General features: G+C 39.5%; 7 protein-coding genes across 17 annotated transcripts; 5 read left to right on the top strand and 2 right to left on the bottom strand.

Moving 5' to 3' along the window:
* Positions 1-1,590: 1,590 nt before the first annotated feature.
* LOC132113999 (fructose-bisphosphate aldolase B-like) lies at positions 1,591-6,652 on the top strand. Its single transcript, XM_059522105.1, has 9 exons — positions 1,591-1,743; positions 4,321-4,433; positions 4,651-4,862; positions 5,036-5,090; positions 5,190-5,350; positions 5,518-5,601; positions 5,683-5,857; positions 5,944-6,143; positions 6,320-6,652. Exons 2-9 carry the CDS (start codon positions 4,322-4,324, stop codon positions 6,413-6,415), a joined length of 1,095 nt encoding a protein of 364 aa, XP_059378088.1. The 5' UTR covers positions 1,591-1,743; position 4,321; the 3' UTR covers positions 6,416-6,652.
* A 6,979-nt stretch (positions 6,653-13,631) lies between these two features.
* Positions 13,632-30,412, bottom strand: LOC132113998 (E3 ubiquitin-protein transferase MAEA-like). 3 transcript variants are annotated; one of them, XM_059522103.1, is made up of 9 exons: positions 30,272-30,412; positions 20,546-20,728; positions 20,254-20,457; positions 20,060-20,182; positions 16,310-16,386; positions 16,067-16,175; positions 15,785-15,918; positions 15,379-15,574; positions 13,632-15,248 (listed from the first exon to the last, which is right to left on the bottom strand). In XM_059522103.1, the coding sequence occupies exons 2-9, from the start codon at positions 20,651-20,653 to the stop codon at positions 15,153-15,155; spliced, it is 1,047 nt and encodes a 348-aa protein (XP_059378086.1). In that variant the 5' UTR covers positions 20,654-20,728; positions 30,272-30,412; the 3' UTR covers positions 13,632-15,152. The 3 variants fall into 3 exon arrangements, with proteins under 3 accessions (XP_059378086.1, XP_059378084.1, XP_059378085.1); XM_059522101.1 differs by lacking the exon at positions 30,272-30,412 and adding an exon at positions 23,474-23,623; XM_059522102.1 differs by lacking the exon at positions 30,272-30,412 and adding an exon at positions 22,910-23,437.
* LOC132113996 (C-terminal-binding protein 1-like) lies at positions 30,274-52,682 on the top strand. Of its 2 annotated transcripts, none has more exons than XM_059522100.1 (9): positions 30,274-30,416; positions 33,524-33,678; positions 36,793-36,937; positions 37,036-37,242; positions 48,417-48,631; positions 48,722-48,852; positions 49,707-49,834; positions 49,998-50,112; positions 51,504-52,682. In XM_059522100.1, exons 1-9 carry the CDS (start codon positions 30,377-30,379, stop codon positions 51,688-51,690), a joined length of 1,323 nt encoding a protein of 440 aa, XP_059378083.1. In that variant the 5' UTR covers positions 30,274-30,376; the 3' UTR covers positions 51,691-52,682. The 2 variants fall into 2 exon arrangements, with proteins under 2 accessions (XP_059378083.1, XP_059378082.1); XM_059522099.1 differs by lacking the exon at positions 30,274-30,416 and adding an exon at positions 31,668-31,873.
* A 1,592-nt stretch (positions 52,683-54,274) lies between these two features.
* Positions 54,275-61,597, bottom strand: LOC132113995 (serine/threonine-protein phosphatase 2A 55 kDa regulatory subunit B beta isoform-like). Of its 2 annotated transcripts, none has more exons than XM_059522098.1 (10): positions 61,095-61,597; positions 60,562-60,660; positions 59,550-59,647; positions 58,824-58,965; positions 58,598-58,710; positions 58,348-58,525; positions 56,657-56,821; positions 56,098-56,267; positions 55,434-55,525; positions 54,275-55,360 (listed from the first exon to the last, which is right to left on the bottom strand). In XM_059522098.1, the coding sequence occupies exons 2-10, from the start codon at positions 60,617-60,619 to the stop codon at positions 55,033-55,035; spliced, it is 1,344 nt and encodes a 447-aa protein (XP_059378081.1). In that variant the 5' UTR covers positions 60,620-60,660; positions 61,095-61,597; the 3' UTR covers positions 54,275-55,032. The 2 variants fall into 2 exon arrangements, with proteins under 2 accessions (XP_059378081.1, XP_059378080.1); XM_059522097.1 differs by having other exon boundaries at positions 61,079-61,596.
* A 1,959-nt stretch (positions 61,598-63,556) lies between these two features.
* On the top strand, positions 63,557-80,859 carry LOC132114329 (protein shisa-5-like). Of its 4 annotated transcripts, none has more exons than XM_059522437.1 (8): positions 63,557-63,678; positions 71,090-71,188; positions 71,480-71,563; positions 71,639-71,695; positions 71,796-71,876; positions 79,511-79,618; positions 79,701-80,000; positions 80,168-80,859. In XM_059522437.1, the coding sequence occupies exons 2-8, from the start codon at positions 71,090-71,092 to the stop codon at positions 80,192-80,194; spliced, it is 756 nt and encodes a 251-aa protein (XP_059378420.1). In that variant the 5' UTR covers positions 63,557-63,678; the 3' UTR covers positions 80,195-80,859. The 4 variants fall into 4 exon arrangements, with proteins under 4 accessions (XP_059378420.1, XP_059378422.1, XP_059378424.1 ...); XM_059522438.1 differs by lacking the exon at positions 63,557-63,678 and adding an exon at positions 70,702-70,773; XM_059522439.1 differs by lacking the exon at positions 71,796-71,876.
* A 1,241-nt stretch (positions 80,860-82,100) lies between these two features.
* Positions 82,101-88,930, top strand: LOC132114327 (uncharacterized). 2 transcript variants are annotated; one of them, XM_059522436.1, is made up of 8 exons: positions 82,101-82,175; positions 86,216-86,314; positions 86,395-86,478; positions 86,553-86,609; positions 86,694-86,774; positions 88,185-88,283; positions 88,367-88,633; positions 88,819-88,930. In XM_059522436.1, the coding sequence occupies exons 2-8, from the start codon at positions 86,216-86,218 to the stop codon at positions 88,843-88,845; spliced, it is 714 nt and encodes a 237-aa protein (XP_059378419.1). In that variant the 5' UTR covers positions 82,101-82,175; the 3' UTR covers positions 88,846-88,930. The 2 variants fall into 2 exon arrangements, with proteins under 2 accessions (XP_059378419.1, XP_059378417.1); XM_059522434.1 differs by lacking the exon at positions 82,101-82,175 and having other exon boundaries at positions 85,673-86,314.
* An 8,913-nt stretch (positions 88,931-97,843) lies between these two features.
* LOC132114326 (small integral membrane protein 19-like) lies at positions 97,844-101,950 on the top strand. 3 transcript variants are annotated; one of them, XM_059522432.1, is made up of 3 exons: positions 97,844-98,102; positions 98,265-98,389; positions 101,370-101,950. In XM_059522432.1, exons 1-3 carry the CDS (start codon positions 97,984-97,986, stop codon positions 101,429-101,431), a joined length of 306 nt encoding a protein of 101 aa, XP_059378415.1. In that variant the 5' UTR covers positions 97,844-97,983; the 3' UTR covers positions 101,432-101,950. The 3 variants fall into 3 exon arrangements, with proteins under 3 accessions (XP_059378415.1, XP_059378414.1, XP_059378416.1); XM_059522431.1 differs by having other exon boundaries at positions 97,849-98,114; XM_059522433.1 differs by having other exon boundaries at positions 97,949-98,082.
* Positions 101,951-121,896: the final 19,946 nt, after the last annotated feature.

The raw sequence follows: 121,896 nt of genomic DNA, 5'->3' as shown, positions 1-121,896 counted from the left end.
CTGCCAAAATGATTTCATCAACTGCTGTTGATATAATTCTCCCCCACCAGCACTTGTTTGTGACCGATGTCAATGCAAATTAGACAAGTTTGTTAAAGCGATATTCCCCCCCAAAATGACTATTTTGTCATTAATCACTTACCCGCATGTCGTTCCAAATCTGTAAAAGCTTCGTTCGTCCTCGGAACACAATTTAAGATATTTTGGATGAAAACCGGGAGGCTTGTGACTGTCCCATAGACTGCCAACTTACACTGTCAAGGTCTAGAAAAGGATGAAAGACATCGTCAGAATAGTCCATCTGCCATCAATCGTAACATTATGAAGTGACAAGAATACTTTTTGTACACAAATAAAACAAATAAATGACTTTATTCAAAAATTTGTCTCCTCTGTGTCTCTCCACATCAGCGTAGCGCCATTTTGATGAATCTAAGGAGTACACAGGCAGCGTACACTCTTCTGTGTTAGCCTTGCTTGGAGAACTGGCCCCCCAACTGAGCCTGGTTTCTCCCAAGGTTTTTTTCTCCATTCTGTCATCGATGGAGTTTCGGTTCCTTGCCGCTGTCACCTCTGGCTTGCTTAGTTGGGGTCACTTCATCTACAGCGATATCGTTGACTTGATTGCAAATGAATGTACAGACACTATTTAACTGAACATCACTGAATTCAATGATGAACTGCCTTTAACTGTTATTTTGCATTATTGACACACTGTTTTCCTAATGAATGTTGTTCAGTTGCTTTGATGCAATGTATTTTGTTTAAAGCGCTATATAAATAAAGGTGACTTGACTCAAGCCTCCTGTTTTCATCCAAAATATAATCATACACAAGTAAATATACTCTGCAACCTTTCTTTAAAAGCCACACTGTTCTATATTCTGGCGCAAAAGTTATTATGTCGCACAATATCATACAGATTTGTTTAATTAAATTGTGAAATTCAAAAAAAAAAAAAGAAGAAGAAGAAGAGCATGCATTTTATAGTTTAAAAGCATCAAATGAATGATTTCATCAATATTCCCCACTGCAGGTACCTCTGCACGTCTAAACACAGTTAATAGAACACTGTGTAAACCTCACACAACTGCTGGCCTTGTATGATGTCATAGCGCTTTCGTCAGGATCCAGAATAGCTTTTTTTGTTATTATATATATATATATATATATATATATATATATATATATATATATATATATATATATACATAAAGAGAATTATTGTCACTGTGTCTTCTTTCGCATTCAATATAAAGTACATGCATTGTATGCAAAATCATATTGCAGTGCGACATAACCTTTTGTGCCAGAATATACAACAGTGTGGCTTTCACAGAAAGGTTGCAGAGCTATATACTTGTGTATGATTATGAATGCAGAAACGGAAGAACTGAAGAAACCTGAAAATCAACTCTGTTGACTCAGATCCCACGTTTCCAGCCCTGTGCTTCACACTTGATTCGTTGTTTTATGAAGGTTTTGTAAAATCATTTTAAATATGTTACACTAAGGTCAGGGGGTTAAAACTCCTCTTCCAAATTCCACATACGCACATATTCCCGCACACCAATGGTGTTCTTGGAGGTCGAGCACGCCCGTTTGCATCACTTTTGACCTGCCTCTGTTCTCGAATAAATAGAGACTTGTTCGGATCGCTCGGTCCAGATTCACTAAAACCCATCGGCGTCATCGAGAGATCTGTTGCCTAGTTTATACATACTGCTCGCCTAATCCAATCAAGTAAGCATGGCTTTTTAAGTTTTAATTATTTGTGTGTGTGTGTGTGTGTGTGTGTGTGTGTGTGCGTGTCATTATCATGGCATTTACCAAATTAGTATTGATATTTAATTTATATAATCGAATGCTCACGCTGCAGATGTGTCAGTGCAATGATAACGTTAAATATTCAGGTTCTGCTCTTTAATGCAAGTCATAAATCAGTAAGAATATTCCAAATAGTTATTTGAAAGTTTAGAACTGTCTTGGTTGTATGCTGGTAAAATTGTACAGTTTGCTAATTATCTACGGGACGAATGTAGGCTTTGCATTTGCAGTTTTTTATACGTAGGCAAAAGTCTGCGAAAAAGTAGGTATTGCACGAATGTTTGAAACGTTTTGGACTTTTTCTTTGCACATAAAAGCAAGGAAGACTGCAAAATGCTCTGCTCTTGCAGACGACTGAACTTTGTTCAGTGGGAGGAGCCAGTGTGTTTATCTGGACCAGAGTTGCCAGATTGGAAATGTAAATCCCCCCGCCCACCCCAAATTCGCTTTCATTTTACTGGATTCCGAGACCCCCTTATTACTAATAATACTATTTATTAATTTATTTATTAGACTCCTTTTAAAATGGTTAAAATAAATAGTATTGATCAAAAGCATGTCTAATTAATTTAAATCATGAAACATAGATAATTCAACCTCAACCTATTAAAAAGTATAACAAAAATGACGTTTACTGTCTTATGAAATGTTTTTTTTCTCGACTTGTTTATTGTTACCAAATTCTGTGTTATAGCATGTCTAATTATTTTAATGCATAAAAACTACATCCTGTGTCTGCTGTGCTTTGCTGCACTTGCTATATTTTTGACAGACATTACTCAATGGTAACAAGACCACTACCATATTAGGATATTTTAGCTCTTGCGACATTTTCTTATTGCTCAACATTTCACTCCTGCTTTCATCACATAACTAAACTGACCACTTGTGTCTGTTTCATGGGCTCCCGGGTACCTGTCTCCTTTGATCCATATCCTAACCAGATAATCAGATAACCACAGATCACTGCAATTAGTTAATATTCCTTATTTTATTTTTTTTACAATTTTTTTTTCTTTCGAAATTCTTCATTGTGTAATTTTTCTGTTTATGGAATGATAGCATATAACACTTTAATTTATCTTTTGAACATTTCTGAACATTAAACACATTTTTTTTTTTTTTTTTTTTTTGCAAACAAGGGGGATTTGCAATAAAAAATAAAACATGGAAGAAATGTTGTGTGATTATTCCTTATAAATAAAGTTTGAATAATTTTAGTAGTAGTAGTTTTATGTAGCTACATTGTACTGAACAATAGTGGTTATATTTCTGGCAGAAACTATATATTTCTGGTGTTATGTTAAAAAACTCATATAATATAAACATATTATATAATATTATATGCATTATATATATATATATATATATATATATTTATATATATATACATTAAATATATTTAAATAGCATTTTTGCGGCTTAATATTTACAGATAGTCAATATCACGATTTGATTTAAGTGTAGGCTAATGACCTTCTTTTGATTAATTCATCCACATTTTGACAAATTGCATGACATTACGTGTTATACAGAAAGTCAAGACTCCACCTCCGAGTCGTTGTCATCAGGATTCCAGCGTGTTGCCAGATGTTGAATAACCCCATTTAGTGTGTGGAATGAGCCGATTTCGTGACTTTTTTTTTTTTTTGATAAGGTTGACTTTGGGAAAAACACTTTGGGTGAAACAGGTGCGGTTTCTCCATTAGGGTGATTGCGTTTCACATTCACAGAGTGTTACTAAAATAGTCCAATCAGTGTCGAGTCGCATTTGGTGTAGTACCGCCCCTTTTGGGTTGATTTCAGTCAGAATCGCCCTGATGCTCTCATTAATGACTTCCATTCAAAGATCATTTTTTTTTAGAAATGAAACATCAGTGAATCCCGGGAATGGGCTCGCACTGTAATACAAATGAGCTGTGTAATAATATAAGTTGCCTAGTGTAAATGAGCAGTGTAATGAGTTGTGTAAATAGTGATTTATGTGACTTCAGTTATTTTTTATTTTGAAGTCAAATGTTTTTTTGGAAAAGCACACCCTGGCTTCAGTCTTCATTTGCTGCCAAATTGTGTTAATACGCATATTGAAATGAAAAATAAGGAGATTGATAAGATAAGAGATTGATTGTTAGAGTAAGTTTATTTTTTATTTTTATAGGATAATAGTTCAGTTTCCTTTACATCTTTAACTAGTCTTTAATTCATCAATTGAATCGGTGACTTATCCTCATTAATCATGCAAATATTTCCCCCGAGAGAATTGGCAGGAGCCGCCACTGTTCTGAAATTCCGAAATTATAGTACATTATGCAATTTTTTTCATTATTGATCGTATATCATAAAGAGGTCAAAATTATCGGGCAAAGTCTGCAACACTGCTCTGGACTAAAGTTCAGCAGTTTGGCCAAATATTTACAGACAGCAGTGAATGGACCCAGTGATCTGAATAATAGAAGTTCTGTAAATGTGGTATTACTTTTGCTCTTTTCCCAGCATGACACATCAGTTTCCAGCTCTCTCTACGGAGCAGAAGAAGGAGCTTTCCACAATTGCCCAGCGCATTGTGGCTACTGGAAAAGGCATTCTGGCTGCAGATGAGTCCACAGGTAAGAATGTTTGATGTTTTGCATGGGATAAAGTAACAGCTATATATTATATATTATGATAGAATACATAATATGTAATATGTTGCTGAATAGGTACAATAATAGTTTTCATTGCATTTCCTCTATCAGCTTTATGGTTGTAGTAATAATTAATTGTATTTTTGAAGATGTCATGGTAAACTTGCATTCCAGATGTTATGTGTGTTTCATACTCTAGGCACCATGGCAAAGCGTTTTCAGAAGATAAATGTGGAGAACACTGAAGAGAACCGCCGCAGCTTTCGTGACATCTTATTCTCTGTAGACAATTCAGTCTCTGAATATATTGGTGGTGTCATCTTTTTCCATGAAACACTGTACCAGAAATCACACCAGGGAGTTCTGTTTCCAAAAGTCATCAAGGACAAGGGCGTCGTAGTTGGTATTAAGGTGAGATTTCGGCACACTGTTTATGCATTTCTATGCTTGCTATAGAACTAGAAGACCAAAGGACTAGAAGAAGTCTTCTCTCTCCTTTTCTGTGTACATACACTAGGTCATCTCATTTGTTTTGGAATGCAATGTTATAAATAAAAGTATTAATTGTGCTTTTATACCTAAAGGTGGACAAAGGCACAGCAGGACTGGCTGGTACCGATGGAGAGACAACCACTCAGGGTACAATTTTACTTAAATACATATTTAACATGACAGTAATCTATCCTGATTTGTATCCATTTTAAAGGAAGCTATTTTTGTTTGATCCGTTTCACTCAGGACTGGACGGTCTGTCTGAACGCTGTGCCCAGTATAAGAAGGATGGATGTGACTTTGCCAAATGGCGTTGTGTGCTTAAGATCTCTGACAGCTGCCCCTCTGCTCTCTCAATTGCTGAAAACGCCAATGTTCTTGCCAGATATGCCAGCATTTGCCAACAGGTATGTCTAAAATGATGTGCTTAGTTCATGGAATCCAATTAATTATTCATAAGCAGCCATTCACACAACTCTAAACAATTAATAGAATGTCAGTAATTTGTTTAAGATTCTTTACAAATGGTCTATAAGATCCTTTTTTTCTCATTAACTTGTCCTCGTTCCTGTAGAATGGCCTAGTGCCTATTGTAGAGCCTGAGATCCTCCCAGACGGAGACCATGATCTGCAACGGTGCCAGTATGCCACTGAGAAGGTTAAACTTCCTCCCAGATTAACAAGCTGAGCAAAGCCAAATTATCAGTCAAAAATAATTCCAATCAAATTGCATCCAAAGGTCCTGGCGGCTGTGTACAAGGCTCTCTCTGACCACCATGTGTATCTGGAGGGAACTCTGCTCAAGCCAAACATGGTCACCGCTGGACACTCCTGTACCAAGAAGTACACCCCTCAGGAGGTTGCCATGGCAACAGTTACTGCGCTCAGACGCACAGTGCCTGCTGCTGTCCCGGGTAAGACAGTCCTGCACTGTTCCTTTAGAGGATGGTGTCCATTTAAATGCTCTTCAAACGTTCAACATCTCTCTTCTGATTCTCAGGCATCTGCTTCCTCTCTGGTGGTCAAAGTGAGGAGGAGGCCTCTGTGAATCTGAACGCCATGAACCAGCTTCCTCTGCACAGACCCTGGAAGCTGAGCTTCTCTTATGGCCGTGCTCTGCAGGCCTCGGCACTTGCTGCATGGAAGGGACAAGCAGCAAACAAGAAGGCTGCACAAGATGCCTTTGTCACACGTGCCAAGGTAATCAATGAAAATATGATTTAAACTTAAAATACTGCATGCGTGCAGTCATCACAACTATAGTGGAACTTTTCAAAATTTCTAATGATATTGTGCTTTGTTATACTGTCCGTTTATTGGCATACCATATTTAAATCAAAGCTACATATATTGATATATATTTTTTTTTTCTTCAGATCAATAGTCTTGCATCAAAAGGTGAATACAAACCCTCAGGTCGGGCTGACCAAACATCTACACAGTCCCTGTTTACTGCCAGCTATGTCTACTAAGATCAACAACAAACGACAGCAACTTGTTCTGGACAGTACAAAATTTACATACAAAGGATATTCAAGATGACATGTTCATATGTACACGTTAATAAGTACAAATTAATGTTCATACAGTTCCAACAAAAAATGGCTCAACTAGAGTAACAGTTAACATGCTAACCAAAATTAATTTCAGTTTTCATGCATGTGAATAATTGTATGCTTTTCATTTTGAAATATATGATAAAATGCCCACTTCTTTGAGTTCATTCCTTGTGTAAACGTTAGGGGTAGAGTTGAGTTTTGTCAACAATTTTGTAGCGCTTCTCTTTACTAAGAATTAACTTTTCAAAGTATAAAACTCGAAAGTAATATGCTTTAGTGTCTGATATCAGCTGGTCAGTCTGACTTTCTACACAGCAAAAGAGCTGAAGGGGTGAGTTACAAAGAGGAAGACTGGTGGAAGAGCACAGAAATGTCATGCAGGTTTTTCTTTTTTGCTTCATCTGCTGCTGTCCTTCCCCACATATTCCTATTCTGATAGAGAAAAGACATACAGGTGCATCTCACAAAATTAGAATATTACTCCAAAAAAAGCAAACTTTCTTGTATTCTAGATTCATTGCACACAAAGTTTATTTATTTAATTTTTTTTTAATTCTGATGGTTATGACTTAAAGCTTAGGAAAATTACAAATTCAGTATCTCAAGAAAATAGAATATTTTCTCAAAGATCAATCAAAAAAAAAAAAGATTTCGCTATGAAACAGAAATGTTCAAGATCTCAAAAGAAGGTGTATTGTTTGTCATCTCTATATTGTTTGTCAGATGTTACTCATCTTCCTCTTCATAATACCTCATAGATTCTCTGTGAGGTTCATGTCAGGTGAGTTGGCTGGCCAATCAAGCACAGAAATATCATGGTGATGAAACCACGTTGGGCTGGTGCTAAAATCCTGCTGCAAAATTAAATCAGCATCTCCATAAAGCTTGTCAGCAGATGGAAGCATAAAGTGCTCCAAAATCTCCTGGTAGATAGCTGCATTGACTTTGGACTTGATAAAACACAATGGAGCAACACCAGCAGATGCCACGGCACCCCAAATCATCACTGACTTCAGAAACTTCACACTGGACTTTGGATTCTGAGTCTGTCCAGTTTTCCTACAGACTTCAGACCTTGATTTCCAAATGAAATGCTAAATTTACTTTCATCTGAAAAGAGGAGTTTTGAGCACTGAGCAACAGTCCAGTTCTTTTTCTCCTCACACCAGGTGAAATGCTTCTGAAGTTATTTCTGGTTCAGGAGTGTCTTGGTTCTAGGAATGTGACAGCTGTAGCTCTTTTCCTGAAGACGTCTGAGTTTGGTGACTCTTTATGTGCTGACTCCGGTTTCAGTCCACTCCTTGTGAAGCTCTGCCAAGTTCCTGAATCTGCTTTTCCTGACAATCTTCTCAAGGCTGTGGTGATCCCTGTTGCTTGTGCACCTTTTCCTACCACACTTTTTTGAATATATATTGATACAGCACTCTGTGAACAGCCAGCCCTTTCAGCAATGAACTTCTGTGACTTAACCTCCTTGTGGAAGGTGTTGATTATTGTCTTCAGGACAACTGACAAGTCAGTAGTCTTTCCCATAATTGTGGTTGCATGTTCTAAACTAGCCCAAGAGGTACCCAGTATTTATACTCAAAATTAATCAAACTCATCAAGCTCAAAATGGAATATTATAATTTTCTGAGATACTGAATGTTTTTTATTTTCTTAAGCTGTAAGTGGTAATCATCAGAACTAGAACAAAAAACTTTTATTTATTAAATTACAAAAAATAAAGAACTTTTCCATGATATTCAAATTTTTTGAGATGCACCTGTATCATACATGCTACAGGTTGCAAGTTATTGCTTATTAGACATTCAGCGTGTTAGTGCAATTAATCAGGGGTGCTTTTCCCAAAAGCAACTATGGTCACTTTGTTATCAACAGAGTTCAATAGTTGGTTAACAATGCTTTTGGGAAACGCATCCCAGAACAGTAAAAAGCAAAATATGTTTTCATAATAAGCAATGTTAAGAAAAGTCAACTTATACCTCTGGGGTGGCACCATATTCAAGAAGTTTGGACAACAAGTTCTTGTCCCTCTTCTCCACTGCTGCGTGTAAAGCGGTCTGTCCATTATAATCACCTAGGTTCATGTTTGCACCTGCTAAGTACCATGCATGCAAAAGTTGACAGTCTTTAGTCTGAACTGCCCTAAATAAGAGAGGACAGCTGAATGCAAATGTCCACAACAGGCTGACAAGTTCATTTATAGTTTGAAAGACTGACTTGAGTTCCATGCCAGTTCGCACAGGATTTAGACTCACTGTGGCTCCTTCCAGTATCAAAATCTTGATTATGTCAAAGTGCCTGGCTTATGTAATGCAATGGTGAAAAAATGTAAATGTGTGTATATATATATATATATATAAGAAAGTTGATTTATTTCACTAAGTCCATTCAAAAAGTGAAACTTGTATATTATATTCATTCATTACACACAGACTGATATATTTCAAATGTTTATTTATTTAAATTTTGATGATTATAACTGACAACTAAGGAAAATCCCAAATTCAGTATCTCAGAAAATTAGAATATTGTGAAAATGTCCAATATTGAAGACACCTGGTGCCACACTCTAATCAGCTAATTAACTCAAATCACCTGCAAAGGCCTTTAAATGGTCTCTCAGTCTAGTTCTGTAGGCTACACAATCATGGGGAAGACTGCTGACTTGACAGTTGTCCAAAAGACGACCATTGACACCTTGCACAAAGATGGCAAAAGAGGTCATCGCAAAAGAGGCTGGCTGTTCACAGAGCTCTGTGTCCAAGCACATTAATAAAGAGGTGAAGGGAAGGAAAAGATGTGGTAGAGAAAAGGTGTACAAGCAATAAGGATAACCGCACAATGGAGAGGATTGTGAAACAAAAGCCATTCAAAAATTTGCATTTCACAGAGATTCACAAAGGGTGTACTGCAGCTGGAGTCAGTGCTTCAAGAACTACTACGCACAAACGCACGCAAGACATGTGTTTCAGCTGTCGTATTCCTTGTGTCAAACCACTCTTGAACAACAGACAGCGTCAGAAGCGTCTCTCTCAGTCAAAAAGGACTGGACTGCTGCTGAGTGGTCCAAAGTTATGTTCTCTGATGAAAGTAAATTTTGCATTTACTTTGAAAATCAGGGTCCCAGAGTCTGGAGGAAGAGAGGAGAGGCACACAATCCTCATTGCTTGAGGTCCAGTGTAAAGTTTCCACAGTCATTTATGGTTTGCGGTGCCATGTCATCTGCTGGTGTTGGTCCACTGTGTTTTCTGAGGTCCAAGGTCAACACAGCCGTATACCGGGAAGTTTTAGAGCACTTCATGCATCCTGCTGCTGACCAACTTTATGGAGATGCAAATTTTATTTTCTAACAGGACTTGGCCCCAGCACACAGTGCCAAAGCTTCCAGTACCTGGTTTAAGGACCATGGTATCCCTGTTCTTAATTGGCCAGCAAACTCGCCTGACCTTAACCCCATAGAAAATCTATGGGGTATTGTGACGAGGAAGATGCGATATGCCAGACCCAACAATGCAGAAGAGCTGTAGACCACTATCAGAGCAACCTGGGCTCTCATAACACCTGAGCAGTGCCACAGACTGATCGACTCCATGCCACGCCACATTGCTGCAGTGATTCAGGCAAAAGGAGCCCCAACTATGTATTGAGTGCTGTACATGCCCATACTTTTCAGTTGGCCAAGATTTCTAAAAGTCCTTTCTTTGTATTGGTCTTAAGTAATATTCATATTTTCTGAGATACTGAATTTGGGATTTTCCTTAGTTGTCAGTTATAATCATCAAAAATTAAAAGAAATAAACATTTGAAATATATCAGTCTGTGTGTAATGAATGAATATAATATACAAGTTCCCTTTCAGTCGGTCACTCTCGATGCCACGTCGGTGACCGACGAATATGGGATATCGCTTCGATAGACCAATCTACTTTGAGTGTAAACTAAATGAGCCAATGCACATTGGCATGCAATTATTGCATCCAGCTGCCGCTGATCACTGCGTGAGTATTAGAAGGCAGCAGGTGCAATGCTTTACGCTTCGAAGCCGAGCGTTAGTATCGCTCTGCTCAACTGTGTCTGCTGTGAACTACGAGTTCAGCACGCTCTCGGAAGCTTCGTGTGTTGGCGAGATGGCGCTTCAGCGGCTGTCGTTCCTGTGTCGAGTGGATTGCACACTTCAGACTGCACTACCCCTGTCGTGTTGCAAGCGGCCAATATCCCTGTGCGCCTCAGAACTAAAAGAGCATTTCCTAAAGAGCAAATTTCTCTAAAAGAGCTTCATGGGTGCATCTTTGTAAAGACGACGGATCGTCCTTATAAGGATGCCGTTTCACCCGTGCATTTCTGGGTGCGGTCGTTACCTGGCATCAGGTTATGGTCACAATCGCTGTCTCACGTGTCTGGGCGTCGAGCACGCTGAGGTGGCTTTCGTGGATGAGTCATGTTCTCACTGCGGGAATATGACCATCTCAGAGCTGCGAACCAGTCTCCACTACCTTCAGGGGGGCGGAGTACCATTGCCTCGGCCGCGAGGCTCGTTCTGGCGGCCGACAGACGAGAACCACTTCCGGCAGTAGCGTGGATGGTTTGAGGGTCACAGTGGTGGCAAACCCCAAAGGGAAACAACCCTCTGGGGACCATCACTCCTCTTGCACCTCCGATCCAGTCGAGCAACCTACGGAACGCGCTGGTCCCTCTTCAATGAGTTTACCAGCGGTATCCAGTGGGACTTCCCCCGACCGGATGTCGATCTCAGCATCGGAGGGAGAGCTGTAGGATGACGATTCGACTGCGCTGCCACCCTCTGGGACGTTGCCATATGGCCGCTGCGGCGGCACTTACACCGCTCGGCCTATTACATATAAGACCGCTCCAGCGCTGGCTTTATGGCCGAGTCCCGAGGTGGCCGTGGAAGCGCGGCACTCACCGGGTCCAAGTTACACCGGCCTTTCGCCAAAGCCTCACTCCGTGGTCAGATCTTGCATTTCTCCAGGCAGGGATGCCCTTAGAGCAGATCTCCAGGCATGCTGTGGTTTACACGGATGCCTCCACCACCGGCTGGGGGGCCACGTACAATGGGCATGCAGTCTCAGGGGTTTGGATGGGCCCGCAGCTGCAGTGGCACATCAGTTGCCTAGAGTTGTTAGCAGCGCACCTTGCCTTGAACAGTCTCAAAGGTCTCTTATGAGGCGAGCATGTGCTGGTCCGAATGGACAACACTGCAACCTTTGCGTACATCAACCGACAAGATGGTCTGTGCTCTCGTCGCAACTCGCCCGCCACCTCCTCCTTTGTAGTCAGAAGGTTCTGAGGTCACTTCGTGCCGTTCACATTCCAGGCCTGCTCAGTCGTACAGCCGACGAGCTGTCTCGAGCAATGCTCTCGGGAGAATGGCGACTCCATCCCCTGACAGTCCAGCTGATTTGGAGGTGGTTCGGAGCCGCTCAGGTAGACCTGTTTGTTTCTCCAGAGACCTCTCACTGACAGTTGTTCTACTCCCTGACCGAGGGAACTCTCGGCACGGACGTACTGGCACACAGCTGGCTGCGGGAGCTACGCAAGTATGCGCTTCCCCCAGTGAGCCTTCTCGCACAGACACTGGGAGGACGAGGAGCAAGTCTTGCTAGTAGCGCCGTATTGGTCCATGCAGACCTGGTTACCCAAACTAGTGCTCCTTGCGACAGCCCCTCCTTGGCCAATTCCTCTGAGGAAGGATCTACTGACTCAGAGATGGGGCACCATTTGGCACCCGCGTCCAGACCTTTGGAAACTCCATGTCTGGTCCCTGGATGGGACGCGGAGGTTCTAGGTGACCTACCCCAAGAGGTAGCGAACACCATCACTTCAGCAAAAGCACCGTCTACGAGACACGCTTACGCCTTGAAGTGGAACCTGTTCGTCGAGGGGTGTTCTTCTTGCGGAGAAGACCCCCGAAGATGCCCGATTGCGGTCGTGCTGTCCTTTCTGCAGCAAAGGCTGTCTCCCTCCACCCTCAAAGTCCAGGTTGCTGCTATTGCTGCGTACCATGACCCCGTGAATGGGAAGTCTTTGGGTAAGCATGACCTCATTGTCAGGTTCCTTATAGGGGCCAGGAGGTTAAATCCTTCATGATGTAACCGTGAGATCCATGGAAGGGTGGGTTCCATATTGAGACCTAAGCGGTACTCGTATGTGTATAGTCCACGGTATAGCCTTAGAGCATGTGTTTCCCCGGCAGACTTCTGCCTTCCCAAGAGGGTTTTTAATCACCTCAAATTTCTCTGTATACTCCTAAAGGTATGCTACATGTGTATTTACCTCTGAGACCTCCTTCGGGAAGGATGGGGCTTCCGCAGCGTCCCGGTTCCAAGCGGACCGGGTACGTTTTCCCAGTGTTATCCAATCTCACCCAGTGAGGTAGTGCTTGACAACAGTGAGTGGAGCTACTTGTTCTGAGCCCCGGCCTACACCTAACAGGGGCGCATATTCGTTGTCACCGACGTGGCGTCTTCATTCCCTCCTTCAGGGAACGAGGGTTACCATACGTAACCGAGACGTTTCACTTTCTGAATGGAATTAGTGAAATAAATCTTTTTGATGATATTCTAATTATATGACCAGCACCTGTATATATTCAAATACTTAAGTCTGCTTAAAATCACTTGTTTTTTATAGTAAGATGAATAGGTGTTCAACCAAAGCAGTTTGTCAATTGGCATGTTGCGCCAAAAGACAGTAAATACTTAACCATATCAGTTCTATTCTTTTCACAAGCTCTCTGCATGACCGTGCTCCAATCATAATCCAGCACTTATATCCATCTGAAGAAAACATGAGGTATTTAAAGCATGGATTTGGAATTATTTAACTGGCCACATGAAAGAGTAGAAAAATAGTCAAATGCATTCCACATTTATATGCATGATCATTCATACCATGACAAGGGTTAGGGTCGCTATTATTCAAATACATTAGTTAAAGTGGACTAGTTATACCTGCAAAACCACAAAGTTCCTAATTTAGGATATACACATGACTACTTCTAAGTAATAGCAGTGCTTCACTTTCACCTAAATGTAAATTTCTAAGAAATATTTGTTTTTCTCCATTGGCAGTTTAACCGTGTTTTTAAGGCAATGACAATACATAATCAAAACAATCTTTATTGGCAATTGGACATGAACAAACCATCTATCCTACTAAAATACACATGCATGCGCAGTTTCTAAGCAAGTCTTTCCACAATTACAGTTAAACACATAACTTGGGAGAATCATTTCCATCAGGAACAGATGTTGGTGTAGTTTAAAGTGAAAGGAAAAGACCAGAGGGCCTTTCAAAGATCCCACTCATTGGTTACCTGCTGTCGATCCTGTGAAACCTGAGACTTTCTAAGGATGTGTGCAAGGGGGAACATCTTCAAAACGTACACTTAAGTTCCTGCTTTAAAAATTGTGCTCAAAACGAGTCTATACACATGACTTACAATGAATTTGCAAATTCTAATAATGTAAGACTAGCCTATATTTATGAAAAGATTCATATGAATCAATTTTGCAGGAGAAGGATACTCACACAAGACATTTACATCACAAAATGGGGACATCAAAGCTGGATAATAACAAATTCTAACATTGGAGGACAAAAAACAAAACTCTAGTCCATGTAATAAAAGTGTGCGAGATTTGAATCTACCCTGAGATCCAAACCACAAAAACTGCTTTAGGTTTGCCACTGAAACCTTTAGTCACAAAACAGCACTAAATGCAGCATGAAGTTATTAATTACAACATATGATATTGGTTGATATAACAACATACCATTAGTTTAAGGAAAAAAAACAGATTCTTCGAATTTTAGGCATATCCATCAAAATTCAATCTTGCATACTTGTCCTAAAAGGACTTTGGTTATACACAGGATGTTTTATTTGATGAATGATGATGAAATAAAAGTCCATAATAAGTCAGCATAGTATGTACTGTTAAAGTGTAAACTAATGTGATTTTTGACACCAAAGAACACCGCCATGTCTTTCTAAGGCTGTACATCCACAGAAATGGGATAAAGAGCAGTATTGCTATAAATGCTACAACTTTTTTTTTAACATGTTGCCTCAAACTGAGGATGTCAGTCAAAAAAATATCACATTAACACAAATGCAAGTTGTCGCAGATTTCACAGGTGCAAAAGCAAGGCATCAGAGAGTGTTCTCTACAACTACCTACTCACAACCCATCTAAAAATAATGACCTAAATGGGTGCTTTTGTTTAAAAAAAACAACAACAATGAATAATTCATTTTGTTAACACACTACAAGGCAGAAGCTCTTTTGAGATCGATATGGAGTCCTGTTGGTTCGTTTTAGACTACTGGAAAGCAACCAATTAATGGCAAGCAATCAACTCTTTTAAAAACACCAACAAAAAAATCCCTAGTCACAAACAGTCCGTTTGGTGCAGGGCGAGTCCATTGTTATTTTGAACCATCGGTTCAGTGAAGGTCTTGCAGGCCCGCTGAGGGCGAGGACATACTGTCAATGAGATTCACTTGCATGGAACAAGGGCTGAAGGATTGATGCCCTTTGACAGATGGTGTCAATGTGAGATTCGCCCAGCCTACAAAGGCGCCGCAACTTAACATCCCAAAACTAATGTGGATTTCCCATCACATGATGTAAACCTTCTCAGCCTGGGAAAAGTTGAAAACCTCTTTGGTCCTGGGGCAAACCACCTTGTCATCTTGACGAATAGACAAGAGAGACTGAAAAGCAGAGGCAAGGGAGCGTTAATCACTATATTTAGACAGGACATATAAAGAATTCCAAATGGCATACTCTGGTAGTATATATATATACTGAAGAGCAGAACACAAAACTAGCTTCAAAACTCACATTGTATCCATAAACATAGCCATTAGGCAGCATCATGGGTGGGTTGTTCTCATTCATGACCTCGCCAGAGATTTTGCACACCAGCCTTGAGTTTGCACAGTGGGCCATGGGAAGATGTTGAGCCAATTTGTTCAGCGACTTACTGCAGACAGGACAGTCTGGGTTTTTGGAAGTGCCATCTTCTTTATAACACTGCCTGTCAACTTGGAATTAAGGTCAACAATAATTCACCAACTTGATTTAGGGGCCTTTTACAGTCAACTAAAATAATGACCCCTACTTCTATTGTCACTGTATGTTGAAATCGCCCAATATTACTCAAAATCCTGAGTTTAATGAATGATCTGCTGGACGTGCAAACTGAAAAGCCTTCGGATGGTGAACGTTTTTTCTGCAGAGAGGATACGGGGTTTTGATGGCAGACAGCCCTGCCTGCAGGGTAATGGTGAACACAGAGTTGTTCCCCAGCTGGTGTAATCTGTAGTTGTCATATCTGAACTGCTGGATCAGCATTTTCCAGCGAGCTGGATCCAAAAGATCCTGCGCGGAAAGATAAGAAATGTTACGGACCACTAAACTTGTACCTGCTATGACAGGATATTCAAAAACAATTAATGATCAATATCAAAACAATTCCCTGGAGTGGCAGGTACATTTCAGATAACATCGAAACAGAAATGTCATTTACCTTATACGGTGAAATGTGTGTATCTGAGGGAAATGCCAGCATGCCCATCACTTGCCGTACTTCGTCCAACTGCCCTCCTTCTGCTTGGCTGAAGTGTTTGCGTGCATGTCTACAAGACATTAATTTTGATTTATTAACACCAACTATGATTTGTTTAACAATAAATTCAAGTAATTTAGAGAAACTTGGAATTGCAGTCATGTCATGTCAAGCCATGAAGAAAAAAACAAAACCATCTCATACCTTACTGCGTCCATCCGTTTGTTTTGTCGAATGAGTTCAATAAATTCCTGGATCCTTAAACTAAACTCCAAACAGCTCTGGAAGCAGGGACATATTTCAACAAGCTGAATAAACTTTACCTTTCAAACTGCATCATTTTCAGGCAACATGACAAAATGAAATGTAAGCCAATGAAAACACGGACTACAAGGAATATAACCACAAACTAGGGCTGCACGATTAATCAAATGCAATTAATCGCTATTGTCATGCACATTTAGTCAGTAAAGCTGGTATTGTGATTAGCAGTAATTCTCCGTCACCTGCTTTCAGATGGATCAGCATTTACCACACAGAGCCGTAGTTCTCTGACAAGCTATGCAAAATCGTGTTCAAATTCGCAGACGATATAATCGTAGGATTATGAAATCGACAAAATCGTTTGCGATAATGACAGCTGTTTGCGTATCTTCTCAGTAAACTATGGCTCTGTGTAGTAAATGCTACTCTGTCTAATCTGCTAATCAGAGAGCACGTGAAAATACCACATTTAAGAACGTGTTTTTACTCCAAATTCACTTCATAATGTCAGCCGAGTGTTTAAAATAAATCCTTCAGTGAGATGATGTGGCTTCTTAAACAGAATAATTAACGTTCTCCAAAGAGGATACATTTGAAAACGGCGTTTTCGCATTGTAGTGTGGACTGTGAAAACGGAGGCTTTTCAAAACAATGTCGCAAGTGTAGTCATGTGACGCATAATATACCAATAGATATCCGTGTTTATACTGGTATTGTGCATGTTATGTGCTCTGTACTTTCACACTATTGCTATAGATGTGTTACTTTGTACACTCTTCATATCACTGTTCTGCAAAGGTGAGAGGAAATTTACTCGCAATCACTATTTGCAGCAAAACATGAGGGCAGTTGCGGTATAGATTAAGACATAAAATCATGAGTGTGCATGACCTGGTCAGTGAATAGTGTTGAAAGGTGCACCGATACTTCAAAAGTATCGCGATTCTCGGAAATTAAAAATGTCACGATTCCTAAATTTATTAGTATCGATACTTCAAAGAATGACTGCGTTCCAGATTTGTAAGAGACGTATTTCATGATGATTCAACAAATCACATGCTCTGTCACATCTTGAGTAACTCTTTGACAGGATGAAACAGTTCACAGAGCTGTTCACGAGCTGCGCATGCGCTGCTAATAGCACCGAGCTCGCGCGCAGCAGTGGAGGTAGAAACTTCAGTGAACAAGAAATATTTGGAATATATATTTTCATATTTTATTAGGTTCTTTGATAAGGTTACAGTACGAAGGTCTAAGTAGCAGCGTATCTTTCGTGATGTCCCTGATGCGCGGGTCGGGGTGGGTAAAGAAATCTTACTTTATTTGCGGGCTGGGGCGGGCCAAATAATTTAATAAAAGCTGGACCCGCGGGTTGGAAAAAACCCCGACCCGTGCATCACTAGGCTGTGATACTGTGATACAAGTGATACTGTGGCCGCCGGTCCACGACTGGTAGAAAAAGATGCCGCTCAATAAAGCTCACTGGCTGAGTTTTCTCCTCTGAAAGAAAAGGTTGCACAACTGACAAGAATAAGTTACAATATCTGAGATATTGTTGCTAAATTTTATTTGCTTTTTTTTTTTTTTACTTGAATGCCATTGCTTAAATTGATATTATTTATCTTTTGACATTTAATCTTCTGAGTTCAGAAACATTGTTTAATATAATCGCTGTTCATATTTTTATTCAAAGTTCAGAATCAAGATAAATTTATTACTCTTATGTTTCTTATGATAACTGAGAATGCTGCTAAATTTATTCTTTCTTTACCTTGAATGTCATTGCTCTAATTTATTTTTTATATTTTGATATTTAATATTTTGTTCAAATGTTTAATATATCTGCTGTTCATATGTTCATTTATTAGTGTGTTATATGATTAGAAGGTTGTCCCGGTTTTAAAATAAAGCACAGCAATGATATTTTCCCTTTTCAGGAAAAGTATAGAAAAAGTATCGAAATCGCAATTCTTGACTAGGTATCGGTATTGAAACAATAATTTTGGTATCGTGACAACACTATCAGTGAATGGAGAGTTCTTAAATAAAAAAAATAAAATTTCCTGTCAGAAAAACTGCATGAAAACATCTCCTTTCTGTTCCATGTGTATAAGCTACAGTGAGCTTTTTTGAGGCTTTACGCATGTGCATGCGCAGAACGCAAATGTAAGGTTTTCTGATGTTTCTGTGTGGATGAGAACATTTTTGAAAATGCTTGAAAATGCTAGTGTGGATGGAGAGCATTTTAAAACGAAAACGCAATTTCCAAATGTATCCAGATTAATGTATACTGGCCCGACAGTGGAAATGCGGCTAATGATTCAACGTGACTAAGGCTACGTGCCTTAGTCACGTTGAATCATTAGCCGCATTTCCACTGTCGGGCCAGTGCGAGCCAGGGCTTAAAACGAGCCGGGCGGGGCTCATAGCCTCGGGCCAGTAGAGAACAACATCACGAAACCCCATCATTTCAGCAACAAAGAGAAGTTATCAGAAAAGTAAGAAATAAGTCACTGGAACTAGCGCGATCACAAAACGAACATGATAAAAGTGGCCGTTTGTTTGCATGCTTTGGTAAATATTCAAATTCAAAAGCATCAATGTTTTACTATAGAATACGTGATACATTGATCATAATTAATTAATTTATCAGGACTCAAAATTAATCACACAGAAATAAATGTATTTATATTTTATTTATTTTTTTAACGCTTATGAAAATAGCCTGCTTATTCAGTCGAGTCTGTTTCTGTTTATTTGCAGTCACATTTATAATGAATGATAATATCTCTATTTTTATAAAAGCTCCCGAACATAAAACATTTCTATGATAGGCTACGTGGAGCTAAACTCTTGAGACGAGAGTTATGACAGATAATATAAGTTACTAAAAAGTTACACGATTGTGATAGAGAATAAGAAGCTGAATCTGATTTCTCCAAGTGGTTGCATTTACCATGTTTACTATGGTAACGTTAATGTTTTGCGTGCATAGTCTTTTACATCGCTTATAAATATTTCTGCCTTGTTTAGTGATTATAATCCACATCGGATCAAGTTATTTCAAACACTCGCTGCTGACTAAGAGTGAGTTTTGAGCTCAACTTATTTTAAAAAGTCTTTAATGCTGGTGTTTTAGCTGTTATCTTTCTGAAATGATCTGCAGCGCTGAGCTCTGAGAAACTCCGCCTTTGTTCATAACTCCTCCTCTAGCCCCAGCTCGCCCGCTTTGGCCCAAGGTTTTCGTCGGGCCAAAAAACCCTGGCCGTTGGCCCCGAGGAAGCCCCGACGAGGCACGATCAAGCCCCAGAAGTGACAGTGGCAACGGGACTGGCCCTGGCACGCACTAGCACACCCGCTTTAAGCTCGACAGTGGAAACGCGGCTAATTAAAGCAGTTAAATCTTCTGTTTATTTAGCTACAGCGATGGATTTCCTGGATTTCTTCTTCGGGGCATATTTGGATTTTCAGTGCGAGAGCATTCTCTAGCCTTTGGGTGGACCTTTACTACTGATCAAAAAAAACTGTACATCACTGAAAGATACGCATGACAATCGCAGATTCTGCCTAATTGTGATTTATTGCCTTTGCGATTTAATTAATATTAATTGTGCAGCCCTACCACAAACTTATTGTGACTCCATAATGACAGTTAAAACACAAGTACATATTTGAAACCCTGCCACTTACTTTCATTTTCCGTAAGCGAGACTTGTTATCGTGGCACCAAGCCAGACAGGTAGCCGTTTCCTGGCGTTCGAGAGATTCTTCAACTTCTTTTGCAGTAAGAAACATTTCAATGTTGACTAAATCCTACAAAAACAAAACATAATGAGAAACAGAGCAAGCATCTTACCCACTGCACAGGAAAAGTGGAGACGAACCTCAATCCCGCTTTGTCTGGCTAGCTTGACTGCAGTGTTGTAATAGCCACAGCGTAGTAAGTGCTCCACCATCATGCGGTCCATCCGCTTCTTCTTCCAAACGTTGACGCTGGCTGGCTGGTTACTGCTGTGTTCCTTCAGGTGCTCTATGCGCCGCTTACATAACTTGGCGCTCTCATCTTCTGCTTGGATAGACTCAGCTGCCTATGAGATACGAAACCATTTCACTCTTTAGTACAAATGGTACAAATGTAGCAAATCTGAATGTATTCTACATGATTCCTCAGCATACCTTTCTCTTGAGGGCGCTGAGCTTCTCAACCACCCCATCCAAGAGAGAGACTACAGTGTCCACCACTGGAAAGCTACTGAGCGTTTTCTCCAGCTCCGCCACCACCATCGTCACGTGACTGGTCTCCCGGTCTATATTCTTTTGAGCAGCTCGGAAGCGCTTGTTCAAGGTTTCATAAGGAACCTGGGAGTAAATACCAGAATTTTCATTTTTCAAAAAGAAGAAAGTAATTGAAGAGCCACTATTTCAATCTCACTCAATCCGTTTACGGTTACGCCATTGTATTCTATTGCATTCTATTCAATAGTATATTGATTATAATGTAAGTGTAGTATTTCTTACAATTACTATTACTTTTGTGTCTATATACTCTGTTTAACATATTGTCCTTATTCCTGTCTTGTGATAAAGCCATTTAAATGTTCAGTGGACCTTCAGTAACCAATAAGCAAATATTCTTGAATAAAAATAAAAAAAACTCAATTTTCACAAATTCACCAATTTTCTTCTTCCAAATGGCATCAGTAAATAAAGTATGACATTTGTAGAGTAAGTAGTTAGTTACAGATCTCTAATAATGGCACACTGTGCTCTTTCAGCTGTCCTTTTAGGAGAAAAGGTAATAGGTGGACATGATCATTAGGCCAGGATGAGCATCTGTACAACAGCTGTGGAAGAGGTGCATAAACCTTCAATCTTCCCTCTCAGCATCCACCAGTTTATTTTGACCAGGCCATCTGTCACCTTGCAACCAGGGCAGATAAGTAGTATCAACATTTGCAAAGCTCTATTCATGTCCAGATGTTTTGGAGTAGATAAACACCCTACATCAGTCAATGCTATTATTGCAGCTTCAACCTGTGTTGGATTACAAGGTGCAACCTAATTTGGCAGAGATGTGAAATGTCCTCAATGTGAGCCGGAACATATGCAAACGACTGAAAAAAAAAAAAACACTGATGCATAAACAATTAGACAACTAAGCCAAACAAAATAATACTATCAATTTTTATACCAATTATACAATATTGTTTTCTTTCATTATTAAACAATAGAGGATAAACTATCATTCACCCATGCCTATACACATAACTTAAACTTATATATATATATACATATATATATATATATATATATATATATATATATATATATATATATATATATATATATAGTACAGACAAAAAGTTTGGACACACCTTCTCATTCAAAGAGTTTTCTTTATTTTCATGACTATTCATGACATGAAAATTGTAGAGTCACACTGAAGGCATCAAGGGCTATTTGACCAAGAAGGAGAGTGATGGGGTGCTGCGCCAGATGACCTGGCCTTCACAGTCACCGGACCTGAACCCAATCGAGATGGTTTAGGGGTGAGCTGGACCGCAGACAGAAGGCAAAAGGGCCAACAAGTGCTAAGCATCTCTCGGGGAACTCCTTCAAGACTGTTGGAAGACCATTTCAGGTGACTACCTCTTGAAGCTCATCAAGAGAATGCCAAGAGTGTGCAAAGCAGTAATCAAAGCAAAAGGTGGCTACTTTGAAGAACCTAGAATATGACATTTTCAGTTGTTTCACACTTTTTTGTTATGTATATAATTCCATATACAATTCCACATGTGTTATTTCATAGTTTTGATGCCTTCAGTGTGAATCCACAATTTTCATAGTCATGAAAATAAAGTAAACTCTTTGAATGAGAAGGTGTGTCCAAACTTTTGGTCTGTACTGTATATATATATATATATATATATATATATATATATATTTTTTTTTTTTTTTTTTTTATTATTATTATTATTATTATTATATATAGCTTTACCGTTGTATACTGTTTGCTTGTATGAATAAATGTCAGTTTTAATGATTTATAACCCTCTAAAACATTTCAAAACCCAGTGCCTTACATAATTTTTTTTTCCATAAAAGATTTTGCACAAAAGGATATAGTGACTAGTTTAAATGGTTAGATCATGATGCAATGATCAAGAAGGAACTGGAAATAATTCACAATGATGCAAGACAAGCTCAGATGCAACATGCCCTTGACACAGCAGTGAAGCCCATATGTTATTGACATTCAGTGTGCGTGCACATAAACAGGCGTCATTTCGCAGGAGATGCATGAGCTAATCAGGTTACAAAGCATTCAGATCATCATCACACAGCAAAACCAATCGATTCACGTGAGGATTCATCCAGATCGACGCTATCAACCGGGAAAAATCCGTGACGCAGAGAACAAAGGTGCTGTGTGCCAACCATTAAATAATAAGCCCCTCGTCTGAGCTAGAAACAGTTGCCACTGATCAACACATAATGATGCAACATGATCCTAATATGGTGCATAATTCGCATACATACCTAGCTGTGGTCACCACCACTGAGAAGGGTTATTACTCCAGCATTGATCTAGACACACGTCTGGATCCTAGCTTCAGAAAATAATTCGAAATCAAGCGTCTATACGCGTAACTGACTAGTACTTGATTATAAACTAGCTATAAATCCGACACGATTCTTGTCACTATCCGCCTCGTGAATGATTCTCGTCGATTTCTGGTTACACTAGTGGACAAACCTGTGGTGGGATCAAATAAAACCAGACTATCGGAACGCGAGGGTGACACGCATCAGACTGATATTATTCGACTAATTGCTCTTGTTTACAGATCCGTCGATATGTGAATCTACAGATGATGTCTCTGCTCGACAGTTTGCGGGCTCCTCGGTAAAACCTGTTTGTGTTGGACTTGTTTTGCTAAGTTATCTAGCCCTATAGCTAACCAGTTAACTGTCTAAAAGCAGTCCCATACTTTTCATCTGATCGATCGTTGCCATCAGATGATCTGTTATGACAGTTATATTAAACAGACTGAATCTGTTCAACTGCATGTTTGGAGTATGGTGAGGAAAGGCTTGACAGACCTTTAAAGTTGGGTATTCTTGCACCTTTAGGGCCATAGAGAGTTGAGCTGCTGTCTCGTGCACCGCCATCTTGCTTTGGGGAAGCCGTGGAGCGTTTGTTAGTGTTCTTCTCGGTTCGGTCTTCACGCGGCAGTGAGGCTGGGCTGCTCTTTACTGCCCCCTAGTGTGACGGACGGTGCGGTCCTCAACCCTCACAGAGGTAGACGGTCTGTTTCTGCTTGAATATTGACGATATAATCAAAAGGTTTTGAACAGTAAGATTTAATGTTGTAAAGAGTAGGCAAGCTTTGTGACATACTATTACGTCATTCTGTTGCGTTTTTAATGGACTGCTCTGTCGCACAGTTACACTCTAAACTGGCCTGTCAGTCATCTTGTCACAGTTAACATCCTCCACATTTCATTTCATTTATATTCCTACCATATCGGAGCGAAAAGAAGCAGCTTGTTGATCTATGAGCTGTGGGTCTTCAAGCAGAGAACTCTGCTCATATTTTCTGCATAATGATTCATTTAACTTAACGAACAAATGGATGTTTTAAAAGTTTACATTGCAGTAGCAGATGAGATATAACATAGATATTATTAAATTATTATTATTATTACCAGGTTAAATGTTGATTATTAGTAACTCAAACTCCTTTATCTAAAGCTCTCTACTTAACCGCCAGTCACCCGTAGTTTTTTAATGCTTTTTTGTAGTTCTCAACCGAATCATTCTTCAAAGCGCAGTGGATTGTGGGAAATATTAGCCATTAGCGTGTGCTCGGATCCACACTTCAAAAATCTACCTGAAATAGTAGAACATCAGACTTTTTGACATACTATGCTTTGGTACACACTTATTCTAATCTCTCATATTATTTAGGATGGATAGTATGAACATTGGGACGCAGGGACAGAGGAATACGAAAGTGAAGTGTGCCATGGAGCAACCCATAGTTCCAGCACTGAAGCCCAATGTTTCTCAAACACTCTCGCCAGAAAGTTGAAGAAATGACAGCGTTTTATATTTTTTTACATTTTAATGCATTAATTGACCTTTCAGAAATCTGGCCAGTAGTGGTATTTTATGAAGCGCATTATAATTAATGTTTATCATTAAATGATAGACAGTTATAATATAATTTCAGTTAGATAAAATGAGAAACAGCTTAATAGCATTTTTTTTCTTTCTGCAATCTTTCTCTCACTGTAGGAGGTTGAATGAGTTTCAATGAAGTCTGCTCACCCGAGGAATATAAAGAGTTTCGCTGAATGCCATTAGTTGTGTTTTTAAACATTATTTTATGCTTCTTTATCGGGTTAAATTACATATTTGCTTGCCTTTATTTGTATTCACTTGTGTTGTATGCTTATGTGAATATCATAATATAACACTGGGATGAGTAATTAACCTTTATAAATGTTACATTTTAAAAACGATACTTAATATGTACAAATTATTAAAATCATAACACATACATTTTCACAATTTATTATGTTTATTTATTATGAAATGTTTTATTTTTTCTTCACCATATGTTTTATTGTTACCTAATTCAGTTTTTTAGCATGTCTAATTATTTAAATGCATAAAAACAATTAATTTCCTTAAAATAGCCTTATGATTTTTTTTCTCCCATTTCCCATTTTTCTGGTTATCAAATGAAGGCATAACACATTCATTTATTTTTTCTTTCAGTTATAAAAAATTAAGCAAACTTAATTTTTTGGCAAACAAAGGGGATTTACTATTAAAAATAAAACATGGAAGAAATTTTGTGTGATTAAAAAAAATAATGTTTGTTTCATTTTAGGCTATGAACATTCTGCTGAACAATAGTAATACATTTCTGACAAATACTTGTCTTTAAATTAAACCGGACTTTTATTTTGACAGGTTGCCATGAATACCTTTACAGTTCTGTTTATGTGATGTGACGCTAGTTTTAATCAAATCAAATGGTCAAATGCTCATGAAGTGACTCTCAGTGCAGTTCTGGAGATGTTGTTCATGTGTTTACGTCCTCATTTAGTGAGATGACAGATGCTGAAATCACTGCGAGTGTCACGCGCGCTTCCGTGTGTGTAATAGACGAAGACGCGCTTCTGCGCCATTCATTAACACAGACACGCATAACATGCAGGATTCATATTTAAATAGACTTTTCCAGCTTAATATTTACAGATATAGTTCATATCGTGATTTGATGTGAGTGCAATGACCTACTTTTGTTTAATTCATTCAAAATTGGACAAATTCTGTGACATTCAGCGTTGAACTGTAAATTCCATTTCTATGACGATTCCGTGATTCCATCCGCGTTTTCTGTATCGCAGAAATCATAGGGCCCTACATCAGGACATGTCAGCATCCTCAAAGTATTTAATGCCACCTAACCTAGTAGGTGTCTAGTGTGCAGTTTACTCAGGTCATGTTTTTATTGTCTGTTTGGTGTGTGTTTGAGCAGAAGTGCTTTCATAGGATCCTGTAGAATGTTGTCTGTTGTTGAGAACATTTTTGACTGGAATCACAGCACGAGCTGATAATGAGAATAATCTTGATCCAATCACTGCCTGTTCTCTGCCATTCACCATCTAGATATTCCTTAGATACAATCTGTTAATGGACTTTGATCTAATGATGTACTGTTAGGTCTCAGCGGGTGTTTTAATGACATTTTCTTGCTTCTGCACACCCCGCTTGCAGCCAAGTTTAATAGGATCCGTTCAGTCACTGAATTTATTTAGGGAAATGTTATCCGTGCACCCTCTTCCCTTCAAGATAGGCAATGTGAGGGAGTTTACCCATTCGCCACACTGCAGTGTGTGTGTGCTGGCAGGGAGGCGGCAGCAGAAGTGTGTGTGTGTGAGGCAGCGTAATCTTTCTCAGAGGCATCTTTCTTATGCTCTTTGCCTCTCCCCACTCCTGTTTCCCCCTCTTTCATTGTCTTTTCCGATGGGTTTTTGAAATTTTCGCTGGTGTCATTTAAGATATTCCTCATTCATCATAGATTGTGTTCCCTGACAGACTCTTTTCCCAGCTGTCCTCTTACCACGGCTCAGAATTGATTTGACTGTGGTGGATGTGCGGTCTGGTGTTGAGATCGTTTTCACCTTGTTATGTCCTTGCGCTGTTTTACAAGGTGGAAATATGCCCGGTTGGCTTTAGTCAAAATATTCCTACTAGGATTTTGCAGTAGCAAAATTGACCAGCTGTTTATGAACATGAGTTTGAAAGAATGCTTTAGAGAACAAGTTGTGCCGCAAGTTTGTGTGGTGTGACGATTATTGTTATTATTACAGATTTGAGGGTGTGTTTTAACCCGTTAGATGGCATTTTCTGTCATCTGGAATGTTATATTAAGTAATAAAACTGGTTACTTTAGGTTTAATAATAATTAGGGGAAAGCTAGACTTTTTTTCTGAACAAATCATGGATTTTTTTCTGTTAATCTTCCTTTTGGATCAATGCATGAGCGTCCGTTTTATGCTACTGTTGTGATTAGCCAGCTTATTCAATGTGGCCCTTGGATCACATACGTGACACATACTGTGTGCATTACTTGCCAAACCAGCGCTCCCCTGAGGTCCTGACCAGCGCTAATGAATTCACAAAGAACGGGGCTCTTTTGCTTGAGTGCCAATGCGTCTGACTTCTCCACTGGAGCTCCACTGTAGTAGCAGTAATGAAGTATACAGTATGTCATAACACACACAGAATATAGCCTTCAGCCTTTGGATGTAGTGTGGGTTAACTGACAAATGCTTTGTGAAAACTCAGCAATTCATTAAATACATGATAAAAGGATTTAAACAGTAGTTTTTGTTTATGTTAGTGTTGAGAATGCTTAGACACCTCACGAACTTATTCTTAAACAATTCTTAATCTATATATTTTTTCTTATTAATTAAAGGGTTATTCCACCCCAAAATGAAAATGTTGTCATTAATCACTTACCCGCATGTCGTTCCTAACCCGTAAAGGCTTCGTTCGTCTTCGGAACACAATTTAAGATATTTTGGATGAAAACCGGGAGGCTTGTGACTGTCCCATAGACTACCAAGTAAATTACACCGTCAAGGTCCAGAAAAGTATGAAAGACATCATCAGAATAGTCCATCTGCCATTAGTGGTTCAGCCATAACATTATGAAGCGACGAGAATACTTTTGTACACAAAGAAAACAAAAATAATGACTTTATTAAAAAAAAAATTCTCCTCTGTGTCTCTCCCCATCACCATAGCACCATTTTGGAGAATATGAGATAAACGCAAACTGCGTATGCTCTTCTGTGTCAGCTGTGGAACAAGGATACGTTTTCTACTTGTATTTACGCTTTGATTTGAATGAAAACATGCAGCGCATCCGTGCAGCGCAGCTGGCACAGAAGAGCATACGCTGCCTGCGTTCAGCTCATATTCTCCAAAATGGTTAAACAGAGGAGTAGAATTTTTAAATAAAGTCGTTATTTTTGTTTTCTTCATTTACAAAAAGTATTCTCGTCACTTCATAACGTTACGGTTGTATCACTGATGGCAGATGGACTATTCTGACGATGTCTTTCATACTTTCCTGGACCTTTACAGTGTAATTTACTTTCAGTCAATGGGACAGTCACAAGCCTCCCAGTTTTCATCCAAAATATCTTAAACAAAGCTTTACGGGTTTGGAATGTCATTTTGAGGTAGAGTATCACTTTAATGAGTTTGCCGACTTTGAGTCCATTTTAAAATAATTACAAATTAATAATAAATTGAAGCAATTGTTAAGAGGATAGTTCACCAAAAAAAAAAAAAACCTGAAGAATTTGGATAACCAAACAATTGGTGGTAGCCATTGACTTCCATACTACAGAAGTAAATGTCTCCTGCCAACAGTTACAAATATTTTCTTTTCAAAACGTGGACAGGTTTGGAACAACTTGAGAGTGAGTGAATTATGGATATTTATATGGATATATTTAAAAATCTACTATTTATTTCTTTATTTATGGATGAACTAGATAGCTTCAGAACATACAAGACAATATAAAGTAATTGATCAGGTTGATTGGCAGCAACTGTAATTGCCACAGAAAATAATTTTGACTTATTTCTCAGTTTCATACAATCAAAAACAAACCTTTTCATGAAATAATCCACTTGTAGTGCAAATTTCTCTATATCCGTTATGTAGTTGTATATACTGTGAAAACCAGTAGAGATTCATTTGTACAGTTTATACTGCTGTTTTGTGTGCTGTAATTAATTAATAATTAAACTACTCTACAAAAGCAGGTGGCTGCTTTCAGTGTAGACAGCTTTGTTGATTTGAATGGGAGTGCTGTAGTATTGAGGAGCTGTGCCACACATTTCCAGAGTAATGATGATGTAATGGTTGGATACAGTTGCCGAGCAGTTCCACGTTGCATTCAGCAGATGAGTGGTCGCAGCATCACATGTGCACATTTATTTACAACAGCCTCCAACACCACTCATTTAGTCATATTTATAATGTGTTACTGTTTTGGGGTTGACTAAAGTGTTATAATCAATTTTGTTTTTGCACTGATGCTAAAATAATCATTCAGTATTATTATGAATATCTAAAATATGAATAGTTATTGCTACATTATGCTACATGCTCATTTTGGGATTGCATTTCCAGTAAATAACTATCATGATAGAGTCAATGCGCCCACTCCTATCAAGCTTGTTGCTTGTAAGATGAGACTAATGTGCAATAATTGCTTAATGTCCTTGTCTGTTATATATATATATAATTTCATTTCTGCTATTAAGCCTCCAAAATGTCTAGACGTTCATATCAAGGTCATAGTTGTAAAGGATTTTTATTTTTTTAGGTACTGAGGTTTGTGGTATTCAGCAGCATGTAAATGGTATAAGCTGTATCAATATCATAACACCCTTTGACAAATTGTATGTCAGCACATTTGTAGAAGATTGGATCATGATTTATGTGGCAATGGATGCTTTTGATTTGTGCATTTATCAGATGAATCAGCTGAATTTGCCTGTTCTACCACTGAAAGCAAATGACTCTTTAAGGAAACTGGCCAAAATGACCTTTGAAAATGTGAGAAAAGAGGTTTCAGATTGAATTGATTTTGAATTTACTTTAAAATGTTTTGTCTGCTGTTTTGAACAAAACGAGGCCCGTGTGAGCGGCCCCTAACCCTGTTCGTGCTTAATTTGTACCTTCTTATTTTTGGAGACATCTCAGCCTCCCATAAGGCTGTAGGATTCAGTAATTGGTTTTCTGAGAGCTAAATAACCCAGAAACATCACTGTCGGAGGCGTTTAATTAACTCTCCCTCAGCACGAGCATTCATCTACAGTTGAAAAAAAATGTTACTCAATAGTTTGAATCTTTTATTTGCACTTTTCTTTCCTTTGTAAAAGACTGACATGAAATTTTAGAAATAGATAAATTACGCAGCCAGATTTTCGTCCCCTGATCTAGTTTTGCTTTCGCAATTTTCCATGATCTTTTTTCTTTCTTGCCCCCTCTCAGGAGACAAAAGATCAATTTTGTGAGAGCACAGGCTCCACCCCATTCCTCTTCAGTCTTTCTTGTAGCCACCTAGCACTCGTCTTTCTCTCTCTCTCTCTCTCTCGCTCTCCCACTCCCATAAATGCAGTGACACTTGCATTCTGTGTGTGCATGCGTGTCTGTCCAAGTGTGAGAGTCGAAATAGAACGTGAGAGAGTGGGGGGGGGGGGAGAGAGAGGGAGCAAGAGAGAAAGAGAAAGACAAGGAGGGGTGGGAGTGTGAGCGCGAGCGCGTGTGTGTGCTTAAGCTAGCTACTCACAGAAAAGAAGGAATAAGAAAATTGAAGTAGCCGCCATATGCTGAGGATTTTGGTGAATGCCTTGCTGAGGAGAACCGCTTGTTTTTTTCCGGCGGATCCTAAGAGATGGGAAGCTCACATTTGCTGAACAAAGGCTTGCCATTAGGTAAACGTTTCCCTTTCCTTCTGCATGGGGCCACACGTCAAAGTCTTGTACGGATATCTGCGGCAATATTTGAGTGTTCGTTCGGCTGTCCTACAGTGTACTGGCTTCCCCTCCCCCTCTTCCTTTCCTCCTCCCCTTTTTCTCTGCTCCGCTTTTCCGTCTTTCCTATTATCTTTCATCTGAACCATTCATCCACACACAATTGCTTGCTTTCTGCTTTCTCTTTCCCGTGCGAAGACAACATTCGTCCGGACCTCTGATGGCTTGCTTTATTAACTGCATTAATCTTTCCAAGCTGGAAAGATAAAACACACACACTTTACCCTCTGGAAAATCTGAGGGGTTGGCAAGGACATTCTCTCTCTCTCTCTCTCTCTCTCTCTCTCTCTCTCTCTCTCTCTCTCTCTCTCTCTCTCTCTCTCTCTCTCTCTCTCTCTCATTGTACAGTGGAAATGTGGCTTCCAGTTCCGGCCTCGACTTACTTTCTCATTTCTGACTCTTTGAAGGAAAATCTCATTCTGGAAGAGTCCAAAAGCAGGAATTCTTAGCCGTAGGAAGAGTATAGGGATTTTCAGGAAGTCATGGAAATAGTTGTAGCATTCAGGTAATGGGCCACTATTTAGTCTTAAAATAAACATGTATTGAGATTCGTTTATATATTTGATTTGGTTTAAGATCTTTCTGATCAGATGGACACAAAGTAAATTTGTATTGTCATAACTTATATGTTTAGGAGGATAAAGTGAAAACATAATATAAGTGCCTTTATGATATTCAAGTGATTTCTTTTTTTTTTTTTTAAATCCCAAATGCACTTTTCCAGGAAAAGTGGGTGGAGAACAATGCATTGGCTTCGGGCAAAAAACAAAAACAAGATTCACCTCAGCTCAGTCTGTGACGAGAAAAACGTGTCATTAAAAACAGGTTTTGTTCTTTTGGCACGGTGAACATGTGGTTGGAATTTGATTTTGGCTTTCATTTTCACCAGAAGACAACAAAGGGGGGATGTCAGCTTGAATTATCGCCCGTGGGCAGTCGAGGTCTCGTGTGACTGACCCTGTTGGTTATGTTGTTAATATGAACTAGCTAATTCAAACAGATCCAGCTCACCCTCAGGGCAGGGCAATTTGGAAAGAGCGCCGAGGGATTGGTGTGAGAAACTACCATGTGTTTCTTCCAGCACAGGCTTCTTGATTTACCTAGCTGTGATCTTACATGGCAAAGACAGAGAGTCAGTGCTTGGATGCATCTAATGCATGTTGTTGGAATTTTGTCCTAATCAGAAAAAGAAAGAAGTTAACAGTGGCTGTTACAAGATAACCGGATCCTGCTGGGATGGATTAGATGTCACTAACACATCATTTACGGTTGTAAAAGCTCACCTCTATTACAAATGGAGAAAACAGCTGGTTCTGTGTCGGAACGGATGCGTGAAAGCCAGGGATCTCTTCACAGAGGTAAAGGGCTCTTGTTTGTGCATAAACGTGAGCATTGTGTGTGTGTGTGTTAGAGTGTGAAAGACTATCCTGAGAGCAGGTGTGGGTGGTGCTGATAGAGGTGGTGTGTCTGTGTCTTATGGGCATGATTACACCATGTCTGCACTTGCCAGGCTGGATATGGTCATTGGAGATTCATGGTCAATTGGGAGAGGTCACAGGTGCACATATTGTACTTCTGTTACTATATCATTAACAAGTAGCTAAATATTTTGCATTTGAAATATGCTGATTTTGTTTTATTTATTCAAGAGGTGTTTAGATGTCTCTCTATACTGTTAAAAATAAAATAAAATGCACACACATATACGTGTTTGTGTATGCTATATATATATATATATATATATATATATATATATATATATATATATATATATATATATATATATGTATATGTAATATATATGTAATATATATATACAATATATGTGATATAAAATCACAGTTCTCAAATAGTAAATAATTGATAGTAAAATGTTTCTTGAGCGGCAAATCAGCATATTAGAATGATTTCTGAAGGATCATGTGACACTGAAGACTGGAGTAATGATGCTGAAAATTCAGCTTTGATCACAGGAATAAAATACATTTAAAATGCATCAAATAATTTCACAATATTACTGCTTTTAATTGTATTTGTGATCAAATAAGAGCAGCTCCAGTGAACATGAGACTTCTTTCAGATACATTACCAAATTCTTACTGAACTTTTGAACGCTAGTTTACACATATACTTGGACTTTCCATTGACAAGTCCGTTAGTAGATGTTTTTTTTAACTGACACTAGGCAGAGCGCCAACTTCTGCTACTCAGCCAGCAGCACACTTATCGCCAATGTCAATACAGCGCAACAGTCCTGCCCACCTTTTCAGCAGTCTTGGTTCCAGAGGTATTTTTCCCATTCATTTTCTCCATAGGGATTTAACCCAACCAGCTCTGAGATGAATCAACAAACATTGGCTGAAAGCAAAAAATATGTAAAAACCAGAAGCCAAGGCAAGACTCAGTACTTAACGTGTAACTGGACTGCAGTGCCACGAAACACTGAAAATGCAGTCGTATAAAACGATTGATTTAATTATCAGTGAAACTGCCTCGATTATATTATTCGCAGTGATTCATGAGAGTGGTTTTTATATGGTAGCCACAACATATTTTGGTCTTCAGTGGAAACTTGGCTTGAAGTTTGTTAGCTTGTCCAGCTTATATTGGGTTATCACTATAAAGTGGCCATTTAAGCCTGAAAATGTTGGAGGCTTTAGATCAGTAAATGGCGACGAGCTGAAAAAAGCACAGTACTGACAGAAAATCAGACCCGCGGAAAGAAGCCCCACCACAGTTGTTCATGCAAAAATATTTTTTATCATTGAGCAATTAAAAGCCAAGAATGACTGTGTTTAAGAGTCTCTTTATTTTAAGAGTCGTTCCATGATGGCTAATCTAGGCATTCAATGTCTGTGTGTATCTTAGCATTGGATTTTATCATTTGGAAGGAGTCTTAGAATAACAGTGACTTCGCAGACAAAGTGATGTTTACAGTCAGTGCTCAGATTAAACCTACTTTAGCACAAGATCAAGACGTGTAACACATGATTGATTTCTCTCTGCAGGCATCAGGCCTCCCATAATGAATGGCCCCATGCACCCTCGTCCTCTGGTGGCGCTGCTGGATGGGCGGGACTGTACGGTGGAGATGCCCATCCTGAAGGATGTGGCCACCGTGGCCTTCTGTGATGCCCAGTCCACCCAGGAGATCCACGAGAAGGTATCTAGCACTTAACGTCACTTACTCTTTGGTAGAGTTGCCCTTTTTCGCTTTTGGATTAATCACTTACTGTATGTTGTTCTTGTTTAAATGGCTTTTTGTTCAAATGTAACTTTCTCAACCTTTGAAGTGTATTGCGTTTTCTGTTGGCTTCACCAAGTCCGTGTGGGCAGCGAAAAATAACATAAACCAATAATATCTCAGCCTACTTTTTCAACCAATCCAATCCAGATGAATTGAACAAATCTTGCTCCTTAATTCCCAGTATTTCACTAAGGAGTATACCGCATTACAGAAGTAAAATGCATTGTGAATGCTGTTCATGATTTATTATTTTTTTCCATCACTGGTTCGCACAGATTAATATATCATTTAATATATGTTAGAGTATGGTTCTGCAATACATTATAGATCCCACTGGCTCGACGTGATAGAGCCTCTTTGGCTTTGTTACATGGAAAAAAATAATTCATCTCACAGGCTAAAAAAGTAGATTGCACAATGGGTAATATTTATGAGGCTGTCTGCGTTTTTAACAGAATTGAGTAGAATGATTCGTTAGATGATTTCACTGGGTAGCATGATGAAATCTCACAACCATCCGTCCCACTGCACTTCATGTGATTTATTTATTTCAGTCTCACTTGCTCGCAGCTATTGATCAATAATTTTTTTTTAGCATTTGTTAAAGCTAGATGAGCGGAATCTGATCTGTCATGTTGTGATGTTTCATTGTGAGAGAACTTGTCAGTCTTTGAGAATAATGTTTGAAATTTGTCTTGAATGAACTTTATCTGAGTCTAGTGTCATGTGTCAGAAATAAACCGTAAACGAAAGATTTTTAGAATGTAATTTATAATGACATTTATAATATTAATGTATATAACTATCTATCCATCCATCGATCTATTGAGATAGAGGGTGAGGAAGTTTTCCCATGTGTGACAACACCGATAATACCAGTATCACCTTGGGGGTGGAGGCGTTCCCTCTTTTCTTCGATTTCCTTCTCTTTTAAAAAGCTGCGTGCGTATTTTACTTTCACTTTCAATTTGCAATTTGAAAGTTCGTTTTAATTTTAAATGGCTTAAAAGCGCCGCTCGCATTTTACTTTCGTATTAGCGGCAATTCGGCATCAAGTGCTTAAATGCAACAACAAAATAAGTCAAACTCACTTTAGACTATATATAAAACGTAGAACTTTTATTAACAAATCGAATAAAAATCCACCATGCTATAGGACAGGCTATGCCTAATATAAAATAACAAATTACTTATATAAAGTTTAAGTAAATATACAAAATATTTAAATAAATAAAATAATTAAAAATAAATAAGAAACGTAGAACGTTTATTAGCAAAACGAGTAAAGCTTGGAGGCACGGCATACACCTTGATGTCAAATAAAATAAATAAGTTACACAAAGTTTAAATAAAGTAAAAATAAGCAAACACCGTGGAACCAATTAAATAAGCAACTAATGTTCTTTTTTTTTTCCAAAATCACTTTAGATAAATGCCAAAAGTCAACAGGCTTTTCAAAATCCAAAATATTGCCAAACAGGTGCTTTTGCATTTTGTTTCTAAACTAAATCATCCGTCGTCGTCGTCTTGTCAGCCTCACCTCACTCTTCTTTTCAATCAGCTCACTGGATAAATGAAATCTGATCTGTGATGCGACTGCCACTTTCAGTATTTAAAACGACGTTGGGGTTCGGTGCTGCGGTGGGCAACTGACGTAACCAGTGTTGTGGCTTAACAACTTTATATTTGCTCCCCCTGGATGCGTTCGTGCTCATGCAGACCTTTACTGTGGCCGGAGCTGCTGATTTGTCGATTGCTGTTGGCATGTTTTGTGTAGTTCTGGCTGGCTGCCAGGTTGATTCTCGATGAACACTCCCCAGGCTGCATAGACAGATGGCACTCCCTCTCTGCCCCTTCCCACAAACCTACACAGATCCTCCTTATTTGACCGCTTTAACCGGCTGCTACTGAATGGACAGAAACTATACAGTCTCCTCACACAGAGAAAAGGGCCTCTGATAAGATAGAAAATCAGTTGTCTCTCCGGGAGAGAAATTATTAGCAGATGATAAAGTGGTGTGAAGATTGTCTGCTAAGAAAGGGCTGTAAAACACTGTTTCATTGTGGTGCAGCTCATAAACGACACTGATTGCTTAATGTGGTGATTCTTCTTGATGGGTGTCAAACCAAATGATGTTTTTCATCATCAACCAGAGTTATTATAATGTGATGAATCTGTTTATGTTGTGTGATACTCCAGAACTTGATGGTTTATTAGATTATGTCAAGTGTTTTCAAGTAAACTGATTAATCATCATGAACCCTTTGTGAGTGAGGCTCTTCGTGTTTTGCTTTAAAGAGTTTTCCTCTGTTAATCTGATTAGAAAATCCTGAGGCAGTGTAAAAACATGATCCCTGAAGTGCATAATTAGCTCATGACAATGAAACACGTCCCCACATTCTTATTACTAGGGTCATTATCATTTGAAATATAAAAGAAACATTTCAGCTATTTGCCAAGGAAACATTGCTCCGATTCTTTTGCTAAAATTTCCAAAAATAAGAACTTTTTTATATTAAAAACAAACAAGCAAGCCCAGTCCAGCCGAGAAAAACTAATGTAAATGTAACGCAAGACATTACTTTCTTTCTTTTGCATTACTTAAAGTGGTTTAAAAACATTAATTAAAAATAACTAGTTATTTTTTATGGCGTAACGCAATTTTGTAATGCATTACTTTTAAAAGTAACTTTCCCCCAACAATGTTCCTTTCCATGACATATTAATTTGTTTTCTCATTTTAGTTAAATTGTTGCCACAATTGAAGACTTAGTTCCATCGTTCAATAAATTGTGGGCATGTTGTACTAATTTAATCAATCGAAAACAGGTTTACTAAAACAAGGGAACAAATTAATAAGTTATGAGACACAGTAAATGGCCAAGAAAAATATATGGCATGTGCAGGGCTCCCGAGGTTCACTCACTGTATTTAGGATTAGTTAGGATTGAAATAATTTCGAGTCGCCCCTCAGTTTGAGAGCTGTTTTCTTCTCATAGACTGACTGTAGTTTGTGTCCCCTCTCTCAGGTTTTAAATGAAGCAGTGGGTGCTCTCATGTACCACACCATCACCCTGATGAGGGAGGACCTGGAAAAGTTCAAAGCACTTCGTATAATAGTCTGCATTGGGAGCGGCTTTGATAATATCGACATAAAGTCTGCTGGAGACTTAGGTAATAGTTAAGAAGATTTTCCATTACATCCCACATGTTGCACAACAGTGTGTGTTTGCTGGATGAAGAGTCTGACCGTAACCCTTCCTCCTATGCAGGAATAGCAGTCTGCAACATGCCAGCAGCTTCAGTCGAGGAGACGGCAGACTCCACCATGTGTCACATCCTAAACCTGTACCGACGCACCACCTGGCTGCACCAGGCTCTCCGGGAGGGCACGCGGGTCCAGAGCGTGGAGCAGATCCGGGAGGTGGCATCTGGGGCGGCCCGGATCAGAGGAGAGACGCTGGGGATCATTGGTCTAGGTGTGTTGTCTCACATAGCCAGACTTTAGACTCTCGACGTGAAGTCTGATCCACTTCCCTTTGTATTCCGGCTAAGAACCGCCGATTGAGACAGAAAGAGGTCCTCTGAACGAGAACAAAGTAACCAGCTGCTGTTTGTTTTGTTTTTATGTGCTGTTTAGGGATGAGTAAATCTGAATAAACTGATGCAGACAGAATTAAAAAAAAAATATCCTAATTATGGAGACACCCGTGGCTTTGAAGATAACAGAGAGGAAACAGTTTGTAATGTGTGTAGACTGTGATCTGCGTTTCTGTCCAAAAGTAATTATTTCACAGAGCAAAAAGAGTGAAGTATACAGTTCCTCATTTCAGTGCTTTTTTTCCCGCCTGCCAGTGCACTGTAAAAAGTTTAACTATTATTTACTCAATTTTATTGGTGAAACATTTTTACACTCAAAAAAATTGAGTAAATTTTAAAGCTGTGAAATCAATGAAATATACTGTATGAATTGAGTAAATGCAAGTAAAAAAATTAAGTAAATCAGAGTAACTGCATCTGGTACATTAACAAATAAAATTGAGTAGAAATAATTTAACATTTAAACATTTAAAAACAATATTTATGAGTAATATTAACTGTTTTTATTAATTCTTTTTATTTTCTCTAAACCTTTGTAAAATAGTACTCCACACAACCACCAGTATACATGACATTGGCCTTTATTGTCAATGAGTACAGCAATAAAGCACATTTTACACTGTATACAATATTGCCTACATTTAAACTCATTTAACAAACATTGTATAAGTAAAAATTAAATATTTAAAAATTCAGGTAGCCTAATTCAAGTGTAATCAAATCAACCCAATATCCACCGGATCAGCGCTGGTCCTCGTGCCGGAGACGGACTCGCCTCTGCGGGTGAACTTTGAACTTCATACCGCCGTCCTGCGTTTCACTCACAGCCGATAGATACTGCGAGTGACTGACATAACCTGCCAATAAACAAACAGTGACAGTTCTGAGGACATTTTATCATCCAAATGATAATAATTATATTTATTATCATTAGGAATGAAGTCATGTGTTTATGCAAAGCGTTTCAATCATGCAAAAAGACAGGCGCGACTCTAGTTTAGGTGTCGAATTACGCCTCTGTATGTTGTTTTGCATTAAATATGATTTAAAGCACAGTAAAGATTTTATAGATAAAATAAAACATACACAAACCTGAATTTCACAGAGGAAATGCACCAAATCTGTGACGCTGAGAAGAGAGCTGTTGTCTGGAGACTGGAGAGTTCAAACTGCCTGCGCTCACTGACTCAACCAACCGTCGAGTTGTCGTCACGTCAGAGGGTGGGGGAGGGGTGCATTGTTTTAATTGAGTAAACTTACTCAAATTTTAAGAGTGTGTTAAATATATTAATAATATTGATTTGAATTAAGTAATATTTTTGTTTCTTGAAACAGATCAGTTTAATTCAACATTCTCAAATATTTTGATAGAAATTTCACAAATATATTAAGTATATTATAAAGAAATAATTGGTTAGTCAAATACTAAATAATTTTATTGAAAACAACTTAAATATATCTGTAAATTTTAGATAAAATTAACTGTTGGATTTTTACTCAATTGTTTTGGTATGTTTAACTCAAACAATCAAGTACACGATATTCAGAGATTTTATTAAGGTAATAAAGTAAAAAATTTCTGTAATATTTACTAAGCCACAGAATTATTTTTTACAGTGCCTCACTACAAAAGAACGTTTTGTGTGTGTGTGTGTGTGTGTATTTATTTATTTATTTATTTATATAGTTTAGGATCAGTATGAATTTTATATATATATAATTCATATAGATATATTCATTAATGAATGTCAAACAATTCTGACAATTCTGAGTAAATAAATATATAAACTAGCAAAACTGATAATAATAATTTCAACACTGATAATATTTCTTACGGATCATGTGACACTAAAAACTGAGGTTCAGTTCGGAATCACAGGAATAAATTACATTTTAAAATGTATTCAAATAGAAAACATTTAAAATCTTAATAATAGTTAACAATATTACTCTTTTTACTGTATATTTAAAAAAAAAGAAATAAATGCAGTCTTCATGAGCTTTAGAGTCTTCTTTCAAAAAATAATATCTTAAACCAGCCTTTGGTGTGAGAGACCCAGGTTCGAATCCACTGTGAGTCACCAATGTGTCCCTGAGCAAGACACTCAACCCCTAGTTGCTCCAGAGGCGTGCGACCTCTGACATATATAGCAATTGTAAGTCGCTTTGGATAAAAGCGTTAGCTAAATGAATGTCAATGTCAATGTCACCTTTATTTATATAGCGCTTTAAACAAAATCATCTGTTTCCTGTGGTCTTGTCCTTGTGCTCCTCTGAGACAAGGTCTTTACAGGGGATCTGTATCTGGGGTTCTAGTTGTCCTGGTCTCCGCTGTCTTTCAGGGATGTAGAGGTCCTTTCTAGGTGCTGATCCAGCATCTGGTCTGGATACGTACTGGATCCGGGTGACTGCAGTGACCCTCTGATCTGGACACAGACTGGATCTGGTGGCCACGGTGACCTCGGAACAAGAGAGAAACAGACAAATATTAGCGTAGATGCCATTCTTCTAATGATGTAGCAAGTACATAGGTTGTTATGGGAAGTGTTTCCGGTTCCGGTTTACCTAATTAATGCAGCCTAAAAATCCTTTAACGGATTTGGATAATAAAAGCATATTAGTATGTTATGTGTATGCCAGGTTAAAGAGATGGGTCTTTAATCTAGATTTAAACTGCAAGAGTGTGTCTGCCTCCCGAACAATGTTAGGTAGGTTATTCCAGAGTTTGGGCGCCAAATAGGAAAAGGATCTGCCGCCTGCAGTTGATTTTGATATTCTAGGTATTATCAAATTGCCTGAGTTTTGAGAACGTAGCGGACGTAGAGGATTATAATGTAAAAGGAGCTCATTCAAATACTGAGGTGCTAAACCATTCAGGGCTTTATAAGTAATAAGCAATATTTTAAAATCTATGCGATGCTTGATAGGGAGCCAGTGCAGTGTTGACAGGACCGGGCTAATATGGTCATACTTCCTGGTTCTAGTAAGAACTCTTGCTGCTGCATTTTGGACTAGCTGTAGTTTGTTTACTAAGCGTGCAGAACAACCACCCAATAAAGCATTACAATAATCTAACCTTGAGGTCATAAATGCATGGATTAACATTTCTGCATTTGACATTGAGAGCATAGGCCGTAATTTAGATATATTTTTGAGATGGAAAAATGCAGTTTTACAAATGCTAGAAACGTGGCTTTCTAAGGAAAGATTGCGATCAAGTAGCACACCTAGGTTCCTAACTGATGACGAAGAATTGACAGAGCAACCATCAAGTCTTAGACAGTGTTCTAGGTTATTACAAGCAGAGTTTTTAGGTCCTATAATTAAAACCTCTGTTTTTTCAGAATTTAGCAGTAAGAAATTACTCGTCATCCAGTTTTTTATATCGACTATGCAATCCATTAGTTTTTCAAATTGGTGTGTTTCACCGGGCTGCGAAGAAATATAGAGCTGAGTATCATCAGCATAACAGTGAAAGCTAACACCATGTTTCCTGATGATATCTCCCAAGGGTAACATATAAAGCGTGAAGAGTAGCGGCCCTAGTACTGAGCCTTGAGGTACTCCATACTGCACTTGTGATCGATAGGATACATCTTCATTCACTGCTACGAACTGATGGCGGTCATATAAGTACAATTTAAACCATGCTAATGCACTTCCACTGATGCCAACAAAGTATTCAAGTCTATGCAAAAGAATGTTGTGGTCAATTGTGTCAAACGCAGCACTAAGATCCAATAAAACTAATAGAGAGATACACCCACGATCAGATGATAAGAGCAGATCATTTGTAACTCTAAGAAGAGCAGTCTCAGTACTATGATACGGTCTAAATCCTGACTGGAAATCCTCACATATACCATTTTTCTCTAAGAAAGAATATAATTGTGTGGATACCACCTTTTCTAGTATCTTGGACAGAAAAGGGAGATTCGAGATTGGTCTATAATTAACTAGTTCTTTGGGGTCAAGTTGTGGTTTTTTTGATGAGAGGCTTAATAACAGCCAGTTTGAAGGTTTTGGGGACATGTCCTAATGACAATGAGGAATTAATAATAGTCAGAAGAGGATCTATGACTTCTGGAAGCACCTCTTTCAGGAGCTTAGATGGTATAGGGTCTAACATACATGTTGTTGGTTTAGATGATTTAACAAGTTTATACAATTCTTCCTCTCCTATGGTAGAGAATGAGTGGAACTGTTCCTCAGGGGGTCTATAGTGCACTGTCTGATGTGATACTGTAGCTGACGGCTGAATGGTTGCAATTTTATCTCTAATAGTATCGATTTTAGAAGTAAAGTAGTTCATAAAGTCGTTACTGCTGTGGTGTTGGGAAATGTCAACACTTGTTGAGGCTTTATTTTTCGTTAATTTAGCCACTGTATTGAATAAATACCTGGGGTTATGTTTGTTTTCTTCTAAAAGAGAAGAAAAGTAATCGGATCTAGCAGTTTTTAATGCTTTTCTGTAGGATATGTTACTTTCCCGCCAAGCAATACGAAATACCTCTAGTTTTGTTTTCCTCCAGCTGCGCTCCATTTTTCGGGCTGCTCTCTTTAGGGTGCGAGTATGCTCATTATACCATGGTGTCAAACTGTTTTCCTTAACCTTCCTTAAGCGTAAAGGAGCAACTTTATTTAAAGTGCTAGAAAAGAGAGAGTCCATAGTTTCTGTTACATCATCAAGTTGTTCTGAGGTTTTGGATATGCTAAGGAATTTGGATACATCAGGAAGATAACTTAAAAAGCAGTCTTTTGTGTTAGAAGTGATGGTTCTTCCATACTTGTAACAAGAAGTAGAATTTACAATTTTGGCTATATGAATTTTGCAAAGAACTAAATAATGATCTGAGATATCATCACTTGGCTGAATAATTTCAACACCATCAACATCAATTCCATGTGACAGTGTTAAATCTAGAGTATGATTTCGACAATGAGTAGGTCCTGAAACGTGTTGTCTAACACCAATAGAGTTCAGAATGTCTATAAATGCTGATCCCAATGCATCGTTTTCATTATCAACATGGATATTAAAATCACCAACTATTAAAACTTTATCTGCAGCCAGAACTAACTCGGATGTAAAATCACCAAACTCTTTAATAAAGTCTGTATGGTGCCCTGGTGGCCTGTATACAGTAGCCAGTACAAACATAACAGGGGATTTATCATTAACATTTGTTTCTTTGGATAATGTTATATGAAGTACCATTACTTCAAACGAGTTATACTTGTAGCCTGCCCTCTGAGAAATCCTGAAAACGTTGTTATAAATTGAAGCAACACCTCCACCTTTGCCTTGCAGACGTGGCTCATGTTTATAACAGTAATCTTGGGGGGTGGACTCATTTAAAATAATGTAATCATCAGGTTTTAGCCAGGTTTCTGTCAAACAGAGTACATCTATATTATGATCAGTGATCATATTATTTACAAAAAGTGTTTTCGTAGAAAGGGATCTGATATTCAATAAGCCAAGCTTTATCATTTGTTTATCCATATTGCTTCTGTTTTTTATTTGTTGAACCTCAATTAAATTGTTAATCTTAACTTGGTTTGGACGTTTTTTGTTTTTTCTAGTTCGGGGAACAGACACAGTCTCTATAGTGTGATATCTAGGTGAAAAAGTCTCTATGTGCTGAGAATTAACTGACCTAATGTAAATGAGTAAACTAACTGAATAAATGTAAATGTAAACCAAACTTTTAAACAGTAGATATAATGCATAAAATAAGCTCAATCGAATACTGCACACATTTCACATCTTCCTGAAATACAATCCCGATACATTTTAAATACAGTTTCTATTCAGGAACTCGTGCTGCGTCAAGCGCTTTGGGGAAGCGCCTTTGGCAAGATCAACTCTGAATATTGTGTGCAATCTGTTTAATGGAAGGGCGTGACGTCACGGGCGGGGTGACGTAGCGACCAGGAAGCTATAAAGGCACCTGCCACGCAGCTGACTTCAGCTTCTTGTCTTTCAGCAAGTGCTCTGTGTGTGCATGTCTTCTGTCTTGTTATTGTCGTTTGTCACTATTAGCTCCTTTAAGTAGCTTTAGTATGTCAAAGAGCAAAGCTAAGACTAGGCATCTGAAGGGTGAATCCAGACCGCGTTTCAGATTGTGTGTTCCTCCCTGCTCAACAAAGCTGAACATTAGAGGCGGGGATACACACAGTCTGTGTGTGGTCTGCCCTGGATCAAAGCGGGCTGCGTATGATTTCACGTGCGCTCCGATCCCGGAGGGCTCTCTTCGAGAAGTGAGCCTTCGCCAGCGTTCCTTGCGATACCGGTCCCGCTTTCGCCGAGTTTCGCCATCTGATAGAGGGAATGGAGACGGGCACGTCCTTATCTCCTACCTTACCCATCAGATCTGCCCCCTGGGTTCGGAAGCCCGAGCTTCGGTTCTTCCCCCCGAGCATTGGGCTTGACGCTCTGCCTTTCTTTCTCTGAGTAGATTGACACGGAGGGTGTCGGCGAGCTTGTAGTTGCACAAACATAAAGTTGCATAAGCACCAGTATACAATAAACAGTGTTATGCCTTACATTATACGGGCAGTGTTAATGAGCAGCTATTTAATCTCCGAGGGGATTAATATTGTTTGTGTGACTAGGCTATTCACGCGCTGTCGAGGCAACGCGTGTATTACATCATTTCCATACCCGACTGCTTGTCTGGTTGTTTAAACTGCATTTAATAAGGGGGAGTTAGTTCTATCACTTCAATGTGTACTTTATCACAATCTAGACCGTGTTTACTTGTCTGATTGTTTGACTACATTAAATTCTGAGAAATTTAATGACTTTGAGAAGTTAATATATCACTTCAATGTGTATTGTTCACAATCCAGACCGTGTTTACTTGTCTGATTGTTTGATTGCTTTAAATTCTGAGCAATATAATGACTTTGAGAGGTCAATATTTCACTTCAATGTGTACTTTATCACAACCTAGACCGTGTTTACTTGTCTGATTTTTGGATTGCATTAAATTCTGAGCAATCTAATGACCGTTATCAAACTTCGAGAAGTTCAATATATCACTTCAATGTGTACTTTATCACAATCAAGACCGTGTTTACTTGTCTGATTGCATTAAATTCTGAGGAATATAATGACAGTGTAATGATAAAAACCTTCATATTCATCCGGAAGAAGGAGGCGGGAACCGGCGGACAATCAAACGAAGCTTTAATAATTCCAAATAAACACAAAACAGCGCACCAGCCCCTCACGGACGACTGATGTGCACAAAATAAAACCAAAACCTAAAATAAAACCCAGGCCTGGTCCTCTCTCGTCCTTCACTGTCGTCGCTCCAGTTTTATATCCTTCCATCTCCTCCGTGGGCCTCGAGACCGGCGGGTCGAACAGGTGTAGCTCATCTCCAATCACTCCACCGGCCTCGCTCCCACGTCCCTCGGCCCCGCCCCACTCGTCACAGACAGTTAATTAGCTCGTGAAGTTAGATGTACTGGAGGGACTGCTGGGCAAACAGCGTTGCCGCCCGTGTTCCCCATTTCGGGACCAGAGGCTGAAGCAACGCTCTGGGCCAGCGACTTCCCAGCCTAATCCGAATCCGATGGAGCCGTACTTCAGGCTGGGAGGTCCACGGCCAAGAAGTCATGACGCATTTCGGTCTCGACTACAGAGGGCGCCCCTACTGGGGTAGAGCGGTGTCCACCTCATTACACGGTGCCCGTATCACCTCAGTGCCCTCCGGAGGTGGGTCTGCCAACCCTGCCAGAATTTCAGGGCGCAGCGGCTTCCAGCGAGCACTGCTCTCAGTTATTTTCGCCCGTGAGCGTAGCAGAGCTGAGACGCTCACCTCCCCTTCGGGGGCCTCTTACACCAGAGGTCAGTCTCGAGAGACTGATTCCCTTAGTACATTAGTTAGCAGCGTGGAAACTACTGCCAAATGTATCTCACCGGGTCCAGCACTCAATAGAAAGAGGCTATAGTCGGCCATCCACCGCCGACATTCAATGGGGTTACACCGACAGTAGTTGGCCCCCAGCAGGCTCTGAAGATGGAACAAGAAGTGAATACCCTTTTAAGGAAGGCGGCTATCAAGGTGGTCCCTCCTCTAGACAGGGAGTCCGGGTTTTACAGCCGGTATTTCATAGTTCCAAAGAAGGATGGGGGGTTGCGTCCGATCTTAGACTTACGTCATCTAAACCTCTCAGTAATGTCACTGAAGTTCAAAATGCTCACTGTCAAACAGGTTGTAGCTCAAATCAGTTCCGAGGACTGGTTTGTCACAATAGATCTCAAAGACGCATACTTCCATATATCCATCCTTCCACAACAAAGGAGGTTTCTGAGGTTCGCTTTCGGGGGCAAAGCCCAGCAATATCGAGTAATTCCCTTCGGCCTTGCACTCTCACCCCGCACGTTCATGAAATGTGTAGATGCGGCTCTGGTTCCCCTCCGTATGCAGGGCATCCGCATTCTGAACTATATCGATGATTGGTTGATTTTAGCTCAATCAGAGCAAATGGCAGTTCGACATCGAGATGTCTTTCTCGCACATATAGGGGAGCTGGGTTTGAGACTGAACGCCAAGAAGAGTGTACTTTCTCCAGTTCAGAGAACCACCTATCTAGGCGTAGTGTGGGATTCGACCACGATGCAGGCACGTATGTCTCCTGCTCAGATCGAGTCAATCCTTACCTCAGTCAAGAGAGTCAGAGAAGGCCAGTCACTCACTGTCAAGCAGTTTCAGAGACTGTTAGGGCTTATGGCAGCTGTGTCCAACGTGATACCTTTTGGCCTCCTACACATGAGACCCCTACAGTGGTGGCTCAAGACCAAGGGAATTCTCCCGAGGGGGAATCCATAACGAACTATCAAGGTCACACTGCAATGCCTTCGTGCCTTAGACATGTGGAAGAAACCTTGGTTCTTGAATCAGGGCCCGGTGCTGGGAGCTCTTGGTTGCCGTGTAACGCTAGCGACAGACGCGTCCCTCACTGGTTGGGGTGCGGTCATGAGTGGCCACCCTGCCCGTGGTCTGTGGAGCGGTCGCCATCTGACATGGCATACCAGTTGTCTAGAGATGCTAGCTGTGCATCGAGCATTGAAATATTTCCTCCCAGACCTGAGAGATCACCATGTGTTGGTGCGCACCGACAACACATTGGTGATCTCTTATTTCAGTCACCAGAGAGATCTGCATTCACGCCCCTTGTACAAGCTGGCACACCAGATCCTTCTGTGGTCCCAGGACAAACTCCTCTTGTTCAGAGCAGTGTATATTCCTGGGAGATTAACTGTGGGAGCAGACATACTGTTGAGACAGGGGCCGAGGCCCGGGGGGCTTCACCCTGAGGTGGTGAAGTAGATATGGAGAGTTTTTGGACCTCTTTGCGACTCAAGAGATATCCCAATGTCCCCTCTGTTTCTCTCTAGTTCATCCAGCTCCTCTGGGACTGGACGCTATGGTACAGGCCAGGCTGAGGCTTCGTCTCTACGCCTTTCCCCCTATCGCTCTGATCCCGGGAGTTCTGGTGAGAGTACGCCGGGATGGGGTCCGTCTTCTATTAGTAGCCCCGTTCTGGCCGGGCCCAGTATGGCTCGCAGATCTGATCTCTCTCCTCGACAGCTCTCCATGGGAGATTCCGATCAGGACAGATCTACTCTCTCAGGCGCAGGGCAAAATAATTCACCCTCGCCCGGAGTTGTGGAAGTTGTGGGTGTGGCCCCTGAGGGGGCACAGCTCATAGCTTCCGGTCTCTCAACCAAGGTTGTTGAGAGCCCCCCCCCCTCCAATCCAGAGCTCCCTCTATGGGGAAACTGTACGCCCTGAGGTTGAAACTCTTCTCCTCATGGTGCAGAGACAGCCAGCTTGACCCTGTTAACTGCCCAGTTGGTACAGTTCTGGAGTTTCTACAAGCTAGGCTCTCTGCGGGGTTAACTCACTCCACCATAGCTGCGGCCATAGCTGCTTACCACGTCCCTTTCAACGGTCAGTCAGTGGGTAGACAGCCCCTAGTTACATGTTTCTTCCACGGTGCACTGAGGCTGAGACCTCCAGTACGGTCCCGTATTCCTCCGTGGGACTTGGTTGTGGTGTTAGAGGCTCTTTGTAAAGCTCCATTTGAGCCAACACAAGATATCTCAGATAGACATCTGACCCTTAAGACTGCCCTGTTACTGGCTATTAATTCTCTAAAGAGAGTTGGAGCTCTTCAGGCCCCCTCGGTGGCCCCTACCTACTTAGACTTTGCCCCTGGTATGGCCAAAGCATTCTTATACCCTCGAGCGGGTTATGTTCCTAAGGTTCCATCTGTTACCCCACAACCCATAGTACTGCAGGCCTTCTGCCCTCCTCCCTTTCGGGAGCCAGACCAGGAGAAGCTAAATTGTATGTATCCAGTTTGAGCGCTGGACGCATACATTCACAGAGCTGCCCTGTGGAGAAAATCTGACCAATTGCTTGTTTGCTACGGTCCTCCTAAAAAGGGTTTTCCTGCCTCTAAGCAGACCCTTAGTCGTTGGATAGTCGAGGCTCTCGAGTCCTCTGGTCTTCCCCTTCCTTTGGGAGCCAAGGCTCACTCCACTCGGGGTTTGGCTGCCCCTAAGGCCTTCTTAGCAGGTGTGTCCCTCTTGGACATCTGCAACGCTGCGGGATGGTCCACGCCCTCTACATTTACCAGATTTTACAATCTTGATATGCGAGCCGCTCCTGGCTCTTCTGTTCTCTTGCCTTAGCTGTGCTCCTCGGATACACACAAGGCAGGGGCTTAGTAGTCTGGCAGCGTTGGCACATCGTTCCCCAAAGCGCTTGATGCAGCTCGAGTTCCTAAAGAGGAACGTCTCTAGGTTACGAATGTAACCCTGGTTCCTCGAAGGAACGAGACGCTGCGTCGCAGAGCCATACTCCCGGCACCCCTGGCGGCGCGTGCTTTCCTAATCGAAGCTGAAGTCAGCTGCATGGCAGGTGCCTTTATAGCTTCCTGGTCGCATTATACTGTGCATTATACTGAACTAATGTAATACACAAAAAATAATGCATTTCTTTTACTGATGGTTTATGTCTGCCCTCAGGGCGTGTTGGACAGGCGGTGGCACTCAGGGCCAAAGCATTCGGCTTCAACGTGATCTTCTACGACCCGTACCTGTCTGACGGGACGGAGCGAGCCCTGGGGCTGCAGAGAGTCAACACCCTACAGGACCTGCTCTTCCACAGCGACTGCGTCACCTTACACTGCAGCCTCAACGAGCACAACCACCATCTCATCAATGACTTCACCATCAAACAGGTATCGTCTACAGCCTACAATCACAAGCGCCAGAGCATACATGAGCTGCTGCCACATTGCTGTGTGATCATTACTGTGTGTTGACCGTAGATGCGTCAGGGGGCTTTCCTGGTGAACACGGCGCGTGGTGGTCTGGTGGATGAGAAAGCTCTGGCCCAGGCTCTGAAAGAGGGCAGAATACGAGGAGCAGCCTTGGACGTCAGTGAGACGGAGCCCTTCAGGTGATCAACAACAACATTTGATGTTGAAGAATCGTGATGTTTTGACATTTGAATTGATTGCTTGCTCCAAACTTCGTTTCTATTCCACTCTACCTCTACGAGTCTTTTTCGCCTTGTTATTTGGCTTCAAACCCCACAAAATATGCGGCTGTTTGCTACAAATGCATTACAAGGGATGCAACGAATGCGAGCTGTTTCCTGAAGGCAGTTTCAAAGGAGAAAAGCAGCATAATTAGTGGCTCACTTTTGTAAATGATGTTAAATTGCTTTCATAGCAGTTGTGAAAGCCAGTGTTATTTTAGTATTGTAGTATGTATATAGTATGTATGTATATATATATATATATATATATATATATATATATATATATAATCAAAGCAAAAGGTGGCTACTTTGAAGAACCTAGAATATGACATATTTTCAGTTGTTTCACACTTTTTTGTTATGTATATAATTCCATATATAATTCCACATGTGTTAATTCATAGTTTTGATGCCTTCAGTGTGAATCTATAATTTTCATAGTCATGAAAATAAAGAAAACTCTTTGATATATATATACATATATATATACATATATATATTTTTTTTAGCATGTATATACTATGATAGATTTTATTGATATTTTCTATATATATATTTTTTCAGTTTTTATAATTTCTTTTAATTTGTTGTTATAATTTTATAATTAAAAGTTTACAATTATTTGTATTATATATTACTTTGATTTATTATTATTATTATTTATGTTTTATTTTTTGCTTTGATCAGTTTTAGTTAGTTTTATTTGAATTTATTTCCTGTGCTTCAGCTTATTTTAGTATTTCACGTTCATTGAGTGAATATGACTTCAGTTTCAGCCAAGGTCCTCTCAAAGACGCACCCAACCTGATCTGCACCCCTCACGCAGCATGGTACAGCGAACAGGCCTCCATTGAGATGCGTGAGGAGGCGGCACGGGAGATCCGTCGAGCTATCACCGGTACGTCACCACACTTGACTGCCTCAGAGCTGGCATTTGTCAAATGATTTGAGAGTGCGCAGTTGAGTGAAAACCTTGTTCTTTAATTGCAGCTCCGCAGGCTTGATGTGCTATGATCAATGACTCAGGGTTATCCTGTAATGAAGCTGTTTTCCTCCTCCAGGGCGCATTCCAGACAGCCTGAAGAACTGCGTCAACAAAGAGTTCCTCACACAGACCACGCACTGGGCCGGCATGGACCCGACTGTTGTTCATCCAGAACTCAACGGAGCCTACAGGTGCAGCAGACTACTGAATAATTCATGTATCGTAACTGAATGTTGGATACAGGTGGTGCTGCTGTTTTGTATGTGCACAGCCATTTTTACCAGGAAATCTGGTGAAAGAATAATCCACAGATGGCCATGCAAGATTGCTTTTACTTTGCTTATAATCAGTACTTTGGATCTCTCAGTCTTACTGCATGTTTCTAGAAAATCTTCAGTGATGTCACTTGTAACCACCTCTGAAACACCTATGTCACGTGTATGAGGAAAATAATGAATGATTGACTGATATGGGTTCATTGCCCATTACAACATCTAGAGAACAGAGTGGACAGTAGTTAATCATGATACGTACTTTTATATAAGATTTAATGACTGCAAATTAAATGAGACAGAATTGCTCATATGCACATTTTTTATGATTAAAAATAAAAACAACTGAAACAGAAACTTATTGAAACTGACACATGGGGCATGTAATGGCATTTTTCTTTTTATTTGACGTTCATTTCTGTGACCTTTTCAGTTGTTTATGATTGCTGGATAAGATTTTTTGAAATAGTTTTGATTAAGACTGATTCACTAATGAATGATTCATACCGATATGTGAATCTTTTTGACTGATTCATTGAAAAGAACTGACTAGATAACTGGAATAAACTGTATATAGTCACTATTGAAATTTTAATTTCAATACACCCAGCATCAAGCTGCTTATTGCTTTTATATAACAGCAATATTATAAAATATTCATTTTAAATAAAAATGTATTTACAATTAAAAACAAAAATTAATAATATAGTAAGGTTAAGTAATGTAGTTACTTGATAGTTCATTAGCTCAACTTTAGGGTGTTTATTTATAAAATTATAAATGTTTTTGAAAGAAGTCTCTGGTGCTCACCAAGGCTGCATTTATTTAATCAAAAAAAACTAAAAGCATTTCAATTGTGACGTATTAAACTTACAGTTACTAAATAACATCTCTTTTTAATATGTTTTAAAATACAATGTATTCCTGTGATGGCAAAGCTGATTTTCAGGATTCTTTAATAAATATGAATTTCAAAAGCATTTATATGAATTAAATGGTAATTTTTGTAACATTAAATATGTCTTTACTGTGACTGTTGATAAATTTAATGCATCCTTGCTGAATAAAAGTATTAATTTCTCTACAAAAAAAATATGCTGACCCCAAACTTTTTTAATGGACATTGTACAATACGATGCATCACATCATACATGTGGTGTCACATTTAAACGTGGCTCATCCAATCAGATTGTAGAGGTGGAAGTAACCATCCATTTTTTAATCCACCATAATGCAGTAAGATTTTAGTTCAACAGAGACTGTTCCAGGTGTTGCTGACACTGCTGTTTAATATTATTCCTCTTCCTCAGGTACCCCCCAAGCGTCGTGAGCCTAGCTTCAGGGGGTCTGCCTCCTCCAGTGGAGGGCATCATGCCAAGCACCGTACCCATCACCCACAGCCTGCCCACCGCGGCCCACCCTCCGCACGCCCCTTCACCCGGCCAAACCGGCAAAGCCGAACCCGATAGAGAGCAGCACCCCAACGAACAGTTGTAGCCCCCTCTTTAAAGGCTCTCCGTACCACTATATAACTCTCCTGGTCCTTCTTTACCCCTAAGAAGAGGAGCGGACACGGCTCCCGTGCTCAAAACCAGCCATTAAAAACAACCACGACTCTGAAGAAGCCAACTCTTGACTAAATGTAGAGGACTGCGCTCTTTGAAGTAACTAGTGGAAAAAAAACAACAACAAAAAAGAGAAAGTCTTGTGGATTTGAAACTTCTCCCTGATGCAAAACCCTGCTGTTGTAGATTGTAGTCTGTCCAAGTGTAGTGGGCGATCTTTTATGTGTTATTTTTTCTGTCTTATGGGTTTCATTGTTAAAACAACAGTAGCTATTACATGAATGTAACCTGTATGTGTACAGTTTTTAGGACATGATCAATGGTTTGTAGACAAGAAAAAAAAAAATAGAAACGGCATTAAGGGAGGCATCTTACCACCTGATTATAGATACGATAACAAAAAGCATATTCGTTTCGCTCCTTTGATTTTAAAAGCACCAAAAGAGGCGGGATTTGCACACCCTCTCAGGAAAATTTACCCCCCCCCCCACCTTCCTTTTAAATTAAACCACAGTGCATTGTTTTTTGTACCCATTTTTCTTTTGTAGTCTAAATTCAGTGCAGTACTTTAAAGAACTACACACAGTATGTTTTATTTTTATTTTCGGAGCATGTATTACTTTATGTGTTAAAGGTTAAAAAGAAAACAGAAAATGTTTTTGTCTTGTGCAAAGCTGGCGTAATGTTTGCCTGTTTGTGTGTGACTTGATTGTTCCGTGTTTTTCGAGGATGCCGGGATAGTTGCAGCTCTCCATCGCCTACATAGATTCCTTCCTAGTAAAGTGGTAGGCTAGCAATATACATACTATATATACTATGAGATATTAATATTTTTTGTTAAACAGAATCCAAAAAGAAATGTTTGTGACTGTATGCATTTGTATGAATTATTTTAATTGAAATTAAAGTCCGAGTTAAACAACACAGCAGCATTTCACTGATGTCATGCAAGGACAACCGAAATAGTGCAGGTTCAGTTCAGGTTTTCGTTTGTATTAACCCATTTCAGGATATTAACACAATCACTGTGAGCGCACTCTTGTGGACGTTATTTCTGTAATATGCAGATCAAAAGATACCAACCAGGCATCATGCTGCAAATAGTTAAGACAGGGGAATTGGGTGTGATCTAGCTCACTCTGAAGAATTTGTATTAAGGGATTCTTTTCCCAAATTTTCTGTCGTTCCTCAGCCTCATGCTGCTCAACAGGAGAAGATAGGGTTATCAAGCTCCAGAAATGTCTTATTAAATTTAAATATTTTGACTAAATTAACCTGACACGGTTAGGCTGTACACCAGCAAATTTTAATAACTTTTTTGCAGGTAGATCCATTAGAAAACATTGTAGTAGTGTAGTGTGAGAAGAAATAAAATTACTAACACAGATTTAGGAAATATGTCAAATTTTCACGCCGACTTTACATTTTTGATGACATTTTGATTTGAATGATAATTCTAAATTGACCTAATAATTCTTCTTACAGTAAAGTGCAGACTTTAGTCCAAACTTCTCCAGTCACTTCATCTGCATAAACCCCGCCCCCTTGTTTTTTTTTTTTTACAACCAACTACAAGATCGCTTTGAGATCTGCCTCCATTCAAGTGCACAGAACCAAGTCCTTCCCTGTAATTTGATCGGTTGTTCAATAATCCGTTTCACTCAAATGTACATCCATCGCTACTTCAATTTCATCGCAAATTTAAGTCACGAAAAATGTTCTCCTTCCACTATAGCCTTTCAATTTCATTAACACTTGAACATATTTGGGGCTGTTTACACGACAACATTTTAACTTTTTATGCATTTTGCCTGTTTACACAACAACGGCATTTTGGAGACTGAAAATGCATATTTTTAAAAACGGGTTTCAAAGTGCACGTTTTTGAAATCGCCACTGTTATCATTTCCTTGTAAACACCCAATATGGGATTCTTTGAAAGCGGTGACGTTATGCACGTGCGTAGTACGTGTTAGGTATGTAGACATGCACAGTAAGTATCTATTTTAAAGGCAAGTGCGAACAAACATTCACAACAATGGCGTTGTTGCTGCTCAAGAGTTTGCTAACGCTTCTTCAGCAAAGTGTGGATTTACTTCACCAATAAAAAAAACAACAGCGGAGATGCATATACATCATATAATCATCACTTCCCTACAGGCACTGTTTACTAACAAGGTGACAGCGCCAACTACTGGCCTGACATACGTAATACAGCACTTTTGGCCGTTTTCGCAGTTATGTGTGAACGCAAATCATTTTGAAAAAGTTGTGTATACGTGAAACTTTTAAAAAACAATGGAAAAACGTTTCTGTTTTTGACTACATCGTAGCCTTACGTTTGACGTCATCAGCGGCAGACTACATTACTCCTTGCCTGTCTCATAACGGTTATATACTGAAGAGCTACTGTATGTTTTCATTGTGTGGAAAAGAGCATCATGAACATTCCGCTAAATTTCTCTTTCTTTGTTCCACAATAAGGAAGAAACTCAAATAGATTTGGAACGACATGAGGGTGGGAGATTCTTTTTCATTTCTGGCAGAAATATTTCTTTAACACACTATGAAATCATTAAACCAGTGCACAAGCTAGCAAGCGCCTGTAATTACGTGGTCAGAAGCGTTGAATTGGGAATGTTCTTTACACATTGAGGTGGGGGGGAAGTGATGACTCAGCATTGAAACTGATCCCTGCACATGCTGTTTTCCTTCCAGCAATGTCTCTCAGCAGACCTCCATAATTCCCGCATCCTGTCCTCTGCTTGTTCTGGATTTCGTTTTGGTGCATTTTGCCACCGAACATAAGAAGAGGCCTTTGAAAGTCCCTGAGCAGTTTGTCAAACCAAAGAAAACTAAAGCCTGAGAAGAACGAACGGACATTAATTCAACAAGCACTGCAGAGCATTATAAATCATCGTAAAGGCTCCGATTCGTTTACAATCATCATTGTTAAATAAGCCCTGTTCGTGAGCAGACAGCTTTGTAAACATGCATGTGTGATCTGAATCACGTGTCCGAGTAGCTGAACATTATCTTACCCAAGTTTTCATACTGCATGCCATGCGATAGCAATGAATCTGAGCGATACATTCTCATTCAGGACCACAGTTATAGTTTGTAATACTCAGTTTTCGAAGTTATATATGTTCATAATAGTTCTTGAGATTGTTCTGATGCTGGCGACACTGAATCCAGATCAGAAAATGTGAAATGAACTGATTTTTAGCATGTGTTGCACCATACTGAAGGACGTTGGATTTGGCTGCGTCTTCTACTTGTGAGGCGCACTCTGTATTTCTGGCGTGTTGTGATGTCCGTTGGGCGTCAGTCTGTCCTGAAAAATGTAGAGGTTGTTGCTGGCTGCGATGGCGATGATGTTTTCTTTGGGATGCCAGGCGGTATGGAGGATTTTCTTCCTGAAGTCCAGACTGTCCACGCTGACGTCTGTCTCTTTTCGTTTCTGGCCCACGCACACCCGCCGCGGCTGCAGGACGGCCCGGCGCTTGCACACCTCCCGACTGGCCTCCAGAGTCACGTCACGCAGACTCGCCCGGTCAAACATTCGGAAGTAGTTGTTGTAAGCCCCTGTCATGATCACGCTGCGGAGGAAGAAGAGATGGATTGAGAGGGTTATAAGGTCAAAGGTGATGTTTTGAGGGTTATTGGCCTCACCTGTCCGTTCCGTTCCAGGCACATTCAAACTTGTCAAAAATACAATCGCTTTCATACAAAGAGCACAATTTGGTTCGCAAGTAGTCGTGGACCTAAAACACAAGCAAGCATGAGAAAGAAAGAGCAAGAGAATGCTGAACAAAAACATTAGAGTTAAGATTAGTTTTGTTTAGTACATGATACATGCATTCAAGCTTCTTTATATATATAACCATATAACAGGAGTGTTGCTTGTAGCTGTTAAACCTCTAATTTTCCTGCTTGCCAACAGAGAATGAAAGGTTTTTTAAAGTTTTTTTTTCAAAGAAATGTACTGTTGCTGCCCTCACTATTGCCTGAAATGTTTTTTGATTTATTTATATTGTACAGGCCTCCAAGGGGCCCCAAAAAATTAATAATAATATATATATATATATATATATATTATATCCTCTTCATAATATTACACATATTTCTGTTTTTACAGGAAGGAGTCTCATAATTAAAAAAACACTGGTAATACCATGGTACTACCATGGTGGATGTCAAAGAAACGCAGAATGCCATGGCACTTTTTTTTCTTTTTGCTTTAGAGTGAGGCCAGACCAGCTTCATATGCATTGAGAACGTTGTGAGGCCTCAGCTTGTGTAAATGTGTGAGTGAATGAGTGAGTCGGTGAGACACCTGGTATGTTTCCACTGGTTTATTTTCCATGTTGAGGTCCCAGACTTTAACGGTGAGGTAATCTCTCGTGAGCAGGTAGCGGCCGCTATGACTGAACTTCACATCTGACACTGAGGAAACGATCTCTGAGAAGAACGATCGGCGGGATGGATCCACTGCCTCTTCAAACACTAATGAAGATTACACATACACACATGGCATTACAATATAAAAACATTTCATTTCATATAAAGTGTCAGGACATTGACACTAAAACAAGTAAACTACCTTACATTAAATGCTGACAATGGGTTCCAAATCTGAAAGTTTTAGTGATTTCACATTCATTTTATTTAACCTAAAACCCCAGATTTTTGATAACACTTGTGCTGTGGGTGTTTTAGTGGATATGTTCCTGAATCAACATCCTTGTAAGTCTTGGAACAACACTCTGATTTCAGGGGTAGTTAATGGTTATGGTAGACAGGAATGCTGTTTCAAGACAATCAGAGTATGTTCATTCAGGAAAATGTCGAGCTTGGCGGTATCATCTTGTATTGCATGCGCATGCGCGGCTCACGCTTGGCGTGCTGGTCACAGAGTGCGCGCGCTCTCATGTCACAGAGGCGCGTGGTTCCTGTGCTGCTGCTGAAGGCCAGCAGATGGCAGTGGTGAGGGTGAAACTCAGCCACCGTGATCACCTCACTGAGGTTCTCCATGTTTTCTGGCTTCAAATCCACGATATCTGAGAGAAATTCACTGAGGAAATGCAACACTCTGAGATTTTATATCACCACTTATTGAGAAACTATATCTTTAGAATCTTTTTCAGAGCGATTTTTTCCAGCTGATAAATGGTAAAACCATTGACAGACAATCAGAATCTATTTGAATTTTACAGCCTTTTACTGTGTCTGAAAACCACTGAAAAATAATTGTTTTGCAACTTTTTTTCCTCACAATTCTGACTTTATTACTTGCAATTGCGAGTTGATGTCATGCAACTCTGACTTTATCTTAAAAATGTTAAAAAAAAAAAAAAAGAACTTCGTTAAATAATATCGCAATTGCAAGAAAAAAAATCGGAACTGTGAGAAAAACATTTGCAATTACCATGTTTTATTTTTTATTCAGTGGTAGATCAAGGCCTGTTCACACCAATAATGATAACCATAACGATAACAATCACTATAACTATAACGTTTTAATAATCATTCTAATTCTATGAGAATAGAGATCCACACTACTGTATTATGATTATGACACAAAGCAACAATATTGTTAGAATCAGAAACATAATTGTTTTTTTCCAGTTGATGAATGATAAAAACATTCAAAGCCAATCAGAGCTCCCGCATTTAAAGCAACAGACGAAAAAACTGCAGAGTGTTCTTAAAATAAACAGAACGTTATAATCCATTGGTTTGTAATATAGTCAAAGATACCTATACATAGATTCTACATTCAACTGCTCCAGACACATTGATGCATCGGTCATCTTGTAACGGTCAACGTTGTCACTCATGGTAAAAATATATGAGATTTCCATAAAGCCTCAACATTGCACAGCCTCTGGTTGTAAAAAACCACCTGGATTTAAACTGAGAAGAAATGGGATAACCTTTCACAGGTAGGAATGTGTTGGTGTGTGTTTTTATATGTATTAACTCAATATTACACTTTTTTTTTTAACAATGGTAACTTTTTAATGTTGTGTTAGCTTTGTCATGTATGTGTTAGCGTAGCAAGAAACAGATAGCAACAGATGCTAATGAGGAATCTATATAGCTATCATTATATTTATCACTCTCTGTATATACTGGCCTTCATTATTAACAAAAAAGTATCTTAGCGAAATGTTTTCTTCTGTATTCCTTCTGAAAAGACATTGTCTGCTGCCTAACATGTTAAAGCCACTAAAAACACTTAGCAACTGTATAGCAATGCTATGGTAGCCACCCAAAACACTCTAGTATTACATTTTCAAAATCTAGTTTTGCTTAAAGGTGCAGTAAGGGATTTCTGAGAAACGCTCTTGAAAGTGGATCGGAGTTGAAGCCAATCACCAGTAAGGGGCGTGTCCAGTGGTGATGTGGGAGGTGCCTGTGTTAAATAGCATGTTCGTAAATTCATAAAAGGAAAGATAGGGGTCTGATTCTTTTGGTGATTTCAAATAGCAGTTCCCAGAATTTGCTTTCTGCAAATGGCATAATTACAAAACCCCACATGTCTCTGTGTAATTCTATCTTACAGTAAAACGCATGAGGATACTGAAGCTGCGGTCAGTGATGTTGAGATGCCACAGGTTAATTCTCAGGTCGTCGGCAGACAGGTATGTTTCACAGTCACTGTTGACACTGATGGAGTTGATGTGATATGCATGTGCGTTAGCAAAAACACGCCGCGGGGACGCCTCCACCAAGAGATCCATCGGCCGCAGCACAGGGACCTAGACAGTGCAGAAACTCACATCATACAACAAGAAGAAACAAGAGAAAACCGAAGGAGAAATGCTGCAGACCTGTAGAGTGGTGATTGTTGAGAGGTCCTTCAGTCTGCCCTTCTCGTCTATCAGATTATAGCCTTCTGCTCGCTTGTCTCTCTCACTCACCTTCCACAGCTTTACGGTCTTATCTGACAAGAAATTATGACATTCTTGAAGACACAGCACTATGTTGTTTTGGCATTGTGTTATATAAAGTTGCAAGCGTATGCATGAGGATGTTAGCAAGCGTTTCAGCTCTTACCATTGGTGGTGAGGAGGAAGTGGGCGGGGTTATGTGGAGGCAGCCAGCGAATCTTATTGATTTTTTCTTCAATCTCCAAACTTTTCAGGTAATCAAACTCAGGCTCATGACTCTGAAATGTACTATAAACATTATATTCGCCCTAAAAGAGAGATGTAAGGGGATAAGATAAAAGAAAGTAGTAACTTTTTTTTCATGAATGAATTAATTCTTCTAAAACTTTGCTAGAAAAAGCATCTGTACAGTCTGTCAACAGGGTCAATGATTTCTTGTTATCTTAATTCTGCTGCTTACTTCCTGTATTAAGATATTTGAGTAAATATTGTAATAATAGGTATAACTATGTAAATATTATAATATTAAAACAATCTTTATTATAATAAATATAATGTATATAGTAAAATGTAAATAACATACAATTAACATGTATAAAATAATTTAATTGTAATTAAAGGCCCCATGCATGAATCTAAATCATAGCATTATGGTTTTGCCCACTTATAGATCATCTGAATGCAAAAAGTTCACAAAATTAGCGTAAACAAGATATGCACATTAAACGTATTGGGCCAAGATGTTACTGTGATGTAAACTGAATGTTACTGACTGAAAAAAGAAAGAAAGTAAGCCAAAAATGCTTCAGTTTGACCCATTTAGCTCCCTGTTTCAATAGGAAGTTTGTGAAAAAGGGAAACATAAAAAATGTGTTTGTCAGAGATGACTGACCTGTGGTTCTCTCTGAAAGATGACAACCCTCCCGCCCTTATCTCCCGTAGCCAAGAAGTCTCCAGTCTGGTTGAACTCCACCGTAGAGATGACATCAGCTGGATCACACACAAGATTGAAAAAGAAATAGATTTAACTTTTTGTTTTGCCAAAAACTTGCTTAGGCCTCTGTATTTTATGGAAGATCAGATGGGCCTCGGTCAAACACTGCTTTGCCAAAGTAAACAAAAAGATGGATCCAAAAACAGCATTAATGCCAAGCTGTGCACCTTCACTTCGTTTGTGAACACAAATACAAAGGTCAGTGTCTCTGTCCAGTTCCATCACTAGTCAAAAGTTTGGACATTTCATTTTTTATTTATTTTTTACACACATTTTAAATAATGGGAAACATCAAAACTATGAATTAGCACAAATGAAAATATGGAAATTAGGCATTAATCAAATTGTTGAATCAGAATGATCATTTGACTTTCTATATCTTTTTCTTACACCAGGGTTATTTTAGTTAACTGAAACAAATACATAAAAATAAATAAATAAATAAATAAATAAATAGTTAATTGAAAATAATTTCTCATTTTAGTTTAGTTTAACCTGATGTACTAAAATTACTAATAAAAAAACTGAAATAAAAATAAATTATAAATGACCAAAACAACAAAATCACTAAAAATTTTAATAAAAATAAAAGTGAATTAAAATATAATGATTCAAATGATTAAAAACTATAATTGTAATCGATATTAAAATAACACTGCTGCACACTTCACAAAACTTCACGAGGTGCATCATGGGATGCTTGTAAACAGTATTGAAGTAGTTCCCACATTGTTTACTGCTTCATATAAAGATGTTTATTATTGTATAAAAAACTAATTTCAAGCATTTCAGGAAAGCCTTACAAGAAACAAATTCAGTTAAGTGTGTAAAAACCTGAACTGAAGCTACTGTGAGAGTTTGTAGCGTATGATTGTGTGTGTGTGTGTGTGTGTGTGTGTGTGTGTGTTACCCTCTGTGTACTCTGGCTCCAAAGCTGCGAGATCTGAACAGAGAACTGGGCTCAGCATTCTGGGACGGAACCGAGGGCAGGTCTGCAGCTCTACCAATCCTGCAAAGAGGCGGAGTCTCATGATGAGCGTTAAAATGTGAGTGGAAGGGTTACAACATGCTACTGGTGTTTTGATGTCTGCCAGAGAGACTCTCTCCTCTGTTGGAATGATTCCAGATGCTGATATTTAAACATGCATGTCACATGAGTGCCAGCAGAGATTAACACAATCATCCAGATCTGTTTTGGGTTCCTAGATTAGAGATGATTGGATCTAATCTTGTTCTATATCTACATAAACATAAGATTATCGGTGTGGGGGGATCCCAGATCTGCCACACATATACACAAACTTCTCCATGTGGTCCAAAAGCACTAAATGGCCATTAAAGAGGACCACAAAGCACATTCAGCATGTAAACATCATGAACAGCATGAAAAAAAAGGAAAATTAAAATGAAAGACAAGGCATACTTACAAAAACACTCTTTTACCTTCAGTCACATCGCTTTGCTAACAGTTGTGTTCAGATGCTGATATATTCATTCAGTTCCATTGCTGTGTTGGTTTGTACAAAAGGTGTCTGTGAAGGTTTGTGTTTGTTTGATGGATGACACCCATCCATTTTTTCTCATCCATTAGCATGGAGGTCTGCTGCAAAGCATCATGGGATTTATGAGCGGTAAGTCCACACGAAGAGGCTGATGGCACTCTACAGAATATAAACTCCACAAAAAATGCTGAAGAAAAAACTGAATGTCTTGCCTCAGTTTGGATGCATCTACACCCGGAGGACTCTACCGGTCAATTCATTCCTGTTGGGTTTTCCTGATATCAGAGGTAAACACAGGACAGCTGGATGGCGCGTAGGCATAGTGATGTTTGTGCAAAAGAATGAGGGAGGGGTACAATTCTGTCTATTCTGCTGCATAGACTCCTCCTCCAAAGCATATCAGTGAGAGGGAAACACATTGATGCTGAGTGACGTACTCTCGTCCAATCGTGTCACTGGTCAGGGAGTTGTGGCCAATGGGAGAGCAGCTCATCATCACATTGAGCAGCAACCACCCACTCCAGCCTCATACTGATACAGTTTCAAGAGTGGTTGCCTGGTAACCGCATCTGTCTGTGAGAGCAGAGCATGAGTCTGGGAGGAAACATGAGGCATTGCAACGGTTACATAAAGATGTGAGAAACCTCAAGAATATTCTGTAGACAGACAAAATGCACATAAAGAACAGCTTTTAGAGTTATTTTTGTGTACCTTTTGTCTCTAACAGATTTGACCAAAATTGACTTTAATGGAAGAAATAAAAAAATAAATTTATTAATAAACTATGCTATTAATTTCTAACGTCACCTATGTTCATGTCCATTGGACATTAAATGTGGCAACATTACTATTAAACTTCTCTTCACTTCACTTCACTTCACTTCACTTCACTTCACTTCACTTCACTTCACTTCACTTCAAACAAAGCAAACTCAGGTAATCCAATAAGCTAAAACACAAGTGAAACAGCATGCTGTGCACAACCAATACCGGGCACAGAACTGATGGAGGGAAGAACCATGGAGCAGGAGATGACTTGATGAAGGTGGAAGCCCAGAGCACAGGTAGTGCAAAGGCCCACAGTGGAATTGATAGGAGGAACCAGGATGGAGTTAGTGTCCTGACTGCCAGTGATGGAGCCGAGAGATGTGGAGACCCAGGCAAAGCTGAGGCAATGACAGGACCTGAGGACACTGCAGGATCCAGTGCCCTAGGCGGAGCTGCAGGGACAAGCACCTTAGGTGGAGCCAGAGTACCAGCCAGCTGTGAGGATGTCTATCTCAGGTGGAGCCGGCGTACTCTGTGCTGGATAGGATCAGCGACGATGAAGAAAAATCTGTGCAGGGAGGGATCACCAGAGGCACAAGATGATTGCCAAAATTTCCCTTCAGTGAAGATCATCTCCTCACTGACTCTGCAAGCTAAAAGCTGAAGATAAGAAAGAAGCTCAGTCTCCTGCTCACTGCCGTGAGAAGAAGCCACCAGCAGCAGAAGAAGCTTATCCTGTGGCCATTCGGATTTTAAATGTCCACTTCAGCATTTGTTGCAAAAGTTGTGCGGTGAGTGTGGCTCAGATGGGCACAGGATGCAGGCATGGATTTTGTCTGCTTATTCTACCTTGATCTCCTTTGCAAGTGGGAAAGGTTGTGTTATGAAGTTTTCAGCCTGGCGGCTTGGGTTTCATTTTTAGCTCATACTTACAGGAGCCCTCAGTAAAGGGGCTCCGGGGCTGGGCTCGCAGAGCGGCTTCATTGTTCCTTATACTTATAGCACGGTGTGATCTGGATGCATTCCCCATAATGTGTTAACGCAATGGGAGAGACCTTTCAAAAGGGTGCTCTCCAGTTACTTATGTATCTCGGTTGCCTGAGATAAGTAAACAAGAGTTGCATAGGCTGCCATGCTAAACGTGTGTCACTTCAGTTGAAAGATTCTGACGAAATGGCTTTCAGAGCCGATTTATATAGCAATTGGCTCCACCCCTTTTGGCAGGTTAAAGAACCATTATTTTGTGCAGCTACACGAAAGTGGTCAAATCAGGCTTCAGTATCAGAGTAAACAGGAGTTTCCTGTTTTTCTGTCACTGATTTCTTTTTATAATACAGCACTGTTTCGGTGACAACTATAAAAAAAAATCAATCCAAAATGGATGTTTGATTGTAAATATGTTGAACAATAGCCCATTACACTTTTGGCTTTGTCGGGGTAGTGCATACAGTCTGTTCACTGCCTGACCTGCACAGATAGCATAACAATAATTATAACTACACACAGACACACACAGTGTACTTGAATGGCTGATACTGATGTACTGATATATTAGCTTGCAACTGATGTAAGAAAACTACATTTTATTACATTTTTAAAAAACATTTTAAACTAACTTTATTTTGTGCCGTTTCAGACATGTTTGCTGCATGAGTTTCACTTAGGCTGGAGGGGAGGAGTCTCTTTCACGCAGATAAGCCTTCTAGATGAAAGTGAAAATAAGAAGATCGGACACAAGAGTGTAACACCAACATTAGGTAAAGCATGCAGTTTTATCAACATTTTGATTAATATGCTCAGATATTTTTCTCCTTTAGGACCTACATACAACCTGATAGCTCTAGAATGACATTTGAGCACTACACTCCTTGAAGATTATTTGTAAAGCTTGTGTAGGGTTACTGGCAGGGGCGGACTGGGACCAAAAAGTGGCCCTGGACTTTCTGGCCCACAGCAGCCCACCACATCAAAACGCAAACGCCCCTGTTTTGATGTAATTTATTTATTTGATATTTAAGTATACTGTTTGGGGATTTTAACCAATAGGGCAACTGATCCTCCATTGAAAAAAAAAAAAAAAGGTAACCTGCGTGCTGCAGCTGTTCATTTAGCGACTCCTAGTGAGCGATACATGTTCATCACGAGACAAACATTCTCCTAGAACTCACACTTTGCATTCAATTAACCAGTGTTGGGGAGTAACTAGTTACATGTAACTTTATTATGTAATTTAATTACAAAATAAATGTAACTGTAATCAGTTACAGTTACTAAGAAAAAATGAGTAATTAAATTACAGTTACTTCTGAAAATTTTAAAGATTACAGTGGGGATTACATTTGAATATTTACACACATCCACATACAGATGTAATTGATTTCTTTCCCAAATTGAACTGACTATTCTGAGATGTACGGCCCTATAATTTCCGCGATGCAGAAACACAGTCTGGTTAGTAGAATCCAGTCATAAAAACGGGATTGCTATTGCCTAACACGGACGGAATATGCCACATTGGACAAATATATCAAAAGTACACTTGCATCAAAGCATATGCAAAGTTTTAATATTTGCTATAAATTCAGAGACAAAGGTTACTGTTGTTAAACCATGCCACAAATTTACATATTTATTTATTTAAAAATAAATACAAATGGTTATCCATTTGCAATAATAATAATAAAAAAAAACCATGGTTACTGTACTTTTACGTAATAAAAGCAGTTAATTTTTGTGAGGGAAAAACATGACTCATGTTCAGTATTAGGATTTTATATTGTAGTGATGCACTCAATTTGACATGTAGGCAATTTAGAAAGTATAGTTTTGTTCAATCTTGAGTGTTAAAGTCATGAGGTAGATGGATAACAGGGCAAAATAAAGAGACTGAAAAGAAAAAAGAAATGAAGTGAAGGTGAAGTTCAGGAGAGAACTTTTAATTATTTTGCATGTCCCCAAACTAAAGATTTAAATCTTTTTTTATATCAGGTCCATACAAAAAATAGTGTTGTCCATGAATTTGTTTGTATGAGTTTGAGATTTCCCGGTCTGAAATTTTATCCCAGTCTGCCCCATGTGGAAATTAATGAAGAAGACATGCAGACATGTGTTCAAATTTGATCATCTTAATTCAAGTGATGAAGGATTGTAAAAGTCTGACAGTATTAAGCACTGCTGTAAGGTTAAACCTGAATGGTGTAAATGTTTGAAGATGATTAACAGTTGCAAGTAAACATTTATTGGAGATTTTGAAAAGTAATCAAAAAGTAATCAAAAGTAATTAGTTACATTACATTAATAAAGTAATTGAAAAAGTTACACTACTATTACATTTTAAATAGGGTAACTTGTAATCTGTAACCTATTACATTTCCAAAGTAACCTTCCCAACCCTGCTATTAACAGATGCATGAATATGCGGTAATATAAGTTCATGATCCGATTCGTGAACAGATTATTCTCTTGAGTAAATCTTTTAAAATAATCATTTATTTTGTTTAACGAAAACATTGTGGAAACCAGTGGTTCACAAACTGGATAGATCTGAGGTGCAGGGCTCGCAAAATCGCTAGCCCGACGTCCAGGGGCTATTGTGTTTTGCAGTCGGGCTCCAAAATGTATCACTGCTCTTCCCGACGGGCTATCGTGAATAGTGATTTAAAATTCGCGTTGTTCACTCGCTTGGAGGGGTGAAATGTATCGTAGTTGATCGTTTTCACTTGTTTCGAAATCTTGCTGATTCAACTTTTTTAAACAATTTGCGCGCGTTCGAAGCTTGCGCGCACTCGTTCAAAGCACGCGCTGTGAGCAGCATTTCAGACAATGCGCGTACAAAGAATTAATTCATCTTTTGGGTATCCTAACTTCTGAATGAATAAATACACACACAATTATTTCAAAATAATTGTCTCTGCAAGTATTCTCGTAAACACAGTTGGTTATGTTTTAAGTGAACGTATACAGTGGCCTGCTGCTCAGAGAAATTCGCTGTACCAGATGAATCTGTCTCTCTCTAAATTAGACGAAACCTAAACAGCTTGTTGGCTGCGCGATCGACTCACTCATCCATTTGCGTAGAAAAGAGATGTAATATTATGATTTCCGTCAATTAAAAAAAAAAAAAAAAAAAATATATATATATTTGTGTACCGGGTGGGCCGGCCCACATTGGCTAGCGGCCCACCGGGAAAAGTCCCGGTGCTCCAGATGGCCAGTCCGCCCCTGGTTACTGGCATAGGAAATAGACGTAGGATACAACACTGTTTAGGTTACCTATGTTTTTATAGTGTCAAATGACACTCTCTGTAAATTAGTTATTGAATCATTCACTCAGGTGATTAGTTTAGGAATACTGATTGTTTAGAGAGACTTTTTGATCGGAACCATAAGCAAAGTAAGCTGCAAATATCCAGTTTAGGGACTGAACTGATACATTTACACTAAATACTATAACCACAAAAAATCTTAAATGTCACGTAATGTCATAAGTCTTTTTGTAAGCTGTTCATTTACAAGATCAAAGTGTCTGAATGTGTTGATGAATCTAAACCATAAGTTTGCATTCAGTAGCCATTATGACTGTTGAGAGCCAAGCAGACAGTAGCGGTATTAACACAAACGTACGGAAGCCACTGGTGCATGCCACTGTGCGCATGAGCTTACGGAAATTAACCATGGTTTTATTGTAGTAAAAGTGTATAGTAACCATGTTTTGTTTTTGGTGTATAGATTACCATTTGTATAACCACACTTTCACTACAAATGAATGGTTGAACTAGCAAAACCATGATTAATTTGTGTTTGCCATGATTTAACTATAGTAACCATGGGTTTTTGGTTTTATTTGTGGTAAAACCATGGTTAATTTTCATAAGGGCAGTGGCACATCATGTGACACTTCCGGTTTTCGACTTTGGCATGCATAGGCCTGACGTAAAAATGGGTGCCGCCATTTGGAAATTCTATGGGTCTAGCTTCCGGTCTCATGCGTCCAGCTGTTTTTAGCTGTACAAAACAATCATTTTGCTGCTTGATATTGACAATTGATGTGTCCTATCATATTATTTGAATCTGTTATCTTAATTAAGAACACACTGGTTTGTACTGCAAACAGTCTTACAGTTTACTGAACGTTGTTATTTTCCTCATTATTTACCTATAACGGATAATGAAATGGAAGTCTGACCCATAGGCTTACTTCCACGTTAAGGAAAAGGGTGGATAGGTAGATGTTCCATACTACTGTGCCAAGCATGTAAATGTGTCCACCATCTTTAACGGTCAGCTTGACGTCATACACCATAATAATCAATGAATATTAGAAGATGCCAAAATCGTGCACAGCCTCTGGTTGTAAAAACTGCCCGGGTTTAATTCCCGAAGAAACAGGGTCACCTTTCACATGTGAGAATGTGTTGGTTTGTGTTTTTAAATGTATTAACTCAATATTACAAGTTTTTAATGATTGGTAACTTGTTCTTAAACAACAAGACGTTGAGCTCTCTCGGCCACCATACTCGGGGGTTCACAGACCATTGGCTGACCATTGGTTGATGGTGAATAGCCGCAATTCCACTGTCGGGCCAGTGCGAGCCAGTGTTTAAAACGGGCGGGGCGGGGCTCATAGCCTCGGGCCAGTAGCACCGAGGCCAGAATAGCGCAGGGTTTCCACAGTGGAGCCTGGCAGAACCTGATTTTACCAAGTGAGACATGTTCCTGGGACAACATCTTTGTTGTCTCTGGAACAACATTGTGATTAACCAATCAGATTTGAAGAGCCAGTTTATAGATTTTGTGAGGTTTACGCTTAAAATCACTGTTTGGTGCTTGTACATCAGTGTCATTCATCTATCATTTCCTCTGATTTTAGGGATTACTCATGGTTAAGGTTAGGTTTAGGTGTAGGGATATGGTCAAGAATATATTTTTGGAGTAAAATGTTGTTCCAGGGTCAACAAAATATGTTGACCTAGGAACACATCTAACTCAGCAAAATCAGGACGTGCTGGAGCCTGAAGCTCCGCTGCGCGTCACTAAAGCACGCCCTTTACACGCCTCTCAGGAACAACGTCATGCAACCTCATCATTTCACCAACAAAGAGAAGTTATCAGAAAACTAAGAAATAAGTCACTGGAACATGCGCGATCACACAGGAACATGTTAAAAGCGGCCATTTGTTTGCATGCTTTGTTATATATTCAAATTCAAAAGCATCGATGTTTTAACTATAGAAGTGATACATTGATCATATTGATTTAATTTATCAGGACTCAAAATGAATCACACATAAATACACTTATTTCTATTTTATTTATTTATTTTTAACGCTTATGAAAATAGCCTGCTTATTCAGTCGAGTCTGTTTCTGTTTATTTGTAGCCACAGTAGCCGTCACATTTAGAATGAATGAAAATATCTCTATTTTTATGAAAGCTCCCGAACAAAAAACATTATTATATTTTTTTATGATAGGCAACGTGGAGCTAAACTCTCGAGATGAGGCTTGTGACAGATAATATAAGTTACTAAATAAATACACGATTGTAATAGAGAAAGAAGCTGACGTCTGATTTCTTCAAGCGGTCATATTTACGTTTACTATTGTAATGTTAATGCCTAGCGTGCACAGACTTTTGCATCGCTTATAAATATTTCTGCCTTGTTTATTGATTATAATCCACATCGGATAATTTCAAACACTTGGTGCTAACTAAGAGTGAGTTTTGAGCTCCACTTATTTTAAAAAGTCTTTAATACCTGTGTTAAAGCTGTTATCTTTCTAAAATGATCTGCAGGCGCTGAGCTCTGAGAAACTCTAACGCATTCTCATCCCAAGGCGTCATATACTGACACTCTTGACATTTCGTCAACATCCTACGCATATGGCACCCTCTAGCGTCAATATGAGACACAGATTATGGGTTAAGGTTAGGGTTAGGGTTAGGGTTAGACCGCTAGGAGGCGCCTTCTGGCCCATTTTTATCTGCTTCTAATATTGACGCTAGAGGGTGCCATGTGCGTAGGATGTTGACGAAATGTCAAGAGTGTCAGTATATGACGCCTTGGGATGAGAACGGTCTGGAAACTCCGCCTTTTGTTCATAACTCCTCCTCTAGTCCCAGTTCGCCCGCTTTGGCCCAAGGTTTTCGTCGGGCCAAAAACCCCTGGCCGTTGGCCCCGAGGAAGCCTCGGCAAGGCACGGTCAAGCCCCGGAATTGACAGTGGAAACGCGACTGGTCCTGGCACGCACTATAGCACGCCCGGTTTAAGCTCGACAGTGGAAACACGGCTAATGACGTCAAGTTGACCCTTCAAATATGGCAGACGACTTACATATAGTGACACATAGAAACAGTCAAAGCCACTAGAAGGCAAGCCTGCAACCTTTAGCCAAAACAGCATAATGGCTAATGCTAACGGTTCTGGTTTGCCAGTACATGGGAAACGAGACCAGAGGCGTTTTTTTTTAATTTTTTTTATGGATGTCAATGGACATGCATTTAACCCATCCAAAGTGCACACACACACAGCAGTGAACACACATCCAAAACAGTGGGCAGCCATCTATGCTGCAGCACCCGGGGAGCAGTTGGGGGTTCGGTGGTTCAGTTCGGGGGTTCGGTTTAAGGCACATGTGATCCAAGTCGACCGATACGCTTTCTCCAATAGTCGGTGCCTTGCTCAAGGGCACCTAAGTCGTGGTATTGCCGGCACGAGATTCGAACCCACAACCCTAGGGTTAGGAGTCAAACTCTCTAACCACTAGGCCACGACTTCCCTTTAAATTAGTCAACTATCAGTGTACCTACAGTGTACCTTCCCCTTTAAGGCACATGTGATCCAAGTTGACCGATACGCTTTCTCAAATAGTAAGTAATACAGACCCTCTTATCTCCCAATAGTAAAGAAATTAACTCCCCCCTTGTCAAAAAGTAGTATACTTCAAGTTTATTTTAAGTATACTTAAGTGAAGTTCAAGTATACTTTATGTAGCAAGTATACAAATTTCAGTGTTCTAGTGGTATACTTGTAAGTGTACTGTTTCAATACTCCTTGGGACTAAATTGGCCCACTTTCTAGTATATAAAATTATACTTTTAAGTTTACTTTAAGTATAACAGTAGCAAACTTTGAGTACACAACTAGTTTACCTCTATGTTTGTAGTTTGTACTGCAATTATACTAAAAGTGAACTTGTAGGTACACTGATAGTTTACTAATTAAATACTTTGTACACTTTGAAGGATAGTCTCAGTAAACTAATAGTTTAGTAGTTTTATACTGCAAGTATACTCATAAGTTTTATTTAAGTGAACTTTACATCATACTTTAAGTATACTACTATGTCCCTATTTAGGTTTTAATTAGGTTATGTTTTTTGTTATATGAATATCTGAATATACAAAACATCAAAAATAAGAACAGGATATCTGCTTGTTAACAAAAACATTACATTTTAGCTTTATGCATTATTTTTTAAACACTTTAATGTGGGTAAGTTTCATAAAAAATAAAGAAATGACATTTTGAACAAAAAGCTGAAAAAAGACTGAATTTGATTCAGAATGATAATCAAAATGTAGATGGAGTTGATCAACACCCCGAAGCTTGACTGTAATTATTATCTCTTCATCAGTTGACATTTTATTCCATAACGTTACAGTTTTGATGCTGTTTCATGTCAGATGATCGTGTTAGATTACATGTGTAAGTATCTGTTGTTTCTTTTTCTTCTTGTGTTTTTTTTTTGGAAATTCTGTAAAGAAGATGTGTACTAGCGCCCTCTACCGTATAACAATGAAAACACGGATTCTAGGAGCACGACTATAGCTCAAATATTTTTTTACTTTTTGTAAGTATAAGTCAAGTATATTTAAATGTTATTTTAAGTATATTTCTGAGTTGTTCTGTCATTAAGTGTGTGTTGCACGGTCTATGTTATACTCCGGCTGACAGTAGCAGGTTTAGTAAATGCAAAGGTCTCAAAGACCAGAAATAAGCGTGCAAATACCTGCGTCGCCACCCGAAACTCACAGATGCTATCTTGTGCGCCTAGCCTAGGTAATAATCTGGCAAGGGGCCAGAATTGGGCACAATACCAACACTAAGCATTGTCTGATAAGAAAACGATTATGCATAAAGACATGATCCTCTCTGTATGTTAAAAGATGCCAAAACCCTCTGATGTGATGATAACCACGCCAGTATACCAGCAACAGCAGTATGAAGTCTCCAAGTTCCTCAAGACCAAGCCACTGGCTCTGGGGGTAAATCAAATTTGTCACGTTCTGTGTTGGTTTGTGTTCCTGTTAGTTTGTATGCTCTTATTTTCCCATGTTTCCATGGTTGTTTAAGTCCTCATTTACCTCTGTATTAAATGCACTCAGTTGTCTGTCAAGTGTGGTTTGTTTGTTTGTATAGCTGTTGCATTTCTGTCTTCTTCTGTGTTAATCTTTGTTATTTTGGTAAATAAACTAAGCTGCATCTTCTTCTTGCCTTTCCTGTTCAGAGTGTATGAATTAATAACAGGCACTATATCTTATGTTTTTGTCTCACAGATTTTGGAAATACTGATAACCTTATTGGCACTCGGTTTGATGGTCCATAATGAGAGTTTTTATGTTTTCTGGTCACCAATCATTGTAAGTCAATCGTTTCAATATCTTTACAACATCATACAGTGAACAACTACTGAATTCTGTTCCGTTTCTGTACAGTCCATTATAATTGGAGCCATAACAGTCTTGGCTGCTTACAAACGTAAACCACATCTGGTTAGTGTCAACTTTACTGTCTTAAGAAGAAGTAATACAGTATGATTAAGAAAAAAAAAACACAAGAGTAATTTTATTTATTTGTTTGTTTGTATTGTAGGTCAATATCTCACAAATGCTCAGCTATGTCAATTTAGCAATAGCTGCTTTCTCCCTCCACTCTCACATTCTTTATGTTTTGGTAAGTGGTTACATGACCTACTGTATGTGTGTGTGTGTGTGTGGCTGTGTGTGTGTGTGTGTGTGTTTGTGTGTGTGTGTGTGTGTGTGTGTGTGTGTGTGTGTGTCTAGTAGTGCTGGGTATTGACACAAATTTTGATTCAGTTTTGAATCACAAGGTTGCGATTCGTTAGCAATTCAATTGGATATACATTCAATTAATTAGGCACACTTGTTCAATTGCTCATTAACACAACTATCTAATCAGCCAATCACATGGCAGAAACTTTAGGCACATATGGTCAAGATGATTTGCTGAAGTTCAGACCGAGCATCAGAATGTGGTGGATAGTTGATTTTTTACTTTGAATGTCACATGGTTGTTGAAGTTAGATGGGCTGGTCTAAGTATTTCAGAAACTGTGGATCTACTGGGATTTTTTTCGCAACAATCTCCAGGATTTACAGAGAATTGTCCAGGAAAAAACAAGAAAATATCTGGTGAGCAGTAGTACTATGAGAAAAGTCTTGTTGATGCCAGAGGTCAGATGAGAATGGCCAGACTGGTTTGAAATGATCAGTAACTTAAATACTCATTACAATCAAGTTATGCAGAAGAGCATCTGTATGATAACAAAAAAAATTATATCTCTATATTTTCAGGAGTTTTGTCATTAACAGTAATTAGACTATATTTTGCTGAGCGTGTTATTATGCTGGTACTTTGGCAGATTTAGTACTGCCATGGACAGCTGACTCCCAAAGCTTTTTATATTCTTCATATTCTGTGTGGTGGTAACTGACTCTTCCAATAAGTTTAAATAGATTTTTACCTTTTATGGGCATTTTTACCTTTATAAAGCCAGTTTTTCTAACCTAATTTGACAGATCATTTGTGTCTGATTCTTAAATTTAATCAATAAATTCAAATAGTAAGATAATATAGGGCTGTTACCAATCAAATGAAAAAAGTATCAACAATGAAATTTGTATTTGCAATGCTGAGGTGGCACGGCATCTGCATCTGGTGGCATTTAGACTCAATCACATAGACTGTTTAATGCAGGACATTAATGCATTTAACCCGCAGTTACAATTGCATAAATAATTTTTTGATGTTTCAAAAATAAATATAAACCTAAAACAGCCAGTGGGTAGCAGCAAATGACTGCATGAGTGAGTCATGAGTCATTGATTCAACTGATTCGTTCAAACAGCTGTAATGAAACATGCATGTACTGAGTGTCTGTAATGATGAGCCAGAGATGCTCGGATCCATATGCAAAACTTCATTATAAGGATGGTCAGACAGGCAGTAATCAGAAGTATATTAGTAATCAGAAGTATATAATAAGTAATGGGCGTAACATTCAATAAACCAGACAGAGTGTCATCTCCCATTCCCTTTAAGAGTGAGATGCACTCGCGCCATGGCGGATCGCTATTTACATTTCGTTAGCCTTATAGCATAATTGCCTAAGTCATATTTCAATGTTTTTGGTAAACAAGAAAAAACACATTTTTTAGAAATCACATTGTTATTTTTTATTGATATTATAACAGTACATTCAACCAGATGTGTGAACAAGTATGCAAAAAGAAAAAGATCCATCATCAATTGCCTAACCAATAAAAGTGACTTAGGCAGAATATGCCATGACTTAGGCATTTTTTCTCTTACATAAAAAATGCAAACATAAAATAACAAAAGCTGTTTTACTCTCCTAAATATAACCAAGATGTGTAACTTGTAAACCCTAACCAAGTTGTTTCTTATTAATGTCTAACCTCAACCACTGTTTTCCTTTTCCACCCTTAATCGAAGTTCCACTTAGGTGCTGTGGAAACATAACAAAAGTTGTTTTACTCTCCTAAATATAACCAAGATGTGTAACTTGTAAACCCTAACCAAGTTGTTTCTTATTAATGTCTAACCTCAACCACTGTTTTCCTTTTCCACCCTTAATCGAAGTTCCACTTAGGTGCTGTGGAAACATAACCAAAGTTTTTTTTATTCTCCTAAATATAACCAAGATGTGTAACTTGTCAACCCTAACCAAGTTGTTTCTTAATGTTTAACCTTAACCACTGTTTTTCTTTCCCACCAAGTTCCACTCAGGTGTTATGCACACTCATTTTCACACTGTCTATTGATGAGGGAGGTTGTCATAGTACTGGTGGGCTACTCTTGGTAGTACTGTTTTCATTGCCTGCAAGTCATTGAATTTCCTGAGACTAATTGGCAGTTGGGCAGGAAAGAGTGGGACCCAGTGGAATGGTTCTTTGGGGATGTTGATTTGCTGAGGCAGGTCCTCCCATTCAGACTCAAAATCCAACTTGTACCGGATTCAACCATCAGCCAAGTAATGGAGAGCCCAGAGGCCATGGACTGTGGGGTCACCAACTTTCTTACCTGGTCGAATATTGACGTAGGCCCCAGATAACTTCATGAAGTCATTGTGGTATAGCTGGGTCAACTTGTATGGGGATGGATGTATTCGTGCAGTCTCAAAGATGACAATGTAATCACGTGGAGTATGAATATCTTTGACGATGCGCTGCTCAATGAGGCTTTGCATGGAGTCACACTCCATTTGTGTGTGGCCAGCAACCAGAAACTTTTGCTCTATGGTGACACCATGCTTCATGGCCAGATGAAGGTAGGTGTTGCTGATGGCACCACACCGATTTTGATATCCACAGCCATCACTCCAGACAATGACTTTCTCAATGTTTCCGTTGGCCTCTAGGATTGATTCGAAGTGTTTGGTCGGCAGATGGGCAAAAACCTCACTGCTGAGGGAGCCTTCATGCTCTTCCCAAGTGTAACAATATCCATCTTTGTTGTTCATGTTGAAGCAAGTAAAGTTTTGCATCTGTAATTTAGTTTTGTAATAAATTGTACTTGCTTTCGTCTTGGGGCACAGAAGAACGCATTGAAGGTCCATTGTCCACACTGAAAGTTTTTCACTGGATTCCTTTTTATCCTTAGCTTTTTCAGCTTGAGCCTGAGCCTTTAATTTCAAGTGAGTAGTAAGGGTATCCTGATCTGTATTTCCTACCTTGGCGCTGACACATACATCACACGGAGTAATTCTGCTCACTGAACACATTTCGAAAATATGTCTCACAGCACGCGCTCCATTTTCACCAGCAGCTTTCTGATATTCCTTGTGAAGATCACTTAGAACTGTTACCGGTTCCAGGAACTTCTTTTCCTGATAGGAGGGAACCTGACGGCAGTAATGGGATGGGACTGTAGGCAGTCCAGAGAGCCATTCTTTCAGGAAGGTCTGGTCAACATCTGATATGGGCACACATGGGCCAGTCTTGTTGATCTTGGGTTTACACGGATCAGTTTTGGATTTTAACCATGATCCAATGGTTCTGGGGGCGATGCCAAGTGTTGAACAGAAAAGATTCTTACACACAGGTAGTTTACGTCTATCTGCCAGTTGCAGGTGGTATAATAGGGACATTGTTCTCCTTGATGCAACACCACCTTTCTTCTGTTTTATGGGCACATTTTGGACTAGAGTCTGGATATACAGCTTGCGTGTCTCCCAGAAAGGCATGGACCAGAAATTGTTGAAGATATCTGTTCTATGCTCTTCATTCAGTAGTCTGTCTTCCCATGTTTTCTGCCATTTTGTTTGTATCAAAACTGCCTAAGTCAAAGAGATGACTTAGGCAGATAATGTTTTTGGATTCTAATAAGTGTTGTGATTGGCTAAGGACATAGGCAGAAAGGCAGGATGATGCAGCAGTGGTAGGACAGTAAAGTTAGGCAGATATCTCAATTTGGCCAAAAAATGACTTAGGCAATTATGCTATGAGGCTAACGATTTGCATTATAGATGTGCAATTGACAAATCTGCAGCAAATACCTGATGCTATCATGTCAGTATGGACCAAGTTTTTTGAGGTTTCTAGCACCTAGTTGAGTCTACGCCACAAATAATTAAGGCAGTTCTGAAGGCAAAACAGGGCCCAACCTGGTACTATTTTAGGTGTACATAATAAAGTGGCCAGTGAGTGTATATCATACAGTACATGGCAAATTTTCTCATTTTAAAAAACGTTCTTGACTAATATTGTTAAAATTAACTGATTTGTATACAAACACTTAAGTTATAATACTAACTTTATAATTACAATATTATATTATATAGTGCATATTATTCAAAATGCTCCTCTCTAGAGTAGCCTATATATTTTCTAGAAGACTTAACTAGTTTATGGCCATTGACATTTTTGAGGTAAACATTATGCACTATACTGTTTATAAGTTGTTTATTGGTTTATTGTTTATTATCTTTTCACACTTGAAACCCTAATTGAGTGATAGCATGGGAAATGAAAGATTTTTTAGTAACTTCAGCAATCTTTCAACATACCCTCTGATGTTCATTCATGTTTATTTTGTGTTGTAACTAAATCCCTCTAGATTAAAATGATTTACTCTGTTTCTCATACAAACTTAAATATAAGTGCTTGACACGGATAGTCTACAACTGTCACAGTGTCTGGGTTGTGTTCCCTGGGTTTCCACTAGGTGTCCTCCTTTCTCACGGTGTCTTTTCTTCTTATCACTTCCTGTTCCCTTATTTGGTCACCTTCCTCCTGTTTAGTAATTGATTGTTCCCCACCTGTCTCCTGTTCCCTCATTATCCTTCTGTGTATTTATACCCGGTCTGTCTGAGTCTGTGTTACGGAGTCCTTGTTTAATGTTGTGGTTAATTCATGTCCGTCATCTTGCCTTGCCTTGCCTTGCCTTGCCTTGCCTTGCCTTCGTGTCTTGTTTATGTTGGATTTGCCTTGTCTTCGTGTCTTGTTTATGTTGGATTTGGATATTCTGGTTTTGACCCTGCCTGGACTGTTTACCCCTTTGGATTACCCCATAACAAATATCATACCCGCACTTGGATCTCTCCGTGCTTCCTTGTATCACCGGACGTGACAGAAGGACTCCGTCAAAGCGAAGATCCAGCGGTATGTCTGCTTATGTCTCCTCCCCAGCCACAGAGCGGGAGAGGAATGGATTTGAGGGAACTCGCCTGGTGGTTTTCCGGGGGACAAGGGGAGGTCGCCGAGGAGGGAGTGGTCGAGAGGAGATTCAGCACCGCTCTCAACCATGGCCTCCCTTCGACCCGGGGCTCGTGTGGGATGGATCAGAGCCACCGTCTCACCATGGCGGACGGAGAGTGGAGAGGAAGCGCACGTCTGCCACGGTGGCGCCACTGCCCATGATTGCCGCTATTTCAGCGTCACGAGGCAGGATGGACGCCAACACAGCACCACAACACAAGGTGATCACCAGTCCAGCGCCACGGTGCAAAATGGCCGCCAGCTCAGCGCCAACGCCCAAGAAGGCCGCTGACTCATTCTTGGATTATTTCGCTACGCTGTCAAAGATCTTAGAGATTCCCAAGACTGTTCACGTCACAGCTGTTGAGCCAACGCCACAGCCCAAGATGGTCGCCAGCCCAGCACCACAGCACAGGATGGCCGCCAATCCAGTGCCACCGCACAAGATGGCCGCCAGCCCAGTGCCACAGCGCAAGATGGCCACTCACCCAGCGCCAATGCCCAAGTTGGCCACCGGTCCAGAACCACGGTCCAAGATGGCCGCCCTTCCCGAGTCATGGCCCAGAATGGCCGTCAATCAAGCGCCACAGCACAAGATGGCCGCTAACCCAGCGCCAATGCCCAAATTGGCCACCGTTCCAGCGCCCCAGCCCAAGATGGCCGCCAGCCCAGCGCCAATGCTCAAATTGGCCACCGGTTCAGCGCCACAGCCCAAGATGGCCGTCAGCCTAGCACCACAGCACAAGATGGCCGCCAGTCCAGCGCCACGGCACAAGATGGCCGCCAGTCCAGCGCCACGGCACAAGATGGCCGCCAGTCCAGCGCCACGGCACAAGATGGCCGCCAGTCCAGCGCCACAACCCCAGATGGCCGCCAGCCCAGCACCACAGTACAAGATGGCCACCTGGCCAGAGTCATGGCCCAAGATGGCTGCTTGCCCAGCGCCGCGGCACAGGATGAGCGTCTCAGTTGACCCTCCAGAGTCGAGTCAGGTGCCAGTGAACTCTCCAGAGTCGAGTCAGGTGCCAGTGAACTCTCCAGAGTCGAGTCAGGTGCCAGTGAACTCTCCAGAGTCGAGTCAGGTGCCAGTGAACTCTCCAGGGTCGAGTCAGGTGCCAGTGAACTCTCCAGGGTCGAGTCAGGTGCCAGTGAACTCTCCAGGGTCGAGTCAGGTGCCAGGGAACGCTCCAGAGTCGAGTCAGTAGCCAGTGAACTCTCCAGAGTCGAGTCAGGGCTAGTCACCGCTGATCCTCCAGAGTCAGGGCTAGTCACCGCTGATCCTCCAGAGTCAGGGCTAGTCACCGCTGATCCTCCAGAGTCGGGGCTAGTCACCGTTGACCTTTCAGAGTCGGGGCTAGGCACCGGTGATCTTCAAGGACTGAGTCAAGTCACCGGTGATCTTCATGAGCAAATACAAGTCACCATTGATCTTCATGAGCAAATACAAGTCACCAATGATCTTCATGAGCAGTTTCAGGCCAGCACCAATCTTCTGGAGTCCAGTAAGGACATCAGGGGATTACCAGAGTTTCGTCGTCCCGTTGGTCCAGCCGCACGGAGGTCTGCTCCGCCTTGGGGGGCTCTGGTCCTGACCACATGGCTGTGGTGGTCTTCTGCTCCGCCCTGGGGGCCTTCCGCCCTGACCACACGGCTGTGGGGGTCTTCCGCTCCGCCCTGGAGGACTCTGGCTTCGTCCACAAGGACGTGGTGGTCTTCTGCTCCGCCCTGGGGGGCTTCCGTCCTGACCACACGGTTGTGGTGGTCTTCTGCTCCGCCCTGGGGGGCTTCTGTCCTGACCACACGGTTGTGGTGGTCTTCTGCTCCGCCCTGGGGGGCTTCCGCCTTGATCACACGGCTGTGGTGGTCTTCTGCTTCGCCCTGGGGGGCGCCACATGATGTCCTTATGGATTTCTCTGTTTTTTTTTGTGTTTCTTGGTTTCTGTTATGTTTCTGTCTGTTCCCCTCAGTGAGTCTGGCCCTCCGTCCCTCCCCCTGAGCCTCCACCTGTCCTCCTCCCTCCTGGTCTGTGTCGTGTCTGGGAGCCGCTCCATAGAGGGGGGGTCCTGTCACAGTGTCTGGGTTGTGTTCCCTGGGTTTCCACTAGGTGTCCTCCTTTCTCACGGTGTCTTTTCTTCTTATCACTTCCTGTTCCCTTATTTGGTCACCTTCCTCATGTTTAGTAATTGATTGTTCCCCACCTGTCTCCTGTTCCCTCATTATCCTTCTGTGTATTTATACCCAGTCTGTCTGAATCTGTGTTACGGAGTCCTTGTTTAATGTTGAGGTTAATTCATGTCCGTCATCTTGCCTTGCCTTGCCTTGCCTTGCCTTGTCTTCGTGTCTTGTTTATGTTGGATTTGGATATTCTGGTTTTGACCCTGCCTGGACTGTTTACCCCTTTGGATTACCCCATAATAAATATCATACCCGCATTTGGATCTCTCCGTGCTTCCTTGTATCACCGGACGTGACAACAACAGTACAACAGCAGTGTCCTTTATACTGGTCAATTTAGATCTAGCACCTGGACTATATTGTAGTTCATAATTATTGTATCTCTATTAACTAGATCTTTCCGGATGTGACCTACTATGTCCTTATCGCCTGTGATATTCTGATCTTCATCTTCTCTCTTGCTATTGCTGTAACCTCCTGTTCCTGTTGCTGCAATCCAAAGGTAAACATCATCCAAAGAAATACAAAAATAAATGATCAGATGAGATATATGTATAATAAACATGTTGCTGGTTCTCTTTCAGTCAACCCCTGTCATGGTCAGTTATGTGACCACAGATATGCCTGTCAACTGCATCATGCTAATGGGTCAGCCGGACCCCTCTGCAGTGGTTCAGTCCGTTAATTCAGTCATGTACATGCAGCCAGCAGCACATGGCTTAGTCACACTTGCTCCTCTGCCAAATTATGGTTTTGTCCCCAATGCATCTCCACCAATCTACAGTCCAGTGCCAACTACACCTCCACCCAGTTACGACAAACTCCCAGATGCACCTCCACCAAACTTTGGTCCAGCTGCAAGTGCACCTCCACCAGCATATGAGGTAATTATGAGCATTTATGAGTAACTGTAGACCTACTACATCAGAAAAAAACTGTTGAAACACATCAAAACCAATAAATTATCTCAAACCTTCAATCAAATTTGCTTGCCAACCTGTTGCAAGTGCGATACTGCACAGCTCTGATGCACTGTGTTCTGTTATTGCAGTATGAAGATTTACAGACCAGAAGATGAACTAGATCTCAGACACAAAAGGGAATGTGTGAAGTTATGGTGTTGGATTATGGCGAATGGAAAACCAAAAATTATATTTAAGTTTGTAAATCAAATGAATGGGAAACATACATCACAGGATGAGAAACACATTTCATTAAGTTTCATTCGCCCAAATGTTTAATGTACCATTTGATATGATTTTACTGAATACACTGTTTTTTTTTCTTTTTTTTAAGTGCAGTTTTTTGCACATTAGACAGCACAATGGAAATTTTACTTGATTGATTCAAATCAGCATTTCTTAACATTTACAATCCTATCAAACAGTGTTCAGTGTGTACTTTTAAAGAAAAAGTTATCTTTAAATTTGTATCACTCAAACAAGTGGTTTGCACAGTCAACTTATAAATTTACTATTTATTAACCTCTATAATAATTATCTCTTGAAAATAGACTGACAAATGAGTTTATATTAAATCAGTTTTTAACCTGTCTTGCCACAAGAGGTGCTATTTCCAGCCCATCACAACAGACATTATTTCTAGCACAGCATGACCTGTTCAAAAATATTTCAGAAGATCTGAAAACAAAGCATTGCATATCCACATTTACACTTTACCTCAGCACTGAAGCAGAGGAAGATGGGTTTAGATGACCAAAATACTTAACTACACTGTGGGTCTGATCAGCAGCTCTTTTATTTTTTATTATTATTATAATAAAATCAGTACAAAAAATTTACGTTTTTTTTTCTCTGAATTGTGTGATATAAAGGCCTTATAGATCTAATCATGGGATCAGAATTGTGGTATAAAGAGCATTTACATTTTGTAGTTTTTATTCTGTGGTAGAGATAAGCTTCCGTATCACTGTGAGGACTAACACAGAAACAAATGTAATCAATATCATTTAAAAGCTAGATGTGCATTCATCAGAGAAAGAAGCCATAGGATGAGATTTTGTGAAACTCTGTACATTACTAAAATTGTTCTGTTGCTGTATAGATGTGGAATATTTTAATTAAAAAGTTGCTAAAGCATGAATAAAAGGCGTCACCTCTTTGCTCTTTCATGAGGGCATTATAATAAGAGAGGAAAGCTCGAAATTCAGCCAGACGATGGGCGAGAGCCTTGAAGACATTAGGCAAAACACCTTCTGTTGCCAGTGACTCAAGCAGCACACATTTATTTTTATGTTGTGTTTTATAGAAGAATAAAGACCATATGGGTTTGAAATTAGTAAATGATGACAGATTTTTCTGGGTTTTTTGGTGGACTACCAGATGTGATGCCAAACCTGTTCAATCTCCTCCATCAGCTCCATGATGCCAAACGGCAGGATCTTCTTATTTGGCACTGGATACTGGCTGCTTTTACACAAATTACATGTTTTATATAATTTCAAACTTATAAACATTAACTAATTTTCCAAGTTTAACATTTCGTTTATGAGTGTATGATTACAATGCAGTGACTTTAAGCATTTACAGAAAGATATACAGGTGGACGTGCATATGGTTTGGCATTCATTTACTGCCACCTTCATTTTTTATTATGACTAATTACCACATTTTAAAATAACGTCATCAATAAAGTCATCATATGAAATTACACAACCAGAAATATGGAAATGGTGTAGTAACTAAAATTTTAAATCAAAAAGAGCTTATATTTGAGCTTCTTTGTCTAGATTCCAGCTCTGCTGATATTAAGCATTTCATATCCTGTTTATGAAATAAACATTGCATTTTATTTTCAGCTGATGAGGTGTGGCTTTAGGACCAGAGAACATTAGGTGTTGATGAGTTTAATTCACTTCCTGCCCTGCACATCTAAAGATAGCAGTAAATAGTACTTTTACAGATTTTGCAACATTCTGTAATGAATGCCCCCCCCCCCCCCCTCTAACTGGAGGGGAGGAGTCTGTTTTACATAGACCTCCTGGATGAAAGTGAAAATGATTAGGCTAAAGCAGGATCCAAGATCAACACCAACATCAGGTAAAGCAATCGCGAGATATAATAATTAATAAGCTCAGAATCTTACTTTTTACATACAGCTCCATGAGCTCTAGAATTATATTTGAGTGCCACGTTCTCCTTATAGAAAGTTTGGGGTCGGGAGAGGTTGGTTAGAGATGATCAAACCTCTATTTACCCAATATATTATTATATCGTCAGATGACAGTCTCTGTGAGTGAGTTATTAAATCATTCACTTTTTTTTCCACAAGATTTAAACGGATACATGTACTATAACATGAAGACAATCAACTTCAGTGTTATGTTCACTTAGGAATTCTGTAAGAAGGGTCCGAACGAACCGATTCACTAGAACGAATCTTACTTACCAAATATTCATGTAGTTTTCATAGTTTTCACGTGACATCACACTCTTACAGAAAGGCTTTTCCTCTACTGGCTGCCATTTAAGGTTTACGAATTAAGTAGTAATAAGAAAGTGAAATTAAAAGGCCAAAATCAACTTATAAATCGATGCGACGTAGTTTTTTTCCTGTAGAAAACAATTTGAGTTTAAATGCCGTATACATCGTCAATAATACTGAATCTGATCTTTATCACTGTTCTAACAAATTAAGGCACTTTAACGTTAAGTGTTTTTCCACATTAAACGTTTTAGAATGTCCCGCTATTTTAGTGATTGGAATGAGCGGCTGATATGGCCAAGACTTGCATTTGTTCACGTCTTTCTTTTCTTTCTCTTGAGAGGTGATCTAAAAATGTTATGCTTGGAAACAGATGGAAAACGGACAGGCGTGTGTCGCAGTTGTTTGGACGTTTTGCCCTCTGGGTCTTCGGGACAGTCACGTGACTGAAATAGTGACGTGACGTTCGTTAAGGGCTGAGGCAGTAGTATTAAGCAGCAGCATAATATTGGGCTGAGGGCTGTTTTAAGACGGGTCCCAGCGGGGTTTTTTCCTTTTCTTTTTTCCTTTCTTTAATGCAAGACAAAAAATTATGTTGCTTTGATGTGTTTTGGCCTGCTTGATGATCATAGGGCCCTGGGCTTGAGGTTATGTTTGGGCCCTATACCCCCACTACAAATGCCCTCAAATAGAGCATCATTATGGAGTAACACAAAATGCACAAATATGCTTTGAGGTTCATAAACAGTACAATTAATATGCAACATGTCTAGGCTATAGTCAAAGATTACATGTAATATTAAATATTCATTATAATATAATAAACAGGTTTGAGTTGAGAGAGACCAAAACCCTGAAATAACTTTAAGCAAAAAGAAAAGAAAAATAATAATAAAAATAAAAATAAAAACCCGGAGATGTTGGCTTTTTAGTATTATAAAAGTTATTGTCATATCTGTGTCCTCTAATATCAGGTTCTTATTTAATCAATAAATTCAAATGAATAAAAAGACATGCTGGCTATTAACAATCACGTTAAATCACTGTCAACAAAATGCATTGATCGATTGTGCATAAATGTTAAGTTTAAATATAACTTTTTAATCTAGAAATATTAAATGATTGCAAAAAAGAAATAAAAATAAAACTTTCTTTAAAAAGATGAAACTACAACCGCCAGTAGGTGGCAGCAAGTGACTGTCTTAATGAGTTAGCTGGATCAACTAATTCCTGTTAATTCTTCTTTCTTTCTTTATTTATAAAGGGACCATGCACAATTTTTAACATAAAATTTACTGTCAGGGCCATAAATAAATAATAAGAAAATCAGTCTATCAATTTAATTACCACAATCTCAATAATTACATAATTGGTTCAATTAAAAAAAAGATTTTAACTTCAATTTAAAAAAAACATGAGATTTACACCCTTTTATGTCCTCTGGTAGGGCACTCCACTGATTAGTGGCTTTCACTGCAAAAGATGATAGTCCAAATGCAGAGTGACGAAAGGGAACCACGAAGATGAATAAAGTCACATAATACAGAAGGAGCCAGACCGTTTAGGATTTTCTGAACCATACACAAACTTGAATAAAGTCTAAAATTATCAGTTTAAAAAATTATGTTTCTCTATGATCCTACAAGAATGAAAATGGTTAAGTTTTTTTATCTAAAATGTTTAATGCCTGTTTATATAGAGATTTTAAAGGTTCAATAACAGTATCACCAGCGTGACCCAACATGTCAAACAGTAAGACATGTGAGCAAAAATTGTAGCATGCATAAAAGCCATAGCTAAATCTAAAGAAAGACATTGTCTGATTTGTCTAAAGTTTTCCATATTATGTTTAATATTCCTCACCATTTTTTTACATGTTTTTTAAAACTGAGATTTGAGTCCAATATTATACCAAGATAATTGAATTAATTTCCTATCTTCCTATCTTTTCACCTATTGATACATATATCAAAATCAGGAGATTTAACGTTTGTTTTTGAGAAAAGAAATCCTTTTGTTTTACTGATGTTTAAGCTAAGACATGTCTGTTCTAGCCACTGTGTAATCTTTTCTGTAGCAGCTTTTAACTTCTCAGCTGCTGATTCTGCTGTTTTCGCATATGTAAAAATAACAGTATCATCAGCATACATTTGTACTTGTATCCCTTCACGCTGTTGCGGAAGATCATTAATATACAAACTAAACAGTAAGGGACCTAGTACCGATCCTTGGGGTACACCCATTGTATAATGCAAATCACAGGACTTACCCCCTTTAATTTTTACACATTGTTCTCTATTTGATAATTATGAGGATACCCATGCTAAAGCTTCAGATTAAAATTTAAATGTAGACAATTTAGAAAGGAGATTAACAGTATCAAAGGCTTTATGTAGATCTAAAAATATAGCCCCAACAAATCCCCCTTTATCTACTTTAGATTTTATTTGTTCTATTAAATGTAAAGTAGCTGTTTCGGTAGAATGATTTACTCCAAACGGCATACAATGTAGGCCAGCCTCAGTGGTATTAAGATGGGATGTCAGCTGTTCAAAAACTATCTTCTCTGCAACCTTTGAGAATACTGGCAGTATGCTTATGGGTCTTAATAGCTGGTTCATTTAACTTTGCAAATGACTGCTTATAGCCTGATTGAATCATTTGCTGGTCCGTGTATCCTTGAGGAACAAAACACTTGTTTCGAGATGCAGCGGTTCTGAAGGTCGTAGTCGTAGTGCTTCGCACACTGTAATTCAGTTTTTCTGATGTTACATTTTGAGTATGATTTGTTATGATAGTGTGTGTTTGGGATAGTTCACTGAGAACACATCACATCTATTTAATGTCTGCATTTACATCTAGAAGATGTATTTTTTTAGAGTGTTTGCTCATCTGCAGTATGTTCATATCAGATATTAAATCAATGTTTATGATTTAGAATGTATATAAATCTAATAATAGATCTAATAATAACGTAATAACGTTCTGTAATAGTGTTTTATTTTAATATATTAGGTTTTAAAGTTTTATACACAAAAAAAGAATATCAAATGATGGTATTTCAGAAAGGTTTATGCAGCCAGAAATATGACAAAATGATTGGAATTTGAATTGTGTAAATCTGAATTATAGTGTGATTTAACAAATCTGAATATTACGCAGCATTTTATAGTTTTTTAATGATTAAGTTGTATTACTTTGAATAATTTTATTATATTTGTGCAGGCATACCAGACATAGGTCAAAACATTGACAAATGTGGTTGAATTATTAAAGCAAGAAATTGGTATTAAATAAAGAGATTTTTGGAACTGTTGTATAAAAGTCATATCACATATTAAGTTATGCTGTTCTGTATATATTAGTACATCTGCAGCCACCTGTGTCCTCGTGACCATATTACAGCCGTGCTGCTATTAGACCATAATATTCTTGGGTCATGTGACACTGGTATACAGGCTATGTTTGTGACTGCCAAGGTAATGTTGCAGCATTCTTCCACTCCATAGTAACATTCCACGTTGTTGTTAAGCAACTCTTCAGGTAAATCTGGATTCCCAGCTTCAAGAATGATAGACATGCTTTCTTGACAGTGAGTAAGTTTTGACTTACAAGAAAGATGTGCAAAGACAAGATCCTCTCTTTATTTTTAAAGATGCCAAAGCCCTCGGATGTGATGGTAACGATGCCAGTACACCAGCAACAGCGGGAATACGTCTCCAGGTTCCTGACCACCAAGCCACTGGCTCTGGGGGTAAAAACTGTTCCACATCAAGAGAAGTATACAGTGGATCTGAAGAAACAGGCACTATATCTCATGTTTCTGTCCCACAGATTTTGGAAATATTGCTAGCCTTATTGGGACTCTGTTTGACAATCTGGACTGAGAGTTATTTTCTTCTGTGGTCACCAATCAGCGTAAGTCATTTTAAGATCAGTACAACGTTATACACTGAACAAATACTGAACTCTGTTCTGTTTCTGTTCTACAGTTCACTTTTACTGGACTTATTACAGCCTCGGCAGCAAACACATGTAAACCGTGTCTGGTTAGTGTCAGTTAAAAATAAAAAAAAAGCTTGAATAAGAGGAATTTATGGGCTTCATTTCTAACCAGATCTTCTGTATTACAGGTCAAATCCTCACAAATGCTCAGCTATCAAAATGCAGCAGCAGCTGCTCTGTCTCTCCACTTTCACTTTTATTTCACTTGGGTAAGTGGTTGCTTTGAAACTCAAACATGTAAAAGATGCATATGTCTAGATTAAAATGATTTCATGTTTTACCAGACTTTGATGAAAGTGATTATACACTCATCTAAAGGATTATTAGGAACACCATACTAATACTGTGTTTGACCCCCTTTTGCCTTAATTCTACGTGGCATTGATTCAACAAGGTGCTGAAAGCATTCTTTAGAAATGTTGGCCCATATTGATAGGATAGCATCTTGCAGTTGATGGAGATTTGTGGGATGCACATCCAGGGCACGAAGCTCCCGTTCCACCACATCCCAAAGATGCTCTATTGGGTTGAGATCTGGTGACTGTGGGGGCCATTTTAGTACAGTGAACTCATTGTCATGTTCAAGAAACCAATTTGAAATGATTCGAGCTTTGTGACATGGTGCATTATCCTGCTGGAAGTAGCCATCAGAGGATGGGTACATGGTGGTCATAAAGGGATGGACATGGTCAGAAACAATGCTCAGGTAGGCCGTGGCATTTAAACGATGTCCAATTGGCACTAAGGGGTCTAAAGTGTGCCAAAAAACATCCTCCACACCATTACACCACCACCAGAATGCACAGTGGTAACAAGGCATGATGGATCCATGTTCTCATTCAGTTTACGCCAAATTCTGACTCTACCATCTGAATGTCTCAACAGAAATCGAGACTCATCAGACCAGGCAATATTTTTCCAGTCTTCAACTGTCCAATTTAGGTGAGCTCATGCAAATTGTAGCCTCTTTTTCCTATTTGTAGTGGAGCTGAGTGGTACCCGGTGGGGTCTTCTGCTGTTGTGGCCCATCCGCCTCAAGCTTGTGCGTGTTGTGGCTTCACAAATGCTTTGCTGCATACCTCGGTTGTAACGAGTGGTTATTTCAGTCAAAGTTGCTCTTCTATCAGCTTGAATCAGTCGGCCCATTCTACTTTGACCTCTAGCATCAACAAGGCATTTTCGCCCACAGGACTGCCGCATACTGGACGTTTTTCCCTTTTCACACCATTCTTTGTAAACCCTAGAAATGGTTGTGCGTGAAAATCCCAGTAATTGAGCAGATTGTGAAATACTCAGACCGGTCTGTCTGGCACCAACAACCATGCCACGCTCAGAATTGCTTAAATCACCTTTCTTTCCCATTCTGACATTCAGTTTGGAGTTCAGGAGATTGTCTTGACCAGGACCACACCCCTAAATGCATTGAAGCAACTGTCATGTGATTGGTTGATTAGATAATTGCATTAATGAGAAATTGAACAGGTGTTCCTAATAATCCTTTAGGTGAGTGTATGTTGTGATATTTTATATGAATATTATACTGTTTAGATTTGGCAACCGGTTTTTGATTCATATTCCTATTTCAGTTTATAATAACTGTGTGTCTGTTATTTAATCAGGGTGTATCCTGCTTTCTCCTTATGGGCTGTGATACTCTCATCTTCATCTTCTCTGTTACTATTGCGTTAACTTCCTGTTCCTGTTGTTGTAGACCAAAGGTAACCAAACATCAAGATTGTTCTCATCTTGAAAAAATTAATCAGATAGATGTGTAACAAATTTCACGTTGGTTCTCACTCAGTCAAGACATGTGGAGGTCCGTTATATGAACACTGATTTGCCTGTCAACCATATTGTGCTCGTGGGCCAGCCGGACTCTTCTGCAGTGGTGCAGTCCATTAGTTCAGTCGTGTACATGCTGCCGGCTGCACATGGGCTAGTCCCACCTGCACCTCTGCCACATTACAGTCCAGTACCAACTCTACCTCCACCAGCCTATGAGCAGGTCTTAGCTACACCTCCACCAAACTACGGTCCAGTCCCAAGTGCACCTCCACCAGCATATGAGGTAACTGTGAGCATTTCTGAGTTACTGTAGGAAATCTATTTATAATTTCTAATGGTTCCTAGAAATTAAAATCCTATAAATAATCTCTTTTAATAATCTCTAATAATAATAATAATCTTGAATCATATTTGCTTGCTAACCTGCTGCACTGCACAGCTCTGATAGACTCTGTTCTGTTATTGCAGTATGAAGATTTACAGACGAGAAGATGAACTAGATCTCAGACACAAAAGGGGATATTTGATGATTACACAATGGATTATAGCAAATGGGAATATATATATATATATATATATATATATATATATATATATATATATATATATATATATATATATATATATAAACAATAAAATAAATAAATTATTTTTGAAAAACAAATCTGTGAATGCATGTTGTAAATGAATTTTGTCACATAACAATTGTGATTATCTAAATGAGTTAGTTTTGTCCCCTTTAATGTGCCTTATATGTAACAAATGTGAATGAGAAACATGAATGCGAAGGTTTTTCCCCTCCCAAAATGTTTTAATTTTAACATATGTACATATTAACGACCAAGGAAATTTTACCTGATAAATTCAGCTCAGTACTTACAGACTGACATTTAAAAAAAGGAGAGTCATTCAAAAATGTATCAAAACTTTTCTTCATAACCAGTGTTACTTATTATTTTACAATAACCAAGACACTATTATAGCTTTTGTTAATATTTTGAATTCCATTTTTTTGTATATTATGTTTTTCATTTTCATTTTAATTAAAGTTTTTTTTTAAGTTTCATTTTTGTTCTTGTCATTCTTAGTTTCTGTTCTTTTTAAATATGAATAAATAGTTTTTATTTTATTTAGTTTTAGGCAATTTAGTTTGTAACTAAAGTACTTCAAGTGAAATGAAACTAAAAGAATACATATATATATATATATATATATATATATATATATATATATATATATATGTGTGTGTCTGTGTATACATATATATTCTTTTAGTATACACACACACACGCACGCACACACACACACACACACACACACACACACACACACACACACACACACACACACTGAGTATTTCACAATCTGCTCAGTTACTGAGATTTTCATGCACAACCATTTCTAGGGTTTACAAAGAATGGTGTGAAAAGGGAAAAACGTCCAGTATGCGGCAGTCCTGTGGGCGAAAATGCCTTGTTGATGCTAGAGGTCAGAGGAGAATGGGCCGACTGATTCAAGCTGATAGAAGAGCAACTTTGACTGAAATAACCACTCATTACAACCGAGGTATGCAGCAAAGCATTTGTGAAGCCACAACACGCACAACCTTGAGGCGGATGGGCTACAACAGCAGAAGACCCCACCGGGTACCACTCATCTCCACTACAAATAGGAAAAAGAGGCTACAATTTGTACAAGCTCACCGAATTTGGACAGTTGAAGACTGGAAAAATATTGCCTGGTCTGATGAGTCTCGATTTCTGTTGAGACATTCAGATGGTAGAGTCAGAATTTGGCGTAAACTGAATGAGAACATGGATCCATCATGCCTTGTTACCACTGTGCATGCTGGTGGTGGTGTAATGGTGTGGAGGATGTTTTTTGGCACACTTTAGGCCCCTTAGTGCCAATTGGGCATCGTTTAAATGCCACAGCCTACCTGAGTATTGTTTCCGACCATGTCCATCCCTTTATGACCACCATGTACCCATCCTCTGATGGCTACTTCCAGCAGGATAATGCACCATGTCACAAAGCTCGAATCATTTCAAATTGGTTTCTTGAACACGACAATGAGTTCACTGTACTAAAATGGCCCCCACAGTCACCAGATCTCAACCCAATAGAGCATCTTTGGGATGTGGTGGAACGGGAGCTTCGTGCCCTGGATGTGCATCCCACAAATCTCCATCAACTGCAAGATGCTATCCTATCAATATATATACACACACACACACACACACACACACACACACACAAACATGCTAATATACACATTGTGCAACTGGTATTCAGATCTTCTTTCTCTTTTTAATAAATAACCAAAGACCCAAGGAGGATTTTCTCACTGTAAAGACTAACACAAAAACAGCATGATCAATAAAGCATAAAAGCTAAATGTGCAACCATTAGTGAAAGGGTTAGAGTAGTAACTTAGGCTGATATTTAGCAAAACAGTGTGTGTGTGTGTGTTTTACAGTCAGTTTAACGATTATTTGATTATTTGTTTTGATGGATTCTGTGTTTAAAAAAAATAACTTTAATCCAAAGTCAGATACGAGTCTATTCGCCCTTGTCCTGCCCATCAGAGGCTTTTGCTTTGACTCTCGGCACTCTTCCCAGACAGGGCAAAGAAGGCAGTGATGGCAGCAATGTCCCAAATATCCTCTCGGTCAAAACCATGAGCCTCTCGGGAGCTGAAATGTGCTTCAGTTACTGTTTTGCTCCTGCAGACTGTCAGAGCATGGCTTTCTCACACGCGCTCAGCTCCACAACCCTGTAATTTACTACAACCTGTGCCAGTAACATCAATCAGAAGCCTACTCATATTATTTATAGTATTCTTGCAAAATTGAGACTGAGAGGGCGTTAAACAGTTTTACATTGTTTTATTAAATTTGTAGGTACCTGATCAGCCAGTAAGGGGTTTTTTTGGAATAGATGCGATGCAATGCACTATGGGGCACCACACAATACAAGCAACAACAATCAGTTCCCGATCCACTTTTGTCAGACCACCTGTTACACAAGTAAATAAATCCCTTTCATAGGTCACTTCGATGCTGCGGTGACGTCACCGTATGGGAACCCTATGCCATAACGCCTGACGTACCTGATAGCTGGGATCCAAGGAAGCATCTGCCCAAGCGGAGAGAACCCGGGAGCCAGGAGCCGTCCTCACATCCAGACTGTAAAACTTGATAAAAGTGCTCGGTGATGACCATCCTGCCGCAGCACAGATATCATCCATAGAAGATCCACTGAGAAAAGCTTGTGAAGAAGCCACTGCTCTCGTGGAATGAGCTTTAACTCCTAAGGGCGAAGTGAGTCCGCGCGCCTCATAGGCTAAAGATATTGCCTCCACCAGCCAATGGGACATGCGTTGTTTTGTGACAGCATGGCCTTTATTCTTGTTTTCGAAACAGACAAACAGCTGGTCAGACTCACACCATGGGGGTGTTCGATCAACATAAGTCTTTAGCCCTCTGACAGGGCAAAGACTCAGATCTCCTGACCCCGCCTCTGCACGGGGTAAAGCCTCCAAGACCACTTGTTGAAAGCGGAAAGGGTTAGAAGTGACCTTAGAGACATAACTAGGCCTCGGTCGGAGCAATACCTTCACAGAGCCTGGTGCAAATTCCATGCACGAGGGTGAAACAGGAAAAGCCTCTAAATCCCCAACTCTCTTGAGGGAAGATAAAGCCACAAGAAGAACTGTCTTTAGAGTCAGGATTTTATCCGGTATAGTTTCCAAGGGCTCAAACGGATGCTCTGATAAACCTTGCAACATAATGGATAAATCCCATGAAGGAACTAGCACAGGGCGGAAAGGCCTCAGCCGTCGTGCACCCTGTATAAAACGAGAAACCAGCGGATGACGGCCCTCTGAAGCACCATCTGTATATACGTGGTTAGCTGAAATGGCTCCCACGTAAACATTCAGAGTGGCTGGCGTTACTCCATCAGAGAAACGGTCCTGAAGGAGCTCCAGTACTGAAGCCACTGGGCAGTAAACTGGATCCATATTATGAATTCCACACCAGGTCGTAAACAGTTTCCATTTGAAAGCATATAAGCGTCTCGTAGAAGCTGCTCTAGAATTCATTATAGTCTCGGTGGTTTCAACAGAAAGACCGGGACATACTAACTCACTCTGCTCAGAGGCCACGCCCACAGCTTCCATAGATCTGGCCTTGGGTGCCAAATCATTCCCTGTGCTTGCGATAGAAAATCCTGTCTGAGGGGAATCTCCCATGGAGAGCCCGCTAACAGACTGACCAGGTCCGCAAACCACGGCTGTGTGGGCCACCACGGAGCCACCAGCAGCAGCTGCTCCACTCTGTCCATCCGTATCCTGGATAACACTGCTGGAATTAGACGAATCGGGGGAAAAGCATACAAGCTGGTTCTGGGCCAATTGTGAGCTAACGCATCCAAGCCCAGGGGCGATGGAGGGCATAGGGAGAACCACAGCCGGCAATGCGTAGTCATGCTCGACGCGAATAAGTCCACTCTTGCTTCTCCAAAAATCTGCCATAAGAAGCTTACTGTTTGGGGTGAGCCTCCATTCCCCCTGTTCCAGAGTCTGTCTGGATAGCAAATCCGCTCCGAAGTTCAAACGTACGGGGACATGAACCGCTCGGATCGACAGAAATCTGTTCTGAGACCAAAGAAGAATATTTCTCGCCAGCCTGCACAGGGGGCGAGAGCGTAATCTTCCCTGATGATTCAGATACGACACAACCGCTATGTTGTCTGACCTGAGCAGTACATAATGCCGATCAGCAGATTCGAGAAGTACTGGAGAGCTAGAAAAACTGCCATTAATTCCAACCTGTTTATATGCCAACTGCGTTGTGTCGCCATCCACACTCCGTGAGCTGGGCGCCCTTGACAAACAGCTCCCCAACTGGTCAAAGAAACGTCCATCGTGACAATCTCTCGGGAAGCACAAATCCCCAGCCGAACTCCGGCTAGAAGGAATTTGGTTGACATCCACTGTCTTATTGACATAACACACCTCCGTGTCACCGAAATCGTCTGATGCGGAAGACAACGGGGTGAAATGTTCCGACTTTTCGTCCACCACTGAAAAGGGTGCATTTAAAGTAAGCCCAGACGGATTACAGGGGATGCCGCTGCCATTAGACCTAAAAGTCTGAGGCACAAGCTCACCGTCACTGTGCGACCCGCTTTGAAGCGACGCACGCATGACGCGAGAGACTGAGCGCGCGGGAGAGATAGTCTTGCTGTCATAGTGTGAGAGTCCAAGTCTATTCCCAGAAAGGTTATCCATTGAGAGGGAATTAAAACACTCTTCTGGAAATTCGTGCATAAGCCCAGGCTGTTTAGATGATCCAGCACAAGATCCCGGTGAGAGTGTGCTTGAGTCTGCGATTGTGCTAACACCAGCCAATCGTCTAAGTAGTTCAACACGCGAACGCCCTGGAGCCGCAACGGGGCCAGAGCTGCGTCCATGCATTTTGAAAAAGTTCAGGGAGCCAGAGCTAAGCCAAAGGGAAGAACACGGTATTGATACGCTTTGCCCTCTAAAGTGAATCTGAGGAACTTCCTGTGTCTCTTGATGATCTGATTATGAAAATATGCATCCTTCAGATCGATCGTGACAAACCAGTTGTCTGGTTGAATCTGAGACAAAATAGACTTTCCCGTTAACATCTTGAATTTGCTCGTCCTGAGTGCAAGATTCAAATGCTGTAAATCCAAAATGGGTCACAACCCACCGTCTTTTTTTGGCACAACAAAATAGCGGCTGTAAAAACCTGACTCCATCTGAGAGGGGTGTACTTCCTCTATAGCCCCTTTGCTCAGCAGAGCTGACATCTCCTGTCGCAGCATCGCTATTTCCTTTGGCTTCACAACCGTGGGAAGAATTCCGCGGAAAGGAGGCAGGCCTTTTCGAAATGGTGTATCCGTGACGAATTGTGCGTAACACCCATTGTGAAATGCTGGGCAAGCATTCCCACGCGGCCCGAAACAACATTAGCGGTTTCAAGATTTCCGCCTTCTGCAACGTTTTCATACGCGTTAAAATGTCCGGGCACGAAAAGCTGGCGGCGTTCATAAGCAGGGGAAGAGCATGCGTCAAAGTCGTTGCGTCTCGTTGTGTATAATCCTGAAGCGTGTCCACGGCAGGAATTAATCCAACAAGATGAACATCGGGCTCTGCCGCTAGCGAAAAAGCGTCGGCTGTGTGAGCCGTCATAAACGGGCCGTCTTTGCCAGACCCTTGAACCATCCCTCGGAATCTGAAGGCTGAATTGCGCAGAGTGTCTGATCCAATGCTGCTTGAAGCGCCCTTTGCTGCGAGACAGTCAATGTTTGAGTGTGGGGACTGCAGTGAGAGGGTTGGATGCGCAAAAGCGGTCCAACAGCACTCTTTAGTGGAGGGCACAGTCCCTGGCACTGGAGCGAAGCGGCCGCCTGGCCTGCGGCCATGTAGGATTTCCCGACGAGGCTGGACGTGACTCGACATGCCTTAGAAGGAAGAAGGGGGCGAGACTTCCATGCCGTCGCCGAATTAGGCGCGAGATGTTCGGCGAGAGTCTCTTCCACCGGAGGCATCGCTGCATAGCCATGGTTCGCCATGTCAGAAATGGTGGCAAAATCTGCAGCCACATCGTTAGTGATGCGCGCCGAGAATGGCTGTTTCCAGGACCTCGAAACCTCCTGGTGGAGGTCCGGGAAAAAAGGCAAGGGCCTTCGGGGCTACGCAGGTGTACGACTAGTCAGAAAACGGTTGTCCAGCTTAGATGAAGATTGGGCCTCGGCCCTCTCGACCTCTCAATCCAGTCCCAGTTTACCCACCGCGCGAGAAACCACGTCGAACAGCTCGCTGTAGGAGGGGGAAACACGCTTCTCCTGTCCACTAGGAGGGAGAGGGCTAGCGTCGGCCACGAAGTCCTCAGACCCCGAGGTGATAATATGTCGTTGTCATATCATCCACAACCGAAGGAGATAGCATCATATGCCTCCGGGGTGGGCTGTAAATCCTCGTTTGAGAACATGACTGGTTCGACAAAGCTCGCTTCCTGCACTAGGGTAGGGGAGAGCGAGCGACGTGGAGAAAACTCCAGCGCAGCGCTGTCCTCATAATCCATGTCGCACATGTCTCCCCAAGCCATCGCCTCGTGCAGTGCCTCAGCAGCCGCAGAAGTGACACGGCGGGGGTTAGACGCGGGGGCGACCTTAGAAAACACTTCTACCCTTGAGCGCAGTACTATAAGTCGCAGGCCATCACAGTGGGGGCAAGAAAAAAGGCCGCTAATTGCTGCCTGTGTGTGATGTAAGCCCAAGCACACTACGCACCTTTCATGAGAGTCTCCCTTCGTGATGAACCTGGTACACGGTTCCTTACACTTCCGAAAATTCATTGCGTCCGCGAAGAGGAGTTAACACTGCTCGGAGAAAACCGCTGAGAACGCGAGATGATTCCTAGGGCACAGATGATTCGCTTTCCTGATGGAAAGGAAATCTGAGCGAAATAGCGCGCGGCGCCCAGGTATACGATGCGTACGCATGCGTGGGACGGTGCCAAGCTCTATTTGGCCAATAGGATTGGCGGGATGGTATAGGGCTTCAGACATTCGTCACACCGAGAGGTGTTCCCATACGGTGACGTCACCGCAGCATCGAAGTGACCTATGAAAGGGAACTTGGATCACATCCTGATTTCTTAAAAAATATTAAAATATCTATATTTAACATCAAAAAAGTTAAAAAATAAATGTTAAAAAATATCATTTGTATGAATGAAATAATGTGTAGACTGTAGGTCTCCTAACTAGTAAACATGTCTTACTATTTTCCCCCAATTTTTAATCACCCTTCAGGTTTTTAAAAAAAAAAATACAAATATTGAGTGGTTTCTAATTATATTTATAAAATAACTACTAAAATCTTGTTTAAAAATGGGTTTGATGCAGGGTAAAAATACAGGACAAGACGGTTTCCAGCATTATTTCCCAACATCATCTAACCCCAATTCATCAAGCAAAAACCTGATTCATATTTTCCTCCAGCTGAAAACTAAATAAAAACAAATTGATATGCGTATAGATGTGGATTCATAAAAAAAGATGATACTAGCTAACAACGTTCCTTGATCATGAGGCATTGTTATAAGAGAAGAATGCCCGACATTCAGCAGGACGATGGGCGAGAACCTTTAAGACATTGGGCAAAAACCCTCCCCGAAGGTGAACATGAACACCTTCTGTTATGACTTATGAGTCAAATGAGCAACTGCTGTTTTTAGACAAACTCTGCTCTCTAGGGAACGTGTGTACTGCAAAGGAAAGAGCTTGTTAAATATTTTTACATGCATTACGTTATTTCAGTTTTCATACTAATTAACAACCTTAAGTCATTTTCTAAGTTCAGTGATTTCAGAGAGATAAATGTGTCATGATTACATTGCAGTGATTTTAAGCATTTACAGAAAGATACAGGTGCAGGTATGTTTTCTTGCGTGACATTACATTTACTGCCTCTTAAAATAAATATGTAAACACAGTTAAAAAAAATACCAATTTATATATATATATATATATATATATATATATATATAGGGGAATTATCTTTAAAATTCCTCGTAACGACATTGTAAACTGTATCGCCCTGTGTTCCGTGTGTTTATGTTTGGGATGAACAGAGACTGGTTTAGGATCATAGCAGCCAATCAGCAAGTCGTATTCTGCCACGCCTCATGAGCATTCGACCAATGAAACCATCCTACGGCGTTACATTTAACTTCCTGTTTACACTGCTCAAGGAAATGAAGCAAGCCATAATAAGAGAAAACACGGAAGCTCAGCGCCAAAGTAAAGGTGAGTTTATGCGTGTGAAAGAGCGAAAGAGAGAGAGAGAGAGAGAGAGCAACAACATTTAAAAAACAAAAATATTAAATTGTAAAAAAAAAAAGGGAAAAATTACATTGTCAATAAAATACTGTAATTTTGTTTTTTGATTAATATTTGAAATTATAAATTAAGACTATAATTATATTAATTAAGCTTTAATTAATTTTAGATTAATTAAGAAATAAATCAGTTTTTGTACATTAATATATATTAACGTTATTATGGGATGCTGGAGAATTCAGTTGCTTAATTGCTAGATCACAATAACACTATCCTAATAATAATAATAATAAAGCATATTATTATTATTATGTGTATATATACATCAGACATACTATATACTATACAACATACATCAGACATACTATATACTATACAACATACATCAGACATACTATATATATATATATATATATATATATATATATATATATTTATATAGAGACTGTATAAAAGATATATATATATATATATATATATATATATATATATATATATATATATATATATATATATATATATATATATATATATATATATATATATATATATATATATAATCAAATCGCTAGTGATAAAATGCGAATTCCTCAAACGGTTGCACAGGGACCTTTATTTTGAAGTTGTATCTGCACGCGCGCTCATCAGGAACTGAATGTATATTTGTGTTGCAGTCGCAGTTTTCTGAACAACAAATCTCGTCCATCTTCAGTATATGTTGGCATTTTAATAAACGCACATTAATCTGATCATGGGCGGGTACGGGGTGATGGCGGATGACGAGTCTCTGGATTATTCCGTGCACGAAGCCTGGAACGAGGCCACTAATGTTTACCTGCTGGTCATTCTGGTCAGTTTCGCCCTGCTGATGTACGCCAGAAAGTACGCGTGCATTTCATTTCACCTTCTTTAACCGCAAGATCACAATTAAACCTGTGAACATGATCACAGTAACATGTAACATGACAGTAGATTGTAATCTCATATATCCTCTAATGACAGCCATGAATATCTCGTTTTGTTTTCATACAGGAATAAGAGGAAGATCATGCGCATCTTCTCTCTCCCTCCATCAGTCGACAGACCCTCCGAGCCCAGCTTCTACGACAGTCTGCAGAAGGTCCGACTCAGACAACAGCTGGAGATGTATTCTCTGGGTGGGTCGAGCTCTTTTCCTCTTGTCCTTTGGAAGTTTCTCTGAAAGTTTCTCTCAAAATCCCACGCAGTCTGTACACTTATTGTTGGTAAATGCAACTGTGAATTGCATGACTAACAACAACAGAAAGATTCTAAAAGCTTCTGTTTGAAGGACATATCATATTCAATTATTATTTTAAATTAAATACATTTATGCATTTAGCAGACGCTTTTATTCAAAGCGACTTACAGTGCTTTCAGGCTATACATTTTTTACCTTACGTGGATCCCTGGGAATCGAACGCACAACCTTACGCTGCTAACGCAATGCTCTACCACTTCGATTTATTTATTTTAAAATTAAATTTTATTTTTGTTGTGGTACTACATTATAGCATTGGACAAGGTTGCCACTACTCAATAAAACAAACCACGATCATTATACAAATTAAAGTATTTTTATTTTAGTTTGGAATAAAGAGCATTTCTTGAAATAGCTTTCTCATGCTCACATGCATCAATTTGATCAGAAATAGAGAGAGAGAAAAAAATAGTAATGTTGTGAAATATTATAAAACAAGTGTGAACAATTTAATATCGTTTAACATGCCTTTTAGTTTATTCTTGAATTTTCAACATCGTTCCTTTAGTCTTCAGTGTCACGTGATGCTTCAGAAATCATTCTGATGCGCTGATTCGCAGCATAGTTTTTACTATTATCAATGCTGAAAACCAGGGCTGCCAACTTTTGAGTTCAGCTTAGAGTGAGATTGTGGGGGCGTGGCTTTGTTATGGGGGACGGGCTTATGGAGGGGCGTGGCTTGGTATGGAAAAAAATACAAACACAAAATCCTTGCATTAACAGAAGTGTGGACGACAAGCGTTCTTTTCTTGCCTGTCCCTGACACTTTAGATAACATCCTATAACAGAAAATTAAAATTTATCCATACTCACACCACCAAATATCAAATATCTGGACATGATTGATGAGTTGTGATTGATATAAATAAAATCATTTTGATATGGGATGTCGTTGACTTGACATTCTGTTCTTAGAAAACAATAATTAACATTTACTACTAGGCATTAGGGCTGTCAAAATGGCTGAAAAACTAAATTCGAATTTTTTACTTGTAAATTATCAAAATTCAAATTGTATTCGAATTTAAAATGCATAATTTCAGTTAGGGTGAAGAGAAGCTTTTTGCTTCTATCCTGATGCCACAAGAGGGCGCATCGAGCAAAATATTACTAATGCATGTTTAATAAATGCATTAGAATAAATGACTGTTAAGTGAATAATATTAAAAAAATGTTTATAAACCAATTATAATTAAGTTGCTTAAACAACTATAAACAAAACAGCATCATGTATACATACATAGTTTAATACAGAGCGAGGAAAGCCAATCATAGAGTCCATTTTACATTTAAAAACATGAGATGCAGCGGGATGGGAAAAACCCACCATAAATTCTCGAGATAAGTTTTTAAAAAGTTAATTTTAATTTTACATGGCTTTCTAAATATCCGTCTCTCTTGTGCGAGACGCGAGTGTGCGAAATGCGTTCTGTGTGAACAGCTTGATTTAGGTTTTGATGTAAACAACGTCTTCTCCACATTGTTGTTCTTCTTTTCCGCAATATTTTGAAAGAACGTCGCTGCAGCACTGCATCTAGTGGCTTTAACTGGAAAGGCTAACAAGAAAATTATAATGCAATGAAACTTACATTGTCATCGCATCTCGAGCTGCACTGATAAAGGCCAAAATATACTTGGGCAGTCCGCATCCACGCACCGTCTTCAATATGTCATTTTCATCATCAAGAGGGCTCGCGGACAGCTGCACCCCCCGCCCGCGTGCAGACAATTTATGAGACTTACAACAGAGCACGCACGAGATGAATGATGAGACAGAAGTGGTACTGCGTGTCGAGCTCATCCGCCTTTGGAAAGTTTGGAATGTGAAGGCAGGGCCTTAAAGCAGCCTCCTTAACGCACACCTAAAAATGTGGATTTTTATTTAAAATTCGACGAATATTCGAAAATCTTTTTCTTTTTTTTGACAGCCCTAACGTTACTAGGCATGTCCAGATACTGTTTTTTTTATGATAAAGTTATATGTAAAATAACTGCTCAGTGCTGCTGCAACAAACAACTCTGCTAATGCTAACTTAATTCTATATAAACTACAGTATATAACAGCATAGGTCTATTAGTTACTAGCCTAAACTGGACGGAGACAAGAAGTGCCCTGTAACTCACTGACCTGCCTGCGTTCACATTTCACACGGTTCAGATGGGAGGGAGAACGGCTGACTACACAGTTTATGGGAATAAATTGTGTATTTCCCTCACAATTGTCACAAAAAAACTAACTAAACTGTCTGTCTGGTCTCTCTACGAGTTGCTCTGAGAGATCATGCGGCGCAATTTTTTTCCTCACTGCTGCACGAGTCAGCGTGAGAATATGGGGTTGTGGCGTGAGAGCGTGAGAATTGGGCCAATTGCGTGCTGAAAACATTTATTTTCGTGGAAACTGTGATACACCACCATTCATTTAAAATGAAGAAAAGAAAGATGTTGATACCTTCATTCAGCAAGGATGCATTACATGAGGTAACGAGATCCATTATTAATAAACTGAGCAGCAAATCACGTAACACTGAAGACTGGAGTAACGATGCGGAAAATTCACAGGAATTAATTACATTTATGTTACAATAGGAAACTGTTATTTTGGATGTGACTTTGGCGAATGAGACTACTTTCAAACACATTCAAATCTGAATTATTCCAAACTCGCTACATTTTGACATTTGTTTACATGTGTTTTACATTTCAATCCATTTCCGTGACGTTTTAAACATCCTGCTGTTTCAAAACGTGTCCATGCTCTGAGGTTATCCAGCTGCATAACAGATGCAATTTGGTCAAAAAATGTAAAAAAAAACATCGGAAACTGGAATTTTATTTTTAATTTTGGTTTCCTTTTCCAGCTCGTAAGTGTGATCAGCAGCAGCAGCAGCAGTCAGATAGTGTGCAGCTGTCGATGGAGTGATCTCACCAGAGGGGGCGCTCTTCACGCACTAATGCTGCAGATGGGAGTAAAGGCGCTACAGGCCAAATCTGATTTACCAGCAGCTCACAGAGAAGAGAATTACTGTACTGGGGACAGTTTGCTAGATCTTATTTTTATTTAAAGAGCCTTTCGTTTTACTCTCATCACTCTCAAACATTCAGAAGAGAGTATTTTTTAGAACTGGTGATATGATTTTCCTTGGAGGGCATGGGCGGACTTTTCATATATTTGACAAACACATTACTTGTACGCATCATCTGTGTGATCTGCATCCAAACATTTTACCTCTCTCCTCAAAAACGTTGTAACAAAATGCTACTAAAGGTTTTCAAAGGAAAGATGTTGAAAATACTGTACACTGATTATTTTGTGCTTGCTAGGTACTGTTCTCCAATGTCTTATATTGCCCTCTAGTGCTAGATTACATGCATGTCAGTCATTTTAGGCTGACCTGAAGACTGTAAAATATAAATCTGCTTAAAATAAAGATTTTAACATCTATTTAAAATCTATTGCAGGGTCTTAATTTTGAAAGTGACTGCATTCAGTACCTGGTGAGACAAGCATCATTATTACTATTTGTCATATTCAGGGTTTGTGAATGCTTAATGCTAAGTATTAAACAAGTGTTTATTCTTCACTAAAATCTTATGCTGTTTCCAAAATCAATATAAATATATCCATATAGTATTCACAGCAAGCTGTGGTAGGAAAAAAGCGCTACCTGTCATATTTCTAAAAATAATCGTTGATCACAAATATTTTTAATATCGTACATTATATACATTATTGACTATATTAAATGTAACACTTTACTAATGAGTTCCGGAAGCTTTATAAATACCTTTAGTGTGAAGGTGGACTGTTTCAGTAATGCTTTCTTCTGTCTCATAACACTTCATCAAGATTTCATTTTGTGCTTGATTTTCTTAGTTTCCACACAGCCGCATTGCACTGGAAGCAGTGATGACATGCAATAGGACAAACATCCAGAGTTTTACATTTAAGGATCTGAGTCATATTTAGAAATCTGAATATCATGGAGGTGGGAAACATCATATAATTTGGGATATTAAGTAACCACCTAGCAACCGCACTAGCAAACAGATAAAATGTCATGGCAAGCATCCTTGCATCATGCTGGTAACTCTTGTATGAGCAAGCACCACTCACTTTCTTCAAGTGTTAAAATGTAGTTTTTTTTCTCTCTCATTTCAAAAATATTGGGTGAACAAGTCATTGAATGAGTCCAAGTGATACAGAAGTGAGAAATGAAAAACATGGAGTGAGAAATAAAAAGTTAAAAGGCGTGAGAAAGAATCACAGTCTTGGCCAGTCTTTTGCTGCTTTGTTCTAATTCTTTAACGCCGCTCTTCCATCATTCCTTAGCTTCTGATCGGCCGTGGTATCATTTCCCCAGATGAATCACAGAAAGCTAAAGAAATGAAGCCTCGCCTCGCCTCAGTCATCTGCCTCCCCCGCCCACTGCTTCCTCTTGTGCTTTCCCTCAGGTCTCTATGGAAATAAGATGATCAAACTCTATTCTACATCATCTTTCAACCTCCAATAATTATAATGATCCTATACCTTGAGAGGCTCATTGCCAGCTGTACGCTGTTAGAACACGAAAAGAGAATTTTTGAAGAATCTCCATGCAGCTATTTCCATATCTGTCAAGCATCACAAAGCATCACAACAGCGGTCCAAGTGACTCATGTGCTCAATTCCAAGTCTCCTGAAGTCATGCAATAGCTTTTGTGAGGAAAAGAGTGAAAATTTGATTGATTTATTTTTCTTCACACAAGCTCTAAATTGAAAATGGAATAAGGTGAGGTAAGATTTGATGCCACTGATGTTTGGTCAGAAACACACAAGAACCAGTGGTGTTTATTGGTGCCACTGATGTCATATTTGTCATATTTAAAGGGTTAGTTCACTCCCAAAAAGAGAAATTATGTCATTAATAACTCATGTTGTTCCAAACCCGTAAGACATCCGTTTATCTTCGGAACACAGTTTAAGATATTTTAGATTTAGTCCGAGAGCTCTCAGTCCCTCCATTGAAGCTGTGTGTACAGTATACTGTCCATGTCCAGAAAGGTAAGAAAAACATCATGTGACAGTCCATGTGACATCAGAGGGTCAGTTAGAATTTGTTGAAGCATCGAAAATACATTTTGGTCCAAAAATAGCAAAAACGACGACTTTATTCAGCATTGTCTTCTCTTCCGTGTCTGTTGTGAGAGAGTTCAAAACAAGTACACTGACTGAACTGCTGTGAAGAGAGAACTGAAGATGCAACACCGAGCTGAGCCAGATAACGAACGACACAATGACTCATTCTTCGGATCACCAGTAGTGATGGGAAGTTCGGTTCTTTTACGCGAACCGGTTCTTTCGGTCAGTTCGATTCAATAAAACGGTTCACCGGTTCTTTTGCGCTCGACGTAATGGCGTCATTGGCGATGATTGCAAGCCTTCGGTTTACCCGCGCTCATAACATTAGCACAGAAGAATCAGTTCAGAATCAATCACCAAAAGAATCAGCTCGGTTCAGACGCTCTGTGTGTCAGTCTGCTTCACGCTGAATCACACATGCGCAGTTATCATCAGCTCCTCGGTTCTCGAATCTGACGCGTCTGACAGAAACCGTTCTTGACTCGAGAACGAGTCAGTCTTTCGTTCGTCATCTTCAGTTCTCTCTTCACATCAGTTCAGTCAGTGTACTGTTTGAGTAAATGAATTACTCCAGGATATTGGTTTGTTTGAACTCAGAGGAAGTGTCAGCCACATTAAAAAAGTTAACAGCTTAAGTCATTTGTGGATTAATGCGTATTGGAGACGCGAACCGTTTAAAACGATTCAGTTCGATTTGGTGAACTGGTTCAAAAAGATCAGGTTACATCGAATGATTCGTTCGCGAACCGGATATCACAAACTGCTTTGTTTTGAACTGTCTTACAACAGACGCGGAAGAGAAGACAATGCTGAATAAAGTCGTAGTTTTTGCTATTTTTGGACCAAAATGTATTTTTGATGCTTCAACAAATTCAAACTGACCCTCTGATGTCACATGGACTACTTTGATGATGTTTTTCTTACCTTTCTGGAAATGGACAGTATACCGTACACACAGTTTCAATGGAGGGACTGAGAGCTCTCGGACTAAATCTAAAATATGTTAAACTGTGTTCCAACTGGGTATGGAACAACATGAGGGTGAGTTATTAATTACATAATCTTCCTTCTTGGGTGAACTAACGCTTTAAGTAATGGTGCATGAGTCATAAGCACATTTTGATGGAGCTTTTTCATTCTTTTCGACTCTTGACAGACATATGAACATTTAAAAAAGCAGTGGGAAGATTCTTCAAAATCCTCTTTTTGCAGAACAACATGGGGATAAGTAAATAATGACAGAATTTTCAGTTTTGGGTGAACTGTTGCTTTAACACTTAAATAACACATTATCCTTCCTTCTGTCTCTCTCTCTCCCTCTCTTTCCTTTTTTTTTGGTCTCATCCCATCTATTGTTTAACAAACACAAAGACAACTGAATTCCTGGTATTAATGCGTGACATAGATCAACACAAATCTTAACCATTTATTCTGCATCCATTTTCAAACTCAAACCATAAATAAAATAAATAAATAAATACACCAGAGGTAAAATAAACCAAGGGCTGAGGGGCAACGTTCACGGCTGCTGGATTTCAACACGTTCATCAGCATATGGTAGATGTTTACAGTCTGGGTGTCGTCCTCTGCTGTGTCTCAATCCACTGTGCTGTTCTGAGACCTGTGGCTGCTTGAAGCCCAGACAGATGTAAACATGGCCTGACCACATGCACTGGCCCCAGGCCAGCAGCTGGCATAAACAGCCTGGAATGTCAGTGCCTCGGCTCCCTCTCACTGGGTTTTTGCATTCAGTTACACCGGCCCACTGCCACAAGCCCCACAAAGCGGTCAATGTTAAACAGATTCACTTTATTTAAAGGCATGACACAAGAAGGTTGTGATCTGCTTATACAACATGCTTATGAATAGTACAGACATTTATAAATGCTGTGAGTCAGCAACGTTTGAGTTGAAATAACTATTTATGAATGCATTATGCAGCTTTCTCTTTAGGGTAACATCCAATTACTTGGTACAGAAGTTGAAATGATTATTTAATGGGGCTGTCCCCTCTGCTTTTTATGAAGTTCTAAACGCTTCAGACAGCCTCCAGTCTTGGAAGTCATATCATATCTAAATTTATATTGCACAGTTTGATCAGATACCATACCGGTAACAATTTTTAAAGCAGGATTGTGATATTGTTTTTATAAAACAGTTAAATAATTAATGATTAATTGAACTGTTTATAAAACAGTTCAATTAATTAATGTCAACAAGACATTAAATTTTAGACACAATCGTTATTCTCAGCCAATGAAAATAGTTCCAGACAAAAAACAAACCCACAGCATAATTGCATCTCAGAGCAACACACAGTAGTGGAGTTCATGAATCACTCAGTGGTTTTGAACAAATCCGTTTACTGAATGATTCAATGACTCAGCTAGCTGTCAAAATAAGGGACCCCCCCCCCCCCCCCCCCCAAACAGTGCTTTGATTGTGCCATCCCAAAGAAGCACAAAATCACTTTCTCAGACTTTTAAATGAAATGTTCGCTGCTGGTGGAATGACCTGCCAAACTCAATCTGAGCAGCGGAGACCTCGGCCATCTTCAAGAATCAGCTAAAAACACATCTCTTCCATCTTTATCCGACCCTCTAATTTTTGCACTCTCTATTCTAATTTCTATTATCTAAAAAAAAGCATGCCCCTTTTAGACTTCACTATTAGCACTCTATACATTCACTAACTGCTTGTTTTCTTAAAAAAAAAAAAAAAAAACTAAAGCTTCTCTAATCTTTTTGTATTCCATCTATTTGTTTTCTTTTTATTTATTATACAATTAACAAAAACAAACAAAAAAATATTTTCCTGTTTATTTATTTCATTTTCTTTCTTTTTTTTCATTAAATGATTTAAAAGCCCTTGCTATGTGTACTGTGTTTAAGCTAACTGAGACTTGTTACAGCACTTGTATATCATTGCTCTTTCTGATTGTGATTGCTTCTGTTGTCCTCTTTTGTAAGTCGCTTTGGATAAAAGCATCTGCTAAATGATAAATGTAAATGTATATATATATATGATTAATATCAATGAAAAATTAACAAATAGGGCCTAACATTAATTATTATATATTAATTTATCTTGTCTAATCATGTCTAAAAATATAATATTTATGTCTACCAAGCTCTGATAATTTATGGAATATTATATTAACAGACTATCCAAATTTTAATCGAACAGTAGGCTTATACATTTAGAAGCATGGATGTGTCAGTCACTTTAAAGGTATGGTTCACCACAAAAAATGAAATTAGTCATAATTTACCCAGCTTGTTCTAAACCTGCACAAAGTTCTTTCTTCTGTTGAACACCAAAGAAGATACTTTTGAGAATGTGTCTCAGCTAAACAGCTGCTGGTTTTAACTTCCATATTAAGGTAAAAAAAAAAAATATATCTTGTGGGTCTGTACATGATGACAAAATTTACATTTTTTTTGGTGAACTATCCCTTTAAGTCAGTCCACTGTGAGCAAATGCTCTCTGTAAACTGTGCGTTCATCATTAGTTACTGGACAGACACATTGATAACTTTCCCATTCAGCCCTACATCTGGAGAGTGTTCAAAGGGCAGATGTGAGCTCCAGATGTTTTAAACCATGCAGGTTTACTGCATGCTGTGCTCACGTGAAATGGAAACAAAGATGTCAAAATCACACCCAAATGAGCTTCTCTAATATTTCTTATGAAATTGATTTAATTATAATTGCCATAAGTATAATAAACAGTGCAAAATACTTATTTGTTTATTCAAATACGTGTTGGCCTTTGTAAAATACGAGAAAAATCGCATCTCATGTTAATTTGATATTGGACACATAATTTTATCTTTTATTTTATGATTCCATAATTTAAGGGATGGGTGGCAACCCTACTGTCAGCTGTTTTATTCATAAGTGAATTAGCATTCCTTAATGAATCAGTTGAGTGAATGATTCAATGGCTCACTCATAAAGACTGTCTGCTGTTTAGTTTGTGAACAAATCAGCGGTTTTGAATGAATTAGTGAGTGAATGATTCAGTGTATCACTTATAAAGACTGTTAGCGCTTTATTTCATGAATGAATCAGTGGTTTTGAATGAATTGGTGAGTGTATGATTCACTGACTCACTCATAAAGTCTGTCAGCTGTTTAGTTGAAAAAAAATTAGGGGTTTTTGAATCAACTGGTGAGTGGATGATTCAGTGACTCACTCATAAAAACTTTTAGCTGTTTCATTTTGGAATGAAGTGGCATTATTGAACAAACTCATATAAGAGAGTCACTTGCTACTCTATATATTTTCAATAGGTTGAAGTTCGTCACTCAAATTTGCAGAGTTAATCAGCAAAAAGATGCTTGGTTTAAAGGCAGGGTAGGTGATTTGGTTCAAAAATGTAGGTTTTGGGTGATTTTGGCTTTTGTTATGCTAATTAAAAGTCTCTTCACATCCATCCAAGATAGCAATTGGATTATATTATTTATCACTTATTAGTAGCCCACACAGCTTATATGACAATAAAAAAATATATTTTACTTTTGTAATATTTTATATAATTCTGTCTGAAACAGGAGATATAATGCAAAGTAAAACATGATTTCATCCATCATTAATGATTTGACTGTGAATAGTGATCTCTATATGACGAGTGGTTGGAGGGAAGGCTCGGTGATGTCAGCCAGTAATTGAAAGGCCTTTCTGTTGTTATTTTATTATGTTTTGATCTAATTAAATGTTTTTTCTTTCTTTGGAGTAATATGCAGAAATTGATTGCGCAAAATACCAGCAGGAAGTAAACAGAGTAAATTATTTAGATTTTGTTGACTTTAAATGTGATTTACACATTTTGATGCCCTTTCAGAAATTAGGTACTCATTAGGATATGCCGTGTTTGAATTATACTGCGGGACAAATATGGGTCACAATGAAATACTCGACACTGCACAGAAACCTTGGCTTCTCTCTCCCTCCCTGTTTCATTTCTCCACAATGCTTTCTTCTTTCAAAGGCATCTGTGTCGCACAGAACCACAAGTCTGTGTGTGTTGCTGTGTGTCTCGGGATCCAAGCGCAGATGAGACATGACAAGCTCCTTCATCCTCCCCTCCGCTCTAGCGTTGTGGGGCCAAGCGCTTTGCCTTTCTCATCTTCATTCCACCATTCTTTTCTCTTTTTTTCAGACTTTTTCTTTATGTCACAGGTGGAAACAAGACACGACGTGGGAATGAAATAGAACAGGCACTAATTAGGGAAGGGGGACTGGGACAAAGAGACTGGAATAATAAGACGTTTAAAACAAGGAACTCTAATCTGAGAGGATTGGAAACGAGGTTGACTGGTGGTCGCTTTCTTTTCCTTCTCGCAGAGCAGAAGGATCAAAAGAGGAACACAGCTCTTTTCAACTGTCTTGTTTCCATGTTTTTCTTTTGTCAAACACAGAGACCCTTTAAACCAACAGAGTCGAACAAAACGGAAGCCATAGTCCCGTGCGTATCCTTGTGGTATCCATAAGGATTTCAGCATCAGGTTTTCAGATAACGAGAGTGTACGAGGGCCGTTTTGAAGCCGGTTATGCTCCAGGTTCTTGCTTCGGGACTGTTTGTACTGAATAAAAGTGATTGAGAAAGCGTTTCTGGCTCTCACCATCTCTCTGAGGTCAGCTGCTCTTCACACCAAAGTTCCACAAAGCCTCCTAAAGCTCAGAGCTATTAGTCATGTGTGTGGTTTCAGGTCCGTCCTAAGAAGAGCCCCTCGGGGGCTTCTGCACTGGGGCAGACGGCTCCGGTCACTGGCAGAGAACAGTCCAGGTATGACCCAGGTTTCTGTCTGACCACCAGCCTCCGTGGAGCCAAGACCTGAACAACAAACACAAGAGACCCAGGCTGAACCTCATCTCTGGCCCCCACCCATACTGTATCCACGGAGCCCGCCATCACACGTATGTACCGCCGTATGGATGTAAGCCGTGGCTCCGCCAAAGGCTCCATTTCACCTCACGCTTTCTGCAATAAACAACAAGAAGTGAATTGAAAAGCCACAGTCACTTATGGCAGGCCAAGAAGACACCTCAGTCAATATTTGCCTCAGTTGTGAAATGGACACAAGAAGGTCAAACTCAGGATGGGTTGATCTGACGAAAAGCCAGACATGTTTATTACCCAAGAGATATTACTTTGAAATCTGTTAGCACCTAAATTGATAATGCAGTAAATAATTTTAAATTACTTAAATGTATTCACTGTTAAAAAACAAATGGTGTTCAAACAAGTCATGTGAGTTCAGGTTTTGCTCACGTCATTAATCCACTGCCTTTTTTTATTTCCTTTCTTACACACATATATATATATATAAATACTGGCTATTGTTTAGAAAATATAATAAAGTATGACAAGAACTCAAGAGTTGAACTGCGTCAGAACAAATTCATCTTGATAATGTCAGACAACACTTAAGCAAAACATGGTCAGCTCAAAGTGTCTGAATCATTTTTGGTCCCAAATTTGTATCAGTTTTACTGGTAGTCCACTGTATGAAGAATTTTTGTGCATACTATGTCACAGTTTACTTTATTTTGTTATCCTCACTTACATAAATGAACTATAATAGCTTTTAATATCCATATCCGTTAAAGGATTTTTAGGCTGCATTAATTAGGTAAACCGGAACCGGGAACACTTCCCATAACACCTGATGGACTTGCTACATCATTAGAAGAATGGCATCTATGCTAATATTTGTCTGTTTCTCTCTTGTTCCGAGGTCAACGTGGCCACCAGATCCAGTCTGTATCCAGATCAGAGGGTCACTGCAGTCACCCGGATCCAGTACGTATCCAGACCAGATGGTGGATCAGCACCAAGGACCTCTACATCCCTGAAAGACAGCGGAGACCAGGACAACTAGAGCCCCAGATACAGATCCCCTGTAAAGACCTTGTCTCAGAGGACCACCAGGACAAGACCACAGGAAACAGATGATTCTTCTGCACAATCTGACTTTGCTGCAGCCTGGAATTGAACTACTGGTTTCGTCTGGTCAGAGGAGAACTGGCCCCCCAACTGAGCCTGGTTTCTCCCAAGGTTTTTTTCTCCATTCTGTCACCGATGGAGTTTCGTTTCGGTTTAACTGTTATTTTGCATTATTGACACACTGTTTTCCTAATTAATGTTGTTCAGTTGCTTTGACGCAATGTATTTTGTATAAAGCGCTATATAAATAAAGATGACTTGACTTGATTTGACTACAATGTCCTGCACCCACTAGTAAAAATAAAAAATGATATCTGGTGTTTGAATGATTTTTAGTTTTACTGTATACACTGTGTATGTATGTATGTATGTATGTAAACCATTGAACCATTGTATATTTTAGCGCTAAACATTTCTGCCATTAAAATAAAAATATTATACATCAACAACTAAAAATATTTTCACACATCGCAGATTTACACCGATGATTTACTTTAATACCCAAATTTAGCATATTCCCATAGTTTGCTCTATCAGTGCATCTCATGACTGTTTTCCCTCTGTTTCTCCTTTCTTCCCATCTACCCATAGTTTTCATGGGTTGAACTCTCTCTCCTATACTTTAAGACGGGTGCTGTGTACTGTATTGACACAGACAGACTGCCTCTTGTCTATTTATTGTTAGTGGTTTCTGTGCTTACTCTTCTGGCCTCAAATATTTCTTTGGACAGTGCTATAAACCTCTGTCAGCTGCGGTTGTATCAGGAAGAGCGAGAGACTTTTCTCTTTCTGTGGGCACTGGTGCAGTCAATGAGAGATGGGTGTTCGTGTGGTTATATGATGGTCAGTACCCAAAATCAAGCTTCTGGGAGTTCTAGAGCTGCACCGGCCAGGGAACTACAGCTGGTTGACATTTTCAAGCTTGCATTTGGAAATTTCCCATCAGTGGTGAGTAGATCTTTGTAGATGGGTTTTGTGGTTCTGCTGACGGTTAAAAAAGGTTAAGTCCATCTCACATATATACTACACTAAATATCCTAATATACACAAGTGCAGAGGCCAAGGTTGTGGCACTACATCTACAGTGTGTCACCTTTCAAAGAAGGTTCTTCATCTGCATTCTTGCACATAAGCACCATTTTATTTTTAACAAAATGTCCAGACTTCTTCAGATGCATGTAAATACCAAGCCAAAATAATGGGATTCAAATCAGCCTCACCTGGCATGGGAGTCAACATGCTAACAGGGATGCTAAATACTGCAGCCTCTGGTGTACCACTTGAGGTCAAGGGAGTAAGGTTTAATAGCAAGCCTGCTCTAAACTTATATCCTCATCCGGGTCATGGCACCATTGTAACCCATACTCATACCACTCAAACTGATGTGCCTCCAAAAGCATTTCTAACCAATTATGGTCACATTACTGACAGTTCAACAATTCTGCATTTCACGAAACTATAGTATCAACATCAGAACAGCATCACAAACTCATGTGGTTGAAACTATATGTGACGAGTGGGGCGGGGGGCTTTAATTTTGTAATTAAAGTTTCTGTTTGATTGTCCGCCGGTTCCCGCCTCCTTCTCCCGGGTTTTGGCACCACTGTAATGATAAAAAACTCCATGATCATCAGGAAGAAGGAGGCGGGAACCGGCGGACAATCAAATACAAACTTTAATTACAAAATAAAGACAAAACAGCGCATCAGCCCCTCACGGACGACTGACGAGCACAAATAAAAACCAAACACAACTAAAACCCAGGCCTGATCCTCTCTCGTCCGTCACTGTCGTCGCTCTGGTTTTATATCCCTCCATCTCCTCCGTGGGACTCGAGACTGGTGGGTCGAGCAGGTGTCGCTCATTTCCAATCACTCCACCGGCCTCGCTCCTGTTCCCACATCTCTCTGCCCCACCCCGCTCGTCTCACTATAGCTCTCGATAAGTGGTTAACAGAGTTTCTTGTTAGTAAGGACAGTAGATCATGCTATGACTATATCAGTCGATTTGTTTTAGTGCAAGGATTTTTGAAGAGTTTGCATATGCTTAAATGCATACGGGAACCCCAGAGCATAATATACAAAAAGAATTAAAGTAATGATAAATATTAAATAAAGCAAAATGACAGGGATCAAAAAATAGTGAATAGTCCTCAGGTGTCATGTTTAATACAGCAGCATGTTGGAGAATTACGTTTTGGAGAAAGCTGCTGACTGAACGAATCGCATGTATGGCCTACAAAAGTATGCCAGTTACATACTGCATGTTAACATGATTAAAAAAGAGACAGGCCTTTTGGTTCATGTTGATTAATTAGCAGAAGTTACTTCACCACCTATATCGTCCTGTCCTAAACCAGCATGGGTCAAAGACAGAGGTGCAACCACTTATCTACAGATTCTGGAAACATTGGTGAAAAGCAATTTAATTTTGCCAACAATACATCGCATTATGGTAGTTAAGCATTGAGTTACGAGGTAACATGGGAAACACACCCATTCGATTCAAACCAAGGTCAACCAGTACAGGAGGCTATTACTAGCTGGTCTCTGTAGGTCGCGGTGTGCTTGGAATCGACTGCATTATTTTAAATAAAACTCAAAGTTTGGCCACTGCTTTTAAAAATTATTCAACGAAGAAAATGGAAAATTCCGTTGTGAATAACAAAGGTGTGAGAAGATCAGGAGGGGCTTGTCTCAGTATTTGAAACTCAAAGCATACAAAACATGCATTTAAACAGAGAAATGACTGACTGAAGAAAAAGGAAAAGGAAAACCCTTATATGGAGAGGTTTGGGTGTGTATTATGCTAATTACAAACTGTACACATTCTCTGGATTTTTCAACATTAGAAGGAGGATATCAAATCTGCTTTGCTATTGTGACCTTTCTGTACACATACAGTAAGAACATTTGTATGAACTTTTTAGTGAATGAGACCCTATAAGCTTTGAGACCCAAGCCAAGGACAAGACGACCCGATTTATTAGGGTGGAATGGATGCTTTGCTAACAATAGCCCCATACTGTATCTAACCCCATCTGTGACCACACAATCTGCTGCCTATAGTTGTAGCATGTGCCACTTGAATGGCTCAATGAAGGACCACATCTAAGGGGACCCCTTTCCACCACACCCCCTCATGACAATCAAACCCGGATATCCTGTCGTTATGTTTTACACTTCCCTCGTTTGTGCCGCACATGTTTCAGTTTCTGATATTCAGGTTCGTTCCATTAAGAGTCCTTTATAAGCTCCAGTGGCTCATTAAAAAGCAAATGTTGGTCCACTTCCTGTACGGATCCAGCTGCTTTCTGGAAACGGTGTATGAGAAAAAAGGCAAAAAGGGTCTTTCAGGGTTTTTCACTCCAGTGAATGTGTCGAGGGCCGGACAGACGCAGGACAGTTTGGCCCATTCTTTGATTTAGAGCCACTCTGACGCCCATGTTTCTTTGATGAGACCTGTCGGTTTAGCTCCAGCTAACTCTTCTTGTCAATTGATCCTGTCCTCAGGGCACATTCCTGGTCTTCAATGTGCTTTCCGTGACGCTGCTGTTTACGCTGTGAACTGACTTGCTCCCTCTGTCCCGGGGCAGAAAAGAGGATGTGAACCACAATCTTTAACGGTGCTGAGAGGCGAGGAGCGGGAGATGACCTGAGTGAAGTTTTGACTTGGACCCACTGACTGCTGTTCTAAGACTTAAATGAGTCTTTCCCAGTAACCAGAAAGTCATCTCAAGACATCTGTGAAAGAAAACATCATCTGGAATGCATTATGTTCTATTTTAAGTGTCATATTTGTCTACAAACATCTGATAAACATCTTAAAGGCCCTATTTGCAATGGCGATCAAAGGGAGTCCATATATTAAATAGTACATGTATTAAATATCCATATATTACGTTTATTGTCATATGAAGTAAAAATGTATATAAAACTTATTAGAAATTGGAACAACTTCATATTTATCTAGCCCGTGTGTGTGTGTGTGTGTGTATATATATATATATATATATATATATATATATGACGTATTAATAAAAATTACAAAACCATATATAAACATACAGTTTTTTTGTAAATATGTTGTTTTAATAAAGTTGCATATAAATAATATATATTAATATACCGCAGTCGGTGTATGAATGAGTGTGTGAATGGTATTTTTTTTTTCTTGAAGGGGAGTCGTGGCCTAATGGTTAGAGAGTTGGACTTGCAATCGAAAGGTTGTGAGTTCGAGTCTCGGGCCGGCAGGAATTGTAGATTGGGGGAGTGCATGTACAGTGCTATCTCCACCCTCAATACCACGACTTAGGTGCCCTTGAGCAAGGCATTGAGGCATTTTGTTTTGTTTATTATTTAAACCCTGAGTCTGGATTCAAAATCCTGTTATTTGACACATGGATGCAGAATATGTACAATAAAAATACATTTTAAATGATAGGATGTCATTGAATGATCTGATGCCTGAAAGTGACATCTTGCATACAGTATGTAAACACTTCATATCTTGAATGTTTGCTATCAGTGACCCCACACAAAGCATACCAATGTACTTTTTTGGGGGGCTGCACTGCCCTACATACAGAACGATGGAATTCAACCAACATGGCTTTTGAAATAAGTTTTGTTTCTCTTTGAGGAGAAAATTCTGTTGAAAATTCCCCTTGCGGTGAAAAACAGGGGCGTGCTGATGGCGCTCTATAAATATGAGTGTGAGGGGTGAGTGTGGTTAACCATAATTACCAGCCTCTTAAAATCTGGCTCAGCTAAACTATCTCCCTGCTGCCCCGCACACACACGAACACATGCCATTGAGGATGTCAACTGGGTTTTTCACTCCATTTTCACAACACTTGTCTCGAACAATAAAAGACGTGTTAAAACGTGTTACATAATACCATCTCTTCTAAAAACAACTTGTTTTTCGCTTGCACAAGTTTACAGACAATAACTTTTTTGGTAAACTGTGTTTTTCCGACAGACAGACTTAATAACATCAGATCTGCAAAGCCAAGATTCCCAGAATTGGAACTATTCATTTTGGTTTTCTGCGAGCTGATTATCTCAGGATATTTATGGTGCTCTGTGTGACTTCTTTTAATCTGGCGCTCATTTATTGCTTTTGGACAACAGACGTGTGTGTTTTACAGTCCATCTATTAAAATGTTACATATAAACTCCTGTCCTACTTTTGCAGTGAATTTTGTGTATGTTTGTGAAGAGTGAGAAAGAGAGGGAGAGAGAGAGAGAGAGAGAGAGAGAGAGAGAGACAGAAGAAGACAAATAAACACATGACCAGTAACTCTCATATAATCATGATACAGGCAATGCAGGATCCGTCTGGATGGAAACACAAGTCTTATTTTTAAAGAGAATTTGTGGAATTGTTTAAAGTGTTTTGGTACAACATTTCTTGTTATATTTTCCTCATTTGGAATTGGGTTTCTTTGAAATGTCTGCATCATCTCATAAACAAAACATATATTTTGTCATATTTTCGACTTGTACTATCAGATAAACTGCTTTTTTAGTCGTTTGCATATTTAAAAACCCAGTTTATGTATAGGTGTAAGTCTTGACAATAAAAAAGTTATTGAACATTTCCACCGTTCAACAGATTGAACAATGTAACAAAAGATTTGTTTCACTTAATTTTTTTTATGTTTCTTCTTCAATTTTAGAACGTTTAAAGCATTAATTATAAAACAATGTTGTTAGCTTAGTATTATGCATGTACCATGTCATTTTTTTATTTTATTATTTTTTTTGCATGAGTAAGAACACATAAGCTTTATTTAAAAAAAAAATTAGTTTTCATGAGCGCTGTAAATTATACACAAAAACTATACAGCATGTAAAACTTCTTAACAGAACATTAAAAATGAAATTATCTTACTGAACTAACACTTCTAGCAACTTCCTGTGTGACAACTTGTGAAAAAGATATACACCTATATATATTCCCAAACTGTGATGCAACCCTTGGACGGGAGTCTTTACAAGAGCCTCTTGTTATTTTACACATGCTGTTTCACGCTGGTTTGGGCTGGGCTTAGACTGAGGTCAGCTAGACAGGGGCCAAACGTTTCTGTCTGTTTCTCTACACGCTCCATTTCTGATGTTCTGCACTGCCTGGCTGCTTATATCAAGCTCTCATTGACAGGTTTATAATAGCACACAACACACTCGTCCTGCGCTGCTGTATGATCAACTTGTGTTTTAAAAAATCCCTTTTTGACGATAGAGCGCTCATAACATGATAGTGGGTTTTATTGTTTTGTGGAGCACGCTGCTTTTGAGTGTGTGCTTTGTACAAAGTGTGTGTAACTCCAAGAGGCTTCTCAAAGTCCATTTCATCCACTGTTCACTGCAGTGATTCTGGGATCAAAGTGCAAAGCCACTAACTGCTCTGCTGCGGCGCTTCACGCCTGCTCCTCAACATCTGCTTTTCACACTCATTCCTTTCCTTTCTGACAATCACAGTTCGTGATGGTTTCTGACAAAATCAAGAATCTGTCTGAATAAGGAAAGAGTTTGTCTTTTAAAAGGCAGCGAGACGTTTGGCACTTTGGGCGTTATTATTAGAGTGCTGGTGTTTTTTTGAAATCGCTCACATTCACGCTCTGTTTTATTTCTGTTAATCGAACTTCATTTTAGGCATTATTTGCAAATTTTGGTTATTATGGAACTAGATTTTTATATGTAAGTGAATACTTCCTGTGTACAACTTCGCCATCGTCATGCTACGGTGGTTGTCAAGGTGTTGATATGTGTTTAAGTGGTTGCTACGGTGTTTTCAGTGGTTGTTAGCATGTTGCTATGTAGTTGCCAGGGCGTTGTGGTATTTAGAGGGTGAATTCTAAGCAAAGTGAGCATCCCTGTGCCCTACCCCCTTTGAAAGGCAGAGCCCTTGAAGTGTGTTCTTTGAAGGGTGTAGGGCATTACCATCTCGTGTGTTTTGCAAAGGGAATGACCAAATGTCAACTTGACAATGCTATGCATGTGAGCAGAATTCAGCACTCCATCAGCTGTAATAAGTATATTATTATTATTATTTTATTCAAAATTTGCCTAATTGTGTCTTGTTATTTACTATTAAACACTTTCAAACTAAACTTGCTTACACACTTAACCTTCTCTTATCCTCTTATTTTTTTGTATTGCATCAAAATAAAGAAGGATGTATATGTGAAGTCGAAATCAACCCCGACTTCACTTCAAAATGCAAAGCAAGAACTCATAACCCAGGATCACGTGAACACAAATAGAAATCTCTTCCTTGACCGTCCAGTGACCATCGCATATTCCCTTCACTAACAGACTTCTGCAAAGGCCCTTCGTACTGTAGCAGTCTAAAAAATAAATATATTCATGATTCAGGTTTTTAATTAAATATTTGAGTAGAAGTAGTATTAGTCATCATCATCACCATCATCATCATTATATAATTTCTTCTAATTTCTACTGATTTAATAATAATAATCATCATCATTTATTATTAATTAATTCATTATTAAGTACATTTTTTTTTACTAATCTAGTTTTATTAAATATTTTGAGAACAACAACATCAATTATTATTATTATTATTATTATTATCAATAAATTAAAATAAAATGTTTAGAACTTATATGAAATGAGTAGAATATATAATAATAATAGAATATTTATATATATATATATATATATATACATATATGAATTCTACTAATTTTAAATATTTCTATTTTATCATATCTGTAAATTTAAAATAACTTCAATTTATTTCTACTACCTTAATTTGTAACCATATATTTTGAATAATTAATTAATCATTTATTATGCATATTTTATGATTTCTACTAATGTTTCCTTTCCTTGGAGTTGGATGAACTCAGCTGGAACCTCATTATTTTAATTCGCCAAAGTGTAATGCTCAGGGTCAGAGGTTTGTTTAGATCTGTGGTTTTCAATTTAAACAATGCTTGCCTTAGCAAACACCACTAACAACTGTTCTTTTCTGAAGACCAAATGAATCTCGCAAGCACACTCCGTTGTATATACCAGTCCATGCTTGCACCTGTTATTTTTCAAGCAGGACTGCCGCATCGCACTGAATGAGGACTTGAAGGTTCACCCCAACATTTACTGTAGGTGTCAGCAGAGCTGTATGTTGTTGTCTGATGCTGCTGCGATGCTTTGAGCCAGATGTGGTCATGACAGCTGGGTGGTTTTCTGAGGCCATCATCAGCTGTCAGTCATTTGGACATCTGTGCATGTACCGTACATGTTTGCTCAGTGTAGAATATCAGGGCAGAGATGAAATGTTGTGCAACTATTACACAGAACTATCAGTCTTACACCCGTTGAAAGCTTCATACGAGTTGCTGTGGAGACTTTTGTGCTTCTGTCTGTGATGATTCATTGTGTTTGTAGCAATACACAAACACCGCTCAACAAATCCACACACAGAGCATCATAACATTTAATCTTCAGCTGTGCCATTTTGAACCTGTACAAATGGGATGAAGGCAGAGAGGTTTTCTGGAATGTTTTGGCTTTTCTTGAAGTTCTTTTGAAGCGTTCTTCTCATCGTGCTCACTATTACACTCCATGAATAAAGAGAGTTGGTCAACCTAGACTGACTTGGAAGTAAACAAAACCTCTAAAACATCTAATCTGTTCTTCAGAAGCGTCTTTGCTGTCCGCCAGCACATAAACTCCACTACTGAAATGTTAAAAGTGTTACAATATTGCTCTATAAGATGTATTGGTATTATTATTTTCATTTTTTTGCAACTTGCATTGCTTTTTCTCAGTGTCAGATCTCCAAAATGTAAATACGTGCACGAATTTCAAACACTTACGGATAAGGATTCCATAAGATGTAACGTATGTGCTAAAGGAAAACAGCACATAGCCTACATCTGACAAGAGGGCGTTAAATAAATAATTGAGTTTGAAGCACTTTAAATAAAGCATGTCTCATGTTTAGGAACTTCTGCACGTGCACTGGTTAAAACACTGCATTTGTTCAGTACACATGCAAAGCGCTTGAGAATTTGTTGTACCAATATGTTTACCCCTACATGTTACATGACAAAGAAATGCAGCAGTGTGTAAAAAAATAACACGCACAAGAAAATGCATATATGTAGTATGTGTTACTTGTATTGCATGTTTACATTACTTGAGTAATACAGGCTTACTTTTATGCATTACTTCTAGAGTTGGGTGTAAAGAGTTCTAAGTTGTAAAATATTTTGTAACACGTTACACGGAACATGTTTCCCCCAACACTGCATGCTAATATGCAAAAAAAGAGAAAGCTGAGATGATTTGAGCTGTGCTTGACCAAGATGTTTGTCAGTGGCACTGCAGGAGCGCAGGTGTCCCCCTGCAGACCGTGAGTGTGTATCGAGAGGGGAGATGGAGAACAATGGGATCGCTGCGGCGGCCGTGCTGCTTCTCTGGGGCTTGCGCTGTGCTTCCTAATTGCGGCTCTGGATGTGTTCAGATCTCTTTGAAGTATGTCTGAAGAGGATGCATGAAAGACCGGCAATTACCGCACATCATGTAATTGCTGTGAGACAGGCAGCCGTATGAGAGAACTCACTGCTTTCTCTGAGAGAGAGAGAGATAGAGAGAGTGTGTGTGTGTATGTGTGTGTGTACACTTTGAATTAATGGAGTAATACTTCACAATATCTGTGTAAGAAAACATCAAATCAAAGGAACTGGAAGCTGAGCACCAGAGCGGTTTGAGCTCGTTTGATGCGCGATTTGTATATAGTTTCATGAAATGGCTTAACTAAAGCTTAATTTTGGTTACATAAAGTTAATCTCATTTACATTCATTTTTTAATGAATAATTCATTGTTTTACTTTTCATCAACTTGATGATATTGTTCAGCATTAAAGTTATTGCAGTGTTTATTATAAATTATTAATCATTATGGTTTTCAAATTCATGTGCCTTTGTTAGCTTTAATCAAAACAAAACAATGCTACATTAGTTCGGTACACATGTGTTGACCCTAAAAGACCCGTACAGAACATTTTTGGTATGAATATGTGTACTACTACACCCCTGTTTTTTGCTTGAAAAAAAATATGCAGTGCATAAAAAATAAAAGCAAATGTAACATCTATAATCATTTATGTAGTATGTGTTACTTGTAACACATGTAACACAACACCATTTTTAACTAAAAATTGAAAACTTTTTATGTGTTTCGACACATTTACACGTTTATAAGTAATGGGGGCTTGAAAACGCAATCTTTTCGTAAGGGGTTTCAAAGTTCGAAAAAGATTTCAATTTAATTTTGCGAATTTGTGAAAAGGTTTCATCATGCACATGTATTATGTGTTCAGTTTATAATTTTGCTGGTGTTTGTGCGCAGACACATAGCGTAAGGGACATGACCAACTGCTGGCTTAGCAGGAAAATACAGCAGCATTTGTTTTGTGTATACTGTATGTGTGAACGGGGATTGTTGTATGTACACAAAACCTTTCAAATACGCAAAGGAAAAACTTTTCCATATTTACAACATTGCTGTGTAAATGTACCCTAAATTACTTTTATACATAGCTTTCAGTGTTGGGGGTAATGTGTTATACATACCATGCATTACAAATTAAAATATGCTTCAAGTTGTAACATGTTACATGTAACATCTTTTCCCCAACGTTATGTACTGGTGGTCAAAAAAGAGAAAGTTGAGATGATATCAAAAACCACTTCACTATATTGTATTATTCTGTTATTTACAATACTGGAAGTCTTTAGGTGAACTGATAATTCCTAAATAAAGAAGCAATCCAGATCTTTTCACTGGTCTGGATGTAACTCAGTGTTCTGGATGTGCATTTAATCAGACCTGAAAAGGTTCACTCCATGAAGTGCACATGGGATATATAGTTTATGGAGACACATCTGGTCTGTGCTTCTATGTGGATTTGCATGTGTGTGTGTGTGTGTTAAACAGTGAGATAGAGGAGGAAAAGCAGAGAGAGCCGTGTGGATGACTGCCAGACTCCTATGGAAGTGCTGGCATGGACAGCCGTGGTGTTTACCTGAAGGTCACACTGCATATCAGCAATAACCCTGAGCACATCTCTTCACAAACAGACACTGAAAAACAAATATAGAGTCAAGACTGAACTCACTGTGCAGTAACCACTATAACCTTAATCCAATATATAAATATATTTAACCAAGATCAAAAGAAGTGAGTGTTATTGCTTCTATTTTATATAATATAATTATATATCCTGTTGGAGAACATGTCAAACTAGCCATCAAAGACTACAGATTTTAGCCTAGGAT

The sequence above is a fragment of the Carassius carassius genome, chromosome 33, assembly GCF_963082965.1.
Source record: "Carassius carassius chromosome 33, fCarCar2.1, whole genome shotgun sequence".
Lineage (NCBI taxonomy): Eukaryota > Metazoa > Chordata > Actinopteri > Cypriniformes > Cyprinidae > Carassius > Carassius carassius.
This window is presented reverse-complemented; position numbering and strand designations above follow the sequence as displayed.

Bases quoted from the DNA above. Each gene is read 5' to 3' on its own strand.
- LOC132113995 (XM_059522098.1), bottom strand. From the start codon at position 60,619: ATGCTGAGCCCAGTTCTCTGTTCAGATCTCGCAGCTTTGGAGCCAGAG. The intron at 55,526-56,097 runs GTGTCTCACCGA...CTTGTGTTTTAG, and splicing joins AACCAGTGGAAACATACCAG to GTCCACGACTACTTGCGAAC. The intron at 55,361-55,433 runs GTGAGGCCAATA...CTTCCTCCGCAG, and splicing joins GCCTGGAACGGAACGGACAG to CGTGATCATGACAGGGGCTT.
- LOC132114327 (XM_059522434.1), top strand. From the start codon at position 86,180: ATGTGCAAAGACAAGATCCTCTCTTTATTTTTAAAGATGCCAAAGCCC. The intron at 86,610-86,693 runs GTTAGTGTCAGT...TCTGTATTACAG, and splicing joins ACACATGTAAACCGTGTCTG to GTCAAATCCTCACAAATGCT. The intron at 88,634-88,818 runs GTAACTGTGAGC...CTGTTATTGCAG, and splicing joins CACCTCCACCAGCATATGAG to TATGAAGATTTACAGACGAG.
- LOC132113998 (XM_059522101.1), bottom strand. From the start codon at position 23,542: ATGGCGGTGCACGAGACAGCAGCTCAACTCTCTATGGCCCTAAAGGTG. The intron at 16,387-20,059 runs GTAAGTGGCAGG...CCCTGCTTCCAG, and splicing joins CTCGCTTACGGAAAATGAAA to AGCTGTTTGGAGTTTAGTTT. The intron at 15,575-15,784 runs GTATCCTCTCTG...CCAAGTTGACAG, and splicing joins CTGTCTGCCATCAAAACCCC to GCAGTGTTATAAAGAAGATG.
- LOC132114329 (XM_059522437.1), top strand. From the start codon at position 71,090: ATGCCAAAACCCTCTGATGTGATGATAACCACGCCAGTATACCAGCAA. The intron at 71,189-71,479 runs GTAAATCAAATT...TTTGTCTCACAG, and splicing joins CCAAGCCACTGGCTCTGGGG to ATTTTGGAAATACTGATAAC. The intron at 79,619-79,700 runs GTAAACATCATC...GTTCTCTTTCAG, and splicing joins CCTGTTGCTGCAATCCAAAG to TCAACCCCTGTCATGGTCAG.
- LOC132113999 (XM_059522105.1), top strand. From the start codon at position 4,322: ATGACACATCAGTTTCCAGCTCTCTCTACGGAGCAGAAGAAGGAGCTT. The intron at 5,091-5,189 runs GTACAATTTTAC...CGTTTCACTCAG, and splicing joins TGGAGAGACAACCACTCAGG to GACTGGACGGTCTGTCTGAA. The intron at 5,602-5,682 runs GTTAAACTTCCT...TTGCATCCAAAG, and splicing joins GCCAGTATGCCACTGAGAAG to GTCCTGGCGGCTGTGTACAA.
- LOC132113996 (XM_059522099.1), top strand. From the start codon at position 31,810: ATGGAGAAAACAGCTGGTTCTGTGTCGGAACGGATGCGTGAAAGCCAG. The intron at 33,679-36,792 runs GTATCTAGCACT...CCCCTCTCTCAG, and splicing joins CCCAGGAGATCCACGAGAAG to GTTTTAAATGAAGCAGTGGG. The intron at 50,113-51,503 runs GTGCAGCAGACT...CCTCTTCCTCAG, and splicing joins GAACTCAACGGAGCCTACAG to GTACCCCCCAAGCGTCGTGA.
- LOC132114326 (XM_059522431.1), top strand. From the start codon at position 97,984: ATGGGCGGGTACGGGGTGATGGCGGATGACGAGTCTCTGGATTATTCC. The intron at 98,115-98,264 runs GTACGCGTGCAT...GTTTTCATACAG, and splicing joins CTGCTGATGTACGCCAGAAA to GAATAAGAGGAAGATCATGC. The intron at 98,390-101,369 runs GTGGGTCGAGCT...TTCCTTTTCCAG, and splicing joins GCTGGAGATGTATTCTCTGG to CTCGTAAGTGTGATCAGCAG.